At 44.2% G+C, this 121,896-nt stretch overlaps 1 protein-coding gene across 2 annotated transcripts; it reads right to left on the bottom strand.

Annotated features, from left to right (window-relative positions):
* Window positions 1-59,108: 59,108 nt before the first annotated feature.
* Window positions 59,109-119,689, bottom strand: SCD (stearoyl-CoA desaturase). 2 transcript variants are annotated; one of them, XM_073585782.1, is made up of 6 exons: window positions 119,616-119,689; window positions 88,876-89,140; window positions 85,082-85,212; window positions 82,943-83,148; window positions 68,825-69,057; window positions 59,109-65,353 (listed from the first exon to the last, which is right to left on the bottom strand). In XM_073585782.1, exons 2-6 carry the CDS (start codon window positions 89,120-89,122, stop codon window positions 65,154-65,156), a joined length of 1,017 nt encoding a protein of 338 aa, XP_073441883.1. In that variant the 5' UTR covers window positions 89,123-89,140; window positions 119,616-119,689; the 3' UTR covers window positions 59,109-65,153. The 2 variants fall into 2 exon arrangements, with proteins under 2 accessions (XP_073441883.1, XP_073441882.1); XM_073585781.1 differs by lacking the exon at window positions 119,616-119,689 and adding an exon at window positions 106,557-106,861.
* Between the last annotated feature and the right edge of the window lie 2,207 nt (window positions 119,690-121,896).

A 121,896-nucleotide genomic window follows, 5' to 3' on the forward strand; every position in this document is an offset into this window, starting at 1 on the left:
ACTTTTACCACATACCACGATTCATGATGCAGATACAGCAGAGAAATATAGGTATAATACAATGCCAAAGATTTCACTTACTTCTTACATTACATGAGTGATATCTATTGTAAATTCTACAATAGCTCAGGAGCTGGACAGTGTAGTCCTCTATACAGTATGATGGACCCCATGTAATGCTCAAGTATATGATGGACCTCATATATTGCGCCAAACATTTAAAAAAAAAAAAAAAAAAAGAAGTGACATGCTCACCTCTCCTCGCTGGCTGCTGCTCTCCTCCAGACTCCTCAGCGTCGCAGTCGTCCTGCTTTTTGCTCTGTGACAGTTCAGAGCAGAGGGCGCACACTAGTCACGTCATCACGCCATCTGACCTGAAACATCACAGAGGCAGAAGACGTGAAAGAAGATGCAGTGGAGGAACGGGGAGAGGTAAGTATTGCAAGTACCGGGGCCCTGAGCAAGTTGGGGGCCCACTCGCCAGCACTAGCACCAGGTCCCCATAGCGTGTCGGTGTCCCTGACGGCGAGTGGGCCCCCCGTCTGCTCAGGGCCCTGACACTTGCCTTGGTGCTGATGCTGACCCTGCATATGTATACAGTGCAATAATATCAATCTCTTCATGTGTCATTAAGCATATAATAATAATAATTCATTTTTATTCTTTGCCAGTTCACAGGTATTGTGCATATAATATTAAAAAACCTTAATTGCTTGATAAAGATAATGGGATAACACTTGTGTTATAATTAAAGACTGCTCACATAACTGCTGACATTAGTAATATACATATTATATGCTCTATTCTCAACTGTGATGTCAGCGATCCCAGGTAATCATGGCACCAGGGGTCTCGGAGGTGGAGGGGGCACGCCAACACCAGCGACTATATCAGCTGGATGCAAGTGCTGGATGCAAGGCCTTGGAACCACATTTTGCTGAAAATGTTTTGTGGAGCAGGAGTCCCGCCAGCTCCCTCAGCTGCAATACATGCCGGTGGCCTATCAGAGGCTGGCAGCTGGCGTCAGCGTGCCCGTTACTGAGAACACATGACAGTGACATCATACAACATGGTGGGGATGCTGAAGTCAGCTGCATCGGCTGTAGAAGTGAACACCATGCAGCGTAGGGGAAGACAGGTAGTATATTATTTTATGTTTGAGGAACATAACACATCCCAGGAAGGGGCACATCATACCAGGAATGGTCCCAGTATGGGGGACATTATCCCAGGATGGGGCATCCCTTAGTATGTCCCATCCTCACCAGTTATGTATGGAGCGGCCTCCAATGATGTAGCATCCTCTGTTTTTATGAACAGTGTTTTCCCATTATTACAAAGTATTATGTTTTCTTATATATAGCACCGTCCTTTACATACTGCTTTCTCTTTATTTTTGTTAATCACAGCGCTCTCTCTTTACTACAGAATGTCCTCTGTTGTTAGATATAACATAACTGCTGATGGAGCAACATCTGATCAGTCTATCATACTCCACCATCAGAAAAGTAGCTTTACCAGATTCCATCAGCAATCACTTCAGTTTTTATATAACAAGAGTGGATGCTGTTAGCGTGGCTGGTCTGAGCCGAAATCTCCAGGAGTGGACCCTCTGGGCCGTGGCACCGAGGGGCCCCGGGCGAGCTGCCAGGTGGAAACGGCCCCTATACAGGGACCATTAGGAGCAGGCCCAGGGGTTCGAGTACCACGGTAGCCGGTACCGAGAGGGGCAGCTCAGGATGGACTGGAGTAGGACTGTGGGACTGAAGTGTAGATGACAACAGAGCTGGAACACAGGAGAAAGGAATGGAGTAAGACTATAGACTGGAACGTGAAGGAACTGATGTGTAGATGACAGGACAGAGTTGTAACACAGGAGACAGGAATTAAGGAGGATGGAAGGACTGGAGCAGGATGGAACTGGAACACCAGAGGCAGGACTGGAGTAGGTCAGCAGGACTAGAGCAGGATGGAACAGGAACACCGGAGGCAGGACTGGAGTAGGACGGCAGGACTGGAGCAGGATGGAAGAGGGACACCGGAGGCAAGAGACGGAGGAAACAGGAACACTGGAGCAGGACTGAGAATACTACAGAGAACACGGAAGACAGGCTGCGAGGCTGCTGCAAGAAACACCAAGGACGGTACCGAGAGGCTGCAGAGAGCACAGGAGGAAACAGGGCCCAGTGTGCAAGGTAACACAACGATCAGGCGCCTCCCTCAGGGGGAAGCAGCCTGATATGGCCCCGTCTGGTCTGCCATTGGTCCGAAGGTGCTTCCAGGTCAGGGCACAGCCGGAGCACAAGAAGAAGAAGGGAGGCATGGCTGCGGCCTGTGGAAGCGGAAGCGGGAGAAGAAAAGAGACCACCTGGCTTGGCGAGAGTTCACGTGCTGGGCTGTTTGTAAGTACACCAGGTTTTTATGGTTGGTGTACACCTGAAAGGGAAACCGGGCTCCCTCCAGGAGATGTCTCCACTCAGAAAAGGCCAACTTCATTGCCAGCAGCTCCCTGTCCCCGATGGATTAGCTTCTCTCCGCCGGTGAGGTCTTGGAGAAAAAGAAGCAGGGATGCTTCCGACCTTGAGCATCCTTCTGGAAAAGGACTGCTCCTGCACTGACGGACGAGGCATCTACCTCTAGGATAAAGGGTTTATCCACATCGGGACGATGGAGGATAGGAGCATCGGCAAAATGGGTCTTAAGAGACGAGAAGGCCGTGGAGACCTGTTCCGACCAGACCTTAGGATTGGCTCCCTTTTTGGTGAGGGCTACCAGAGGAGCCACCAGTGTGGAGAAGTGGGGAATGAACTGGCAGTAGTAATTAACGAACCCCAAAAAGTGCTGCACCGCTTTATGAGAGTGGTGCTCCTGCCAGTCCATTACCGCCTGCAATTTGGCAGGATCCATAGCCAACCCCTGGGCCGAGATGATATAGCCCAAGAAAGGCAAAGACTCTTGCTCAAACTGACACTTCTCCAACTTCGCGAAGAGGGAATTCACCCGCACGCGGTCGAAGACCCTGCAGACGTCTCTCCGGTGAGAGGTCAAATCTGGAGAAAAGATGAGGATGTCATCCAGATAGACCACCACCGAGGTGGAGAGCATATCACGAAAGACATCATTCTCAAAGTCCTGGAAGACAGCTGGTGCGTTACAGAGGCCGAAGAGCATGACCAGATACTCATAGTGGCCATCCCTGGTATTAAAGGCTGTTTTCCACTCGTCCCATTCACGTATACGGATCAGATTGTAAGCCCCCAGTAGATCTAGCTTAGTGAAGATCCGGGCCCCACGCAACCTGTCGAACAACTCAGAGATCAGGGGAAGAGGATACTTGTTTTTGACAGCTTTGGCATTGAGACCTCTGTAATCAATGCACGGATGCAGACTTCCTAATAAACCCTCTTGCCAGGTTCTCCCGTATGTATTGTGACATGGCCTCTGTCTCCGGTAGCGACAGAGGATATACGCGGCCTCAAGGAGGCTCCGTGCCTGGCAAAAGGTCTATAGGACAGTCGTAGGGACGATGGGGCGGAAGGGTCTCTGCAGATTTTTTAGAGAAAACGTCTGCGTACTGCTGGTAGTGTCTTGGGAGTGCGGAGAGGTCCACGGGACCCTCGGTGGAGGCTACCTGAACGCAGTCCCTCATGCATCTACCCTCGCAGGACTTGCTCCAACCCAGAATTCTCCCCAAGGACCACTCAATATGAGGAGAGTGGCAACGGAGCCAGGGAACTCTCAGGAGAACCTGGTCGATGCCCTCGGGCATAATGAGCAGAGACAACATCTTGTGATGGGACGGCGAGAGTGAGAGCCCAAGGGGTGCTGTCTGATGTGTGATTTGGGTTGGCAAGATTGTACCATTGACCACCCTGATGGTCACTGTTATGAATGAGTCACCGTAGGAGGCAAAAACAGAAATACTAGCTAAGTCCAGAAAACCAGAGAAGTTAGCTATCGGATTGCAGACCCCTGAACCTAACAACAACAACTAGCAGTAGCCGTGGGGGGTTCCTACAGTGCCCTAGACCCCTCGATCACAGCCGGAGAACTACATAGCCTAAAGACAGAAAGGGAAATCTAAACTGCCCCAGAGCAGACCCCAAAGCAATAGGCAGCCCCCAACATATAATGAAGGTGAAGCAAGATGAAAAAACACTCACACAGATAGAAAGATAGGCTGAGCAAATGATGGGGCCCAAGCTAACTAAATAGGACAGAAAAGAAAAGCTGCTGTCTGCAATCCGCCAAAACCCTCTCAAAAACAAGAGCCAACAGACTGATAGGGAAAAAGACCCTGAAGACGCTAGGCTTCAAAAAGACTATATCAGAACTCAGGTATTACCTGAAGACAGAGCAAAAAGGAATTCAGCTCACCCAGCAGGGAAAGGCAGAAATCCAGAAAAACAAGGCAAAACAAAACCAAAACACAAATGCAAAAAGTAGAGCAGAAAACTTAGCTTTTGAGGAGCAGGAATCAGACTGGTCTCCAAGAATCCCTCAGAGTAATCACCCGCAAGGCAGAAGGGCGTCGGCTGCCTTATATCCAGTCAGCAATCCCAGTCACCCAGTCATCATCATTCTGCTCAGGTGCTTTGTAATCAGCCTCACTACCTTCCTTCACCAGAAGAGGGAGTTCATCAGACCTCAATGGTGAAGGGGAAAATGAACTCACAACAGTACCTCCCCCTTGAGGAGGGGTCACTGAACCCTCATCCATGCCACCAGGGCGATCAGGGTGAGCCCGATGAAAGGCACGCACCAATCTTTTGGCATGAATATCAGAGGCAAATACCCAGGAATTATCCTCCTGACCATAACCCTTCCACTTAACCAAATACTGGAGTCTGCGTCTAGCCAGACGGGAATCCAGTATCTTCTCTACCTCATATTCCATGTTACCTTCAACTAATACAGGATCCGGAGGTGCCACCCCAGGAACAACTGGTTCAACAAACCTCTTCAACAAGGACTTGTGAAACACATTATGAATTTTAAATGTGACAGGAAGAGCCAAACGAAAAGAGACCGGATTAATAATCTCCAAAATCTTGTAAGGTCCAATAAATCTAGGCTTAAACTTAGGAGAAGCCACCTTCATAGCGATATTTTTTGATGATAACCAAACCATATCACCAACCTTAAACTGGGGACCAGTGGTCCTATGTCGATTGGAAAACCGCTGGGCCTTTTCCTGGGAGAGAGATAACTTATCCACCACTTGGTCCCAGATCTGGTGCATTCTCTCCACCACAGTGTCAACACCTGGGCAGGCAGAAGGCTCCACCTGCCCTGAAGAAAATCGAGGATGAAACCCAAAGTTACAAAAAAAAGGTGACATCAAAGTGGCAGAACTAGCTCTATTATTTAAAGCAAATTCGGCCAAGGGTAAAAATGAAACCCAATCATCCTGATCAGCGGAAATAAAACATCTCAAATACGACTCCAAGGTCTGGTTTGTTCTCTCCGTCTGCCCATTGGTCTGAGGGTGAAAAGCAGAGGAGAAGGGCAACTGAATTCCCAGCTTGGAACAGAAAGTTCTCCAAAATCTAGACACAAATTGAACTCCTCTGTCAGATACAATGTTCTCAGGAATCCCGTGCAAGCAAACCACCTGTTGCAAAAACAGGGGCACCAAATCAGAGGAAGATGGCAACTTAGGGAGTGGTACAAGATGAACCATCTTAGAGAACCTATCACAAATCACCCAAATAACAGTCATTCTCTGAGAGACAGGCATATCAGAGATGAAATCCATTGAAATATGGGTCCATGGCCTCCTGGGGACCGGCAAAGGCATCAACAACCCACTAGAGCGAGAACAAGGTTTAGACCGGGAGCAAGTCCCACAGGACTGCACAAAATTCCTGACATCACGAGACAAGGCGGGCCACCAAAAAGACCGACTCACCAGATCTCTAGTACCAAAAATACCTGGATGACCAGCCAATGCAGAGCAATTTACTTCAGACATCACTCTCTTCTTCCACTGGTCAGGAACATACAACTTTCCACTGGGACAACGCTCAGGTTTGTCCTCCTGGAACTCTTCCAGAGCACGTCTCAAATCAGGCGAGATGGCAGAAAGAACTACCCCTTCACCTAAGATGGTAGCAGGCTTGGTCACCACAGGAGAATCAGCAAAGAAGCTCCTAGAGAGGGCATCTGCCTTGACATTCTTAGTGCCCGGAAGAAAAGAGACCACAAAATCAAAATGTGTAAAAAACAAGGCCCACCTAGCCTGTCTAGGTTCAAGCGTTTGGCCGACTCCAGGTAAATCAAATTCTTGTGGTCAGTGAGGACCACGACTTGGTGTTTAGCTCCCTCCAACCAATGTCTTCACTCCTAAAGTGCCCATTTCATGGCTAACAGTTCCCCATTCCCCACATCATAGTTACGTTCAGATGGAGAGAACTTTCGGGAAAAGAAAGCACAGGGATTCATTTTAGATGTTACAGGATCCTTTTGGGACAAAACAGCTCCTGCACCAATCTCAGAAGCGTCCACCTCTACCTGGAACGGGAGTGAGACATCAGGTTGCCGCAAAACCGGGGCAGAAGTGAATCTTCGCTTCAGCTCCTGAAAGGAAGAAACAGCCTCCGGAGACCAATTCAACACATCAGCACCCTTTTTAGTCAGATCAGTCAATGGCTTGGCAATACTAGAAAATTTTGCTATAAATTTCCGATAAAAATTAGCAAAACCCAAAAACTTCTGGAAGGCCTTCAAAGAAGTGGGCTGAACCCAATCATAAATGGCCTGTACCTTGGCCGGGTCCATTTCAATAGTTGACGGAGACAAAATAAATCCCAAAAATGAAATCCTCTGTACCCCAAAAAGGCATTTCGATCCTTTGACATACAGGGAATTCTCCCTCAAGATCCGGAACACAGTCCGAACATGTTCCACATGAGAATCCCAATCCTTGGAGAAGATCAAATTATCATCCAGATAGATAATCAAAAATTTATCCACAACGCCTCGGAAAATGTCGTTCATGAAGCACTGGAAGACAGTAAGCACCTTTAACTCTGGAGAATAGATCCGAAATCAGGGGTAACGGATACTGATATTTAATAGTAATTTTGTTGAGGGCACGATAATCAATTCAAGGCCTTAATGAACCATCCTTTTTGGCCACGAAAAAAAAACCGGCACCTAAGGGTGAAGAGGATGGTCTAATATGACCCTTCTCCAACACCTCCTTAATATAGGATCGCATAGCCTCGTGCTTGGGTACAGATAAATTGAAGAGCCGACCCTTGGGAAATTTATACCCTGGGCTCAGTTCAATTGCACAGTCATAACTCCTATGAGGAGGCAAAGACGCAGACTCATTCTCACTAAATACATCATAAAAGTCCGCCAAATAGTCAGGAACATCATGCAACTGAGGAGAGGTGGAAAAAAACGGACCCTCACTAAGGACACACCGACAACCCCAACTCACCACAGACACAGATTTCCAATCCAAAACTGGATTATGAATTTGCAACCAGGGAAACCACAGAACAATGGTATCATGCAAATTATGCAACACCAAAAATCTGCAATTTTCTTGATGATCTGGGGCGACCCGCATTACCACCTGGGTCCAAAACTGAGGTTTATTTTTCGCCAAAGGAGTAGCATCAATCCCCCTCAAAGGGATAGGCGTCCGCAGAGGTGTCATCGGAAATCCACAACGTTTCGCAAAATCCAAGTCCATTAGATTCAGGGCTGCTCCCGAATCCACAAAAGCCTTGGTGGAAAATGTAGACAGGGAGCAGATCAGAGTAATTGCCAGAAGAAACTTAGGTTGAACACCACCCACAGAAACCGTGTGTGCAAAACGTTTCTCTCGTTTAGGACAGACAGAAATAATATGCGAGGCATCTCCACAAAAAAAACACAGCTTATTACGCCTTCTGAACTCCTGACATTGCTCCCTGGACAAAACTCTGTCACATTCCATAGGTTCAGAAACTTGTTCAACAGGTGGCAACACCTCTCATGCAGTCCTGCGTTCACGTAAACGCCGATCAACCTGAATGGCTAATGACATAGAATCGTCAAGACCAGAGGGAACAGGAAATCCCACCATAGTATCTTTTACGGCTTCTGACAAACCCTTCCGAAAGAGAGCTGCCAAGGCATTATCATTCCAGGTAGTAAGGACCGCCCACTTTCGGAATTTTTGACAGTACAATTCTGCAGAATCTCGACCCTGGCTCAATGCCAACAGGGTCTTTTCAGCCTGATCAATAGCATTAGGTTCGTCATACAACAACCCCAAGGCTTGAAAAAATGCATTCACATTAGTCAGAATAGGATCATCTGGTTTCAAAGAAAACGCCCAATCCTGGGGATCACCACGCAGCAAAGAGATGACAATTTTAACCTGCTGCACGGAGCTCCCTGACGAGTTAGGCTTCAAGGCAAAAAATAATTTACAATTAATTCAAAAATTTAGACCGATCCCCAGAAAACACATCAGGAGTAGGGATCTTTGGTTCAGCAGCATGTGAATGAGCAAGGTAGGCGGAAATTCCCCGCACTTCCACAGCGAGCTGCTCCACACGATCAGACAATTGCTTTATCTCCATTGAGAGAAAAAAAAATTCCCCCTACGGCCTCAGAGATATAGAGGAAAAAATATACACTTTTTTTTTTTTTTTTTTTACAATTCTTTCCTGCTATTGAGTACCCTAGGATCTGCGGTATGGTGGATGATTCTGTTATGAATGAGTCAGCGTAGGAGGCAAAAACAGAAATACTAGCTAAGTCCAGAAAACCAGAGAAGTTGGCAGCTATCGGATTGCAGACCCCTGAACCTAACAACAACAACTAGCAGTAGCCGTGGGGGGTTCCTACAGTGCCCTAGACCCCTCGATCACAGCCGGAGAACTACGTAGCCTAAAGACAGGGAAATCTAAACTGCCCCAGAGCAGACCCCAAAGCAATAGGCAGCCCACAACATATAATGACGGTGAAGCAAGATGAAAAAACACTCACACAGATAGAAAGATAGGCTGAGCAAATGATGGGGCCCAAGCTAACTAAATAGGACAGAATAGAAAAGCTGCTGTCTGCAATCCGCCAAAACCTTCTCAAAAACAAGAGCCAACAGACTGGTAGGGAAAAAGACCCTGAAGACGCTAGGCTTCAAAAAGACTATATCAGTACTCAGGTATTATCTGAAGACAGAGCAAAAAGGAATTCAGCTCACCCAGCAGGGAAAGGCAGAAATCCAGAAAAACAAGGCAAAACAAAACCAAAACACAAATGCAAAAAGTAGAGCAGAAACTTAGCTTTTGAGGAGCAGGAATCAGACTGGTCTCCAAGAATCCCTCAGAGTAATCACCCGCAAAGCAGAAGGGCGTCAGCTGCCTTATATCCAGTCAGCAATCCCAGTCACCCAGTCATCATCATTTTGCTCAGGTGCTTTGTAATCAGCCTCACTACCTTCCTTCACCAGAAGAGGGAGTTCATCAGACCTCAATGGTGAAGGGGAAAATGAACTCACAACAGGTCACGGTGTGAGGAAGTGGTACCAAGGGGACTGCATACCGTTGGGCGACGGTCGAGAACATGAAGTTCTCTGCCCCTGAGTCCACACAGATCTCAACCTCCCAGGTGGAAGCACCGTTCTCTAATGTCCCTCGGAAGGACAGTTTGGAGGAGAAGGTTCCAGTGTCTAGTAGGCCTCCTCCGACTACCACTAGACGCGATCTTTTCCTGACCGCTGAGGGCACCTGTTGGCCAGGTGACCAGGCTGTCGACACTGGAAACAGCATGTGGAGATTCGCACCGGGCGCGACTTGGAGTCGGTGCGCGACACCTCCATGGCCTCCGGGGGCATGACTCCCAGAGCGGGGGGTTCAAGAGGTTTAGAGTAGGCTGGAGCCAACCTAACCCTCGGTCTGGACTGAGAACGCTCCAACCCACGCTCTGTGAAGCAGATCTATGCAGGTGGAGACGGTAATCAGTTCCTCCATACTAGCGGGAACCTCCCTGGTGGCTAGAGCATCCTTAACGTGCTCAGCCAAACCTCTCCAGAACACAGGGACGAGTGCTTTCTCAGGCCATTCCAGCTCGGAAGCCAGTGTCCGGAAGCGGATGGCATAATGGCTGACCAAGAGGGACCCCTGTGTTAGTGCCAACAACTGGAGAGAGGTGTCGTGTATGACCAGTGGCCCCAAAAAGACCTGCTTTAGAGACATCAGGAACTGAGCAGCACTCAGAACCACGGGGTCACCATGCTCCCACAATGGAGTGGCCCATTCCAAAGCCCTGCCCGACAGGAGGGAGATGATAAACCCCACCTTAGCCCGCTCTGAAGGGAATCGTGTGGCCAGTAACTCAAGCTGGATAGAGCACTGGCTCACGAAACCCCTACAGGTGGCGCTGTCACCCGAGAACTTGTCGGGCAACAGGAGACGGGACAATGTCGGGGCAGGAATGGATATAGAGGCGCGGGAGACCGCCTCTGCTGCTGCCTGGATGGCAACTGCAGTGACGTGACATATCGCTGCAGGCACTGCTCGTCCGTCATTGGTAGCCAGGCCCTGGCACTATGCTAATGTTACGGGCTGGCGGAACGCACCCAATAAATAAAGATGAAATAATAGAAGAGGTGAGTTTGCAGCCCGGGCCCACCGTGCAGAGGTGACCAACTGCTGCTGAACAATGAGGGAAAGGCGTGGAGGAGGAAAGCCGGACACCAGTGAGTAACCACTGAGCCGGTGCTAGCAGGCATGAGCTCCGTTACTTCATGTAACACGTACCAGCCGACAAACAACCACAACCTGTTAGCGTCACAGGTCACGGTGGTGTGAACCACTGCTTGCAACGTGTGCAGTGTCCGCCCTGACGGACGTCACTAACCAGTCTAACAACGGTGCTGGAAAGCGCACACACGGTGCACGGCGCTACTGTAGCAGACGCTGCAGTAGCAGTGGCCAAGGAGGCCTCTACTAACCGATGCCCTAGGCGCTAACGGTAGATGTGGAGCAACACTGTGGCGCTATGCAGTGTTAGAGCTAATGTGCTGACTCTAATTCCTAACCCTAACTCATACGTAATATCCAAGGAGGGGGCAATTATAATGCGTCAGTCACCAGGCTCATTCATCCATCATCATACATACACTAAATACATTAGCCTCAGAGTCTATCATAGCGCATGGCGGTTCGGCCATGCAAGCCTTTTATAGTCGTGCCCTTCCGGGACCTTCCTGATCCTCCAGATGGACCAACCAGAACTGGAGAAGGACCTGAGCATGTGACTCCCGATCCCCAATGGGAGATCGTCTCATGAGTATGCTCAGTAGATTGAAGTAAGGACTTAGACTCTGGAGTCTTTTGCTGCTGGACAGGTTGAATTGCCATAACTGGACCAGAGGTGGCAGCAGCAACTGAACCCACAATGCTGGTGTGGGAAGAACGCCGGGATCTTGGATTCTGCTGAGCAGGATCCACTGGTGCCGGAGGGGAATAGGAGACCGCCGACGGCAAGGCTCGGGATTCCCGCTGTGCAGCGCCCGGAACCCGACGCCTAACATATAGTGTGTATTACACTGTATAAACTTTGGGAAGCATTATACTATACAGAGGACTATGGGATGCATTATACTGTATAGACTATGTGGTGCATTATGCTGTGTGGATGGTGGGGAGCATTTTACTATACATAGGACTATGGAGTGCATTATACAGTAAGGACTATAGGGTGCATTATACTATACTGAGGACTGTGAGGTGCATTATACTATACAGAGGACTATGGGTTGCATTATACTATACAGAGGACCATAGGGGGGCCTTATACTGTATGGAATATGGGGTGCATTATACTGTATGCACTATGGGTTGAATTATACTATACAGAGGGCTATGGGATGCATTATACTGTATTGACTATTGGGTGCATCATGCTGTATGGACTATGGGATGCATTATACTATACAGACAACTATGGGGTGCATTATATTATACAGAGGACTATGGGATGCGTTATGCTTTATGGAGTATGGGTTACACTATACTATATAGAGGGTTATGGGATGCTTTATACTGTATGGACTATGGAGTGTATTAAACTATACAGACGACTGTGGTGTGCATTATGCTGTATAGACTATGGGTTGCATTATACTATATAGAGGGTTATGGGATGCTTTATACTGCATGGACTATGAGGAGTATTATACTATACAGAGTACTATGGTATGCATTATACTATATGGACTGAGGGGTGCATTATACTATACAGATGACTATGGGGTGCATTACACTGTATGGACTATGGGGTACATTATACTGTATGAACTATGGGGTGCATTTCACTATACAGAGGACTATGGGGTGTATTATAATGTATGGACTATAGGGTGCATTATATTGTATGGACTATGAGGTGTATTATACTATACAGAGGACTATGGGGTGCATTAAACTGTATGGACTATGGGGTTGCATTATACTATATAGAGAGTTATGGGATGCTTTATACGGTATGGACTATGGAGTGTATCATACTATACAGAGGACAATGGGGTGCATTATGCTGTATAGACTATGGGTTGCATTATACTATATAGAGGGTTATGGGATCCTTTATATTGTATGGACTATGAGGTTTATTATACTATACAGAGGACTATAGGTTGCATCGTACTGTATGTACTATGGAGTGCATTATGCTGTATGGACTAGGGAAGAGCATTATACTATACAGAGGACTATGGGGTGCATTATGCTGCAGGGACTATGGGGTGCATTAGAGTATACAGAAGACTATGAGGTACATTATACTATATAGACAACTATGGGGTGCATTATACTATACAGAGGGCTATTAGATGCATTATACTATGGGATGTATTATACTTTACAGAGGACTATAGGGCTCATTATACTATACAAAGGACTATGGGGTGTATTATACTGTAAGGACTATGGGGTGCATTATATTATACATAGGATTATGGGGTGCATTATACTATGTAGAGGACTATGGGGTGCATTGTACTGTATAGACTATGGAGTGCATTATGCTGTATGGACTATGGGGTGCATTATACTATAGAGGACTATGGGATGCATTAAACTTATAGACTCTGGGTACATTATGCTGTATGAACTATGAGGTGCATTATACTATACAGAGGACTATGGGGTGCATTATACTGTACAGACTATGGAGTGCATTATTCTATATGGACTATGGGGAGTGCATTATACTGTATGGACTATGGGGTGCATTATACTATATGGAGAACTATGGGATACATTATCCTGTATGGACTCTGGAGTGCTTTATACTATATGGAGGACTACTGCACATGCACCGCCGCTGGCATCATTTTGTGGGAGGAAAAAAAATTTGTCTGCAGCAAAATTACGCTGGTTGCAGTGCCTGCAAACTAGCATCTATCGGTAAGTGATAGATGCTACTGCACAGGGACTGCCATCGGTGCCAATTTGCTGGATGTAAAACATTTTTTTCTAAAACTCACAATAGCCAACAATATTATACGCATTATCAACAATATTGCGTATCAACAATAATACATATCAACAATATTTTCAACGATAATATCAGCAATATTATATGCATTATGTAAAATAGGAGGCAGGTCACTGAAGGATCAGTAACCTGTCATAACCTCATAAGGATGAATATGTAAGGCGAGCACCATGTAAAGCCGCACCCACAAGCCGCACAGGAGCAGGAGAATCTCATTAATTGAAAACTACAAATACAGATTAAACAACAACCACAAGATGGATTTCATCAACCACGGTATTATTTTAATCAGTATAACAGAGTCAAACTGACAGTGTCTGTAGTTTACTTGGCAAAATCCTGACTACAGGTTTGCTTTAAGAGTAACATTAAAGGAGCTGCAGAAATTTCTGGGAAGTACTGGGTGTGTATTACATGTGATGACAATCTCTGGTATACTTCATATGTCTGGCCTGTGGGGTAGGGTGGCAAGATTGAAGCCATTTCTTGCAAAGAAAAGCATCCAAGACTGGCTATGTTTTGCCTGAACCTACAATAAGTCTGCCAAAAGCATGTGGTAAGGCTAGTTTCACACTAGCGTTTATTCGACGCAACACACGGCGCCGCTAAGCCCCGCCCCCTGCCGTCTCCCTGCCCGCCCCATACGGTCATCGCCGCCTACTATCGCACATGGACGCTTGCAATCTGCGTACCCTATCTTTAGCATAGGGTGCGCAGATCGTGCGCTGGTCGTGCGCTAGTAGGATTTTGGCGTGCGCTGTGCACTTTTGAAGGTGCGCCCGTGTGCGCCGAACGCAGCATGCTGCATTTCGGCACGCTCGGCGTACCTTCAAAAGTGCGCAGCGCACGCCAAAATCCTACTAGCGTACGACCAGCGAACGATCTGCACACCCTATGCTAAAGATAGGGTACGCAGATCGCAAGCGTCCATGTGCGATATTAGGCACCGATGACCGGATGGGGCGGGCAGGGAGCCGGCAGGGGCGGGGCTTAGCAGCGCCATGCGCTGCGTCGAATAAACGCTAGTGTGAAACTAGCCTAAAACATGTTATGGCCTGGTGAGACCAAGGTTGCACTTTTTGGCAATATTACTAAAGGTATATGTGTCTGTGCATCACCTAAAGAGCATCATTCCCACAGTGAAGCAAGGTAAAGGTAATATTGTACTTTAGGCCTGTTTGATAGCTGGAACTGGGGCTTTAATCAAGGTAGAAGGAATTATGCTTCTAAACATTCAGGACTCTGATAAAATGCTGGAGACCAAGGGGAATTTCATCTTACAACAACCCTAAACATAGCTCCAAATCAACAAAAGAATGGCTTCATTAGAAGTAGATCAAAGTCTTGGAATGACCCAACTAAAGCTCAGAAATGAATCCAATTGAAAATCTGTGGGTTCACCTAAAGAGGTCTCTGTACACCGTGAGAAGCCCTCATAATCTCATAAACTTGTTGCACTACTGCAAAAAAGATTTGGTAAAGACTGCCAATTCTAGATATGTCATGCTGACAGATTCCTACAAATCACACAGGATGCAATGCCATACGTGTTTGGCTTGTCAGTACGCTACATAAAAAGAGATGTGAGTAGAGTTGAGCAAAACAGGCCGGTCAGAATCAAAAATCGCCGACTTTCGCCAAAGTCGGGTTTCGCCGATCGAAACCCGACCCTAGGGTGAGGTCGGCCATGAGGTCGCCGATCAGCGCGCTAAAGTCGCGCTTCAAATGATGCTTTCAGCGCCTTTTCTAACCCAATGATGGAGGACGCACACTGTGGGCAACGCGATGACAAGCGCAGCGGCCAGCACCATCTTAGAGAAGGGCATTGAAGTGATTGGCTGGCTTTGTGTGGCGTCACAGTCGGTATAAAAGGCTGTGAACGTCGACCGCCATCTTACTTCTGCTGATCTTACAATAGGGAGAGGTGCTGCTGCTGATTCTGAATAGGGAGATCGTTAGGCAGGGAAGAAGAAAAAAAAACTGCTTCTGCTGATAGCGCTTTTCACTGTACAGTTAGTGTGCAGTGAAAGGGGAGGATTTTTGTTGTGTGCAGCAGCGCTGGTGGTGATTAGGCTGCCTTTTAAGGTTACCTGAGAGCGGCATTGCTGTGTGCACACTGCTGTTCAAACTGCTTTTTTCAAAGCACTCCAAATTTTATTATTTTGTCCTGGTGAGTTACTCAGCGTTAATTTTTTCACACACCGTCTAGCGGTGTACGCTCCTCACACACTACCGTGTGCCGGCTGGTATCACGGACAAATAGAAGCTATCTGGGTGTGACTCTGGAAGAAAAAGCCGAGGAGTTTGTCCGTTTTTCCAGACCTACACAGTTTAGTATATCTGCTGTTTGATTACAGTCAAAACTAGACAAAGACAGCGTGTGTCAGTCCGTATACAAATACACGGAGCTTGACAATTTTACATACACACCGTACAGCGGTGTACGCTCCTCACAAACTACCGTGTACCGTCTTCTAGCATGGACAAATAGAAGCTACCTGTGTGTGACTCTGGAAAAAAAAACTAGGAGTTTTTCCATTTTTCCAGACCTACATCTTAGAGTCGTGTCCGTTTTTCAAACAGGTTCGTATATCTGCTGTTTGATTACGGTTTAAATTAGTCAGAGACAGCGTGTGTCAGTCCATATACAAATACATGGAGCTTGACAATTTTCCTTACACACATCGTATAGAGCTGTCCGATTCTCCAACAGTATTGTATATCTGCCGTTCGCATTACAGTCACTTTTATACCTAGTCAGCGTGTGTGTGTGACACTCCGTAAAAACATATACGGAGATTGTTAGTTGCACAAAAATCGTATACAGCTGTACACTTCTGATACAGTTCCGTATATCTGCTTGTTGGATTACGGTCCAATACATACTGTGAGAGCGTCTGTGACTAACATAATATATACGTTGATTTAATTTGTTTAATACACTTTACACAGCTGGACGCTCCTCATACAGTACCATCTCTCTGCTGGTATTTTTGGTACATTTTCCCAAACATGAGGAAGCATGGTGGAAGAGGCCGCGGACGTGGGCAGGGGGGCGCAGCTGGTACTGATGGTGGTGGTGCATCGGCTGGATCTGGCAAAAGCACAATAGCAGCTAAGGCAGGAGGTGTTGAGCCTGCGTCATCCTCTGGCCCAAGAAGGCTTGTAAGGTTGCCTTTTCTTGGAGTAGGAAAACCGCTTGTAAAGCTGGAGCATCAGGAACAGGTTTTGGCGTACATTGCCGAAACAGCCACCACCTCTATTGCCTCCTCTTCTGAATGGTCGAAACCTGCAAGCACGGAGTCGTCAGTGCAGGGTTCTGGTCATAAAAAAACCCTTTCCTTGTGTCCTTCACCCCCACCAAAAGTTAAGGATGCGGCAGCGCACACTTCAGATTACTCTATGGAGCTCTTTTCACATACCATGCCTGGGTTATCCAGACAAATCCTGAATTCCCCAGTCCAAGATGAATCTTACATGGAGTGCACTGATGCACAGCCACTGCTACATGATTCTGCTGGTATATTGACCCACAGCACTACATTGCCCTTGCAGTCTATTGAGCCAGAATCTGACCCTGATGAAACCCAGGTGCTCCTTTCCGCATGCCATTGGGGGAGGAGGGTGGCACTGGCAATAGTTCAGATAAGGAGAAGGATCCGCAGCAGGCATTGATATTGCAGCAGCAGTTATCTAGCAGGCCCGTAGCTGTCCTAAAACGTGGAACAAAAGCTAAAAGAGTTGCAGGACAGCTTGACCAGACGGTCAACTTGGCACAGCATGCAAGGCCAGAAAATGTTTACCATAGTAGGAAGAGTTCAGTGTGGCACTTCTTTGTTCAAAATCCTACTGATGAGGCAAAGGTTACCTGTAAGAAGTGCGGAAGGACCTTTAGCCGAGGTAAACAACTCAGAAATTTGAATACCAGTTGCATGCTTAGAGATTTAATCAACATGCATTTGCAAGCGTGGACGGACTACAAAACCTCAGGTAGCACATGTGCACCTGCTCCGACTGAAGGTAGCCAACAACGCTCCATTGCTACCCCCACCGTAAGACCACTGCCACCATTAAGCACACCACCAGCACTAAATGTGGAGGTGTCGTCGCAAGGCCAAAGCACTCAGGGAATCACAATGGTTTTGCAACACAACACTGAATCTAGGCCATCACCACCAATACCATCACCAACCCCCTCTATCTCCATCTGGTCCACCGCTACTCCCCCCATAAGCAGCTCTCCAGTCCAGCTCACCCTACCAGACACTCTGAGTAGGACAAGAAAGTATTCATCCTCTCATCCGCGTACACTGTGTTTGAACGCCTACATTGCCAAACTAATCTTATTAGAGATGATGCCCTACCGTTTGGTTGAAAGCGATGCTATGACCTACCCAGTCGGCAATTCTTTTCTCGAAAAGCCATCCCTGCCCTCCACCGGCATGTGAAAGACCGCATTGTCCATGCACTAAAACAGTCAGAGAGTGGAAAGGTGCACCTCACAACGGATGCATGGACCAGTAGGCATGGCCAGGGCCGTTACGTGTCCATCACTGCGCACTGGGTTAATGTGGTGGATGCAGGCTCCACTAGGGACAGTGGTGGTGGAACAGTGCTGCCTAGCCCATGGTATAGGAAACAGTTGGCTGTAGGCTTTACTCCTCCTCCTCTATCAGCAAAAGCTCGTCCACAGAGTACAGTCGCACGAGCACTACATCCGCAGCTGGCAGTGTTACACACGAGGTGTCCCACTATCGAACAGCTAGTGGTAAGCGTCAGCAGGCTGTGTTAAAGATGATGTCTTGGGCGACAACAGACACACCGCGGAGGTACAGGCCGACTACTTGCAGCGACAAACATAGCTGGGCAGTCTACATCTTGAGGCAGGAAAGGTAGTCAGTGATAAAGGCCGTAATTTTGTGGCAGCCATAGCCCGTGCAAAACTCACACACATACCTTGCCTGGCTCACACTTTAAACCTGGTGGTGCAGTGCTTCCTTAATAATTATCCGGGGTTAACATCCCTGCTCCATAAGGTGCGAAGACTGTGCTCGCACATCCGTCGCTCGGCCGTACACTCCAGTCGTATGCAGCGATTGCTCCACCTCCCCAAGCACCGCCTAATCATAGACGTTGCAACAAGGTGGAACTCCACCCTGCACATGGTTGAGAGGCTGTGCGAACAGAGGCAGGCTGTAATGCATTTGTGAGAGGATACACGGGCAGGCAGTTTGAGGGAAGACATGGAATTGTCGGGTGTGCAGTGGTCAAAGCTGAAAGACCTCTGTAAAGTCCTTCAGTGTTTTGAGGAATGCACACGGCTGGTAAGCGCAGACGACGCCATCATAAGCATGAGCATCCCACTTATGCGTCTGCTCATGCAAAGTTTGACGCACATTAAGGATCAGGCGTCTGCAGCGGAGGAGGAGGAGGAGGGAAGCCATGATGACAGTCAGCCATTATCTGGCCAGGGAACTGTCCTGGACGAGGTGGAGGAAGAAGAGGAAGAGGAGGAGGATGAGGATGAGGGGGATGATTATTTTGGGCAGGAGGATGTTTCTCAGGGGGCAAGAGAAAATGTTGGCATTCCAAGGTCAGGGACAGTGTTTGTGCGTGACTGCAGAGATGTGGATTTGCCAGAAACAGCTCCTCCACCCACCACGGGCAGTGCATCATTGACACCTGGAACATTGGCCCACATGTGCGATTATGCCTTGCGGATCCTAAAAAGGGACCCCTGCATTGCAAAAATGATGAGGGATGATGACTGCTGGCTGGCCAGCATCCTTGATCCACGCTACAAAGGCAAATTACACAACATCATGCCACAGGAGAACTTAGAGATAATATTGGCAAACAAGCAAGCCACTCTGGTAAACTGTTTGAGCCTTTCCCAGCACACAGCAGCGGTGCTGGTTCTCCCACGAGCCATAGTGGGAACAATGGAAGAGGTTTTTGTGGTGCACACAGCAGAAGTGGCGTTGGAGACAGGGGTTTAATGACCATGTTGTTGAATGATTTCTCAAGTACCGCTCACACTGCATCGATTAATCGTGACAGGAGGCAGCAGTTGTCAACTATGGTTACAAACTACTTTTCCTCCCATATCGATGTTTTCCCTCACAGGTCATTCCCCTTCGACTATTGGGCCTCTAAACTGGACACTTGGCCTGAATTGGCACAATATGCCTTACAGGAGCTCGCTTGCCCTGCTGCTAGTGTGTTATCTGAAAGAGTCTTCAGTGCTGCTGGATCAATCCTGACTGAAAAAAGGACCCTTCTGTCGATCCAAAATGTTGATGATCTAACCTTCATTAAAATGAACCATGCGTGGGTTGCAAAGGATTTTGTCCCACCTTCCCCTGATGACACATAGGTTACCAGAAAAGTACCTCTGTTTTTTCCTCCTCTTCCTCGGACTTGCCCAATTACGCCCTTTGAAGCAGCTGAATGTCCAGCCAACACATCTACATATGCCAATTTTTAAACCTCCCTAACTGGGCTGCCCACTCCTCCCCCAATGGCTGGGGTCTAGACCTGGCGCACCCGGGCAAGTGCCGTTGCTCTGAACAGGTGGATGGGCCCACTGATGGCCGACGGCAATGGCACAGGGCCCCTCATAGTACAATACAGTGTCTCAGACGGTGGGAGGGCCCACTCGCTGTCAGACACACCAGCGTACTATGAGGGACCCTGTGCCAGTACCATTGACCACGATTGTGCCCCCCCTGCTTGGTCATGGCCACAGCACTTGCAAGTCGCAATACTTACCTCTCCGTGCTCCACCGCTGTGTAGTCTGTGCAGTTAAATCCTTCACAGGGACGGCCACTAGAAATTTGGTGTATTGATCAATGATGGTTAAGATGTAGCTATGGCCTGTTCTGCTGGCCTCTACCTTCAGATGATCAATGGCTACCATTTGAAATGGACAAAGAAAATACCCTTGAAATACATAGTAGTTGATTCATGCTGTGCCAGTGCACATTAGACCCCAGAATTGTAAACAGTAGGACAACTCAAAAAACTGAGAGAAAAAAGAGGACCCTGAGTCCAGAGCTACAAAAAAAGTGAAAAACTTTATTGAGGCAACAATAGGGAACAGGACAATAGATGAAGGAGTTAAAAATGTATAGTACACAAACAAGTGTTAAGAGATAGCCAGATGCAAACAAAAATCCTGTGCAGCAATAACAGAGGACTACAATGGGTGAATAGAGTAGCTGGCATTGTACACTAAACACAGGGCAAGACACATATGTGCAAAGAGTATAAAAGAGTCACTCTAATACATGATAACAGTCATAATGAGAGGAGTGTTGTAACACTCCCAGTAATACAAAGAGATCAATCAAAAAGAGACGATATTGCACATTTGCCCAGTTAGGAGATTATAGAGGTCAAAACATACCCATTAGACAGTCTCAGGAAAGTGCTGGCACCCAGGAGAAACCCCAATGCGCATTTCACGGTAAAACCGCTTCCTCTGACCTCTATATTCTCCTAACTGGGCAAATGTGCAATATCCTCTCTTTTTGATTGATCTCTTTGTATTACTGGGAGTGTTACAACACTCCTCTCATTATGACTGTTATCATGTATTAGAGTGACTCTTTTATACTCTTTGCACATATGTGTCTTGCCCTGTGTTTAGTGTACAATGCCAGCTACTCTATTCACCCATTGTAGTCCTCTGTTATTGCTGCACAGGATTTTGGTTTGCATCTGGCTATCTCTTAACACTTGTTTGTGTACTATACATTTTTAACTCCTTCATCTATTGTCCTGTTCCCTATTGTTGCCTCATTTGAAATGGATGTCAGCTTACAAGCGGATGCAGTGGTGGTTTATGATCACCTTTTACAGTTGTGATAGTCACAGACGTGTGACATTCCTGCCACAATTTTTCAATGTCTCCTCTCATGCCAATCCAATAGAATCGCCTACGGCCTGTGGCTTCTGTCTTTTGCACTCCAAAATGACCAGACACATTATGATAGGCAGTGAGGACCATGGGTACATCTCTCCCTGTGATCACAATTTGATGGAGACGAGTAACAGTGATGTGATCCATGCTACTGCGATAAAGCAATCCTTTCTTCACAAAGAACCTTTATCGCTTTCTCCACAGACACAGTAATTGAGGGTCTGCATCGCCTCTGCAACATCTACCGGGAGGTTTTCCCGCGATGAGTAATTCCAAGATTTCTGCTAACACTCAACTTTGCGTCTACACTTGTATCCATGTAGTTTCCAGTAGCGGAGATTCTTGACTGGCTTACTGAGATTGAAATATATACGAAGATTTAAAAGAACCACAACACTGTATACTGGTGTACGCTATGAATACCTTTCCCTTTTTCTACTTTTGTAATTATGGTGTAATACATAGTGAGCCTGTGAGTGTCTATGTCTGACTCCGGAAGTATAGACGGAAATTTAACCCTAGACTGGACACACCTAGTATGTGCTGATACAGTACCTTGTTTCAAAAAATGTTTGTATTAAGGTATCATCTGTAGGATAACCAACTGTGGGGGGGACCCTCTTCTTGCCGCAGACAAACATGAGACTGAGACAGTTTGTATTGGACAGGTCCGTTTTTAGTGCCCATCCTTCTGTCGACAACAGCAATTCACCATAGCCGTTTCACATTTCTCTGTACACAGGCCCCGGTACCTTCACTTCCTTTGTAACTATAATCGTGGCATCCTCTGTGGCTCTTCCACTGTGGCTGGCCAAGGCCCAACCACCACAGCGCTGCACCAGTCTGAGCACACCGTCCATATGATAGCCCAAGGCCGTCTTCATCTGCGGCTACCATCCTCTGGGCCACCCCCCAGTGACCGCCTCAACTGTCAGTCCTCTCTTGAGCCTTTCCACTGTGTCTATTTCCTCAGCAGAACTTCCTCTTCACTGTGCTCCCTTCGCTGACTGACTCCTCCAGAACCTTCCCTCAGCCTTTTATACTTCCAGTTCTGGTAGCTCCGCCCACCATCACCTAACAGTTTCTCTGACCAATGGCAGTTATTTAGTCACACTCCTACACTCTACACTGCCCTCCAATGGGCAAGCTAAAATACTGCACCCTTTCTCTTTATCTTAGCGGTTTCACACCTACACTGCACTACACCTCTGCTTCTCACTACAGGCTGGTTTGTCTGTCAGTCCAGCTTCCCTACATCATCCATAGTGAGTGAGCGTGTGTGGATTACACCTTCTATATATGCGGTGAATCGGAGAAACAAATTTTTACACTATAGTCGATACAGCTTGTATCTTGATATACAGTACCTTTGTTCGACAATTAGCATTACGGTCAAATCCATACTGTGCAAGCATCTGAGAGTGACTATGGAACTATTTATACGGAGATTTCAATTGTACCCTAAAAAATATATACTTGCTATCTTGTTATCCAGGACCTTTTTTACAACACTTTTTATTATGGTCAAAACCAAACTGAGTGAGAGTCTGAGGGTGACTACGGAAATATATACCGATATTTTAAATTTAGCCAACACTGTATACAGCAGAACACTTCTGATACAGTAACCTTTTTAGCTATTTAGATTCTGGTGTAATCCATAATGAGCCTGTAAACGTCTGTCTGTTACTCCGGCAATATATTTGGAACTTTAAGATCACCCCACCACTGTATACAGCTGTACACTTGTGTTACATAACCCATTTACAGCTTTTCATATTCTTGTGTAATCCATAGTGGGCCTGAGAGCGTTTGTGTCTGCCTCCTGAAATGTATATGGAGAATTGGAATGTTTACACTATACTATATATACCTTGTACCTAGTGATACTGTACCCTTTTTCAACTTGTTATTTTATTGGGTAATCCATACTGAGCCTGTGAGCATCTGTGTATGCCTCATGAAATATATACAGAGATTTACTGTTATCCATAGACTATATAGAGCTGTACGCTTCTGATACAGTACAATATATCTGCTGGTATTTTGCGTCCATTTTCAAAAACATGAGGCAGTATGGTGGAAGAGGACGCGAATGTGGGCGTGGAGGGCCACCTGGTACTGATGGTGGTGGTGGTGCATCTGCTGGTAGTGCCAAAAACACAATAGCAGCTAAGGCAGGAGGTGTTGAGCCAGCGTCATTGTGTAGCTCTGGAAGGCCTGTAAGGCTCCCTTTTCTGGGAGTAGGTAGACTCCTTTTAAAGCCGGAGTATCAGGAACTGTTTGTGGCTTACATTGCTGAAATAGCCTCCAGCTCTATCGCCTCCTCTTCTGAAGTTGCAAAAAATGCAAGCACTGAGTCGTAACTGCAGGCTTCTGTCAGGAGCAACCCCTTTCCTTGTGTCCTTCACCTACACCAAAAGTGAAGGATGTGGAAGCACACACCTCAGATTACTCCATGGAGCTCTTTTCACATACCATGCCTGGGTTAATTAAACATAGGTCCCATCATGTACTGGAGCAATGTAAATGGGACAGATCAGACACTGGAGCAGCATCTAAGGGGCACATTATACACTGGATCATTACAAAGGGGCCCATTATATATGGAGCATTATTAGGGCCCATGATACACTGGATCATCATCCATGAGGCCCATCATGTACTGGAGCATTGTAAATGGGGCAGATCAGACACTGGAGCAGCATCTAAGGGGCACATTATACACTGGAGCATTACAAATGGGGCCCATTATATATGGAGCATTATGTGGAGCTCATCAGATACTGTAAGGAACATTATATGTAACTAATTATTTGGTATGGAGAAATATATGGGGCTCATTATTCTGTATGGTGCACAATGTGGTGGCCATAGCACTGTATGGAATAATATACTGTCCTGCTTTTGAGCTATTGTACAATTTAAAATAGATCAGTCATGTCATGTAAGCAGTGAAGTATGTGTCATTGTACTATACCTATATTTCTGTGGCGTATCGGAGCATCATGAGTTGTGCTATGTGTTAAAGGGACGTACTGACACTCTTTGGCCCAGGGCACACGAAAACCTGGAGCCAGCCCAACCCCCCCACAACTTTAGCCAAATATATGACCCAGTTTTCAATGCATAAGTATTATTAGGAAGTAAATTAAGGTTGACAAGCTTCAGTTATAAGAATTGATGTTTTTGGCATTGAAATGTGCACTGTAGGTGTGTTTGCTGTCTTCCACTCCCTGCCGACTTTGCTTCCCCATTGACTTGCATTGGGTTTCGTGCTTTAGTCGGCCTCCGACTTTTCCCTATAATCGGCCGATTTCGTTCGACCCGACTTTGGCGAAAGTCCGGTTTCATGAAACCCGACTCGACTCGACTCGAAAAAAGGCAAAGTCGGTCATCTCTAGATGTGAGCATTAACCCATACTATCCTAGGTTAATATTAGGAGAATATGGTTGCTTATGGCAAGTAATTACTATATCCACAGTTTCTTCACCAACCAAACTTCAAATATGACGTAGATAGAGTGGCAAAAAAAAACACATTTTCCGTCAATTATGAGCCCATGCTTTATAAGTAGAGAGCACAGTTTCCAAACTGTTCTTGGCTGGGCTCCACTCACCTCAATCACAAACCCCAAGCTGGCTAAATTTCATCCACTTACTGCCAGTCTCCAATTGCTGCCCGGTACTGTCAATTTATGGTTTGGATTTCTACAAAGGATTTCAAAGCGTAGATAAAATATGCACCACATCAGCACCTTAAACTATGACAAATGTGCCTATAACACAGACTTTTTAGTTGATTTTGATGTGTCTTTGCCAGGGATCTGTGGCAGAGAAAATTTAGCATCAGAAATTTAAGATGTACAATCATATCATTTATGCACTAGTAATTTGCAGTAGAATAAATTAAGATTGAGGCTATGTGCACACGGTGCGGATTCACCCGCGGATTTTTCCGCACCGATTTTGCACAATCCGCAGGTAAATCCGCAGGTCAAAAGACCTGCGGTTTTGCCCAGCGGTTTATCACCTCCACAATGTAGGAGATGGCAAACTGCAGTGGAATCCGCAGAAAAGAATGACATGTCAATTCTTTCTGCGGATTTGAAACCGCAGGCAAAACCGCGCAGAAAAATCTGCACCGCCTGCACAGCGGTTTCAATTTTCCATAGGCTAGAATGGTACTGTACATCACCTGCAGTTCTGCTGCGGATCCGCAGGGCCAAATCCGCTGCGGATCCGCAGCAGAATCTGCACCGTGTGCACATAGCCTTATAGTGTTTTGCTTGCGGAGAAATGCAGGCAGCTAAGGCACAATGAAGAAGTAGACTGAGCTGGGAAGCACGAGCTACTCTGAGTACAATGAACTGTGCTGTGGTCTATGAACAGCAGTATACTGATAACCTCAGTACCAGTGCATCCCTCTACCCTATCATGCTAATCAGAACTGTTTTTGGAGAACACTACATATTCTATGTTTTAGGAAACTGCTGTAAAATGTATTTGATAAATCTACATGAAAGTCTGATTTTATGCAGCATTATTTTAGTTTCCATGCTATTTGTTAAATCTCAACGAAGCTGACTTTCATCGCGATCACTTTCTAAATCTCACCGAAGCTGACTTTCATCGCGATCACCTTTTATGTATGTATTAATTATGACTAATTTGTTTGAAAAGGTACTAAGGGCAACATTTATCAAGGCTGGTGTTTCATTTACTAGTCTTGAACTTACGGTACATTTTGCTGGACCTAGTGTACCAAATTAAGTAAGAGGTCCATGTCTGTTAATAAATCTTACTAGTATGTATTCACCTACTTATTGGAATATTGCTACGGCTGGTACAAAAGGGTAAAGCGTTGCAAAATTTCAAGGTAATGCAACTTGCAACAAGTTTTGTAACTTTTTACATGCCAAAAACTGACATATAATATTAGTTGATTAATTCTCCCTAAGGCTACTTTCACACATCAGGTTTTCGGCGTCAGGCGCGTTCTGGCGTCGTGCCAGAGCGCCGGATCCGGCAAATGTTTTGTAAAACCAGATGTAACGGATCCAGTTTTCTGCCGGATCCGTCTTGCGCATGACAGCCAAAACCGGATCCATCTCATCTGGTTCATCCGGTTTTCGATCCGTTTTTCGACGGATTACGCCGGATCCGGTTTTTAAAAAGGCCCCTTGTGGCCATCCGAACGGGATTGGCTACTGAAAAACTATATATACCGTGTTCCTACAGCCCTTCTTTGACAGGTTGTAGAGGCGAAAGTGCAGGTTGGAGAGAAGAGCATGTGACTGGCGAAGATGGATGTTGTGATTCGAAATATTTTGAAGAATTTGGCGGATTTTACAGCGGAGGCGAATCGTTTGAGGGTGATTGTTCTGGAGAAGGAGAGAGCGAGACAGCAGCGCATCAGGCATCGTAGACGACGTTTGTGGATCCACCCCATCACAGCCAAGAGAATGACGCGTGGGGTCTATTCTACACTCTGCATGGACCTTAGACGAAACCCGGAGAAATTTTTTGGATATGTTCGGATGAAAATGGAGAATTTTGATTACTTGGTGGAGCGCATTGCACACCTCATAAGAAAATCGGACACCTATTGCCGCTTCTCTGTTTCACCTGCAGAGCGTCTGATGGTGACTTTAAGGTAAGCCACATTTATTGGATATGCCTTGCATCAGAGCACACTTTCACTGCAATCTTGTTGGTGGTAGTTTGTATCTCCAAGTGTTATAGCTGAGGTTTGGTATGTAATGCTGTGATTTTCAACTAATTGATTGTTTTTTAATTCCCCACAGATTTCTTGCAACTGGAGAATCCCTTTCGTCACTGCATTTCCAGTACAGACTCGGGATTTCTACCATATCTGGAATAGTGAAGCACACATGCCATGCACTGTGGGACTCCTTAGCTGAAAAGTTTTTACCAGAGCCCACAACAGAGAGGTGGATTGAAATTTCAGAAAAGTTTCAACAGATATGTCAGTTTTCGAACTGCTTGGGCGCTGTGGACGGGAAACATATCCGCATTGTAAAGCCAGCCGGATCGGGATCGGAATATTTCAATTACAAGAAATATTTTTCAATTGTCCTCATGGCCATCGCTGACGCGGAATACAAATTTATTGATGTTGATATTGGGGCCTAAGGCCGCTCCAATGACTCTCAAGTTTTCAAACTGTCTGCCATGGGGCGTAAACTGTATGGAAACACCTTCCAGTTCCCATCCCCTTGACCGCTGCCGCAAACATCTGGTCCACCTATGCCATTTGTCTGTGTAGGGGATGAAGCCTTCCAGCTGTCAGAACACCTTTTGAAACCGTACGGTAGCAGAGGATTGTCAAGAACAATATGCATTTTTAATTACCGCCTCACAAGAGCAAGAAGAATGGTTGAATGTACCTTTGGTATTCTGACAGCCAAATGGCGGGTCCTATTGACTGCGATCAACCTCAGGACAGAAACTGTGGACGAGGTGATCAAAGCTTGCGTGGTACTCCACAATTTTGTTATCTGCAAGGAACCCATTTCCATTGAGGACACCTCTGAAGAAACCACCTTGCAAGATTACCATGACATTACCACTAGAAGTTCTGTGACGGTTTCAGTAATGAGGGACAATTTTGCATTATACTTTATGTCACCTCAAGGCAGAGTACACTGGCAGGATGACAGAGTGTGAAAGAGTTGTGCCCTTAACCAAACTTGTGTACCTTCTGTACCAACAGTATATACCTTTGCCAACCAAAGTTGGCTATCTTGTCATGGTCTTACTATTTTTACCTTTAGGCCACAGGTGTGTACCTGGTTGTGTTTTATGCAAAGTATTTCACCTTTTAACAAAAGCTGTGTACATTGTTAGGAAATCACCAACAATAAACACAACTTTTTAGGGGAAATACTTTGCTTCAAACACAACCAGGAACACAATTGTGGCAAAAAGCTAAAATTTACCCACAGTTATATACCTGGTTTTGAATACCTTTTTACCTTTTAAATACCCTGTATTTAACCTTTTTTTTAAACATATTTCACCTCAGAAAGAAATGACAGACAACCAGTGTAAACGATAATTTAACTTTTATTTAAAAATTTCTTTTTTTGTAAACTGTTTTTAAAGTTAAAAAAACTTTTTTAATAAAGGTTTGAAACCAACTGGGCATTTTTATTACAAAACACACATTATAAATTGGTGTAGTGTGGGGTGGAAATACTGCTGGAGGGGCTGCGGGACACTTCGACACTGGGAGTGTGGAGAGAGGACTGGGATCGTGGTGGGGAAGGAACAGTTAGAGGTGAAGGTGTGGAAAAAGCAACAGAATGGGTGGACATGTGGGAGGCAGAAGAGGTGGTGGGCGGTGGAGTGGAGGGTTGGGCAGGGACTGTAGGAGCAGATGATGTTGATGGAAAGTTGTATGGGGAAGGAGTTTGGTACGGGGAAGGAGTTTGGTACGGGGCAGGTTGCTGGAAGTGGGGAAATGTCTGGTACTGGGGAGGTTGCTGGTACTGGGGAGGTTGCTGGTACTGGGGAGGTTGCTGATACTGGAGAGGTGGCTGGTATGTAATAGGAGGGGGAGGATGGAAAGTGGCTGGAGGGGGTGCAGGTGGAGGAACTACTGGGGTGGGAGGAGGAGGTTGGGAGGTAACGTGCAGGAGAGCACCGTGGCATGAATGCATTACATGCATCTGCTGGCTAGGAGAGAGCGTTTCCATGCGCTCCACAACAGACCTGAAAAAGGTGTGGTTTGGTGAAGATCTTGCTTCTGCATGCATGGTTTGCAGAAGTGTCTTCACCTCCAGAATGCTGGAGTTGATCTGCTGAAAGCCTGCGGAGATTTGCTCTGACAAGACTTTTAGACAGTTCTGGAAAGATGCATTCAGATGCAAGAACTCTGGCGCATAAGTCTTTTCCTGACCCCTCTGCCGCTGCCGCCCAGTACCCGCAGGTGTACTAGAGGTGGCAGGGGCAGAAGGGTGGGGTAAAGGGAAAGCGATCTCCTCACCAGCAGCTTCATGTAATGTAGGCGGCCACGATGCTCCTGTGCTGGTGGATGGGACAGATGGGTCGAATGTGTGGGAAGGCTGGGAAGGTGCAGATGTACCGGGGCGGTCGAAGTGTCCCTCGGTGCCGGTCTCCTCAGGGATCGCCTCAGAAGGGTCCAATCATGCAGGCTCCCGAGTGCTGCTCACCGTGCTGTGGAATAAAGAGAAAAAAAAACAATTAAAATAGTGACATGGCATGGCCCTGGCTGAAAAAAAATTGTTACATCTAAACATTTTTTTTTCACATGTGGTGTGTAATATTTACCTTCTGGTGACCATTGTATCCCGGAGGAACGACAGGGCTCGTGCGTACTTGTACTTGCTCCTGCGTCCTCCAGATCCACTCGGGGCCCGCATCTCTTTATTGAACTCCTTCTTGAAACGATCCCTCACAGACTGCCACCGCTTCACAATTCTGTCCCCTGAAACGATAAAGGACAAAGTGGTTAGTATACAACATCAGTGTTTCCCAAACTCCAGTCCTCATGGTCCCCAGGGGTCATGTTTTCCGGATTTCCATAGTAAATAGAAATCCTGAACACATGATCCGTGGGGACCACGAGGACTGGAGTTCGGGAAACACTGGTTTACATCAAGCAACCGGTACTGTATATACTTACGCTCTTTAATCTGGGCCCGAGCATCGAGGTCCTCCCAGCGGCCCACAAGGAGCGAACAGATTTCCTCCAAGAGCCGTCGGGTAACAATCAGGTCAGCATGGCGGCGGTCAGCCATATTCCATAGCGGCTCCCTTTCTCTGACGAGATCGATGAGGTGGTCCACATCAATTCCTCCATCCTCACCGTCAGAGTCGGGAGCACGCTGTGAAGGCTGTTAAAGTAAAATAGAAAAATAGCAAAATTAGTCACCACACTTTAAGACATGAAATAAAAAGTGTACCAAAATTTAACTTAAATATTATACTTACACGCTGGTGACCGCCGCGTTGCTGTCGCCGACGACCCTCGGAGGCACTGCGAGGACCTCTTGGCCGAGCACCAGATTGGGAAGACTAGAGAAGAAAAGAAAAAAATTTATGTGTTTGGATGTTGGCATATTTGTTTGCTGTGTGATGTCTGCGGTACATTGTTTTCTATGTGTTGTGTGTAGTGTGATGTTGTGTTTCTGCGTTTGATGCAAAAAACTTACCAATTGTGAGCCCACTCCAGGTGTCTGTCCACCCCTTCCTTCTTCTTCTGGGAGCTCCTCTTCAGCTTGTGATTCCTGTTTTGAAATAAAAGCCAATGAATAGACATATATTACAGAGATGATGGATTTTGGAATTAAAAACTTACCGTCAAACGCTGACGATGCGAGGGAGGGCTCCCAGAAGAAGATGTGCTGTCCTCTTGCTGGCCAGACTCCATGGCTGTGGGTGGTGCTGCTGCTGCTGCTGCCAGTGCTGCCAGTGCTGCTGCTGCTGCTGCTGCATCTCTTGGGCGGCTGTTGAATAAAGAGAAACAAAGGGCCAATGAATATCTTGATATTCCTTGGCCCTAGTTTTGAGGAATGGGGGATTTGATAATTACCGTCTCTCATCTGCTGCTGGACTCCTCTCCCGTTGCTCAGCATGTTCCCTTTGCTGCTCCATTTGGGGTGGTGGTGGTGCTGATGGTGCTGCAGTGGTCTCCTGCCTTCTCCTGCGCCTGGTTTCTGTCTTGGGTGGCATGTTGGGTGTGGCTGAGGGTCCCATTGTCATGTTTTTATATGTGTGTGCTGTGGGCAGAGCTACTGAGCATGCTCAGACCCAAAAAACCGGATCCGGCCACCGGATCCGGCTTTCGCCGGTTCCGGCGCATTGCGGCGCTCATAGACTTTCATTGTGTGAAAAAACCGGACGCGCCGGATCCAGCAGGTCCGGCTTTTTCGCCGGAGACAAAAAACATTACAGTAGCCATTTTTTTCAGACGCCGGATTGTGACACATTGCCGGATACGGCGAAAACCGGATGAAACGCATGGCCATCCGGCACGATCCGGCGCAAATGCAAGTCAATGGGGGTGGAACCGGATCCAACATTGCATTTCGCCGGATCCGGTTTTTGTCAAAAGAGCAGGATCGCGCCTGACGGCAAAAACCTGATGTGTGAAAGAGGCCTTAAGGGAATGTTTATGATTTTATGATGATTTTGGAGCAGATTCTGCTCTATCATCCACATAAAAAAATGCTTTGAATACCCTTTGAATGTGATTCCTTTTGATTTCAAGGGGTTGTCCCACGAACAAAGTACATTGTAATCAATAGATCTTGGAATCTTACCTGTACAATGTATTGGATGCTGTGATTCCGCACCGCTCAATGGACATACGCGGAATCTCCTGCGTTCAAAAGCCGGCAGCGCTTTGGACGCAGCGGACATATGCTGCGTCCAAAGCGCTGCCATTTACTGACCGTGTGCATCCGGCCTAAGAGGAGGCTCCGAGCCCCATATCTCTCTACATTAGTATCATTATATACAGTATTTAACATGATATGCCATCACTCTTGCCTACTAATCAGAAGCACAGTGGCACAGTGGCTGTAGGCAGATAGCAGGTGGTTTGAAGGGCTTTGGATCAAATAAATATATCAAACTTTGTCCATACAATGCAAAAACTGACACTTCATATCATCAATTCAATAAACAAAATCGGGCTTAAACAGTGTCGGACTGGCCCACCGGAGAACCGGAGGATTCTCCGGTGGGCCCTGGCATCTGGTGGGCCCTGGCACCTGCTGGCTTACAGGGTCAGCAGTTGCCTAGGGCCCCCGGTGCTCCAGGGGCCCCCAGTCAGTGGTGTGTCGCACACCATGCAGCTGCTATGGGGGCCCATTCCAGCGGAGCAGCAGCGGGTGACAGGAGACAGGAGCCCCTGTCCCCGCTGCTAAAGAGAAATGAATATTCACTGTTTTCCATGCCCACATGGGTGTGGGAAGTAATGAATATCATTTCACGATCTCCACTCCCCCAGGAGCCCCGCCCCCAGTCCAGTAAGCTGCTTTGCGGCTGTAAATCAGGGCCGGCGCCGCCCTCAATTGTAAAGGGAGAGAGGGCGTAAGATGATGCTCTCTCTCTCCCATCAGTCCCCTCTGCTGACTCACAGCTAGTGCGCGATGACGTCACCATCGCGCACCCGCTGTGTGTCTGGCAGATGGGGCAGCTCCTGGCTAACACAGAAGCCGGGATCAGCGTGGGAGCAAGGAGGAGAGGTGAGTATTGTGATTTGTTTTTTTATATCTCTATCTCTTTCTATATCTATTTTTCTTTCTCTATATCTATCTATATCTATCTCGATATCTATCTATCTCTAGATCGATATCTATCTCTCTATATCTATCTCTCTCTCTCCATCTCCCTATCTACAGTTGTGGCCAAAAGTATTGACACCCCTGCAATTCTGTCAGATAATACTCAGTTTCTTCCTGAAAATGATTGCAATCACAAATTCTTTGGTATTATTATCTTCATTTAATTTGTCTTAAATGAAAAAGCACAAAAGAGAATGAAGCAAAAAGCAAAACATTGATCATTTCACACAAAACTCCAAAAATGGGCCAAACAAAAGTTTTGGCACCCTCAGCCTAATACTTGGTTGCACAACCTTTAGCCAAAATAACTGCGACCAACCGCTTCCGGTAACCATCAATGAGTTTCTTACAATGCTCTGCTGGAATTTTAGACCATTCTTCTTTGGTAAACTGCTCCAGGTCCCTGATATTTGAAGGGTGCCTTCTCCAAACTGCCATTTTTAGATCTCTCCACAGGTGTTCTATGGGATTCAGGTCTGGACTCATTGCTGGCCACCTTAGAAGTCTCCAGTGCTTTCTCTCAAACCATTTTCTAGTGCTTTTTGAAGTGTGTTTTGGGTCATTGTCCTGCTGGAAGACCCATGACCTCTGAGGGAGACCCAGCTTTCTCACACTAGGCCCTACATTATGCTGCAAAATTTGTTGGTAGTCTTCAGACTTCATAACGCCATGCACACGGTCAAGCAGTCCAGTGCCAGAGGCAGCAAAGCAACCCCAAAACATCAGGGAACCTCCGCCATGTTTGACTGTAGGGACCGTGTTCTTTTCTTTGAATGCCTCTTTTTTTCTCCTGTAAACTCTGTGTTGATGCCTTTGCCCAAAAATCTCTACTTTTGTCTCATCTGACCAGAGAACATTCTTCCAAAACGTTTTAGGCTTTTTCAGGTAAGTTTTGGCAAACTCCAGCCTGGCTTTTTTATGTCTCGGGGTAAGAAGTGAGGTCTTCCACCATACAGTCCCTTTTCATTCAGACGCCGACGGATAGTACGGGTTGACACTGTTGTACCCTCGGACTGCAGGGCAGCTTGAACTTGTTTGGATGTTAGTCGAGGTTCTTCATCCAACGTCTGCACAATCTTGCGGTGAAATCTCTTGTCAATTTTTCTTTTCCGTCCACATCTAGGGAGGTTAGCCTCAGTGCCATGGGCTTTAAACTTCTTGATGACACTGCGCACGGTAGACACATGAACATTCAGGTCTTTGGAGATGGACTTGCAGCCTTGAGATTGCTCATGCTTCCTCATAATTTGGTTTCTCAAGTCCTCAGACAGTTCTTTGGTCTTCTTTCTTTTCTCCATGCTCAATGTGGTACACACAAGGACACAGGACAGAGGTTGAGGCAACTTTAATCCATGTCAACTGGCTGCAAGTGTGATTTAGTTATTGCCAACACCTGTTAGGTGCCACAGGTAAGTTACAGGTGCTGTTAATTACACAAATTAGAGAAGCATCACATGATTTTTCGAACAGTGCCAATACTTTCGTCCACCCTCTTTTTATGTTTGGTGTGGAATTATATCCAATTTGGCTTTAGGACAATTCTTTTTGTGTTTTTTCATTTAAGACAAATTAAATGAATATAATAATACCAAAGAATTTGTGTTTGCAATCATTTTCAGGAAGAAACTGAGTATTATCTGACAGAATTGCAGGGGTGTCAATACTTTTGGCCACAACTGTATCTATCTTTCTCTATATCTATCTAACTCTATATCTGTTTATCCATCTATCTATCTCTCTCTATATCTCTCTCTATCTGTCTATCTACGAGGGGCGCCTGAAAAGTTCGAGGCCCACCCATGAAATCTTTTTTGCATGGTCTTGTTTTGCAATGCAATATGTTATTTAGTTAGTTGAATGGTCTCATGAGCAATCTTGTTTCCGTTACAGCATTTTAAAGTTGGGTCGCAAGGCTGAAATATGGAAATGGAGAAGTTGGCAAAGTTCACACATCGGCTGTTGCAATGTTTGCAATTCACTCCTGTGGTTTGCAGCTGCTTCAACACACACCCTATTCCCCTGATTTTGCTCCCTCGGACTATCACCTATTCCCACAGATGAAAAAGCACTTTGGTGGAAGGTGGAATTGCAGCCATTGCAACAGCCGATGTGTGAACGTTGCCAACTTCTCCATTTCCATAATTCAGCCTTGCGACCCAACTTTAAAATGCTGTAACGGAAACAAAAAAAATCAAAATAAATCCAGATTGCTCATGAGACCATTCAACTAACTAAATAACATATTGCATTGCAAAATAAGACCATGCAAAAAAGATTTCATGGGTGGGCCTCGAACTTTTCAGGCGCCCCTCGTATATCTAGCTACATCTATTTATCTCTCTATCTATCTATCTATCTCTCTCTATCTCTATATCTATCTCTATCTATTATCTGTATCTATATTTCTATCTATTTATCCATTATCTATCTTCTATCTATATATCTATCTATCCATAGATCTATCTATTTATCCCATATCTATCTAACTCTATATCTATCTCTCTATCTATATCTCTGTCTCTTTATCTATCTATCTATCTATCTATCTATCTATCTCTGTCTATATATCTCTATATCTATCTATCTCTATATCGCTCCGTCTATCTATCTAGCTCTCTCTCTATATATATCTCTATATCTGTCTATCGATCTATCTCTATATCTATCTTTCTATCTATAGCTATCTATCTCTATCTATTATCTATAATCTATCTATCTATATCTATATATCTATCTATCTATCTCTATATCTATCTTTCTATCTATAACTATCTATCTATCCATTATCTATCTATCTATCTATCTATCTATCCATAGATCTATCTATTTATCCCATATCTAACTCTATATCTATCTATCTATCTCTATATCTATCTATATTTATAGCATTATACCCTATGAGGGGGGGCAGCATTATACCCTATGGGGGGGCAGCATTATACCCTATGAAGAGGGGGCAGTGTTATACCCTATGAGGGGGCAGCATTATACCCTATGAGGGGGTGCATTATACCCTATGAGGGGGGTGCATTATACCCTATGAGGGGGCAGCATTATACCCTATGAGGTGGGTGCATTGTACCCTATGAGGGGGTGCATTATACCCTATGAGGGGGCAGCATTATACCCTATGAGGGGGTGCATTATATCCTATGAGGGGGGCAGCATTATACCCTATGAGGGGGTGCATTATACCCTGTGAGGTTGGGCAGCATATTCTATGAGGGGGGCAGCATTATACCTTAAGAGGCGGTGCATTATACCCTATGAGGGGGTGCATTATATCCTATAAGGGGGCAGCATTATACCCTATGAGGGGGGCAGCATTTTATTTTATGAGGGGGTGCATTATACCCTATGAGGGGGCAGCATTATACCCTATGAGGGGGGCAGCATTTTATTTTATGAGGGGGTGCATTATACCCTATGAGGGGGCAGCATTATACCCTATGAGGGGGTGCATTATACCCTATGAGGAGGCAGCATTGTACCCTATGAGGGGGTTCATTATACCATATGAGGGGGTGCATTATACCCTATGAGGGGGGAAGCATTTTATTCTATGAGGGGGCAGCATTATACCCTATGAGGGGGTGCATTATACCCTATAAGGGGGCAGCATTATACCCTATGAGGGGGTGCATTATACCCTGTGAGGTTGGGCAGCAAATTCTAAGAGGGGGGCAGCATTATACCTTAAGAGGGGGTGCATTATACCCTATGAGGGGGTGCATTATATCCTATAAGGGGGCAGCATTATACCCTATGAGGGGGGCAGCATTTTATTTTATGAGGGGGTGCATTATACCCTATGAGGGGGCAGCATTATACCCTATGAGGGGGGCAGCATTTTATTTTATGAGGGGGTGCATTATACCCTATGAGGGGCAGCATTATACCCTATGAGGGGGTGCATTATACCCTATGAGGAGGCAGCATTGTACCCTATGAGGGGGTTCATTATACCATATGAGGGGGTGCATTATACCCTATGAGGGGGGAAGCATTTTATTCTATGAGGGGGCAGCATTATACCCTATGAGGGGGTGCATTATACCCTATAAGGGGCAGCATTATACCCTATGAGGGGGTGCATTATACCCTGTGAGGTTGGGCAGCAAATTCTATGAGGGGGGCAGCATTATACCTTAAGAGGGGGTGCATTATACCCTATGAGGGGGTGCATTATATCCTATAAGGGGGCAGCATTATACCCTATGAGGGGGGCAGCATTTTATTTTATGAGGGGGTGCATTATACCCTATGAGGGGGCAGCATTATACCCTATGAGGGGGGCAGCATTTTATTTTATGAGGGGGTGCATTATACCCTATGAGGGGCAGCATTATACCCTATGAGGGGGTGCATTATACCCTATGAGGAGGCAGCATTATACCCTATGAGGAGGCAGCATTGTACCCTCTGAGGGGGTTCATTATACCATATGAGGGGGTGCATTATACCCTATGAGGGGGGCAGCATTTTATTCTATGAGGGGGCAGCATTATACCCTATGAGGGGGTGCATTATAACCTATAAGGGGGCAGCATTATACCCTATGAGGGGGCAGCATTATACCCTATGAGTGGGTACATTATATCCTATGAGGGGGGCAGCATTATACCCTATGAGAGGACTATATTCTATTAGACGGCTGCTTTATATTCTATGAGGGGGCTACATTATATTCTATGAGGAGGCTGCATTATACTATATGAGGGGGCTGCTTTATATTCTATGCTACCCCAACTCCAGCTACATAATTAAGATTTGTTCTACCTTATATTATACCCGGATATTAGCGTGTTTTACCGTACAATTGGTGGTCTTGTATTTATCTCTATATAGCTACATAGTGGGCCCCAAGAATGGGCCCCAAGAATGATTTTCTCTGGTGGGCCCAAGGTGTTCCAGTCCGCCGCTGGGCTTAAATAAAATTAGCTGAAGAAGAGATCCAGAAAATAATGCTAAAATCACATTTTATTATACAAAATATTAAAATCAAACATAGAGAAATAATAGTTAAAAATTAGTAGAATGCCCAGAAGGGGGAATTATACGTCATCCAGATGTAAAAGATGGAAGTATTACTGTGCCAAATGAATAGGGCCGTATTTTTATTTTTGCAGAAAATATTCTACCAATATTTCAAAGGCTATTAATTCTATCTCTACCATAGAAAATCACCAAAATCATACTTATCATATAATACACTCAGTAAATAAATGGTGAAGTCTATGTCACAAGGTACAGAGAATGATAGATACCAGGCTGAACCGCAAAAACGCAACATGAAATTTGCCATGGTTAAAAGTTATTTTTTCATTCCTATTACTTTTCGAATTTTACTAGCACTTGTTTTGCCACCCAGCTTGTCGGATTGCAAGAGGATTGTGAACACCACAGCAGGATTTTTAGAATTTCCATCGTTAAAAAAGATTTGGTTCAGGTGATCACCTAATCAGAAGCACATTAAGTAGAACGAGGTGTACTCCGGTTGGAATTCAATTGACACTGGAATGGCTGTCAGACATTTAGAGAAGCTGATTTTTGCCAGAGCGTTGCAAATTTTTATTCATTGCATAGTGGAATGTGTTCAGAACAATAAAACATAACAATTATCAATGTAAATCAAAATGAATATCCCATGGAGGTCTGGATTTGGAATGATACTCAAAATCAAAGTTGAAAATCAAATTACAGGCTGATCCAACTTCAGTGGAAATGCCTCATGACAAGGAAAAGATGCTCAGTATTGTGTGTGGCCTCCATGTGCCTGTATGACCTCCCTGCTGTACAAAGCCTGGGCATGCTCCTGATGAGGTGGCGGATGGACTCCAGAGGGATCTCCTCCCAGATCTGGACTAACACATCTGCCAACTCCTGGACCCCTGATGTCCCAGATGTGCACAATCGGATTCAGGTCTGGGGAACGGGCAGACCAGTTCATAGCTTCAATGCCTTCATCTTGCAGGAACTGCTGAAACACTCCAGCCATATGAGGTCTGGCATTGTCCTGCATTAGGAGGAACCCAGGGCCAACAACACCAGCATATGGTCTCACAAGGGGTCTGAGGATCTCATCTTGGTACCTAATGGCAGTCAGGATAACTCTGGTGAGCACATGGAGGGCTGTGTGGCCTTCCAAAGAAATACCACCCCACACCATTATTGACCCACTGCCAAACCAGTCATGCTGAAGGATGTTGCAGGCAGCAGATCACTCTCCACGGCGTCTCCAGACTCTGTCACGTCTGTCACAGGTGCTCAGTGTGAACCTGCTTTCATCTGTGAAGAGTTCAGGGTGCCAGTGGGGAATTTTCCAATCCTGGTGTTCTGTGGCAAATGCCAAGTATCCTGCACGGTGTTGGACTGTGAGCACTACCCCTATCTATGGACATCGGGCCCTCAGACCATCCTCATGGAGTCGGTTTCTAACCTTTTGTGCAGACACATGCTGTGGCATGCTGGAGGTCATTTTGCAGGGCTCTGGCTGTGCTCCTCCTGTTCCTCCTTGCACAAAGGCGGAGGTAGCAGTCTTGCTGCTGGGCTGTTGCCCTCCTACAGCCCCCTCCACATCTCCTGGAAGCGCCTCCAGTCTCTGGACTCTACGCTGACAGACACATCAAACCTTCTTGCCACAACTCGCATTGCCATCCTGGATGAGCTGCACTACCAGAGCCACTTATGTGGGTTGTAGAGTCTGTCTCATACTGCCACAAGTGTGAAAGCACAGCCAACATTCAAAAGTGACCAAAACATCAGCCAGAAAGCATTGGTACTGAGATGTGGTCTGTGGTCCCCACCTGCAGAACCACTCCTTTATTGAGGGTGTCTTGATAATTGCCAATAATTTCAATCTGTTGTCTATTCTATTTGCACAACAGCATGTGAAATTGATTGTCAATCAGTGTTGCTTCCTAAGTGGACAGTTTAATTTCACATAAGTCTGATTTACTTGGAGTTATACTCTGTTGTTTAAGTGTTCCCTTTATTTTTTTGAGCAATGTATATTACATAGATAGGTAGATAGAACAAAAGCCGGCAATTCATTTGCAGTGTACAGTACAATCATTGCAGGAGCCGACAGGATTCAAGATACAGGATACAGTAAATACAAATAGAATAGGTAGATATATAGATGTCAGTGACAAATACAATTAGTACAGTGTGTGTGCAGCTTACTGTGCATGTGCTTAATTAATAAAAGGTTATTTTTCAGAAAAAAATGGTGTGGGCTCACGCGTAATTTTCGTAACTAGCAGAGGGAATGCTGACAGCTGGGGGAAGATGTTAATGGCTTTAATGTGTTTTTGTGTTTTCACATGGCCTAGATAGGCACATGTGCTGCTGTATTCTTTTTGTATATATTGTGCAGTTTTTGCAGCTTGCACATGTTCACATTAGGAGGCGCTGGTCGTTTTTTTGTATATATACAGTATATATATATATATGTCACTGACATATATATAAAAAAATGAATGTATGCATGTATGTGTGTATCAGCCACACCCACTCCACATAGCCCCACCCAATCACTAAGCATCTTTCATTTCACCAGAGCTGTTTAAAAGATGAAAGCTGAGCTGTGATTGGTTGCTATGAGCAAAAGTTTTCCTTGCAACCAATCACTAAGCATCTTTCATTTCACCAGAGCTGTTTAATAGATGAAAGCTGAGCTGTGATTGGTTGCTATGAGCAACAGGTTTCCCACTCCACAACACCTCAGCAGACACTCACCAGATGGGAGAAATCTAGCATCCCCGGAAACATAAGCTCCCAGCCATTGTCTGCCCCCAGAAAGGAGCAGAGAGCACATGACAGAAATGAATCACGCTCTCCCTCCTCCATCCCATAATCCAGTGCCCATATACCCATCACACATCCTCCGTCCTATATTCCCATAGGCACATCTTCTTGACCACACCTGGTACACTGCCTGTGCTGCCTATAGCAACCAATCACTGAGCATATTTCATTTCACCAGAGCTGTTTAAAAGATGAAAGCTCAGCTGTGATTGTGTCATGAGCGTTTCGGAGGTGACAGGCTATCATCCTGCGACAGGCCTCAGAAGGTCTGAGCGCCTGACCATACAGATTGCTCCCTGAACCATCTGCCTCTAGGACCCAGCGTCGACCTCCTCCTTCCCTGAGAAGTTTGGATCTATTTAGTGGCTTAGCTGTGACCCAGTGCGGGTAATAGCTTCACTTCCACTTCTGCTTGCTAGTGTTGGACCTTCTCAGAGTACTCCACTTTGGTGTCTGGAATCCCTCTTCTGGTATCCGTATCTGGCGATCCCCATTTCCCTTTATGTTATACTTGGCTTTCCCTCACCGTGCGTGACATTATTACCCGCCGCACTGTTTAGAGAAAAAAAAAAAAACTGACACGTGGTTCACTTGTGCATGTGCTTTGTTAGTTTTGTGGGTTTTTTTTATTGGGGTATTTTTTTTTTCCCTCTCTCTCTCCCTTTGGAGATGATGTAGTCACTGAGTTGGCTGAGCGACTACGCTGTCTGTCTCTGGAAGTGACTGATCTCCATCGGGAGGTTCTGCAGCAGCAGCTGCAGGTCACCAGTGTTGGGGCCTCTGCTGCTGGGCTGGGTCAGCCTGAATCTAAGATTGCTCTCCCTGACAGATTTTCAGGAGGCAGGGACAAGTTTTTTGTGTTTAAAGAGGCCTGCAAATTGTATTTCAAACTTCGTCCCTACTCATCTGGCAGTGAAGAGCAAAAAGTAGGGATTGTGATTTCTTTATTGCAGGGATATCCACAATCCTGGGCTTTTTCCTTACCACAGGACTCTGTTTGTCTCCAGTCTGTGGAGGGATTTTTTGGGGCCCTGGCCTTCATTTATGACTACCCTGACCGAGTTACCCTGGTGGAGTCGAGACTTCGCCGCTTCCTGCAGGGAAGCCGGTCAGTAGAGTCATATAGCTCTGAATTCCGTAGGTGGGTAACTGACACAAAATGGAATGATGCGGCTCTTAAGAGCCAATTTTGTGAGGGTCTTTCTGAAAAACTAAAAGATGTTCTGGCTATGTGTGAGGCTCCTGTGTCATTGGAGGCGGCAATTTTGCTTGCTATATATGTGGATAGATGCCTTCGGGATCGGTTGGTAGGAGCACTTTCCCCAGGTCCCTCTGGTGGGAGTCGCTCCCCTGTATCTGGGGATCAGCCTGGCGGTGAACCTGTGTTGGGGGAGGAGGTAGAACCCATGCAGTTAGGCGGGGCCGCCACTCCGTACTTCTCCGCTGAGAGTCGCAAGAAAAAAGGTGTTTGTTTTTTCTGTGGGAAAAAGGGTCATTTTATTGGAGCCTGCCCTTTGGTACCAAGGCATAAGGGTACTCGGTTAGCCCTTGGTGGTCTGAAGTTATATAACCAGGTCGTGCATTTTTCTTTTGCTTGCAGTTCCCGATTTGTCATGTCAGCAGAGGTGGTGCTAGAGAGCAAGGCCTAGAACATTTCTGTGTTTGTTTACAGTGGATCTGGAGTCAGTATGGTGGACGCTGAGTTTGTGAGGACTCATGGTTTTGCTTGCGGTACATTAGCTAAGCCTATTCCCATTTTTTTCCATTGATTCAGCTCCACTTGCACAGAAGACTCTCTCACAGAAATTGTTCATAATATGAAACTGATATTGGGGCCGACTCATTCTGAAATAATTCCATGCTATGTTTTAGAGGGGCTCCCCACTTCAATTGTGTTGGACCTACCCTGGCTGGTCAGACATAATCCGGTGGTGGATTGACAAGCCAGGGAAATCATTGAATGGGGAGATTACTGTCAGGAGAACTGTCTGAATGTTTCCCTCTCTGCAGTCTCTGCTGAAATCTTGCCGGGATTTCTGAAGGGCTTTGATGATGTCTTTTCAGAGAGGGGGAGTCAGGAGCTACCCCCGCATCATGCATACTTTTGTCCCATTAACCTGATCCCCGGAGCTAAACTGCCCAAATCCAGACTGTATAATCTTTCTGGCCCTGAGAGACAGGATATGAAGGAGTTCATTGCCGAAAGTCTGGAGAAGGGACACATCAGACCCTCATCTTCGCCCGTTGCGGCGGGGTTCTTCTTTGTGAAGAAGGATGACAGTTTACGTCCCTGTGTAGATTTTCGGGAATTAAATCAAATCACCATCCGAGACCCATACCCTCTGCCTCTGATTCCAGATTTATTCAGTCAGGTGATGGGAGCTAAAGTGTTCTCCAAGTTGGACTTAAAGGGGGCTTGCAATCTGGTTAGGATCAGAGAGGGGGACAAATGGAAAACTGCCTTCAACACCCCTGAGGGGCATTTTGAGAGCCTGGTTATGCCATTCGGTCTCACTACTGTCTCTGCAGTTTTCCAGCACTTCATCAACGACATATTTCATCACTTGGTGGGCAGGTTTGTGGTGGTCTATTTAGATGACTTTTTGATTTATTTGCTGGATTTTGAGACCCATCAGGGGCATGTTAAACAGATTTTACAGATCTTAAGAGGTAACAAACTGTACGCCAAACAGGAGAAATGTGTTTTTGCCGTACAGGAGATACGGTTTTTGGGATATTTGTTGTCATGTTCAGGGTTTCGGATGGATCTGGAGAAGGTCCGTGCTGTTCTGGACTGAGACCATCCTGAGAACCTGAAGGCCTTGCAGCGTTTTCTGGGCTTTACGAATTTTTACCGAAAATTCATTCGGAATTACTCTGCAATTGTTAAACCCCTTACTGACATGACAAGGAAAGGGGCGGATTTTTCTAATTGGTCAGAGGCCGCTCTGAATGCTTTTTCCTCCATAAAAAACTGTTTTACCAAGGCACCCATACTCAGTCAACCCGACGCCTCTCAGCCATTTATTGTAGAGGTTGATGCATCGGAGGAGGGGGTGGGGGCTGCATTGTCTCAGGGTCCGTCTCCTGATAAATGGCACCCATGTGCATTCTAGTTGAAAAAATTGTCCTCGGCCGAGAGGAACTATGACGTGGGCAACAGGGAGCTGTTGGCAATTAAATTGACATTGGAAGCATGGCGACATTGGCTGGAGGGGACTGCCAATCCTATTACAGTTATTACTGATCACAAAAATCTCGCATATCTGCAATCGTCCAAGCGTCTGAATCCGAGACAAGCTCCGGGGTCAAAAATGTTAAGGCGGATGCTCTGTCTAGGAGCTTCCCGGGTGGGGGAGACCAAGAGAGTTCAGTACCGATATTGCAGGAGGGGGTAGTTATTTCAGAACTATATCCTGAACTGGAGGCTGAAGTGTTGGAGGCACAGGGGGACGCCCCTGTCTCCTGTCCTTCAGGGAAGCGATTTGTACTGCCCAATCTGCGCCGCAAGGTTATTAACGAACACCACAACTCGGTGCTAGCAGGGCATCCAGGGGGTAAAGAAACTGCGGACCTTCTCTCTCGTCATTTTTGGTGGCTGGGGTTGCAACGGGATGTGGTGGAACAGGTGTTCGCATGCAGTACTTGCGCTCGCTGTAAAGTATTGCGTACTCACTCATCTGGTACTCTCCTCCCATTACCCATTCCCTCCAGGCCTTGGACACATCTATCTATGGATTTCATCACGGACCTACCAGTATTTGCGGGTAAAGCGGTGGTGTTGGTGGTCGTGGATAAATTTAGTAAAATGGTCCGTTTCGTCGCATTACCAGCACTTCCTATTGCCAAGACCCTAGCCCAGGTTTTCATTAATGAGATCGTAACTTCACGGGGTTCCCTCCGATGTCGTGTCTGATCGGGGAACTCAATTTGTTTCCAAGTTCTGGAGGGCTTTCTGTTCTCGACTGGAGGTACATCTGTCCTTCAATTCAGCTTTTCATCCCCAGTCGAACGGGCAGACAGAGCAGGGCAAAAAGAATTTGGAGACATACCTCAGGTGTTTCATCTCTGAAAACCAAGAGGATTGGGCATCTTACCATTAGCTGAATGTGCAATTAATAATCACCGTCAAGAGGCCACTGACAGGTCACCATTTTTTGGTGCGTATGGTTATCATCCACAGTTTGGTACTTTAAGTGGGGGAGGGGCTTCAGGAGTTCCGGAGGAGGAGTGTTTCGCATCGTCGCTCTCTTCCGTGTGGCAGGGCGTCCTGAAGAATTTGAGAATTATGGGAGACAGGTACAATCGTTTGGCTGACAGGAGACGTGTGCCAGGTCCGGACCTGAATGTGAATAACTTTGTGTGATTGTCCACTAGGAATATTAAGTTGAAGGTTCCTTCTTGGAAGTTGGGACCCAGGTTTATTGGTCCTTATAGAAAATCTGCTGTCATAAACCCAGCGACGTTTTGTCTGGTGCTTCCTCAAGCTCTCGAAATCCACAATGTTTTTCATAGATCTCGTCTTAAGAAATGTGTGAACCCCATTGAGTCCTCATCACCACCGCCCCCCCCCAATTGTGGTAGATGGCAATTTGGAGTTTGAGATAAAGTACACCTGCGCAGGAGCAGCGACAGGAAGCAAAGAAGAGGACATCACCGTTACAAGATGGGAGGCGCCGGACCGTGACACCCATCGGACCCAAACCGGACTTGGGACCGCCCCTGAGCGAGTATAATCTACTTGTTTTTCTTCTCTTTCAGGTTACATCAGAGGCTTATCTACAGCATTACAGAATGCTGTAGACAAGCCCCTGATGGCGGTGCCGGCAGCTGATAGTCCAAAAATGGGGTGACAGATTCTCTTTAAATGTCCAGCCAGTTTTTTTTTCTTTGGCATTGTGTGTGGAGGAAACAAGCTTCTGGATTGCTAGCTCCTGTAAGAGCTGTCATGTGTGTTGTACCAGATAAATTGGGCAGGACGGTCTATAGACTATTTATGAGAGAGACGCTACAATTCTAACGGATACGTAAAAAAACGGATGTGACGGACGACCATCAGTCAAAATCTGCCGCTAATGCAAGTCTATGGAGAAAAAAACGGATCCGCCAAAAAAGGGGCGGATCCGTTTTTTTCTAAAAGTGGCGGATTTTGACTGATGTCAAAAAACGGAAATATGAAACAGGCCTTAACCACCTGTGTGCCTGAGTCTACCTCGAGGAGATATATATATATGTGTATATAGCTATTTTATTCTAACCTGTCACTCTGTGATTTTACTAAACACAGCACATGAATTACCGGTTTTTATTCTATCTTTTACCGAATGTTACCGACTTTTTCCAATTTGAAGAAAAATGCTCATGTTACCGATCACGAATCCAAATGTACCATATTTAATGCAGCAGCCAGGGTCATCTATCTGGCTAATCGGTACTCGGACGCGTCCGCTCTTCGCCAGTCCTTACACTGGCTGCCCATTCATTATAGGATCCAATTCAAAGTACTTGTTCTCACCCACAAAGCTCTCCACAGTGCAGCACCCCCCTACATCTCCTCCCTCATTTCTGTCTATCGGCCTAACCGACCGCTGCGCTCTGCAAACAACTTTCGACTAGCCTCTGCACTAATCCGCACCTCCCACTCCCGACTCCAAGACTTCTACCACGCTGCGCCAATCCTCTGGAATGCTCTACCCCAAGATATTAGGACCATCCACAATTTGCATAGTTTTAGGCGCTCCCTCAAAACACATTTGTTCAGAGCGGCCTATCACGTTCACTAATCAAAATCATTCTATGTGTAAAGTGTGCATGAGTAGCCCATTCACTATCTCCATCCATCCCTCACTCCCTCAAGACGGCTGGACCATTGTTGTAAATACATCACTGTAAATACGCACCTTTACTCTGTATCTCCCCCACCTCATGTAGATTGTAAGCTCTCACGAGCAGGGTCGTCTTATTTTGCTTTAATTATTGTATTGTTAACGTTGTTACTTATGACTGTTGTGTTTTGAAACTGTTAAACTGTAAAGCGCTGCGGAATATGTTGGCGCTATATAAAGATTGTTGTTGTTATTATTATTATATTTGTGCCGAATTTATGTTTTGTGATTGTTTTCCGAACATATTCGCTCATCTCTACTGTTAACCTGTTAAGTGCCGCAGTCAATTTCTGACAGCAGCATTTAACACGCAGCGGCAAAAATACATAAAAAAAACACAAAAAACTTAAAACAATATAAAAATTCAAAACATCCTCCTTTTCCTCCATTGTCTTGATGAAATTCTGAACGATTTTGCATAGTGGTGTGAACAGACGCTAACATGGACATAAGCAGCACAGTGATATATAAGTATGACTTAATGACTGACATAGTAAAATATATAATGCAGGAGCTGGTGGTATGTTTCTCGGGAAAGTCTGCCTTTTTTATCCAGTGAAGATGCAGCAGAGTATCTGACGTGTCCACAGGACTCTATAGTCGCATTTGCTGAAAGCACCAGGACACTATCCTGCAATAATGACTGAATTAGACCCTAAGGGGTCACTCAATTGTGCAGACACATGGTTTGGGTGTAGTTCTATCCATACATCTGCCTCATTTATCTGTGGCCAGGCACGCAGACATGACAGAGAACACTGTGTGTATCTGTTACTGGGGAGACATTTTACAAGTCAAGGTTTCACAGACGCTGTGAGGTGATGGTTTAGAGCTGAAGAGGCGGGAAAACCCCAATTGAGAGCTGATTGGCTAATTAGGATCAGACAAGTGAGCTGCGCACTGTGATTGGCCGGCTGCGGGTCAGGAGCTGTAGGCTGTTCAAAGACGTCGAGTCTATGACCGGCAGTTACCTCTCGCTGACTAGTTCACAGGTTTCCCCGTAATGCTGCCGCTCATTGGTCGGCTGTCTCCGGCGTGTTCCCGGGCAGCCAGTGACTGTGGTCTCTTCAGGCCTCAGTGCACAGCAGCAGTGTGGGACGAGTTCAATAATAGTTGTCTGTAATGTCAGAAGTATGTGTAATAATCACCCCAGACGCCCCTGCAGCAGCCCAGCACAGCTGAGGCAAGGTGATGTCTGCTCCTACGTGCAGTGTGTGAGGAGAGGGGATACACCGTGCACACAGGACAGGTGGAATGTCACTGAGGACAATGGCGCATAATCATTCTTACTAATAAAGTTCCCCTCTTAGTACAAATAATGTATAGAAACTTAAACCCCCAAGTTCACACAAGCGTGTCAAAACATCGTCCACCATTCCTGCAGAAAACGGGCGATTTTTTTCCTCATGCGTTATCTGTGTGATCCGTTTTTATACAGCAGCCTTTATCACACTGTACAGCACTAAATACACTTTTCTCTGTGAAAGAATTGCAATGTATCCATAAAAATGCAATGCTAAACTGGAATCCATGTTATTTTGCACACTCAGACTGGAAAGGGCGAGTCACACCCGACACAAAGAAGAAGCCAGTACGTGCGACCTGAGAAAGAAAACCTGCACCGTTACATAACATTTGTCCTAGTGCTGTCTGGGCGCTGTCTGCTTTTTCACAGATCGTACTCTGAAAGGAATTCCGCTTGCGTGACCCTAAGAAGGTTTAGGCTATGTACCCACGTATGCAGAAAATTCCTGACTAAAAACCAGACTCCTTCCCAGGAAACGCGCTTTTTTTTCTGCGCGTTATTTGTGCGATTTTTGTGCGTTTTTTATGCGTTTTTTTCCGGAGCATCCCCAGTCTCATAGAATATAGTTAGAAATGCGGATTTTCCGCAAAATTAGCATGCTGCGTTTTTTACTGCGATGCGTTTTTTTGCGGAAAAAAACGCATCAATATGCACAAAAAGTGCGGAAAATGAATGGGATGCTTCTTGTAAACGTTTAAGCGGTTTTGCCGGTAAAACACTTAAAAAAGTGGAAAAAACGCTTACGTGTGCACACACCCTTATAAGCGCTGATTCTTTGATATGATGTATTCATTCATTCATTCATCCATCCACTCATTCATTGCTTTCATGAGGTGACTCAATATTCACACACAATGCAAGACCTGACTCAAAAATCACATTTTTAGGTCACGTTCAGAAAAGTGTATAAAACATGTTCAGAAAGTAGCAGCATGCATTATCCTGTTCAGTGCATCGCATGAGATTAGCCTATTCAAGTCTTTGAGTGGGGGAAAAAAAGAGTATCCCACACAGATCATCCATGCAGGGGGGATTTATGTGCATGTAATCGAAGTACATATACCAAAGTACGCTGGCAGTTATAACATGGCTGAATCTAACACGCATCTCTATTCTCTTCATACAGGTATTTAACTATCTCCAGCAACTTCACTGAATCCTGCATGTGTCCAACCTCTATCATTCATCTTTGCAGCATATATAATGGTATTTAACTATCTCCAGCAACTTCACTGAATCCTGCATGTGTCCAACCTCTATCATACATCTTTGCAGCATATACTGTATAATGGTATATAGTTATTTCAACTCACCCTGCTTGTCCCCTTATGCTATTGAGGTCAAGTAGCTTTTCAAAGTGGTTTATGATCCATGTAGGCCTGGACACTTGTTTATCTGCTAAATAGAGATGAGCGACTTTGCCTTTTTTCGGGTTGAGTCGGGTTACATGAAACCCGACTTTCGCAAAAGTCGGGTCGAACGAAATCGGACGATGTTTGTGAAAAATCGAAGGTCGACTGAAACACGAAACCCAATGCAAGTCAATGGGGAAGCAAAGTCGTCATGGAGTGGAGGACAGGAAACACACCTACAGAGCCCTCAATTCTTATTACTGAAGCATTTCAACATTAATTTACTTCACAATATTAGTTACGCACTGAAAAATGGGGGTTATTTGGCTAAATTTGTGGGGGGGGGGTAGGGCTGGCTCCAGGTTTTCATGTGCCCTGGGCCAAAGAGCGCCCCTTCAACACATAGCACAACTCATGATGCTCCGATACGGCAGAGAAATAGCGGTATAGTACAATGAAAAATACTTCACTTTTTACATCTCATGACTGATATCCATTTTAAATTCTCCAATAGCTCCAAAATCGAACAGTATATTACTCCATACAGTATTACGGCCACCGCATAGTGCGCTATACAGAGTAATGAGGCCCATATATTTCTCCATACAGAATCATTGGTCCCATATAATGTTTGAAACAGTATATGATAAGCTCCACATAATGCTACAGTATATGTTGGTCCCCCTGGATGAAGCTGCACTGTCTTATGGGCCCAAATAATGCTCCATATATATTGGGCCCCATTTCTAGTGCTCTAGTGTATAATGGGCCCTGTAAATGCTGCTCCAGTGTCTGATGTCCACCTTTGGAATGCTCCAGTGTATGGTGGGCCCCATATATCATTATCCAGAGTATAGTGCTCCCCAAAAATTGCTGTCCCAACATTGAAAACAATTAAATAAGTCTCCTCAAATAAGTCTCCTCGCTAGTAAATCCCTGTACTAGTCTGGGTGTACAGACGTGATGTCATTGCGCTCTCTGATCAGAATATCACTGTCAGGAAACGCGGAAGACGTCATGGCGGTGGAGTAGGGAGAGGTAAGTATTTCAACTTTGCAAGTGCTGTGATCCTGAGCAAGCAGGGGGGGCCCACTCGTTGGCGACGGCACTGGCACAGGGCCCCTCATAGTATGGCGGTGTGTCTGACGGCGGGTGGGCCGAACCTGCACTTTCATCTGCACCTTCCTCTTTGTCACCGTGTAAGGTGGTACAGTACATGGGAAGGGTAACCTGAGTTTCATCAGGGTCAGATTCTGACTGTGTAGAGTGCGAGGGGAATGTAGTGGTCTGGGTCAATGTACCAGCAGAATCATCTAGCAGTGGCTGGGCATCAGTGCACTTGTGGCGCCCCCAGGAGTACGGTCACCACAGTGGCATTACCTTCCTCCTAGGGAGTGTGATGTCATGCATGGGAGCAACGAAGGATCTGTATAGCAGTTAAACAAACACACAACACATTTCCCACTCCAGGCCAGCAGGGAGACCTCTGAACCTGACTGCTGAGGAGCTGCTCTCTGTGGTCGGGAGGAGGTAAGTTAGGGCAGTCTGTGAAGGGAAGGGGAAGTGTGTGGACGTGAGAAGGGGAGCTGGAGGATGAGCAGAGTTAAGGCTCACTCCTACCTGTAGCGCATGGTCCGGATTCTGGTCTCCGAGTTTGTAGGGACACTGACGTTCCTGCAGCCGAAACTGGAGGAAGTAGCAGTTGTAAATGCTCTGTACCCAACTAAGGCTTGGAGGCCCCAGCAGCGACGTGTGGGAGCCAGAAGGAAAAGGCTACGGCTGCCTGCCTTACGAGAAAGTTCCAAAAGAGAGTCAACAGGGGGAACTTCATTGAACTCAGCACTGCGAGTACATTAGATAAGCGCTAGAACGGAGGCCACACTACCTATCTGCAGAGAGAGAATTCCAAATTGGCTTCCAGGATGACCAACTCCTTCTCCATCTGTACTCTGGGTCCTGGACGGCACTTACCAACTACATGTAAAGGAACTGCACGACTGTGTCTGTCATCTTTCTCCTGTGCCTGGCACACAGCTCTGCTACATCCTGCACTGCACACCATCTACCAACTCTTTCATCTGCCCTGCGACTATGGCCCTACCTGTGCAGTGCTTCTACATCTTAGCTGCACCACAACATCTGTCCCAGAGAAGCGACACTGCAGCGCTGGTCAATCTAATCATAAACCACAGGTGGCGTCATGTATCATTCACCTATAAACTTAATTCACCCCTTTGCATGGACGCCCAGAGCCACGGAACGGGTCACCACCACCGTGACACATCCCTGTGAGACACCGGCCAGGTACCGATGACCCCCACTGCTCTGGCTGGCCACCCACACTCCATGTCAGATTAATCTTGGACTGGGGAATTCACGATTTGACTTGATAACCCAGGCATGGTATGATAGAAAGAGCTACATGGACTAATGTGAAGTGTGGCCTGCTGCATCATTCACTTTGAGTGGGGGTGCAAGACACAAGGAAAGAGGTTCTTCCTGACCAGGAGCCAGCACTTGACGACTCAGTGCTTGCATTTTTTGAAACTTCAGAAGAGGAGGGCATATTTGCTGGAGTCTGTTTCGGGAATGTAAGCCAAAACCAGTTCCTCATGCTCCGGCTTTAAAAGCGGTTAACCTACTCCCAGAAAAGGTAGCCTTCCAGGCGTTCTGGAGCCAGACCATGACGCAGGCTCAACACCTCCTGCCTTAGCTGCTATTGTGCTTTTGCCACTACCAGCAGATGCACCACCACCATCAGCACCAGCTGGCCCCCCCACGCCCATGTCCGCGGCCTCTTCCACCAAACTTCAAAATTTAGCACAAAGTAGACACAAAATAACATCAGATATATGGCACTGTTTCAGAAGTGTACATATCTATTCAGTCAAAGGATAATTGTCAATCTCCATATATATTCCATCAGTCACACAGAGTCGCTCACAGGCTAAGTATGGATTAGACAAGAATATAAAAAGTAGACAAAGTGTACAGTATCATCAGATAACAGGTATATATAGCATAGCTTAAACATTAACAATGTACGTCTATATATCAGGAGTAGTGGTGAGCCACCCCGCTAGTGTTTTGGTTTGTCGCACAGGAGGCAAGTTCGTCGAATGTTCGTCGAACCACATTGAAAACAATGGCAGGCAAACACAAACACATACAAACACATAGAAAACAATTACAAAACACCTTAAAAGGTGTCCCAAAGCCGAAAAAAAGCTCAGAACACAAAAATTAACATATGGAAAAGGGCAACTACATTTAGAAAAGAGGTGGAGGAGTAAAAGGAGGAGGTGGAGGAGACACAGATATAGGCTTGTCATGCCCTTATGAAGTCAAGAAAGGCTGGAATAAAAATGTAAAATACAAACCAAAAAAAAAATTCTGAAATCGAACACGATCATATACCGTCAGACTTCCCACCAATAAGTTATGCCAACTTGCGATCGGGCGGCGTTATTCCCACAAACCTCCAAACAGCGTCCATGAAGGCAAAGTGTTTGCTTTCCGGGGGCAGTATGATTGCAAAGCTGAACCTTAAAGGAATGTCCAAAAGGGCACCACCAGGAGTGGAGCCTGCGGCTTAATTGGACTCCACCCGGGAAACCACAACCATGCCACCTCAAGAAAATATGCACACATTGAAAGTTTTGTCGATTCTGTGTGTTGTGTGGTATGTCCGTTTGTAGTTGTGCTAGCGATTTGTCAGCTTTATTCCGTTAACGAACGAGACTCCGGCATGGCCCCGCGGTATGCGTCAAGCTTACTAGAGGGATACGCGAGGCTCTGGCACGCGAGATCGAGCAATAACAGGTCTGTCATGGCCTTACATGTCCGGGGCTGCATGCGTGCTACACTGAAAGGACCAGCTTTTGTCGCTTACAGGTGCAGATAACCAGCTGAACACCGTTAGTGATGGGGATCTGTGATTCCAATTATTCCTAGCGAACGATGATTTCCCAGTAAGTGCAGGTCAACCGCAATTCCTGTATTAGGCCTAACCAGCATTCCTGAAAAAATGCAATAAATTACCTGTCCAAACCACAGGTGCTGTAGCTTGCTTAACAGCTTGGCAGCCGTTCTCAGGCCCAGTATGGATTCGACAAGATTCTAGAAAGTTGATAAAGGGTACAGTTTCACCGGATAACAGGTATATATGTAGCATAGTTTACACATTAAAAACCTATGTCTGTATATCAGGAGGCAGGCTCAGATGGTCTCAGGCCCAGTATGGATTAGACGTGATTGGACAAAGGTGAGAAAGGGTACCGTATCACTGGATGACAGGTATGTATAGCATAGTTACACATTAAAAATATACACTCACTGGCCACTTTATTAGGTACACCATGCTAGTAAGGGGTTGGACCCCCTTTTGCCTTCAGAACTGCCTCAATTCTTCGTGGCAGAGATTCAACAAGGTGCTGGAAGCATTCCTCAGAGATTTTGGACCATATTGACATGATAGCATCACACAGTTGGCGCAGATTTGTCGGCTGCACATCCCTGATGCGAATCTCCCGTTCCACCTCATCCCAAAGATGCTCTATTGGATTGAGATCTGGTGACTGAGGAGGCCATTTGAGTACAGTGAACTCATTGTCATGTTCAAGAAACCAATCTGAGATGATTCGAGCTTTATGACATGGCGCATTATCCTGCTGAAAGTAGCCATCAGATGTTGGGTACATTGTGGTCATAAAGGGATGGACATGGTCAGCAACAATACTCAGGTAGGCTGTGGCGTTGCAACGATGCTCAATTGTTACCAAGGGGCCCAAAGAGTGCCAAGAAAAAATTCCCCACACCATGACAACACCACCACCAGCCTGAACCGTTGATACAAGGCAGGATGGATCCATGCTTTCATGTTGTTTACGCCAAATTCTGACCCTACCATCCGAATGTCGCAGCAGAAATCGAGACTCATCAGACCAGGCAACGTTTTTCCAATCTTCTACTGTCCAATTTCGATGAGCTTGTGCAAATTGTAGCCTCAGTTTCCTGTTCTTAGCTGAGAGGAGTGGTACCCAGTGTGGTCTTCTGCTGCTGTAGCCCATCTGCCTCAAAGTTCGATGCACTGTGCATTCAGAGATGCTCTTCTGCCTACCTTGGTTGTAACGGGTGGCAATTTGAGTCACTGTTGCCTTTCTATCAGCTCGAACCAGTCTGCCCATTCTCCTCTGACCTCTGGCATCAACAAGGCATTTCCGGCCACAGAACTGCCGCTCACTGGTTTTTTTTTCTTTTTCGGACCATTCTCTGTAAACCCTAGAGATGGTTGTGCGTGAAAATCCCAGTAGATCAGCAGTTTCTGAAATTCTCAGACCAGCCCTTCTGGCACCAACAATCATGCCACGTTCAAAGGCACTCAAATCACCTTTCTTCCCCATACTGATGCTCGGTTTGAAATGTAGGAGATTGTCTTGACCATGTCTACATGCCTAAATGCACTGAGTTGCCGTCATGTGATTGGCTGATTAGAAATTAAGTCTTAACACACAGTTGGACAGGTGTACCTAATAAAGTGGCCAGTGAGTGTATGTCTATAGATCAGGAGGCAGACTCAGACGTTCTCAGGTCCAGTATGGATTTGACCAGATTGTACAAAGTTGAGAAAGGGTACATTATCACTGGATAGCAGGTATATATAGCATAGTTAAAACATTTAAAATCTCCGTGTTCTCAGTATGGATTTGACAACAATCTAAAAAGTCGAAAAAAGGAAATGTATTTGAAGCGTACACCAGTATACACTTTTGGTGGTATTTTTTAATCTTCATATATATTTCTGTCTCAGTAAGACAGTATAGACTCTCCGCAATAGGAAATGAGATGCATACAATTACTGACATAAAGTCTAGTGATTGCAGAAATCTAGGAATTACTATTCACAGGAAAAACTTCCATCACAATTCTCAGAGGCGATGCTGACCCTCAATTAATTAGTGTGTGGAGACAGCAAAAACCTTTCTTTGTGAAGAAAGTGTTGCTGTATTGCAGTACCGTTGATCCCATCGCCGTTACTCATATCCATCCAATTTTGATCACAGGGATAGATAAAAACATGGTGCTCACTGCCTATCATGATCTGTCACGTAACTTTGGAGTGCAAAACACAGAAGCCACAGGCCGTAGGCGATTCAATTGGATTGGCATGAGAGGACACATTTAAAAATGTGCAATGGAATGTCACACGTCTGTGGGTAGAAAAACTGTGAAAGCTGATGAGAAACCACCACTGCATCTCATTGTGAGTCGACGTCCATAAGAAATGAAGCCATTGATCATCTGGGGCTAGAGCCCGGCCAGCAGGACAGGGCATAGCTACGTCTTAACCATCATCTTCTATCAGTTCACCAAATTTGTAGTGGCAGTCCCAGTGAAGGATTTGACAGCCCAGACTACACAGCGGAGGAGCAGGGAGAGGTAAACAACGCAAATGCTGGGGCCCTGCCCAAGCAAGGGGGTCCCACTCGTAGGCGTTGGTACTGGCACTGGGCCTCTCATAGTATGGCGGTGTGTCTGACGGCGGGTGTGCACCCCCACCGTCAGAGACACTTGATTGCACTATGAGGGACCCTGTGCCAGTGTCCGCTCCCAAGAGTCGTCCCACCCACCTGTCTAGGGCAACGGCACTTGCACGGTTGTGTGCGCTAGGTGGTGACCCCGGCCATGGGGGGAGGAGGCAGCCCAGTTAGGGAGGTTTACAAAATGGCATATGTTGATGTGGGACCTTCACCTGCTGCTAAAGGCGAAATTGGTCAAGTCCCAGGAAGAGGAGGACCAAAGAATGCCATTTTTCTGGCAAACTATGTGTCATCAGGGTAAGGTGTGACAGAATCCTTGGAAACCCATGCATGGTTCATTTTAATGAAGGTTAGATCATCCACATTTTGGGTCGAGAGATGGGTCCTTTTTTCTGTCAGGATTGATCCAGCAGCACTGAAGACTTTCCGATAGCACACTTGCAGCTGGGCAAGCGAGCTCCTGTAAGGCATATTGTGCCAATTCAGGCCAGGTGTCCAGTTTAGCGGCCCAATAGTCAAATGGGAATGACCTGTGAGGGAGAACATCGATATGGGATGAGAAGTAGTTTGTAACCATAGTTGACAACTGCTGTCTCCTGTCACTTTCAATCGATGCAGTATTACCAGTCGTGTGAGCGGGACTTGAAAAATCAGTCCACAACATGGTCATGAAACCCCTGTCTCCAACGCCACTTCTGATGTGTGCACCACCAACACCTCTTCCAAGTTGCCCCCGGCACCTACGGCTCGTGTGAGAACCATCACCGCTGCTGTGTGCTGGGAATGCCTCAACCAACCGGTTTGCCAGAGTTGCTTGTTTGTTAGCCAATATTAGGTCAAGGTTCTCCTGTGGCATGATGCTTTGGAATTTGCCTTTATAGCGTGGATCCAGGATGCTGGTCAACCAATAGTCATCATCGTTCATCATTTTGGCATTGTGGGGGTCGCTTTTTAGGATCTGCAAGGCATAATCTGACATGTGGGCCAATGTTCCCGGTGTCAATGATGCACTGTGAGTGCTGGGTGGAGGACCACTTTCTGGCAAATCCACATCCCTCCAGTCACGCACAAACCCTGTACCAGACCTTGCCACGCCAACATTTTCTCTTGCCCCACGAGAAGCATCCTCACCTAAATAATCATCCCCATCATCATCCTCCTCCTCTTCCTCTTCTTCCTCCACCTCGTCCAGGAGAGTTCCCGGAGCATACAATGGCTGACTGTCATCAAGGCATCCCTCCTCCTCTTCCTCATCATCCTCTGCTGCAGACGCCTGCTCCTTAATGTGCGTCAAAGTTTGCATGAGCAGACGCATAAGTGGGATGCTCATGCTTATGATGGCGTCGTCTGCGCTTACCAGCCGTGTGCATTCCTCAAAACACTGAAGGACTTTACCGAGGTCTTTCAGCTTCGACCACTGCACACCTGTCAACTCCATGTCTGCCCTCAAAGTGCCTGCCCGTGTATCCTCCCACAAATGCATTACAGCCTGCCTCTGTTCGCACAGCTGCTCAACCATGTGCAGGGTGAAGTTCCACCTTGTTGCAACGTCGATAATTAGGCGGTGCTTGGGAAGGTGGAGCAATCGCTGCAGCTTCTGCATATGACTGGAGTGTACCGGCGACCGGCGGATGTGCGAGCACAGTCTTCGGACCTTCTGGAGCAGGCCTGTTAACTCTGGATAATTATTGAGGAAGCACTGCACCACCAGGTTCAAGGTGTCAGCCAAGCAAGGTATGTCTCTGAGTTTTGAAAGGGCTATGGCTGCCACAAAATTCCAGCCGTTATCACTAACTACCTTGCCTGCCTCAAGATGTAGCCTGCCTAGCCATGACTCAGTTTGTTGTTGAAAGCAGTCGACCAGTACCTCCGCGGTGTGTCTGTTGCCCAAACACATCATCTTCAACATAGCCTGCTGACGCTTTCCACTAGCTGATCGATAGGGGAACACCTCGTGTGCAACACTGGCAGCTGCGGATGGAGTGCTCGTGTGACTGCGTTCTGTGGACAAGCTTTCGCTTCTGGAGGAGGAGGAGGTGGGTCGAACGCCTACAGCCAACTGTTTCCTATACCGTGGGCTAGGCAGCACTACAGATCCTCTCTTCCTTTGGTGTCAAAGACTTTGCCCTATCCTGGATCTCCTCATACCTTACCAACCGCACATTTAGCATTTCCTACTCCCACACTACCTCCTCATCTCTCCCTCTCTCTGTTGGTATCCCTCAAGGCTCTGTCCTAGGACCCCTTCTCTTCTCAATCTATACCCTTGGCCTTGGACAACTCATAAAGGCCTTTGGCTTCCAGTACCATCTATATGCTGATGACACTCAGATCTACCTCTCTGGCCCAGATGTCACTCTCTGCTGTCCAGAATCCCAGAGTGTCTATCAGTCATATCCTCTTCTCCTCTTGCTTCCTCAAGCTCAATGTCGACAAATCTGAACCAATTATCTTTCCTCCATCTTGCATTCCTTCCCTACCTGATCTATCTATCACAATAAATTAAATCATACTTTCCCCTGTCCCGGAAATCCGCTGCCTCGGAGTAACCATTGACTCTGCCCTGTCCTTCAAACCGCACATCCAAGCTCTGGCCACCTCTTGTCGCCTCCAGCTCAAAAATATTTCCAGAATCTGTCCTTTCCTCAACCCTCATTCTACCAAAATGCTTGTGCATGCCCTAATCATCTGCCACCTCGACTATTGCAACATCCTCCTCTGTGGCTTACCTTCTAACACTCTCGCACCCCTCCAGTCCATCAATAATTTTGCTGCCCGACTAATATCTCTCCTCTCTACAATCCTGCTTCCCCTCTTTGCAAATTCCTTCACTGGCTCTGTTTCCCAGCATATCCACTTTAAACTACTAACACTGACCTACAAAGTCATCCATAACCTTTCTCCTCCATATATTTCCGAATTAATCTCAATATCTTCCCTCACGTAATCTCCGTTCCTCCCAAGACCGCCTTCTCTCCTCCACGCTTATTCGCTCCTCACCCAATCGCCTCCCAGATATCCCCCATCCTCTGGAATTCTGTGCCCCAACACGTCCAGTTATTCACCGCATTTGCATCCTTCAGACGGAACCTGAAAACCCATCTCTGCAAAAAAGTTTACAACCTGTAATGACTACGTGGCCACCTTAACACCATCGGAGCTACTGCAACCCCCGACCTACTGTCTCCTTCCCCATAATCCTGTAGAATGTAAGCCCACAAGGGCAGGGTCCTCTTCCCTCTGTACCAGTCGGTGATTGTTAGTTTGTTTACTGTAAGTGATATTTGTATTTTGATGTAACCTGGTCTCATGTACAGCACCATGAAATTAATGGTGCTATATAAATTATAATAATAATAATATATCTATCTGAAAAAACACTCATTCGTGCAGTGCAGCATAATATATGTTCAATGTGTAATGATGAGAAACAGGTACAAACAATGTCTTGACAGGTTTTTATTAATAGAAAACATCTTTTGTTGCACATTTAAATACTTTTGTTGGAACAGTATACAAACAGATTCACATTTCAATGTCACTTTTATTAGGGTTATCGAGTGTCTGTCCCCTATTTTATATCTCTATTCATTTTTTCAATTTCTGATTTCTTGACATCAGTTCCTAGAAGCTTGTGTTTAACAGGATATTCCCAAATCAAGAAATCTAGACAAAGACACAGTTGTTTTTCCAACAAAATCACAAGACAACATACTATGCTGAAATTACACAAATGTTTTTGTACACATGTATGAAAAGCAATTGCCTTGAAAGATTCTATATTTAAAGAAAGATGTCCAGTGCTGTCTCTATAAAGTCCCTGAAAGTCTTTATTTTATTTACTGGTTTCCCTATCTTGAAATTTTTCAAAATGTAGCTTAATATCGAAAAATTATTTCCTGTTTTGTAGAATATATCCCTAAATTACTAAAATTTTCTTGACAGCATTGTAGAGCTTAAAAAAATAAACTGGGCTTCCAAAGTTTGAACTAGAGAATAGAGCAACCTATATGGAGCAGAATGCATTTTATACTAAGTACAAGTGAATATCTTAAGGTTTTTGTTGCCGTGAGAACCCGAGTCTTATATTACCAAATTTAGTTTTAATATACTTGAACTTTATTCTAAATACCACAACCAAAAAGAGGCATTAGGAAACTCGTACCAGCACATGAGCTGAGAAACACAACTTTAAGCCCAACACACACACAAATCAGTCTTGTATACCTACTCCTTGTATCCACAAAGTGAAGATATGGCATTGCAGAGAAGGCACCTCAAACACAAAATAAAATTAAGTGAGTAGAATTTACAATTTATTAACAACCAAAAGCAATTGTATTCTCAGAATGTCTTGAAGTGTAAACATGTATCACTTCAATTCAAGTGTAGTACCACACCACACCCGAGGACTAGATGCCAGTGAGGCTTGTATTTTGCCCTAAATTCAATTCGACAAAACATTACAGAGAATGGTATTTTATGGAAATATAGTTTATATTTTGATTACAAATGTGCAACAGGGCAATTTGGTTCATCACACACAATGCCTCTTTCTATTATGATTACATTACATCGTGCAACAGCAGAAGCGATACCATGCCAAAGACAGCTAAAGCAAAAGGGAAACAAAAATGACCAAACATTCAATTTAATCTAAACAAAAGTCTATTGTTTCTCTATAGGTTATTAACCAGAAATGGCCTATTAATCCAGGTTATGGACTTTGTAGGAACAGAAATATGGATGATATGGAAATAAGAAATAAAGAGCAGCATGGCTGGCCTTTCAGAGGTAAGTCTACTTTGAGCTGAAGGTTAAAGTAATCTGAGACTGGTTACAAGCGTCTGAAAACATATTGAAAGGACAATTGTTAAAAAGTGAGTGCTAGCTACTTGTGTATCGGAAATAACTCCAACTTTCAGCTCAAATTTAAATTAACCATATGATGGCAGCAGACAAGGAGAAAAGCAGTTTAGCACCAGCAGGAGATATACATAGAGGACAAGAAGCCTTTTAAGTTCTTCCTCACACCTAACTACTGCAAAGTGAGCCTCATACCTTTATTCATTTTCATGATTTCAGGAAATTTTCTTTTCCTTGTTTGGTAATTTTGCCCCACTTTTGGACATAGATTACATTTCCATATAGGTTTCCATTATCTATCCATTAAAATGTCATTGAGACCACCGTGGAATTATCATCTCCACCCAGGACTACCAATGCTGATAACATGGCCTGTTTGTATGGTACATATGTCACTTACGTCTGATTAGCTCATGTCTTTGCTATCTACAGGTTCAAATTTTAAAATTTTTTAAAACTAAATTTAAGTAGAGATCATTTATAATTCTAACTCTCATTAAATATCTTCATCTCCCCATTCAATGCTACAACCCTTGTCCTATTCTTTACAGGAGTTCAGGTTGACCCATGAATTCAGCATTTGTGCCATTAAAGGAAACCTGTCACCAGTTTTGTCATATATCAACCAAAGCTATCACATTATTCAGTGCCTAAACGGCTTTCCACAAATGCTTATATAAGCTCCTGACTTCCCCTGCATAACACCCTGGTGAGCATCAGCTATCCGGAGGGATTGAGAGGCCCAAAACCACACCTACCGGATTGGACTGACTGGACTACCATAAAGCGCTGGACAAAGTAAAAAGGTTTTGGGGCGTTATACAGGGGGAGTCAGGGCGTTGTATAGCATTTATGTAATGCAGCATAGGCACTGAATAAAGTGATACGTTTTGTTGATATACGACAAAACTGATTGTAGCTCCCCTTTAATGTTTACAGTGCCCCATGATCACCCAGTCGTTTACCATGTCCAATACTATTCTGTAATATTTTAACAATTGTATATCTGGGATCATGTTGTTACTTTAGAAGAATACATAAAGACATTATGCAAAAAGAACTGCCAACACAAGTTACAGATGTGAAAACTGTTTTTATTTCTATATTTAGGTCCTTATAATGGGAAGCAGATGGACTTTATATTTCCAGGTGGGTATTTAATTTAAGGAGTTTAGGCGTTTACATGGATAACATTGTTTTTAGTGCTTAAGATCTAAGTGCTTCTTTTCAAATAAAATAGTTCTAAAAGAACAGATAACAAAATACATTTGGTTTATTAGGAATACCTCTATCTCAGTTTGAACATATTTAGTGTAAGGCCAAGATTTTTGGTATGCTATTTCACGATCTAAATAAAAATACAAATGAAATGAAATATTAATCTAGTCTCTTCATGTACAGCATCACGTTAGGCTTAAAGTATACCTCCAGTACAGGACACTGCAGTTTAGTAATTTTCCTAAATTACAAATTCTGCTGATAACCTGCAGTGCCTACTGCATGATGTCTGTGCTGCCGGCAACACTAAAATATGCAGCGTCCTGCTTGTCGCTCTTAGCTCCTGTTTTCAGGGTGGGAACGAGCCCTGTAAAATGCTTTGACATTCACTCCAGCACTGAGGAAGGTAGAATGACAGCAATATATGGATACTGCATGTTTTAGCGTAGTCCACAGCAGAGACTTCAAGCAGTCCTCTTTGGGGGTTATCAACTAAAATCTCTAATAGAGTGATTTAGAAAAATGATTATACTGCACAATTCTCCACTATAATATTTTTCTTATGAAAGTAAATGTATGCTTTAATTATTTTGGTGATATTTTTTTTTTTTTCTTATTGGACAATAACTAATATTCTGCTTATAATAGTCGATGAGCTAGTAAGCCAACCACTAAAAATGTCTAGCTGAGTATGTTTAGAATAATCAGAATCTGTATACCGTATATTGTAAATTACTATACTATGTTTATTTTAAAAGGAACTTGCCACCAGAAAAAAAAATACTAATTAACCTGCAGATATGGAGTAAATCAACAGGTTATTAGCGTTATTAACCTACCCAGTGCCTGCACTTAGCCACGCGCTGTCAACAGCATACAGGGCGGGAGCTGTTACCATGCCCTGGCACTGACAGACAGTGGGACCAAATGCAGAGTCAGTGTCCGTCAGGACTAGGAACGCGGTTACAGCTGATGCTCTCTATACACAGAGCGGTGACTGTACCCACACGGGCACCACCCCTATGACAGGAAGCTGAACGCTGCCGGGCGGGGGGGAATAAAGTTAATTTTCCCCATCTGCATTCCCTTTAAGCTTACATAGAGTTATTAGCTAGATTACTGACATTCAATACTTAATGTAAGAAATTGTCTGTCTAACATACCTACAGAAAACACAATGTGATGCTATTAGTGTCATTACAGTACATAGATAAAAAAACAAGATAGAAACTAAAAATATCTTTATGGAAAATACATTTTATTGGCTAGTTTATTTTAAAAAATCCATTTTCAAATGTCTTAATAGGGCAATCTCATTTAATAGAGGTGATCCAGTATTTTAGGATCCCGTATATTAGTTTGGGTGACAAGCAGCTTCAATGAGTGTCTCTATCTCTGAAGGTCTCCCCAAATCCACTTTGATTTATATAGGCACTATGTAATGCTTCATTGTCCATGTGGTGCTGGTGCAGGAGAATTATACACTTGCTGCCCAATTCCCCTTTAGATTAGATGTGTGAATTGGGCTCACACCTTGTGATCAGCTTATATTACAAGGATCCATCTTATAAAAGGGCTGATCCAAATAGGACAACACATTTAAGGTAAATTTGATCTTTTTTTTACCCAGCTTTAAAACGTTTCATTCAGAAGTTGTATAGGAAACACAAGATCTTCATTTTACATGACTGTGGATACATACATTGACATTTAAAAGCTATTTGAATGGTGGTCCTGTATGTACTCGTTTGTTTGTCTATATCTTTTAAAAGCACAACATAGTGCAGTATTCAGATGTTAAGATTTTTTTTTTTCACTGACCTAATAAGGATAATACAAAATCTGAATATAACCGTGAGCAGCGCAACTGTATCCGCATGCCTGCGCACCAAACCTGGTTGAATACTAAACTTATAAGTGCTATTTATTTCTCTGCACAAAATTTTATGTTGGTGCAGAAAATGTATTCCTTGGTGTTTATACCATAGTAAAAACATAAGAAACACACATATTTTTTGGCTCAAGTCATTTAAGTGCTTTTTGTTCATATAAGGTACATGCTAAACTTCATTTATGAAGCTCTAGAAGAAAATCAGAACGAGAAAGTGCTACGAGTGTTATTACCAAGTACTTCAACATTAAGTCATTATTTTTTAACTAATTTATAAATATGCCATACAACAGCTAAAGACATGTCATAATAATATACAAAATGAGGACAACCAAAGCCATGTCCCTGCACACACTACCAAATACTACCAAAACAAGCTAATCTAATTTGCAGTGACTATCAGGACCAGTACATCAGGCTATATAAACTCAAAAACCTTGTCTACATTTCATCCCAGCATGTAATGAAATGGAATTAAGATTTAGCATGCTATTATCATATTCCTGAGCCTCTGTAAGCGCTTAACACTTGTGATGCCACACTACTTCTATGCACTTTACATCAAGGATGGCTACTTGAGTATTTTAGCAATGTTAATTGGCCATGCCTACTATTACTAATACATATCGTTCTGGCTGAAAGGCAACAATTTGGGTTCTACAATTTTAAACTGCTAAAGATAGAGAACATGTACATGGGTTTATATACTCCCGTAGAAACCACAAGAAAAATCTAATAGTTCTACTGAGGAAACCAAATGAAATGTATAAATAGATATAATTACTCTTCCTCGGTATTATACATTTCCAGTTTAGTTTCAAGAATTGAGGTGTTTATGCCAGAACTAGGAGTCTAAGCAATCTCTACTATGCATACAACCACAACTCACATGAAGCATTTACTGTGTCCTAAGTTCTGCAACCCACCACAGTATTCAGGTGGGATCCAGTAGTGAGACAGTCAGTAGCTTGAATAGCAAGAAAGCAAAGAAACTGTCCAAAAACCACTCTGTTCATACAAGAGTAAATTAAATAGGTACAAAACTCATTTAGCTGTTATCCCTTATGTACAAATTGTTAAAAATGGCACTTGTAAGTTTTCCTCTTATTGATTTTCATTCTTTTTGCAGAAAGCCTGAGAGCAGTCAATAAAAATGGAAAAGAGAGCTGGAGTTGTGGTCAGTGCTGAAGAAAATCTGTTACAGTAGGTATCAATCTCATCAGTTTAGGATGAGAAAGTGCATCAACTGTAAGTGGGGGGGGAAAGATAACTTGGAGAAAAACACAATATAAATATCAAAAACATACAAAAAGCCTAAGGAGGGGGCATTACATAGAGAAAAGCAAATGGAAGAAGAGATGAAAACCCAAGGTAGAGATATAATTACTTTAAAAACATAATTAAAAGAACACTGTGCTGGGTCATGTTAAAGTAATCATATTTAGCCTTGATCTATATTTGTTGTTGATTTGTTAATTATTTTAGAAAATGTCATCCTTTCTATGATTATTGTTTTAGCCACTCCTGTGGCTTCCATCTCCAGTGCGTAGTTGACGAGCCTTTATAGTCTCTTTTGATACTCTCTTGCAGTCACTGGCAAGCCCCAAAAAGTACATCAAATTTATAAAGCATGTGGTGAAGTTGTGACGAATTCCAAATTCACTGGCAGTATAGTCATAGGGGAAAGTGTGATGGTAATTATGAAAGCCTTCACCTGCAAAGAGAGAACACACATTACCGAGAGCCCAGACTACCAAAAATACATCCGACATTCACAACGGTCTGGAAAATGCATCATTAATGTAAAATATTTGTTCAAAACAAGCACAGACGCTCCGTGCATCTATCAATCCTCTTCATACTTCACTAACAGCTCTGGTTTTACAAGACGCAATCCAGTTCTTCTTTAAAATGTTAACTTCTTTATTTCATACATATAGATATACAGTACACATAGACAGATAAAAGCTAGAGTTGAAAACCTGCGTGCTTTTAACGTTAACAGTTCTTACTCATTTTAGAAAAAGAAGGAAGTCCCTAATTCTGTGACCTTGGTTCTGTAACTATAATACATGATACAGATGGGCTCCAATTATGAGACTAATAAACAGAGGCAGAAGGAATTGCACCATGGTTATATGACTAATGTTTAATGAGTGATGTATTATGGGCAAAACCTCAACTGTATTTTCTTCATATGCTAATGCTTACATGTATGTGGTGCAGTTATGCCAAATTTTAGGAACAAGGCACAACTGAAAATCAATTTTAGCTAGATAGTAATGTGCAGTACTATGTCATTTTCTCCTTGTATAAGAATTGTGATATAAATTATATGAAGACAGATTTTTATTTTGCAGTATTAATGTCAATCATCCTGATACTTTAGTTGTCAATAGTCACTTTTATAATGAGAGGTATTTCCCCACTAAGCATGGATTGGAGACATAATGTTAACACAAGGACAAAACACAACAGGTTGTGCTTAGTATGCTACAGTGTAACAGGAGAGATTACAGGGAACAAATAATATGGGCAATAAACATGGCCGAGGAACACAGGTCACAAATCGAATAAAGCACAGCTACAAATTTAGTGTCTTCTTCACAGAGATATGACAACAAACTGTAGATATGGAAGTAATCATTTGCAGATAGCAATGTCACACTATCAGCATTTAACCAATATGATAAGCAATGTCAGTGTTTATAGGAAAAGACTTAAAACCTTACAATTCATAGAGCTAATACTATGTAGTGGAAATCAGCTAAGGATAAAGTTACACGGTTGCATAAGAATAGATTAATAATATGATTATTTTAGGTATATTCTAAGAAAATATACTAGCCATTAGTTGGTATATACATTTGAGAAAAGTCAAGCAAATTTGCAGTTTTCAGTGGGATTGACTGACAAAGAAGCCATTCATTTTATATAGCTGATCAAGCTTGTTTGGCCAATGGCTGATTCTCACCGCTTCCAAACGATACAGAGAAGGAAAAAATAGGAAGAGGTGTCTGGATGTAGCTTATGACTTGTAAGAACAAAGGGATTGGGCATGTTGGAAATGAGTTGGGACACTATGCGAATATTTGATGTCAGGCCAGGCCTGACAAAATTGTTGAGTTTGTCTGACATCCATCTAATGGATATGATAACTTTTGCATACAGGGACATCTTGACCCAGATGTTGGGGTTGGGAGGGGTAAAATAAGTACTGAACATGTTGTATTTCATCATTCCCCATCCCTTTTTCCCCATCAGAAGATTAGCAGGTAACAGAGGGGTCTAACTTATGCTCAGTAACTACGACCAAAAGAATTAGACATACTGAACTAAGCCCACTACGTAAGTTTTTAGGAGTCATCCACTATGGCAGTCATCTTGGTGTTCTGCCTGCTGTAGTCTGACAATATGATTTTATAGCAAAACTTCTCTTGCACTGCTACTAATAAATGAAGACCATTAAGATGGTCTAATTAACTTTTTAATAAAGCTACTAAACATAAGCAGGGGATGAAAAAATTATAAGCATTTCATAATGTTGACTGGGCAGGAAATCCCTGGGGTTGAAGGAGCCTGGAGGAACGGATAGAGATTCTGAAAACGTACTGTAGTAAGGAAGCAAGAAACAAGAAGTGTTGTGCCCGAAACTGTGGGTTACAATCTGATGAACTTGAACTGTCTAGTAAAGTTTTGGCTGTTAAAATGGACCAGGAGTCCCTTGATCTATTGCGGCAGCTCCTGAAAATGGAGGCCCGGAGAAGGCGAAGGCTTGTAGCCTACAAGAGAGTGTGATACACCCCACAGATTATAGCACATTGGGACTGGGACATGAGTTTCCTGTAAAAGTGTCAGGGCATTATGGAGTAGTAGCTCGGGCATGACTACCATCTGCAGTCACTTTACAGAAGAACCTCACTAAGTGCATTAGTACAGTAAGTGTGTGCTATGCTGACTTTTCAACCTTGTTAACGAACGACGCAAAATAAAATACACATTTTGCAGAACACATACGCACTAATTAGGTGGATCTTCAAGTATATCAATAGTTTTGTTTACTGGGTCAGTTTAACTTTTAGAGTACATTCATTTTTACTTTTCAGCTCATTGCTTATATAGTAAAGACTTGGGTCATAGGTGGCGGAGATCTAAACTAAGCAGAAGGAGTATGGCAGCAGCTCACTTCTCACTGAAACCACATGCATGCATGGGCAAACTAAGTGTGCATGTATATGAGTGGTCAGGAGGGACAGCTGTTAGCCAAAACAGTTATTAAAGGTTTATGGCCAGCTTGACTAAAACTTCTTTCCTTCACCATGCTGTAGAGCAGATTTGGAAATATTGCCTAGACTTCGGAAGTATTTCGGAAGTATTTTGCTGTGTTCCGGGACATAGTGTACTGGCGCATGCGCAGTAATGATTATCGGCTTTGCCTGCAGTTGGGCAAAGCATACTGCGCGTGCGCGAAGCAAGATTGCTTTGCGCACGTGCAAACTATGAAGAAGAACTACTCTAATACTGGAGAAGATCACGGACGGGGGCCACGGATGGGGTGGAGTAAGAAGAACAAACACCGCCCATCGGACCGGACCCAGACCATTTACATAGACCTGCAACTTCCAGTGACAAATTCCCTTTAAACTCATGAATCTCAAGAGATTGTTGAGTTCATGAGGCTAGAAACCCCCTTAGACATTAGATGGCTTCAGCCAAACAATAGTTTGGCAGATCGTTTGGCTGGCAACTATCTCAGCCGTCTCTCCAATATACAGGAGCACTCATTCTGCCGAGTGCTTGTGTGTTCTCAATGAGAGACCTGCTGCAAGACTTGTTTGGCGGTGGCTTATCTCAGAGAGTTCAAAAGGATCGGGAGTCCAAAATTAGGCATTCTGGATCCTTAACTTCCTCAACAATCAAATGTCCAGGGCTCCCATGCACATTTGATAGACTGATAACGATTGTTTGGGCTGACATTAGTTTCATGTATATGAGGGGCTTAAAAACTTCCACCAATTTCCTGATAAACCATGGTAATGGTAAGTCCCCTTTACTACAAGATAAATTGTATGTATTTTGCCAGGTACATTAAGATTTATTGTGCTCATATACTTAGCTCATACCATTAGCATTGCTTAGTATCGCTGATAAAACATACAATGTCTGAATAACATACAAAACTTACCAATGGCTCCCAATGCAACAAATCTGTTTTCTCTGGGGTTAATGTTCTTGTCATATGGCCGGTTTCCATACATATGAGCAGCACTGTTCACCAGCCAAGTTGCATTTAGTACTAATGTATATCGCAGAAGGCAGGGTACATAAAATGCTGTGTACAGTGATTCACCCCAGAAATACCAAGGAACCACAGTGGGAAATACGAAGCACATCAGCAGGATCAATTTCTTGTAGTGTCTAGTGGACAGAACAGAAATAATATGATTAGTAACTGCACTATACCTTTGGATCATGCAGAACATCAGGTTTGATTTTAATTGTCGATATATAGACACTAGAGTTGAGCGACTTTTGGTTTTTTATGGTCGAGTTTCGTTTCGTGAAACCCGACTTTTCCAAAAGTCGGGTCGAGCAAGATCGGCCGATTATAGGGAAAAGTCGGGGTCGTCCCGAAACACGAAACCCAATGTAAGTCAATGGGGAATAAAAGTCGGCAGTGAGAGGAGGACAGGAAACACACCTACAGTGCTCATTTGAATGCCAAAAGCATCAATTCTTCTTACTTAAGCTGGTCAACCTTAATTAACTTCATAATACAAGTTACGCACTGAAAAATGGGGGTTATTTGGCTACAGTTGTGGGTAGGGCTGGCTCCAGGTTTTCATGTGCCCTGGGCGAAAGAGCGCCCCTTTAACACATACCACAACTCATCATGCTCCGATACGGCAGAGAAATAGCGGTATAGTACAATGAAAAATACTTCACTTTTTACATCTCATGACGAGGCCCATCTATTTCTCCATACAGAATCATTGGTCCCATATAATGTTTGAAACAGTATATGATGCGCTCCACATAATGCTACAGTATATGTTGGTCCCCATGGATGAAGCTCCACTGTCTTATGGGCCCAAATAATGCTCCAAACATAATGGGCCCCATTTCTAATGCTCTAGTGTATAATGGGCCCTGTAAATGCTGCTCCAGTGTCTGATGTCCACCTTTGGAATGTTCCAGTGTATGGTGGGCCCCATCTATCATTCTCCAGAGAAAAGTGCTCCCCAAAAATTGCTGTCCCAACATTGAAAACAATCAAATAAGTCTCCTCGCTAGGGAATCCCTGTACTAGTCTGGACTCCTTGTCGTCCCCATCTTCCATCTCACTGCACAGTATTTCAACCTTGCAAGTGCTGTGATCCTGAGCAAGCAGGGGGGGCCCACTCGTTGGCGACGGCACTGGCACAGGGCCCCTGATAGTACGGTGGTGTGTCTGATGGCGGGTGGGCCGAACCTGCACTTTCATCTGCACCTTCCCCTTTGTCACCGTGTAAGATGGGACTGTATATGGGAAGGGTAACCTGAGTTTCATCAGGGTCAGATTCAGGCCGGGTAGCGTGCGAGGGGAATGTAGTGGTCTGGGTCAATGTACCAGCAGATTCATCGAGCAGTGGCTGGGCATCACTGCACTTGTGTCGCCCCCAGGAGTACGGTCGCCACAGTGGCATTACCTTCCTCCTAGGGAGTGTGATGTCATGCTTGGGAGCAACGAAGGATCTCTCTAGCAGGTTAACTGATTGGGCGGCGTTATTCCCACGAGTCATGACCCTCCAAACAGCGTTCATGAAGGCAAAGTGTTTGTTTTACGTGGGCAGTATGGTTGCAAAGCTGAACCTTAAAGGAATGTCCAGAAGGGCACCACCAGGAGTGGAGCCTACGGCGCAATTTGACTCAACACGGGCAACCTCAACCATGCCAGCTACAGAACAGATGCACACATTGCAAGCTTAATTCCGTTAACGAACGAGACTCCGTCATGCCCCGCGGTCCGAGTCCGGCTTACTAGAGGGACACGTGAGGCTCTGGCACATGAGATTGGCCAATAACTGGTGTGTCATGCCCTTACATGTCCGTGGCTGCATGTGCGCTACACTGAAAAGGCCAGCGTTTGTCGCTTACAGGTGCAGATAACCCGCTGACCAACGTTAGTGATGGGGATCACTGATTACAATTATTACTCGTGAACGATGATTTCCCAGTAAGTGCAGGTCAACCACAGTTCCGGAATTAGGCCTAACCGTCATTCCTGAAAAAATTAAAAACATACGTGTGCAAACCACAGGTGCTGTAGCTTGCTTAACAGCTCGCCAGCCGTTCTCACGCCCAGTATGGATTACACGTGATTGCACAAAGGTGAGAAAGGGTACCGTATCCCCGGATAACATGTATGGATAGCGAACACATTCAAAAGATATGTCTATACATCAGGAGGCAGGCTCAGATGGTGTTAGGCCCAGTATGGCTTGCACGTGATTGCACAAAGGTGAGAAAGGGTACCGTATCCCCGGATAACATGTATGGATAGCGAACACATTCAAAAGATATGTCTATACATCAGGAGGCAGGCTCAGACGGTGTTAGGCCCAGTATGGCTTGCACGTGATTGCACAAAGGTGAGAAAGGGTACCGTATCCCCGGATAACATGTATGGATAGCGTACACATTCAAAAGATATGTCTGTACATCAGGAGGCAGGCTCAGACGGTGTTAGGCCCAGTATGGCTTGCAAGTGATTGCACAAAGATGAGAAAGGGTACCGTATCCCCGGATAACATGTATGGATAGCGTACACATTCAAAAGATATGTCTATACATCAGGAGGCAGGCTCAGACGGTGTTAGGCCCAGTATGGCTTGCAAGTGATTGCACAAAGGTGAGAAAGGGTACCGTATCCCCAGATAACATGTATGGATAGCGTACACATTCAAAAGATATGTCTATACATCAGGAGGCAGGCTCAGACGGTGTTAGGCCCAGTATGGCTTGCACGTGATTGCACAAAGGTGAGAAAGGGTACCGTATCCCCGGATAACATGTATGGATAGCGTACACATTCAAAAGATATGTCTATACATCAGGAGGCAGGCTCAGACGGTGTCAGGCACAGTATGGATTTGACGGCCCAGACTACACAGCGGAGGAGCAGGGAGAGGTAAAGATTGCAAATGCTGGGGCCCTGCCCAAGCAAGGGGGGCCCACTCGTGGGCGTCGGTACTGGCACTGGGCCCCTCATAGTACGGCGGTGTGTCTGACGGCAGGTGTGCACCACCACCGTCAGAGACACTTGATTGCACTATGAGGGACCCTGTGCCAGTGCCCGCGCCCAAGAGTCGGCCTACCCACCTGTCCAGGGCAATGGCACTCGCAAGGTGTCGTGCGCTAGGTGGTGACCCCGACCATGGGGGGGGGGAGGCTGCACAGTTAGGGAGTTTTAGAAAGTGGCATATGTTGATGTTGGACATTCAGCTGATGCAAAAGGCGAAATAGGTCAAGTCCCAGGAAGAGGTGGACCAAAGCAAGCCATTTTTCTGTCACCCTATGTGTCATTAGGGGAAGGTGGGACAAAATCCTTGGAAACCCATGCATGGTTCATTTTAATGAAGGTTAGATCATCCACATTTTGGGTCGACAGACGGGATTGATCCAGCTGCACTGAAGACTCTTTCCGATAGCACACTTGCAGCTGGGCAAGCGAGCTCCTGTAAGGCATATTATGCCAATTCTGGCCAGGTGTCCAGTTTAGCGGCCCAATAGTCAAAGGGGAATGACCTGTGTGGGAGAACATCGATATGGGAGGAAAAGTAGTTTGTAACCATAGTTGACAACTGCTGTCTCCTGTCACTTTCCATCGATGCTGTATTACCAGTTGTGTGAGCGGTACTTGAAAAATCAGTCCACAACATTGTCATGAAACCCCTGTCTCCAACGCCACTTCTGCTGTGTGCACCATGAACACCTCTGCCAAGCTGCCTCCGGCCCGTACGGCTCTTGTGAGAACCATCACCGCCGCTGTGTGCTGGGAATGCCTCAAGCAACCGATTTACCAGAGTTGATTGTTTATTAGCCAATATTAGGTCAAGGTTCTCCTGTGGCATGATGTTTTGTAATTTGCCTTTATAGCGTGGATCCAGGATGCTGGCCAACCAGTAGTCGTCATCGTTCATCATTTTGGCAATGCGGGGGTCCCTTTTTAGGATCCGCAAGGCATAATCTGACATGTGGGCCAATGTTCCCGGTGTCAATGATGCACTGCGAGTGCTGGTTGGAGGAGCACTTTCTGGCAAATCCACATCCCTCCAGTCACGCACAAACCCTATACCAGACCTTGCCACGCCAACATTTTCACTTGCCCCACGAGATGCATCCTCCTCCCCTAAGTAGAATCATAGAATCATAGAATCGTAGAGTTGGAAGGGACCTCCTGGGCCATCTGGTCCAACCCCCTGCTCAAAGCAGGATTCGCTAAATCATCCCAGTCAGATGTCTGTCCAGCCTCTGTTTGAAGACTTCCATTGAAGGAGAACTCACCACTTCTCGTGGCAGCCTGTTCCACTCGTTGATCACTCTAACTGTCAAAAAGTTTTTTCTAATATCTAATCTGTGTCTCCTCCCATTCAGTTTCATCCCATTGCTTCTAGTCTTTCCTTGTGCAAATGAGAATAAAGTTGATCCTTCTACAATGTGACAGCCCTTTAGATATTTGTAGACAGCTATTAAGTCTCCTCTCAGTCTTCTCTTTTGCAAACTAAACATTCCCAAATCCTGCAACCTTTCCTCATAAGACAGGGTTTGCAGACCGGTCACCATTCTGGTCGCTCTTTTCTGAACTTGCTCCAGTTTGTTGATGTCTTTTTTAAAATGTGGTGCCCAAAACTGGACACAATATTCCAGATGAGGTCTGACCAAAGAGGAGTAGAGGGAAATAATGACTTCACGTGATCTAGACTGTATGCTTCTGTTAATACATCCTAGAATTGCATTTGCCTTTTTTGCTGCTGCATCACACTGTTGACTCATATTCAGTCTGTGATCTATTAGTATACCCAAGTCTTTTTCACATGTGCTGTCACTTAGCCCTATTCCTCCCATTCTATATATGCTTTTTCCATTTTTATTGCCCAGATGTAGTACTTTGCATTTCTCCCTGTTAAAAACCATTCTGTTAGTTGCTGCCCACTTCTCCAGTTTATTTAAATCTTTTTGAATCCTCTCTCTCTCTTCTCTAGTATTAGCTATCCCTCCTAGCTTTGTGTCATCAGCAAATTTAATCAGTTTACCCTCAATTCCTTCATCTAAATCGTTGATAAAGATGTTGAACAATACAGGGCCCAGGACAGAGCCCTGTGGTACCCCACTTGAGACATTCTTCCAACTGGATGTGCAGCCATTTACGACCACTCTTTGGGTCCGATCACTAAGCCAGTTATGAATCCACCTAACAGTTGCCTTGTCCATTCCATACTTAATCATTTTTTCAATAAGGATTGTATGAGAGACTTTGTCAAATGCTTTGCTGAAGTCAAGATATACTATATCTACAGCATTTCCTTGATCCACCCAATCAGTGATACCGTCATAGAAGGAAATTAAGTTAGTCTGACATGACTTATTAGTTACAAACCCATGCTGACTCTGTTTAATCACTTCATTCTTATCCAGGTATTGACATACATGTTGTTTAATAATTTGTTCAAAGATCTTTCCTGGTATAGAAGTCAGACTCACCGGCCTATAGTTACCTGGGTCCACCTTCTTCCCCTTTTTGAAGATAGGAACAACATTTGCTCTTCTCCAGTCTTCTGGCACTTCTCCTGTTCTCCAAGAATTTTCAAAGATTAAAGTAATCATCCCCATCATCATCCTCCTCCTCCTCTTCTTCCTCCAACTCGTCCAGGAGAGGTCCCTGAGCAGAAAATGGCTGAATGTCATCAAGGATTCCCTCCACCTCTTCCTCCTCGTCAACATTGGCTGCAGACGCCTGCTCCTTAAGGTGCGTCAAAGTTTGCATGAGCAGACGCATAAGTGGGATGCTCATGCTTAGGATGGCGTCGTCTGTGCTTACCAGCCGTGTGCATTCCTCAAAACACTGAAGGACTTTACAGAGGTCTTTCAGCTTCGACCACTGCACACCTGTCAACTCCATGTCTGCTCTCAAAGTGCCTGGCCGTGTATCCTCCCACAAATGCATTATGGCCTGCCTCTGCTCGCACAGCCGCTCCACCATGTGCAGGGTGGAGTTACACCTTGTTGCAATGTCGATAATGAGGTGGTGGTTGGGAAGGTGGAGCAATCGCTGCAGCTTCTGCATACGAACGGAGTGTACAGGCGACCGGCGGATGTGCGCGCACAGTCTTCGCACCTTATGGAGCAGGGCTGTTAACTCCGGATAATTTTTGAGGAAGCACTGCACCACCAGGTTCAAGGTGTGAGCCAAGCAAGGTATGTGGCTGAGTTTTGAAAGGGCTATGGCTGCCACAAAATTACGGCCGTTATCACTAACTACCTTGCCTGCCTCAAGATGTACACTGCCCAGCCATGACTCAGTTTGTCGCTTCAAGTACTCGGCCAGCACCTCGGCGGTGTGTCTGTCGCCCAAACACATCATCTGCAACACAGCCTGCTGACGCTTTCCACTAGCTGCTCGATAGGGGGACACCTCGTGTGCAACAGTGGCAGCTGCAGATGGAGTGCTCGTACGACTGCGCTCTGTGGACGAGCTTTTGCTTCTGGAGGAGGAGGAGGGTGGAACGCCTACAGCCAACTGTTTCCTATACCGTGGGCTAGGCAGCACTGTCCCACCACCGCTGTCCCCTGTGGACCCTGCATCCACCACACTAACCCAGTGCGCAGTGATGGACACGTAACGGACCTGGCCATGCCGACTGAACCATGCATCAGTTGTGAGGTGCACCTTTCCACTCACTGACTGCTTGAGTGCATGGACAATGCGGTCTTTCACATGATGGTGGAGGGCTGGGATGGCTTTGCGAGAGAAGAAGTGGCGACTGGGTACGTCATAGCATGGTACTGCATAGGCCATGAGTTCGCGGAAAGCTGCGCTTTCCACCAACCGATAGGGCATCATCTCAAACGAGATTAGTTTGGCAATGTGGGCGTTCAAACCCAGTGTACGCGGATGAGAGACTGAGTACTTTCTTGACCTACTCATAGTGTCTGGGAGGGTGAGCTGGACTTGAGAGCTGCATATGGTGGAAGTAGCGGTGGACAGGGCGGACTGAGAGAGGGTTGATGATGGTGATGGAGTTGGTGTTCTTTCTGATGGCCTAGATTCAGTATTTCGTTGATATAACAGTGGGATTCCCTGACTGCTGTGGCCTTGCAACGACACCTCAACATTTGCTGCTGTGCTAACCGGTGGGCTTACAGTGGGGGAAACAATGTAGCGTTGCTGACTACCTTCTTTGTGATCAGTTGCACATGTGGCACTTGAGGTTTGGTGTTGTGTCCACGCTTGCAAGTGCATGCTGGTTAAATGTCTAAGCATGCAACTGGTATTCAAATTTTTCAGATTTTTCCCTCGGCTAAAGGTCTTTGCGCACTTCTTACAGATAACCTTGGCCTGATCATGAGGATTTTGTTCAAAAAAGTGCCACACTGCACTCTTCCTACTTTGGCAGACATTTTGCGGCCTAGCACGCTGTGATGTTTTGACCCTCTGGACAAGCTGTCCAGCAACTCTTTTGATTTTTGGAACCTGTCTTTGGAGTGCTTCGGGCCTGCCAGATAACAGCTGTTGCGATGTCGATGTCTGCTGTGGATGCTCCTCATCTGAGCTATTGGAAGCAGCACCCTCTTCCCCCAATGGATGCCAATCTGGATCAACAACTGGGTCATCCATCACCTCCTCTTCAATGTCATGTGCACCTTCCTCTGTGTCACCGTGTATGGTGGTATAGTGTGCGGGAAGGGGCACCTGAGTCTCATCAGGGTCAGAATCTGGCTCTGTACACTGCGAGGACAATGTAGTGCTCTGAGTGAATGTACCAGCAGAATCATCTATCAGCGGCTGTGCATCAGTGCACTCCATGTCAGATTCATCTTGGCCTGGGTAATTCACCATTTCACTTGATAATCCAGGCATGGTATGTGAAAACAGCTCCATGGAGTAATCAGTAGTATGGCCTGCGTCATCCTTCAATTTTGGTTGGGGTGAAGGACACAAGGAAAGGTGTGGTTCATAAACATGAGCCTCCAATGACGACTCAGTGCTTTTACTTTTTACAACTTCAGAAGAGGAGGCGATAGAGCTGGAGACTGAGTCAGCAATGTAAGACAAAACTTTTTCCTGATGCTCTGGCGTTAAAAGCGGTTTGCCAACTCCTAGAAAACTAAGCCTTCGAAGCCTTATGGAGCCAGACGATGACGCAGGCTCAACACCTCCTGCATTCGGTCCTATTTTGCTTTTGCCACTACCATCAGATCCACCACCAACACCATCATTACCAGCTGCCAACCCCCGCCCAATTCCACGGCCTCTTCCACCAGCCTTCCTCATTTTTTGTAGAAATGTAGACAAAATCCAACAAACTATATAGTAATGTAAAACAAGGTACAAGGTGTCTATAGGACAGGGGAGATTTAGATTTTCTGCAGACACTTGTGGACACTGGACACTTGGATTGTGTGAGGCCCACTGAATATCAGAGCGCTATGTCACAGGCTCGATGCAGCAGGTGTGAAAAAAGTGACTACAGGATAAGGGAGATTTTGAATTTCTGCAGACACTTGTGGACACTGGACACTTTTGGATTGTGTGAGGCCCACTGAATATCAGAGCGCTATGTCACAGGCTCGATGGCACAGGTGTGAAAAAAGTGACTACAGGATAAGGGAGATTTTGAATTTCTGCAGACAATTGTGGACACTGGACACTTTTGGATTGTGTGAGGCCCACTGAATATCAGAGCGCTATGTCACAGGCTCGATGGCACAGGTGTGAAAAAAGTGACTACAGGATAAGGGAGATTTTGAATTTCTGCAGACACTTGTGGAAACTGGACACTTGGATTGTGTTAGGCCCACTGAATATCAGAGCGCTATGTCACAGGCTCGATGCAGCAGGTGTGAAAAAAGTGACTACAGGATAAGGGAGATTTTGAATTTCTGCAGACACTTGTAGACACTGGACACTTTTGGATTGTGTGAGGCCCACTGAATATCAGAGCGCTATGTCACAGGCTCGATGGCACAGGTGTGAAAAAAGTGACTACAGGATAAGAGAGATTTTGAATTTCTGCAGACACTTGTGGAAACTGGACACTTGGATTGTGTGAGGCCCACTGAATATCAGAGCACTATGTCACAGGCTCGATGCAGCAGGTGTGAAAAAAGTGACTACAGGATAAGGGAGATTTTGAATTTCTGCAGACACTTGTGGACACTGGACACTTTTGGATTGTGTGAGGCCCACTGAATATCAGAGCGCTATGTCACAGGCTCGATGGCACAGGTGTGAAAAAAGTGACTACAGGATAAGGGAGATTTTGAATTTCTGCAGACACTTGTGGACACTGGACACTTTTGGATTGTGTGAGGCCCACTGAATATCAGAGCGCTATGTCACAGGCTCGATGGCACTGGTGTGAAAAAAGTGAATTGTAGAATTGGGCAGAATAGGAATCTCCCTAGAGTGTAGGTCTGTAAGAACGGAACAAGTCCTCCACTTATCCTTCCACAGTGACACACAGATAGCTTCACTGTGGCTGTGATAACAGCCGTTACACGGTACTGTGTGAGGAGCGTACACCGCTGTATGGTGTGAATAAATGCACGCTCAGTACCTCAGCAGGACAAAAAAAAAAATTGGGATTGCTTTTAAAAAAGCAGTTTGCAGAGCAGTGGGGAAACAGCAATGCAGCTGTCAGGAAGCCTTAGAAGGCAGCCTAACAACCAACAGCGCTGATCCACCACAATATAGCCTCCCCTTGCACTGCACACACAGTGACTGGTGTGTTGCACAGGCAAAATCGCTAGCAGCAGAAGCAGTTTTTTTTTCTTCTTCCCTGCCTAACGCTTTCCCTACAGAATCAGCAACCTCTCCCTATGCTAAGATCGGCAGAAGTAAGATGGCGGTCGGCGTGCACGCCCTTTTATAACCCCTGTGACGCCCACCAAAGCAAGCCAATCACTTGCATGCCCTTCTGAAAGATGGTGGTGACCCCTGCCTATGTCATCACGTTGCCCACAGTGTCCGTGGATCCTGATTGGCTGAAAAAGAGCGCTAAACAAACTTTTGAAACGCGACTTTGGCGCGTAAGTCGCCGACCTCGTGGCCGACCTCATCCTAGGGTCGGGTTTCGTTTCATGAAACCCAACTTTGCCAAAAGTCGGCGACTTTTGAAATTGTTCGACCCGTTTCGCTCAACTCTAATAGACACCTTCATACATTTGACAAAATTGACATGATAAAAGAAGACTTTGGTGTAAATACTACATTATAATTGCTTTGCTGGTAGACTATTTATATTCTAGCTAACCAGTTAAGTGTGACAGTAGAACAATGTTCAAATTCAGGTGGATGCAGAACTTTGGAACAGTTTACAGGTCTGCTCAGCAGGAATTCATTCTGAGATTCATTCTGAAAATCTTCTCTGATTTTTTTTTTTTTTACTCAAGCTGCCTCAGAAAAACATTTCAGTTTACAACAATATACACATATACAGTGCCTTGCGAAAGTATTCGGCCCCCTGGAACTTTTCAACCTTTTCCCACATGCTTCAAATATAAAGATACCAAATGTAAATTTTTGGTGAAGAATCAACAACAAGTGGGACACAATTGTGAAGTTGAATGAAATTTATTGGTTATTTTAAATTTTTGTGGAAATTGAAAAACTGAAAAGTGGTTGTGCAATATTATTTGGCCCCTTTAACTTAATACTTTGTTGCATCACTTTTTGCTGCAATTATAGCTGCAAGTCACTTGGGGTATGTCTCTATCAGTTTTGTACATCGAGAGACTGAAATTCTTGCCCATTCTTCCTTGGCAAACAGCTCAAGCTCAGTGAGGTTTGACGGAGATCGTTTCTGAACAGCAGTTTTCAGCTCTTTCCACAGATTCTTGATTGGATTCAGGTCTGGACTTTGACTTGGCTATTCTAACACCTGGATACGTTCATCTGTGAACTATTCCATTGTAGATTTTGCTTTATGTTTGGGATCCTTGCCTTGTGGAAGACAAATCTCCATCCCAGTCTCAGGTCTTTTGCAGACTCCAACAGGTTTTCTTCAAAAATGGTCCTGTATTTGGCTCCATCCATTTTCCCATCAATTTTAACCATCTTCCCTGTCTCTGCTGAAGAAAAGCAGGCCCAAACCATGATGCTACCACCACCATGATTGACAGTGGGGATGGTGTGTTCAGGGTGATGAGCTGTGTTGCCTTTACGCCAAACATATCGTTTGGCATTGTTGCCAAAAAGTTTGATTTTGGTTTCATCTAACCAGAGCACCTTCTTCCACATGTTTGGTGTGCCTCCCAGGTGGCTTGTTGCAAACTTTAAACAACACTTTTTATGTATATATTTGAGAAATGGCTTTCTTCTTTCTTCTTGCAACTCTTCTATAAAGGCCAGATTTGTGCAGTGTACGACTGATTGTTGTCCTATGGACAGACTGTCCCACCTCAGCTGTAGATCTCTGCAGTTCATCTAGAGTGATCATGGGCCTCTTGGCTGCATCTCTGATCAGTCTTCTCCTTGTTTGAGATGAAAGTTTAGAGGGACGGCCGGGTCTTGGTAGATTTGCAGTGGTATGATACTCCTTCCATTTCAATATGATCGCTTGCACAGTGCTCCTTGGAATGTTTAAAGTTTTGGAAATCATTTTGTATCCAAATCCGGCTTTAAACTTCTCCACAGTATCACGAACCTGCCTGTTGTGTTCCTTGGTCTCTCTGTGCATCAAACAGAACCCTGAGACTATCACAGAGCAGGTGCATTTATACGGAGACTTGATTACACACAGGTGGATTATATTTATCATCATTAGTCATTTAGGACAACATTGGATCATTCAGAGATCCACAATGTACTTATGGAGTGAGTTTGCTGCACTGAAAGTAAAGGGGCCGAATAATATTGCATGCTCCACTTTTCAGTATTTGAATTTCCACAAAAATTTAAAATAACCAATAAATTTCATTTAACTTCACAATTGTGTTCCACTTGTTGTCGATTCTTCACCAAAAATTTACATTTTGTATCTTTATGTTTGAAGCATGATATGTGGTAAAAGGTTGAAAAGTTCAAGGGGGCCGAATACTTTCTCAAGGCACTGTATTATTGGCAATATTTATGTAGAAAAAGTTCTCATCAAGATGTACATTATTTAAGGCTATTAATCTTTTAGCTGCGCTAACTGGCTGCATATGAAGACCTTCATGCACATTAGATGGCCAATCCTTCAGCCGTTAGCCATCTCGGCCATATCTTCCATATACAGGAGCTTGCAACTGTGTTCTCTATGAAAAAGAATCGGCTGTTTTTCTCCTGCATATGCATAACAAAGCAATTGTCAGTCCAAAATCTGACATGCCGGATTGACATCACTCACAACAATTTAGCCAATGCTCCCAAAACATATAAGGCTATGTGCCCACACTGCGGAATCACCAGTGACCTGCGGTTTTGCTGCGGTTTTGCCCTGTGGTTTCACACCTCTACTATGTTAAAGGTTTGAAACCGCAGCGGAATCCGCAGAAACAATTGACATGCTGCGGTTTATAAACCGCAGCAAAACCGCGCGGAAAAAAACGCAGCGTGAGCACTGCGGTTTTGAAAACCCATAGGGTTACATGGTACTGTACCATGTCTGCGGAACTGCTGCGGTTCCGCAGGGCCAAAACCGCAGCGGAACCGCAGCAAAAACCGCAGCGTGTGCACATAGCCTTCAAGTTGCATCCAAACTTTTTGAAATGTACGAGTGCGACCAATATTAGTCTAATGTGTATGGGGGGTCTTGATCCCAAGGCACTCCATTCTGATTTAGCCATCGAGTCAGAAACTTTTACGAAGGATTTGACCCTCTGGTCATGCAAAAGGATTAGGGTGCTTTCACGTTACTTTGTGTCCCCGTATCGACATACATCTGAAATCCCCTGGGTCTGGACATGAGTAGACTTTCCCAATAGACTGCAATGGTGACGGCAGAGCGAACATGCGCTCTGATGTGCACTTTTGTTGAGAATGTACACCTACTGGAGGCGGACGCTGTAGATTATCACTGACCTATAATACTGCATAATCAATTACATATGCCAATCATTGGACATAGTTTTAAAAAACTATACTTTTCTTAGACCTTATCAGGTGAATGGGACGCTATGGATATTTATCCAGGCACATGCACCTGGATGTGTGTTCATGTATTTTTAATGGGGAGAGAGGAGAAAGTTACTGCCAGACACCTCCTTCAAATTACATAGTACTTCTCTCCCCAAATCATAGGGGTACTTAAGGCTTCTTCCCCTTGGTTTTATTTGGTGCATTGTGGTTATATTGTATCCTAATACTGTAAGCCTTAAAGGGTACTCTAGTGAGATAAAAAAAATTGTACTATCCCTGCCCTCATAAACTATAAAGATGAGATGCCCAGTGCAGTTCTATTATCTTTAGAACCCTTGTAATTTAGTGTGACAGGAGCTGCTACTCACTGTTCTTCCCTCCCATCTGGAACAATACATCACACTGGAGTGTGAAGCTCCCCGCTTTGAGTAACATGAAGCTCCCCGCTTTGAGTAACAGCCAGTCTGAGAAGAGGGGGCATGGCAGGAGCATGGCCTGCTCCTGGCTTTTAGAAGCAGCAGTAGCAAGCCCCTTGATGTCTCCTTCCCTGCAGCACAAGATGTATTGTGCAGCTCTGTGCTGTTACTATCAGCCAGTCTCCTGATAATAGCTTTTTCTCTGCAGAGAACAGGGAGCATGGCCATGACCCCTCTTCTCAGGCTACTGTGTGATGTGTTATTGCCATTTCATCTGTATAGTTTGAGGGCAGGAACAGTACAATTTTTTTTTACCTCCCTGTAGTACCTCTTTAAGGCCTCTGTGTATTGTGTGCTCTTCCAAGTGCTGTATGTAAAGGATCTTTAATTCTAATAGAAGCAACACAATGTACATATAACATGTTATGATTTTATTTCTCATAAAGAAAGAATAAAACCTCCATATGACTATATACTTGGAAACCTATTAGCTACATAAGGTCAGGTATTGAACTATTTTATATACAATGCACTGTGTTTTACACAAGGTACCAATGTATCTTACCTCCTTTGGAACATCACCACTTTATCTGCATGGAGATCACTTAGATCAAGCTTCTTGCCTTTTTCTAGCACATCTGGGTGTTTCCTCACTAGCAGCCAACCAATGTGGGCAAAGAAGAAACCTCTCATTGCGTTATGCGGGTCTGCATCAGTTTCAGAATACTTGTGATGTGCACGGTGATCTCTGGCCCATTCATATATGTCATTCTAGAACAATGGAAATTAAAAAGAAAAATATATTAAATAATACACCTTGTAAATAGGAAGTTTGATGTACTTTAGGTCTCTATAAACTAGTATTATTTGGATCCCAGACTGGTGGCAATGCCATGCCATTCTAGGGACTCTTCACTCCCTCCTCTTACTACAGCTGAGGCAAAAACTTTAGGACTACTATGCTCATTGGCATGTCAGACTGGGCTCTGTCTGGGCACACAATCATGCTTGGCATTTCCTACCAGCTGTAAACCAGGTGCACAAGATAACATGTCACTAGTGATGAGCGACTATACTCGTTGCTCGAGTTTTCCCGAGCATGCTCAGGTGTCCTCCGAGTATTTTGGCGTGCTCGGAGATTTAGTTTCTGTCGACACAGCTGCATGATTTGTGGCTGCTGGACAGGCTGAATACATGTGGGGATTCCCTTACAAACAAGCATTCCTCACATGTATTCAGGCTGTCCAGCACGCCAAAATACTCGGAGGACACCCGAGGATGCTCGGGAGAACTCGAGCAACGAGTATACTCACTCATCACTACATGTCACATAAACATAAGAATCACAAAAAAAATCTAAAGATATTGGGCATCATTTTGGTAACATATCATTAACAATTGAGTGAATATTATTACAGCCTGAAATTATATAAATATAACACTTTTTACCCCCATTGAACACTTTTGTGTATCTGTCTTTTTATCAACAAAGCCAAGTCCCTTGATGCAGCTCGTGTACAGGGGCTAAAATAGTAACATAAACATCTAAATTATATGCATTATAAAAATTCAATAATTGCTTTCATTGGCTTGTGGAAAGTCATTATTATAATTGAAGTTGTTTACGTCTTATGTACGGCGATAGTAGGTTGTGTTTAAAGGGAATTTATAATCAGAAAACTATTGTTTTAATCTGGTTTTTATGTTAAATACATTTTGTTTTGGGGGGATTTTTCTTTATATCTCACTATCTGAATTAAAAAATAAAAAAAAAAATCTTGAAATAGTCACACTGGCCACAAGGGCTTTTTTAGATTCTAACTTCCTGTTTTTGTTTTTTTTCTTCAGAAAATTCACTTGTACATTAGCATTAATGAATAGACTCAGACCCTATAAACCTGTGCCATGGTCATTGTGAAGGGAGGACATGGTCAGAAATGATGTTCTATAGTAAAACATTCTTAAAGAAAATAAGAAAATCTCCAGATCTGGAGCGTAAGAATTGCCATCACAGGACTCAAAAGAAGAGCAGGACGGTGCTGGAAACCTGAGGAGATGGCAATCGGTGAGTATATTAACACACTGACACTACACTAAATATTTCAGATGGGAATACCTGTTTAATCTGACCACAGATAAAAGTCCATTAATAGGAAGACAGCTCGGACTAACTACAGTACGTCATTAGACTCGGCCTAAGAGGTATGTCATTTCTATGGAGGAAGGTACCTGAGGAAGGTAGCGGTCCACTGGCAAAACGCACAGTGGTCTAATAAAAGGTTTGTTTACCACTAATCCATTGCATTGTGCTCTATAGCCATTGCGCTCCTTAAATTGACCACATATATTTTTTCCAAAAAACATTTCTATGGAGGGAGGAAGATTATTGTCTGCAAGGTGCACAGGGTGCCACTTTTTTCAGGGAAGCATATGCAATTGAATAGATTGAAATGCAATCTGTCCACGAACCAGTGGAGAAAGTTATGAAATTCCCACTTATTACTGCATAAAATTTGCAGAATTGGCCAACATCTGATGGTTGCCAGCTTATCAAAAGTAAAGTTTAGCTCAAAAGGGGTTTGTCATAAAGTAGAAGAATTGTAATCTCTAGTAAATAGGAGGAATCATTTTCTGCTGCGAGTTCTTTAGTTATATATGGTCCTATACCTTTTCTGGTTTATTAAGGGGCCTAGAAAATATTTACCTGAAATGCCATAGTGTTGGAAACTGCCAGAAATATCCTTAGAGGCAGCTTGGCTTTAAAGGATCGATGGCTCCAGAGGCGATGGGCACCAGCAGTCACTCCCAGGGCACTCAACATGAAACATAAGACCGCTGTGGGAATGATTAGATTAATTACTGGCAAGAATATAGGGTAGGCATATGTGAGTCGGAAGCTGATGTTAAACTTCAGTTACAAGTCAGTTAAATAGGAAATCTAAAATTTGACAAAAATGGCTACTTTCTTCTATAAACTGTGCTACTTTTATTTATGGGTCCTGTCTGGTGTTGTTGATCAACCACATTGAAATAAACACGACTGAGCAGCTATACCACAAAGACAGGTGTGGCGCTATTTACAGAGGAAAGCAGCCATGGTTTGATAATTTAGCTAGCTACATTTTGCAAGATTAGAGCATTTTTATTGTTTTTTGAGTTACATCATCAAGAAGCATTTTCCCCAAGGATTATTTGCAATTATCTACTTTAAATAAGTGTTATGCCTTTCAAAATGAGATCACATAAAATAGGTTTAGAGATCTGGTAACCTACAAAAGTATAATTTTCTTCTCATTAAAAAGAAAGAAACCCACATATTGTAAGGAGAAAACAAATTTTAACCTTCTTTGTCCAAACACAAAAATGCATAAGCAAAAAATAAAGATATTTAGGACAACTATTAGGCTGTCATAAGGTTTGTACATGTTTCCCAGCTAAACAGAACTGCTTTCTCATCAAAAGAGGAAGAGCCGAATAACTGAATTAGCAGGATAATGCTTTGAACAATTGAGATACCAGGATACCACGATAATACAATCTATTAGTTCTTTGTGGACAATGACTATATAATTCATATATAGGGTCTTTCATAACTTGGTTTTTAAAAAATTCTACTTTAATCCAGCCATTTGAATTTTAGTTCTTTTTTACTTAAGTAAATGTGTCGACAGGTAGAAAAATACAGTAGAGTTTTGTATAGAGTCTTAAAAATAAATCTTTATTGTAATAGGAGCTACATGAGTACTTTTTGTGAACTTCCCAAATAGTCTTCATTGACTACAACAACAGCGGCATGTACAGAATGATGGCGCTCAAAATTCACTACTCCTTGAAGTAAATTTGGACATGATAGATCGGACATTGTTTTCCCTCTATTCCTTCAAAGACACATCCATTTGACCAGACCATGAGTAGAAGGGTAGTCTTGCACAAGTACAAGTTGCGTACCACTTAGTCTGAATTGACTCCCTTTCTCCATGGGTTCCATAGCAGCCACATAGGCTGCATCAACTCTACAATATATATACCTTTGTTGCACTCCTTTTTTTGAATCACAGATAATATTTTTGTGCTCACTTATGGAAACAATGAACCTTTCACCCATAACTTTAACCAAGATTTCTATCATTATTTGCTAGAATAATTATCTTTCTATCTTCACCTAGAATGAATGTTGATTTTCCTTCCCTGAATCTGGGCCAGAGTTTACTTAATAAACAATACTGTACACTTTATTATGCTTATTTTTTATCAATGTAAATAACCATTAGTTCCTGACGATGCAATCGACTGACATTGCAGTGGTAAAAAATCAATGCTTTTCTACAAGGAATACATATTTTAAAAGCCCTTGTCATTCTCCCTGAAAAATACTTCTAAGTCCCCTACTTACCGCAAAAAATTTAGCAGATACAAACAGGGGACTGTTTCATAAAAGCATCAACTACATGCTAGAAAAGTCAAATTACTTGTTTCCACTTGAACTCAAGTTATAATGAGATACTTGCTGTCAACACTAATTAAATTTCCTCAAAGTTTTTTGGATGCTTAATAAGGCAAAACAAGTCACATGACACATGCAGAGCACTTCTTATTAAAATGGATAGTGTACACAACTAGTCAAACTATTAGGAGAAGACAAAAGAACAGTAAACAATTGTACCCTAAAAAATTTTATTTACCGTAGCTAATATGCATTGAGCTTCTGGATAATATAATCTGGAAGTCTACTGATCTTTTCACACCTGTGTTGGAAATTCCAAACACCTTGGCAGAAATAGCTAAATCCCATTTTTAATCAATAGAATCTTTTGAGAGCCATTAGTATCCATTGTGTGCAGGGGTGGATTAAGGGTAGCCAGGGCCCGGGGCAGTTCAGACTCTGTGGGCCCCCCTCGTCACGTGACGGGGGTCACGAATCGTAGAGCCACACTCTACATAGAGAATAATGGAGCCTCCGGCACCGACCTCCACCCGCACTCCACATAGAGAATAATGGAGCCTCCGGCACCGACCTCCACCCGCAGAGCCGCACTCCACATAGAGAATAATGGAGCCTCCAGCACCGACCTCCACCCGCAGAGCCGCACTCCACATAGAGAATAATGGAGCCTCCAGCACCGACCTCCACCCGCAGAGCCACAATCCACATAGAGAATAATGGAGCCTCCAGCACTGACCTCCACCCGCAGAGCCACACTCCACATAGAGAATAATGGAGCCTCCAGCACCGACCTCCACCCGCAGAGCCGCACTCCACATAGAGAATAATGGAGCCTCCAGCACCGACCTCCACCCGCAGAGCCGCACTCCACATAGAGAATAATGGAGCCTCCAGCACCGACCTCCACCCGCAGAGCCGCACTCCACATATATGGCTGCTCTCAGTGCTCTGTGCGCACAGGACCTGTGATGAGGTCACAGGAGGGGAGGAGACAGGGGTCACATGATCGGGGGCCCTGATACCTTACCTCCTGTGATCTCATCACAAGCCTTTGCATGCTACCAGCAGCATCAGCGTTCACGCTACTTGTAGATGCTGCTGGTAGCAGAGCACATAATGCCGCCCCCACGGTCACTCACTTTTAGGTGGGGAGAAGATGGAGTGCCATTGCAGCAGCCAGCAGGAATGTGGTGGGGGCCCCCTTAGAAGCTCTTGTGGTGGGGGCCCCGGGGCTGAAGCCCCGCCTGCCCTGCCTATAATCCGGCCCTGCGCGGTGGCGGATTATAATGGGGCAATTTACTGGCCTGGGCTGTGGGCCCCTTAACCCCACTGGGCCCGGGGCAACTGCCCAAATTGACCTCATTATAATCCGCCACTGATTGTGCGACAGATCGGGTACAGGGTTGATTCTGTGATTAGAAATAAAAGCCACTATGCTCATGTAAATACAGCTTAATTTAATAATCTCACTATAGACTGCTATGTTAAAGTACCAGGAAGTCTACTAAATATTGCCACATTAGAATACAGCAGCACTGTGTGAGCACTAAGACATTCAGAGTGCTGCTGTATTCTCTTGTTTGTATATTGTTCAGTTATAATTGCACATGTTCACACTTTTATATTTTTCTCTTCAGAGGTGCTGGTCAGTTTTTTTGTAAATATTGTAGCAAGTAAAGACTTCAGTCTTCAATTTCAACCCAATATCTGATACTCATACTCTTCTCACAATTGAATTATCCAAAGTGGAAAACATATAAAGGGCATGCACTTTACTCTATGAGGTCCACATATCAGTGGGTTTAGCTTCAAGGAACAGAGTGATGCTGCTTTCTGGAAAAAAAGATCAGACCTAGTTTCCTAATCCAGAAAGCTGCTTTGGATTACATTTTTGTCAAAAGTAACATGATAATGATACATTAATAGCTATTAGATTAACTTTTTCTCAATACTCAAGGTCTTTTGACAATGATCCTACTGTAGTAAGGAAACAATGGAGTTTCAACTATAGGAGAAAATAGATATGATAAAAAAGAAGTAGAAAAGTGTCTTACCCCAAACAAGAGTGGCAAATTTCGCAACCGGTATAAACCAAAGCCCGTACAATGCTCCTATATGTAGCAGGGACATCAGAATGACATTTCTCCATACTATTTTCATGGGTGGCTTGGGACCTTTCTTTTCAGTATAAGTAGTGTCAAATATGTCATCTGTCATTTCACGATTTAGTCCACAATCCTCGCCATTAGCTATTGGATTTTCCACATATGTTTCAACAGTCTGACTTCCCCGATACATCATGCTGACAGTGGATCAACACTGAGAATAAAAACAGAGAAGGTAATGGTATAAAGATTCAATTCTATTAAGCAATAATGCTTGAGATTTAATAGCAAGGTCAGATCAGATACAATGTCTATGATTGTTTATAAAGCACATGCCCATGATTAGGAAGAGCAGCATTTTGGACAAAGCTCACCTGCTTTTTATATTAGAAGCACAGTGGATGGGGTTTATAGAAATCTCATGCCCACTGTGCCTCTATTTAACGCTGCATAAACTCACCTGCGGTGCGGGGTTTACGAGCCACAGCATGTCATTTATCTACAGTTTAGATGCTAGTCTCTGCTGTGTAGTCTCACCCATAGCCACTCACTAGATGCGGTAAATCCACATGGTTCAATGAACACATGCGGATTTAACTACGTTATTAAAACAAGGGGTTTTGGACACAGTGAAAATATGCTACATCCAAAACGCTGCTATATCCTGATCGTGGGCACTGAGCCTTAAAAATCAGTAATCAAATTGTTGCTATATGTCTGTAATCACAATGTGAGTTTGCATGTTTTTATTTTTTGCTTAGTCTAGTTCCACATTTGCGGACGGAGGGCTGCGGACCTCCTCCGTGAAGCCCTGCCCCTGGCTACGCATCCTCCGGTCAGTTCCGCCTATTTCTGTATGCGGCCTGCGTACCGTATCTTTAACATTGGGTACGCAGGTCGTGCCACAGTATGCGGATGCTGCCGCATGCATCGTTTTGACGGTGCGGTGACCCGCATAGAACGCATCATGTTGGAATTTTATGCGGGCGCCGCATCCTCAAAATGACGGAGAAATAGGCAGAGCAAACCAGAGGAGGCACGGCCGGGGCCGGGGCTTCACGGAGGAAGTCCGCAGCCCTCCGTCCGCAAATGTGAAACTAGCCTAACGTTATACCTCATGCATAAAGTTACATGAAGACTTCAGAACTGTAAGGGGGCATTAATAGAGGTACATAAGCCCTTGGGGCGTACAGATGTTTCTTTCATTACATATGCTGTATCACAGAGTCTGTACGACTCCTCACAGAGGCTGTAGGCTTTGTACTTGGGGCCCCTATAACCTCAGTGTACAGGGGCCAGGCACTCAGCTCTGCGATTACTGTGCTGTTAATTTATTCACACATAGATTTGTTTTTTCTTCTATTGTCTAAAACAAAGCCTTTTTTTTCTCTCCAAGTAATTTTTATAAATAACTGTGGATAAGTGAAGGGAACAATTCTTTTTTTCAGATCCTCAGAGCGTTCTTTGCTATGAGGTACCATGTTAAATTTCCAGTTGTAAAAGAGTGTGAGAGCAATAACAACACATTTACCACACCTGTTCCCCATTCACACCTAAGACCTTGCAACACTAATGAGCTACATCACACCGGAGAGGGCAAATAGCTAATTGGGCACAATTTGGCCATTTTCACCTTTGTTGGCAGCGATTTATACATTAATGGCTGTGTGTTGAGTTATATAGAGGGCACCAAATTGACACTGTTATACAAGCTGTACCCTGACTACTTTACATTGTATCAAAGTGTCACATCTTCAGCACTGTCCCATGAAAAGGTATAAAATATTTACAAAAATGTGAGAGGTGTACTCACTTTCATGAAATGTTGTGTGTGTGTGTGTGTGTGTATAGATAGATAGATAGATAGATAGATACGTATAAGAAGAACGTAAGGGAAAGAAAAGGGGGGATGGAGAGACAAGGACAATAAGGTGGTAGGGGAGAACATCTGAGTCTACCTTTTCACAAAATTAGCAAAGTAGAAGATATCCATACAAACTTGCCTGGTTGCACATTAACATCTGACTGATGATTTGATTTTATAGTACCTTTTTCTAAGCAAAATTTAAAAAAGGAACTTTTTATAACAGACTTTGTCACTTCACATATTTTGAGTCAACTGCTATGAAAGCTAGTACTAGTAAAAAGCTTTGATGTGTGTTTATTGAAGTGATCTAACTCCGAGTGGCATGTTTGGGCATCAGAGAGCAATTCTAGCCTGATATTATTTATATATGGGTTCTATCGGTATCTATTTATAAATGGCTCTTTAAGGGTCACTAAATGTTTTTTGTTTCTCTTAGAAAGTTAGGAGTAAGATGCTTTGTACTATGATGCCACTTTCACTTTTATTCTGGCCTTATCAGGTGTTTAAACCATTAATTTCACTATCACCTAGGTAAAGTTTGTAACTATTGCCCTAAGCAAGACTTTTGTAAAAGGAACCCGTCATCAGGATTTCCCTATAAAAGTCACTTCTACAACAAAATTCAGCCTTTTAATCTTACCACAAGCCCTTTATGTAAAACTTGCTGGCAGAGCCGCATACTTTATAAAAAATGACTTGAAGTTGTTCCGCGTGGGGTTCTAATAAGCGACAAGCATTCTAATGGGCATCTCTGCCCTGAGTCCCCTCTCTCCTTTGTAATGCCGCTTCCACCTATTATTGATGTAGATAACATTGGTTTTATGGACTCAGTTGGCAAAGTCTTACGGCAGCACATGAGCAGGCTTTCTGTTCAAGTGAGACTTTGCTGGTTATGTACATCAATTAAAAGTGGGGGTACCATTACAAGGCAGAGAGGGGGCTGTATGAAGGTTTGTAGGAATGTTTTAGTATAGTTTCAATTAAAGGGACACTGTCACCAGTTTTGTGACATAGCAGCTAAAAATATCACCTGATTCAGCGTCTGCTATGCATTCCCTAAATCATAGAATCATAGAATCATAGAGTTGGAAGGGACCTCCTGGGCCATCTGGTCCAACCCCCTGCTCAAAGCAGGATTCGCTAAATCATCCCAGTCAGATGTCTGTCCAGCCTCTGTTTGAAGACTTCCATTGAAGGAGAACTCACAACTTCTCTTGGCAGCCTGTTCCACTCATTGATCACTCTAACTGTCAAAAAGTTTTTTCTAATATCTAATCTGTGTCTCCTCCCATTCAGTTTCATCCCATTGCTTCTAGTCTTTCCTTGTGCAAATGAGAATAACGATGATCCTTCTACAATGTGACAGCCCTTTAGATATTTGTAGACAGCTATTAAGTCTCCTCTCAGTCTTCTCTTTTGCAAACTAAACATTCCCAAATCCTGCAACCTTTCCTCATAAGACAGGGTTTGCAGACCAGTCACCATTCTGGTCGCTCTTTTCTGAACTTGCTCCAGTTTGTTGATGTCTTTTTTAAAATGTGGTGCCCAAAACTGGACACAATATTCCAGATGAGGTCTGACCAAAGAGGAGTAGAGGGCAATAATGACTTCACGTGATCTAGACTGTATGCTTCTGTTAATACATCCTAGAATTGCATTTGCCTTTTTTGCTGCTGCATCACACTGTTGACTCATATTCAGTCTGTGATCTATTAGTATACCCAAGTCTTTTTCACATGTGCTGTTGCTTAGCCCTATTCCTCCCATTCTGTATATGCTTTTTTCATTTTTATTGCCCAGATGTAGTACTTTGCATTTTTCCCTGTTAAAAACCATTCTGTTAGTTGCTGCCCACTGCTCCAGTTTATTTATATCTTTTTGAATCCTCTCTCTCTCTTCTCTAGTATTAGCTATCCCACCTAGTTTTGTGTCAACAGCAAATTTAATCAGTTTACCCTCAATTCCTTCATCTAAATCGTTGATAAAGATGTTGAACAATACAGGGCCCAGGACAGAGCCCTGTGGTACCCCACTTGAGACATTCTTCCAACTGGATGTGCAGCCATTTACGACCACTCTTTGGGTCCGATCACTAAGCCAGTTATGAATCCACCTAACAGTTGCCTTGTCCATTCCATACTTAGTCATTTTTTCAATAAGGATTGTATGAGATACTTTGTCAAATGCTTTGCTGAAGTCAAGATATACTATATCTACAGCATTTCCTTGATCCACCCAATCAGTGATTCCATCATAGAAGGAAATTAAGTTAGTCTGACATGACTTATTAGTTACAAACCCATACTGACTCTGTTTAATCACTTCATTCTTATCCAGGTACTGACATACATGTTGTTTAATAATTTGTTCAAAGATCTTTCCTGGTATAGAAGTCAGGCTCACCGGCCTATAGTTGCCTGGGTCCACCTTCTTCCCCTTTTTGAAGATAGGAACAACATTTGCTCTTCTCCAGTCTTCTGGGACTTCTCCTGTTCTCCAAGAATTTTCAAAGATTATGGAGAGGGGTTCAAAAATTTCTTCTGCTATCTCCTTCAGTACTCTGGGGTGTAATTCATCTGGACCTGGAGACTTGAATTCATTTAGGTTAGCTAAGTGTTTCCTCACTATCTTTCTGTTTATAGATATCCTGGATTCTTCTATTCCCTTAATAGGACAGTGAAGAACAGTTGAGGTTACATTTCCTTTCTGAGAGAAAACAGATGCAAAATAGGAATTTAAAAGTTCGGCCTTCTCAACATCCTGTCTTACCATTTCATCATTTTCATCCTGTAAAAATCCTATAGCATCTTTGACTTTTCTTTTACTTTTGACATATCCCCAAAATCCTTTATGATTGCTTTTGACATCTCTTATATAACTCCAACTCCTTATATAACCCCAACTCCCCTTGTATACTCCCTAAAAGCTTTTTTAATTTCTCCCGCACTGTATGTAATCTTCTCAGTCCAATCTGATGGGCGTGGTTTCGGTCTCTGCATCACTCTTCCCGGTTTCTGCTCACCGTCCTCCTGACATGGATAACTGTTCACATAGCCATAGGACTTATCGCGCCTGCTCGGAAATATTACGTTTTGCGTCTGAGCAAATATTTCTGAGCAGGTGCGTGATGTCGCACGGCGCAAGAGGCGTCATCCATGAAGTAGGACGGCGAGAAACAGCCGAAGGGAGTGACGTAAAGGCCCAAAACCACGCCCATCGGACCTGACTGAGAAAATTACCATACAGCGCAGGAGAAATGAAAACGTTTTTTTGGGACTATACAAGGGGAGTCAGGAGGTTCTATAAAGATTTAGGGAATGAGTAACGGACGCTGAATAAGGTGATATTTTTAGCAGCTATGTCACAAAACTGGTGAAAAGGTTCCCTCTTTAAATCCACATAAGAAGTGCATTTACTGGTGCTGTTTTGTTACTGCTTTTAAAAAAACTGTTTAAAGTAAATGTCAGGACTGGATGCTAAAGTGCGGGAAATTATGTAGTAAAGACTCTAAATTTGGATCCACCACTATTTTTAACTTAAATCACTGCATCAAAATAGTAAGTGTGAAAGTACCCAATCTATGGGCTTAATCATTAAGATAAGACAGTCATTTTAAGATTAAAGATTTCCCCTGACCCACTTCAATTTATCACAGGATGCTGAAACTGCACATGTGTAATGATATAAGTCTCTATAGGTTATGTGCCAATTTCAGGTGCTGAATTGGTGTGAGGATGACAATGGACCCAGTGGAATACAGAGCAGTCATCAAGTTCCTTTACTTGAAAGGCCGCACACTAAAGGAGACGTTCGATGAGATGAAAGAGGTTTATGGTGATAATTTCCCATCATATGATGTAGTCAAGAACTGGCATCCTCAATTCAAATGTGGTCGGACTTCGGTGTAAACAGCTCCAATTCCAGGGCGACCCCACTCTGCTATTGATGAACACACCATCCAGCAAGTGGAGGTCGCCATTTTGGAATATCCCTGCATAACCATTCGCCACCTAGTCCAAAATGTCAAGATTAGTGTGGGGCCCGTGGAAAAGATCATCCAAGACCATCTTCACACGCATAAGGTATCTGCTCGCTAGATTCCCCGGCTGCTCACACCTTTCCAGAAGCGAGAACGAGTCGAATGCTCTTATTTTATTTTTGAAGAGCAAGCATTTTCCAGATGATGAGATTCTGATTTCTGAATTCACAACATGGCTTTTGGAGCAACCTGTCAACTCCTACAAGCGAAATGTTTACAGTTGCTTAAAGAGATGGGAGAAGTGTGTGTCCCTAGGTGGCACCTATGTAGAGAAGGACTAATAACTGTGCTAAGATTCATTGCTCTCAGTCCACAGGAAGTGGATCAGGGGAAATCTTTAGTGATTCATAATTTAACTTTGGTATATTTTTAGATCCCAAAATTCCCTAGAGATCAGTTGAGGTCCGGGTTCTGAGACACCCACCGATAGCTCAGAAAACAATAGCAAAGTTCTCAGCTCAAGCAGAGGACACTCCTGCTTGAGTGAACACACAGAATGGAGTACAGATCCAATGGAAAGTCATAAGCATAACTGTGCACTTCTACCTCCTGAGCTCTATTCTTGTGAATGGTCTTTTGAGTGATCCGTGGAGGTCTCAGGATTAGGGCGTGAACTGCATGGAATTTAAGGACAAAAAATATTAGAACAATTAACAAAGTTTAGCTACCTTTAAGAACAGGTAATTCCTTTAAAGTATGAAGAATTGTAGAGTATCCGAACATCAGAGAGAAGTCTAAGAGAAGGGAGAATATGACCATTGTATAAGCATATGAGACATTCACATGTACAGGATTATTAAGGTTTTTTGGGCTGGCAAAGTAATTTGCATGTTATTGCAGAAAAAAATTAGAATTAGTGTCAGAGCGGAGGCATAGGCAAAATAAATGGACATAAATATAAATATGACTGGAGCTTTCATAATGGAGGACATGTGACCAGGTCAAATATGGCATTTTGCTACTCATATTATAGTCTGGTGCTCGCCCAAATATTTATATTTATTTTTATTAACTACTAGCTGAAGAGCCCGACGCTGCCCAGGCATAGTAACTAACTACGGTTAGTTATAACAAATTATAATGATTATATCTATATATATAAAGCTGAGTGTAGAGCCCCGCCCACTCTGCATAGCCACATTCACTATAATATCCCACATCATCCCGTCAGCCAGAGCTACCAGACTACTACCCCTAATATCCCACATCGTCCCGTCAGCCAGAGCCACCGGAGTACTACCCCGAATATCCCACATCATCCCGACAGCCAGAGCCACCGGACTACTACCACTAATATCCCACATCATTCCGTCAGAGCCACCGGACTACTACCCCTAATATCCCACATCATCCCGTCAGCTAGAGCCACCAGACTACTACCCCTAATATCCCACATCATCCCGTCAACCTGGGGTCAGAACCAGAGCGCTGAGTGGAACGGTCCTAACTTCCATACCAGGGATCCCTTTAAAGTGGCCTGGCGTCAGAACCAGAGCGCTGAGTGGATTTGTCCTGACTTCTGTACCAATGATCCCTTTAATAGATGCCTGGGATGAGAATCAGAGTGCTGAGGGATTTACCATAACAACATGTCTAGTAAATTAGTTAAAAAATAGCACAATATAAGATACACTAAAGCCCCCGTCACACACAGCGAGATCGCTAGCGAGATCGCTGCTGAGTCACAAGTTTTGTGACGCAACAGCAATCTCACCAGCGATATCGCTGTGTGTGACACGTATCAGCGACCGGCCCCCCTGCCGGGTATTGCTGATCGAAAGCCCTGGACATTTTTTTGATCGTTGGTTTCCCGCTGGCCAGCAGGCATCGCTGCTTGTGGCAGGCGGGAGACCAGCGATCAGCGAGCTGGAGCTAGTATCCAAGGTAAACCGCGGGTATCTAAGGGCGCGCGTCACTTAGTTACCCACTGTGTACCTTAGATACCAGGGTGCTGGTGCTTAGAAACCTGATTTTTACCTTGGATACCAGCTCCCTGCACCAGCACGCTGGTATCTAAGGTACACAGCGGGTAACTAAGCAACGTACGCGCTTGTTACTCACGTCGTCGCTGTCCTGATCACTGCTGAGATCTGCCTGTTTGGCAGCTCACCAGCAATCATGTAGCAACACACCAGCGATCCTGACAAGGTCATATCGTTGTCGGGATCGCTGGTGCGTCGCTATGTGTGACGGGGGCCTTTGGAGAAGGAGGCAATGAGGGTAAATATATCAGGACACAGCGCTAGCACAGATGGTATTAATAGGAATGTATGAACCCCCCCCAAAAAAATATATATATGTATTAAGGTGATAATTGCCCTGCAGAGCATATGTGCAATATCGATAAGGAGGGCAACATAACCAATTTCAAAAACAGTAGTGCTGCGTTCAGGATAAAAACCTAGTACAAAGACCCCATAGCTATGGTGTGCAACACCAATTGCAGGTAAAAAGGTCCCGGCAGTGGACCGCCCAAGATAGTTATATATAACCCATGAAGAGTGAAAAAATACCCAGGTCGGCGCTTACCAGTAAGGACCAGGTGTGGGACACCAAAGAAGGATCTGTCGGAGTCCTGATATATTTACCCTCATTGCCTCCTTCTCCTTAGTGTATCTTATATTGTGCTATTTTTGTACTAATTTACTAGACATGTTGTTATATGATGTGAAAAAAAATTTTTTCTGCATTTTATATGCTCCTTTGTCCTATTTATATGCTTATATGGAGCTTGAGTTTTTTGTCTAGCTTTTGTGTGTCATTTGGCACTGTTGGCTTCTGTACATATGATGCTACCTGGTGTTGTTCTCATCGTGTCCTCGTTAATAGAGTTGAGCGAAACGGGTTGGTCAAATTCAAAAGTCGGCGCCTTTCGCTGAAGTCGGGTTTCATGAAGCGAAACCCGACCATAGCGTAAGGTCGGCGACCAGAGCGCCAAAGTCGCGTTTCAAATGATACTTCCAGCGCCCTTTTTCAGCCAATGATGGAGGGCGCACACAGTGGGCAACGCGATGACATAGGCATCGGTCACCACCATCTTCTTTGAGAAGGGCATGCAAGTGTTTGGCTGGCTTTGTGTGGCGTCACAGGGGCTATAAAAGGGTGTGAACGCCGACCGCCATCTTACTTCTGCCGATCTTAGCATTAGGGAGAGGTTGCTTCTGCTGATTCAGAATAAGGGAGAGCGTTAGGCAGGGAAGAAGAACCAAAAAACTGCTTCTGCTGTTAGCGATTTCCACTTACAACACAACACTTTGTGTGCAGTGACAGGGGAGGATATATTTTTGTGCATCAGCTCTGTTGGTTATTAGGCTGCCTTATAAGGCTCCCTGATAGCTACATTGCTGTTTGCACACTGCTGTGCAAACTGCTTTTTTAAAAGCAAAAATACTTTTCTTCCTCTCTTCTGCACAATTACCAAGCGTTCATTTTTCCACCCTTTTGTGTGAAGCAGTCCTGCTTATTAGGCTGCCTGCGTCCATACTTGGACTGAGAGCATCATTGTCAGCCTCCTAAAATCTCTAGTCAGATCCAAATTCTCACCAATACTATATACACCCCCCACCTTGTCATACACCATCCAATTTCAGCCTGTTACATTGAGGTGTAATCTCTACTGGGCCTGAGACAATAGTTCAGCCTCCTAAAATCTCTAGGGAGCTTCCAATTCTCCCCAATACTATATACACACCTTGTACTTTGTCATACACCAGCCAATTTCAGCCTGTTACATTGAGGTGTAATCTGTAGTGGGCCTGAGACAATAGTTCAGCCTCCTAAAATCTCTAGGGAGCTTCCAATTCTCCCCAATACTATATACACACCTTGTACTTTGTCATACACCAGCCAATTTCAGCCTGTTAAATTGAGGTGTAATCTATAGTGGGCCTGAGATAATAGTTCAGCCTCCTAAAATCTCTAGGGAGCTTCCAATTCTCCCCAATACTATATGCACACCTTGTACCTTGTTTTACAGTACCATATAGCTGGTGGTATTTTGGGTACATTTTTCCAAAAATGAGGAAGTATGGTGGAAGAGGCCGTGGAAGTGGGGGGGTTGCCAGCTGGTTCTGATGGTGGTGGGGGTGGTGCATCTGCTGGTAGTGGCAAAAGCACAATAGCAGCTATGGCAGGAGGTGTTGAGCCTGCGTCATCGTCTGGCTCCACAAGGCCTCGAAGGCTCCCTTTTCTGGGAGTAGGTAAACTGCTTTTAAAGCCGGAGCTTCAGGAACAAGTTTTGGCTTACATTGCTGACACAGCCTCCAGCTCTATCGCCTCCTCTTCTGAAGTTTCAAAAAATGCAAGCACTGAGTCGTCAAGTGCTGGCTCCTGGTCAGGAAGAACCCCTTTCCTTGTGTCCTTCACCCCCACCAAAAGTGAATGATGCAGCAGGCCACACTTCACATTAGTCCATGTAGCTCTTTCCCACATACCATGCCTGGGTTATTATTATTATTATTTATTATTATAGCGCCAATTATTCCATGGCGCTTTACATGTGAGGAGGGGTATACATAATACATACAAGTACAGTAATCTTAAACAATACAAGTCATGACTGGTACAGGATGAGAGAGGACCCTGCCCGCGAGGGCTCACAATCTACAACGGGATGGGTGAGGATACAGTAGGCGAGGGTAGAGCTGGTTGTGCAGCGGTTTGGTGGATCGGTGGTTACTGCAAGTTGTAGGCTTGTCGGAAGAGGTAGGTCTTCAAGTTCTTTTTGAAGGTTTCCATGGTAGGCAAGAGTCTGATATGTTGTGGTAGAGAGTTCCAGAGTAGAGGGGATGTGCGGGAGAAATCTTGTATGCGATTGTGGGAAGAGGAGATAAGAGGGGAGTACAGAAGGAGATCTTGTGAGGATTGGAGGTTTCGTGCAGGTAAGTACCGGGAGACTAGGTCACAGATGTACGGAGGACTCAGGTTGTGGATGGCTTTGTATGTCATGGTTAGGGTTTTGAACTGGAGTCTTTGGGTAAAGGGGAGCCAGTGCACGGATTGACAGAGGGGAGAGGCCGGGGAATAGCGGGGGGACAGGTGGATTAGTCGGGCAGCAGAGTTAAGAATAGATTGGAGGGGTGCGAGAGTGTTAGAGGGGAAAAATCAAGTCAAATCGTGAATTCCCCAGTCCAAGATGAATCTGACATCGAGTGTGGGTGGCCAGCCAGGGCAGTGGGGTTAATCGGTACCGGGCCGGTGTCTCAGACGGATGTGTCACGGTGGTAGTGACCCGGTCTGTGGACATGGGCATCCATGCAAAGGGGTGAATAACGTTTATAGATGAATGATATGTGACGCCACCTGTGGTTTCTGATCAGATTGACCAGCGCTGCAGTGTCACTTCTCTGGGACAGATGTTGTGGTGCAGCTAAGATGTAGAAGCCCTGCACAGGTAGGGCCGTAGTCGCAGGGCAGATGAAAGAGTTGGTAGATGGTGTGCAGTGCAGGATGTAGCAGAGCCGTGCGCCAGGCGCAGGAGAAAGATGACAGACATAGTCGTGCAGTTCCTTTACCTGTACTTGGTAAGTGTCGTACAGGACCCAGAGTACAGATGGAGAAGGAGTTGGTCAGCCTGGAAGCAAATTAGGAATTCTGTCTCTGCAAATAAGTAGTGTGGCCTCTGTTCTAGTGCTTATCTAAGGTACTCGCAGTACTGAGTTCACTGAAGTTCCCCCTGTTGACTCTCTTCTGAAACTTTCTCGTATGGCAGGCAGCCGTAGCCTTTTCCTTCTGGCTCACACAAGTCGCTGCTGGGGCCTCAGAGCCTTAGTTGGGAACAGAGCATTTACAGCTGCTACTTCTTCCGGTTTCTGCTGGAGGACCGTCAGTGTCCCTACAAACTCGGAGACCGGAATTCGGACCATGCGCTCCAGCTAGGAGTGAGCCTTAACTCTGCTCATCCTCCAGTTCCCCTTTTCACATCCACACACTTCCCCTTCCCTTCCCAGACTGCCCTAACTTCCCTTCTCCCGACCACAGAGAGCAACTCCTCAGCAGTCAGGTTCAGAGGTGTCCCTGCTGGGATGGAGTGGGAACTGTGTGGTGTGTTGGTTTAACTGCTAGAGAGATCCTTCGTTGCTCCCAAGCATGACCTCACACTCCTTGGAGGAAGGTAATGCCACTGTGGCGACTGTACTCCTGGGGGCGCCACAAGTGCACTGATGCCCAGCCACTGCTAGATGATTCTGCTGGTACATTGACCCAGACCACTACATTCCCCTCGCACTCTACACAGCCAGAATCTGACCCAGAGGAAACTCAGATTCCCCTTCCTGCATACTATACCACCTTACACGGTGACAAAGAGGAAGATGCAGATGAAAGTGCAGGTTCCTTGAGCAGGTGGGGGGGGCATACTCATGGGCAACGGCACTGGCACAGGGCCCCTCATAGTATGCAAAAGTGTCACCCGCCATCAGACACACCGCCGTACTATGAGGGGCCCTGTGCCAGTGCCATCGCCAACGAGTGGGCCCCCCCTGCTTGCTCAGGATCACAACACTTGCAAAGTTGAAATACTTACCTCTCCCTGCTCCACCGCCGTGGCGTCTTCCGCGTTTCCTGACAGTGACATTCTGGTCAGAGAGCGCGATGACATTACGTCTGTACGCCCTCTGCCTAAACAGTCCAAGTGCAGAGAGATGGAAGATGGGGACGACGAGGAGTCCAGACTAGTACAGGGATTCCCTAGCGAGGAGACTTATTTAATTGTTTTCAATGTTGGGACAGCAATTTTTGGGGAGCACTATACTCTGGAGAATGATATATGGGGCCCACCATACACTGGAGCATTCCAAAGGTGGACATCAGACACTGGAGCAGCATTTACAGGGCCCATTATACAGTGAAGAATTAGAAATGGGGCCAATTATATATGGAGCATTATTTGGGCCCATAAGACAGTGGAGCCTCATCCATGGGGACCAACATATACTGTAGCATTATGTGGAGCTCATCATTTACTGTATGGAACATTATATGGGACCAATGATTCTGTATGGAGAAATATATGGGCCTCATTACTCTGTATAGCGCACTATGCGGTGGCCATAATACTGTATGGAGTAATATACTGTCCGTTTTTGGAGCTATTGGAGAATTTAAAATGGATATCAGTCATGTCATGTAAGAAGTGAAGTATTTTTCATTGTACTATACCGCTATTTCTCTGCCATATCAGAGGATCATGAATTGTGGCATGTGTTAAAGGAGCCCATTGACACTCTTTGGCCCTGGGCCCACGAAAATCTGGAGCCAGCCCTACCCCCCCACAACTTTAGCCAAATAACCCCCTGTTTTCAATGCCTAACTATTATTATAAAGTAAATTAAGGTTGACAAGCTTAAGTAATAAGAATTGATGTTTTTGGCATTAAAATGGGCACTGTAGGTGTGTTTCCTGTCCTCCACTCCCTGCCGACTTTTCTTCCCCATTGACTCGTATTGGGTTACGTGTTTCAGTCGGCCTTTGACTTTTCACGATAATCGGCCGATTTCGTTCGACCCGACTTTTGCGAAAGTCGGGTTTCATGAAACCCGACTCAACCCGAAAAAAGGCAAAATCACTCATCTCTACTCGTTAAGTGTAGTTTGTTCAGTAAAAAGAATCATTGCAATAGTAGTAAAAGGGATCATTAATTAGGGTATAGATTTATATTATCGATTATTAACGTTGTTAGTGAGATAAGGAATGATGAAAGAAAGTGCGATTCCAAACACAATATGACCTGATTAAGCCTTTACTCATTTGGAGCAATCTTTTCTCGAGGAAAACTGACATATGCTTATACTGTGGTATGTTGTATTACAAAAATGTGCTGATAACAGCCATAAACTTATGTTACTCTGAGAAGTCATGCGGTTCTTCCCTTCCCACTCATTGGGTTATTGCAGTTCAAAAGCTTTTGTTGCACATGCAATGCTATGGTTCCATATAACTAGGTCAGTAGGTGAAAGTGCAACATACCACCCTGCTTTTATTTACTGTATGTCATTTATCACGTCCTGTCTTTGCTGGCAGTAATGCAAGTTTAATGATGAATGTACTGAAACATTAGTCCAATCTCAACATAAAACACCTATTTCTTAATGAAAGTACACCATCTTCTGAACATGAGATATTCAGGTTCTCTCATAATCGGGTTTATGGATGACATCATGGGAAGCAGCCCCTCAACCTGAAGATAGGCTCTTTGTAGTGCTGGGTTTGACATTTCCGTGGGTAGAGATAAATGACTATTATTATAAGAGAAATAATTGATGACTGTCAAATTGAAAAGTTTACTGAAAAGGTGATTATCTCAGGATGACACGTGAAGTATTAAGTCACTTGAAGGAAGAATTACCCTAAGTATTCTACTGCAATCAAGCCGGGTAATTGTTGTTGCAGATCCCAGGCTTCAGCAGAATCATTAGTATTGAGAAATGGTTGGGAAGTGAACTGTTATACTTGGGACAAACATCAACTGCTGAGCTCACTGATTGCCTGCAGTGCTGTCAACATGATGTCAGCGCTGCATACAATTACAGACAATGGGAGCAGTGGCATAGACTCAGGGCTGGACCCAGGGAAGTTGTGAAAAGCGCAGTTTAACAAAGTAATAAGCTGCGCCTGGTGACAGAGGTTTTCCAAAAATGGAAAACCCCTTAAATTTTTTTTAGTAAACTTTCAATAAGAATCCATTATATACAAATGGAAATGGATCTTACAAACTTAAAGCACCAATGTTTTTTCACCACTTGTGTGATCTTTCAATGTAAGTCCCCTGCCCCAGTCATATACTCACCCACTCATCGTTTTTCTGCTCCGATCCCGTGACGCCATCTTGGGACCGCAACTTCTGACTGGTTGGAAGTCAGGAGCTACATCACAAGACCACAATGCAAGTCTATTAGGGCCTGAGCGATGTCAGAACAAGGCTCTCATAGACTTACATTGACTTGCTCCATGAACCACTGGAGCACCCGTCAGGCCACAAACTGCAGGAGAAGGACTGGATCGGTGGTGAAAAAAGATGAAAATGCCAGAAGGTGACTATCACACAGGGGGAAGGGGACTTTTAAGCAGCATTCCAGCAGTGAAAAAAAAAATGCTGAAGTAGTGCTTTAAGTGCCGATGGAAAATGTCTAGGCAGTCTGGAATAGTCCTGTAGTCCTGCCCTGTTTTATTATGGCATTCAATTTCCACTTCTTTCATGTGTCATGGGCACCGTAAATCATTTATTTTACTTCCAATGTAGCTGTGCTTTGGAGGCTTACTGAGCAGAATTATAAGGAGAATATAAGATTAGTGAAGGGTTTTTGTGAAAAAGGCCGGGGTCAGACTTGCAAGAAACTCGCACGAGTCTTGCACGTCAATACCCGGCACTGACGCCGACACTCGGGAACGGAGCGTTCAGCTGCCTGTATTTCTGTCTTCCGGGTATTGATGTGAGAGACTAGTGCGAGTTTCTCACAATTCTGACCGCGGCCTAAAACAGATTCTCCAGCTTTTGCCTATGCTACATATAAACCAAACCAAAGAACTTTCTATAACTTTTGCAGAAAATACAAGGATTCAAGTGACTCATAGCTCAGTAAAAGCATCTATGAAAAGCTTAGAGCACTGTGTGTCAACAGGTGCTAAGGCATCTGCTAAACAATGCCTCCAACTAACAGCAAAGTCGCCATTTATAAGCATGCAGCATATGCTAATTAGAGCAATTCCTGGCCTGATTCGTATTATACACCCAAAGTAATATTGTACTAAAAGAAGCAAGATTGCATCCAATTATGTAAACAGCACCCCAAAAGAAAAAAGCTCGAGCTTTAATCCTTTCCCCAAAGATTCCTCGAATGTCTCGAGTACATCAAAATGCCATTTTTATTCAGAGTACAACACTGGTGAATGTACACTAACATATAAAATATCCTGGCACTCTTACAATTATAAGAGGTTCAATAATAAGCTTGAAAGGATACCGTAAATCACATTTACAAATACTGCACTGCAAATCTATCCGAAAATTGTGGTCTGTGGTTAGATACCCAGTAACTGCAGGCAAGATTGCATCGGGGAATTACAGTTGCCTGTGGCTTATATGCCTAATTATTGATCATTCCCTCTTGTAAAGAGAAGATTAGTATGTATTCAGGATTTGCTTATTTATGAAGGTCCCAAAAATATTAGTTTAATTTTATGAAAGCACATAATATTAGTCTTATACATTCCTGGCTTTCTGCTTAGGCTTTATACTTGGCTTCTGAATTCTTCATCATATTTCCATTCTGACAACTACTGGCACTGTATATACAGTATGGCTATTCATATTTTGCCAAATTTATTCTAACCTCAATAGGGATACATTTCTCTCTTTGGCAGATGTTGTGCAGTGTGGCTTTTCCTTTAATGAGCCCCCACGTATACTGCATGCAGTAATCCTGACACTTGATGTCGCATCACAACAATTAGCACAAATGAAAAAAAAAATGACTGCAAAGCAGTAACATAAGAGACAGTCCATGAACAAAGGCCTGCTCTCCGCACAAATATGGTGTCTCAATGAAAACGGAGGTCTGTACAATATGGAAGCAAATGCAAACGCAATTGAACTTTCCTGAAATGTGTCATTGCTTCTACATCTACATTTATGTATCCTACAAACTAGCCCACCTCGTCTTAAGGCTCATTCACACGTCAGTGTTTGTATGCCAAAGCCAGGAATGGAACTTACCTAGAAAAAATATAATTGAAAGACTGATGTCTGTTCTTTGTTTTGGAGACACTCCTGGTTTTGGCATACAAATACTGATGAAATACTGATCAAACATACTGATGTGTGAATAAGGCCTCAGTCAGTAAGGCAAGGCAGCCAGCATGTTGTCAAGCACCACAGAGAGAGAGAGCAGAACGTCGCACACACTTTCCTCTATGCACAATGCCATATTATGAACATTTCATAGAAAAAATTGCTGGCGTGCCCCTTGGCATTCTTCAGTGTGATACATTTAGAATGCCGTGATCACTACTTCTGATTAATTTTGTGATTTGTGCCAATGTATTCACCTAATTGGGGGTGTTGACAGTAAAGACAGGCGTCATAATAATATCCATGTCCTATATATGAAGCCGAAATGTGAGTCTCTGCCCTTTCTGAGATGCCGCATGTCCTGCAGCCCATACATGCGCAACATCCTTCTTTTTTTGTAGCAAAGGAGAATTGCAGCCTAATATAGAACAGCAAGCCCTAATTTACATAAATGGAGATCGCTCGCACCTATATTAATAGATATGTCCTTATATCCTCCCCCTGAAATCATACAAACATACTGCTTATACAATGCATGATTGGGGGTATACATTTGTAATAGAATACATAGATATTTATATCAGTCCAAAGACATTTTAGCTACATTACATGCGGCATCATACACAGCTCACCCCAAGCGGAGCATAAACATTAGATGTCTACAGATATACAGAAACAAATGGATTATTAATGCTGCCAGGGCACCAGGGAAATTCTAAATGTGTCCTAGATTTAGTATGCCCTCATGATCCATTCAATTAATACAAAGCACAAAAGAAAAACGACTAGTGAAAAAAAAGCAAATAATACAGCGATCTAGACTAGGGTGAATAATTTCCTATTACAGCTTCACGTGAAAAGGCACAAAGGAATCTACGCGGTGCGTGTCGTCACCCGTCTGCGGGAGCCGCGGTGCCAGGCGGTCAGTGCATTGGTACCTGCTATGTGCTGGATCCTGGTTTCTCCGCAGTTTGCTTTGCAGCAATGGGTAATAATAATCTGTCATATACTGCAGAGATGAATGCTGTGTACAGATGATGCCCAGGCTCTGCTGCAGCTATTGGTTAAGGGAATGATGGCTGCTTGGGACATGTGATACCCAATGAAGCTGTGCCCTGCTGCCTCCACTGCTACTGCTGCTGCTACTGCTGCTGCTACTGCTGCTGCTGCTGCTGACGGAGGGGATTGAAATGATAATGATGCCCGTACATTAATCCAGTAAGAGCTCGGCCATTCTATTGGCGTAGTGACATTTGGTGCCACATGATCTGCTCACTTCCATTGGTCGCCAGCAATCTGCTGACTTCTGACTGCTTAACAAGCCGGAATTTGAGCACACACACACCTCCAGCTATTAACTCAAGCTATTAACCCTTCGTTACCAGGAAGATGACTTGTGCCTCACAAATATATGTAATTCAGGGAAGGATACAGAGACAGCTAGCAAATCATTGTACCGGACACTGCAGTAACACAGCTGTAGCATAACCACAGAAACAGCAAAACTGCCCACAGCAGGAGGCTCATCCTCACACTAACACATTGCAGTCACAGAAGCTTCATATTGTTTCCATTTCTGGTTTATTTCTTTGTGATTTGTGTCTGATTTTGGCGTCTTGTCACCTGATTGGAGTTTTGTTCTTATGTTTTGATCTGTTGTGTTTTATTTTGTAATGTCTCATAGTTACATCAAGTGAAGTATTTTTATAGTAATAAGAAAAGACCTACAGTATTGGGATTTGTTCACACGACCTTATTTTCGGTCCAAGTGCTGTACGTAAAAAAACAGACTGCATTCACGTCAATGTTATTTAATGCAGCAGGGCAAAAAAATCACAGCGTGCTCTAGTTTCTTCTGTAATTCTGATGAGACTCACCCATTCAAGTCAATGGGTGTGCAAACAAACACTTCTAGCATCCGATCTTTACAGATTCAATGCAGTTCTTTAAATTAGGAAATTGTAAATGGTCCTGAGAATGATGAACAGCTGCTGCTGTAAAACACAGATTATGCACAGTGTGCACATGAATGACAAGTACAAAAAAAAAACGTCTTGCGTTTTCTGGATGAAACTGACAATTTTTTAGATGATTGTGTGAACCTGGCCTTAAGGGCCTGTCACACTAACCGATATCGCTAGCAATATCGCTATAACATCACTAGTTTCGCTAAGTCTGATACTTACCTCCAACCGGCTCCCCCGCTGGTTATCGCTGATCGCGCGAGAACGGCCTGGGCCGTTTCTCGTCGCCCGCTTCCTGCTGGGCTTCCTGCGGCGCTGACGAGCGACGCATGGACGCGGGCGGGAGGACGTCAGGATCGCCTTGTCTGACAGGTAAGTAGCGACCCCCGACCACTGCTATGTCGCTGGTGAGATCTGCCTGTGTGGCAGCTCACTAGCGAGCACTTAGCGATGCACCAGCGATCCATATCGTTGTTGGGATCGCTGGTGCATCGCTTAGTGTGACAGTACCCTTAGAATGACTCTCCTCCTGTGGCCGGTCTGATATTATTAATATACTTTACATGCTACTGCAGTGTTAGATATGATGTACTGTATATGCACATACAGTATATGACAATATATTTATATATACTTCTGTGTTATTTAGATCAGATATTCCATGGTATTGCATGAACAGTAAAGCACAGGATTAGAATTGGTAAATATAAAACATTTGACTAGAGATATTCTCTTGCTCTTTGTTTATTATCATTTGGACCCTGTAGTAAAATAATTAAATCTGTGAATTAAAGGGGTTGTCCACGACTTTTACATTAATGTCCTTAGCAAAGGTCATAAATGTCTTATCGGCCAGGGTCAGGCACCCCCGCCGATCAGCTGTTATCGGTGTCGGCAGAGGCGGTTGGCCGGAACTACTTGCTTGCGGAGCTGTTCATCTACTTGTAGTGGCCATCGTAGAATACTGCACATCCTCCTCTTATTGACTTTAATAGGAGGTGAATGTGCAGTATCACCGCTACAAGTGGACGGACAGCTCCGCAAGTAAGTATTTTTGGCCAATGCCACCGATAACAGCTGATCGGTGGGGGTGCCGGGTGTTGGACTCCTGCCGCTCAGACATTTATAAGCTATGCTAAGGATAGGCCATCAATGTAAAAGTAGTAGACAACCTATTTAAAGCAGATAAGACACCAGATTTCCGATTACAAACTGCAGACATTATTACATGCATTGCTTAGACCTGTCCGGACCAGGTGTACTTACTTACGTTAAAAACATCCATGTCTGAATGACTATATAATCCTGATCTTAAAATGAGCTTTTTTTGAGCATAGTCAAGACATGTGTCGCTCAACATTGAAATCGCAGTGTCGCATTGAGACATCATATAAAATGATTTCCTATGCTGTGACCTCCTGCGACATAGAATCGCAAACATGAGGTTGCAAATGTTTTGGGTTTTCTGTCGCGAGTTGCACACAACTCACTTGCCATAGAATTCAATCCAAGTCACAAGCGACTTGTGTGCGACTTATCTGTGATTTGATCACAGACAAGTTGTGCAGATGTTTTCAATTTGCGCAACACATGTCTCAATACAGTCTTAGCCTAAAGAGTGAGATTGCTCCTGATTCAAGATGTATTCATTCATGTGATTTTTTTTTTATGCATTCGGTCACTGTCTTTCAAGCTTGACAGACAGCTACAGATTGTACTGGACAAAGAGAAATTTCAGTAGCAGTAGGTACACTGAAGAGCTGGCAATCAGGCTCTGTTGATGGAGGTTGAGTTTAAGTATGTGACTTTCATAAAAAATGATACAGCTATTCTGACATGGATTTTCAAAGTAAGTATGTGCCTCAGGTCTCAGAGATCTATGCTATAATGTATACAGTTTGCATTTTGAAAGCAGGTGACAGACCCACGATAATCCGTTACCTTCCAACACATAAACTCCGGTCCTCTCAAGACCTTCTTTTCTTCTCCACACATACATTCCACATCCAATTGCCTCCAAGACTTCTCCCGAGCATCCCCCATACTCTGAAATTCTGTGCCACAACACATCTGACTATCCGCCAGTTTCTGAACTTTCAGACGCAACTTGAAAACACATCTTTTCAAGCAGGTTTACAGCCTACAATAACTCACTGCCACCCTACAACCAGTGGAGCTGCCGCAGCCTCTCTCCCCCAACCTACTGTCTCTTCCACATTTCTGGTAGACTGTAAGCTCACAAGGGCAGGGTCCTCTCCCATCTGTATCAGTCTGTCATTGTAAGTTTGTTCACTGTAATTTGTATTTTTATTCTTTCTGAAAACTGTTTTCATGTATAGCACCATAGAACCATTGGTTGGTGCTGGAAAACTAAATAAATAATAATCTTTTCAGGACAGATGTCTGCAACATCAAGATCAGATAATTACTGGGCCTAGATTAATGGCACTTCCAATATCATAAATAATCCTACAAACATGCGGAAGCAACTGCTAAATATTAAGAAACAACTTTACACCCCTTAATTGAACATATGTGGTACAATACTTATTAAAAGATAGGGGATACAGATACAAAAAACTGCAAGCACAGGATATTATATTATCTAACCAGATAAATACTGTATAAGTTTTATACTCTACATAGAAAAAGTTGACCTATAGGTTTACATACAGTGAATGGTAAAAAATAATGTGTGGATCACAATACAAAATGCTAAATGACCGGGGTATTCTAAGGGAAATATGGCTGGCTCATGAACCAATTTGTCAAGTATCAGTCATTAAAGTCAATCCCCTAGAACAGGGGAAGGCAATTAATTTTCTCAAGGGGCTACACGAGAGACAATGACTGTTATGGAGGACTGAACCAATAGGCTGAAATTAATTCTACTCAATAATAATATCAACATATTAACTATAATTATTATATTAATAATCATACTAAGATCAATTATATCACTTAATATTGAGCAGAATTAAGTATGCTAACATCCCCCTATATACCATTTGAACCCAAATACAGCCCCTTTAATATATCGTATGAGACCAACACAGCCTCCCCATGTCCAGCATCTGAGGCCAACACAGCCTCCCCCTGTCCAGCATCTTAGGCCAACACAGCCTCCCCCTGTCCAGCATCTGAGGCCAGCACAGCCTCCTCATGTCCAGCATATGAGCCCCACACAGCCTCCCCATGGCCAGCATGAAGCCCACACAGCCTCTACCCATGTCCATGTTAAGACCTCCATAGCCTCCCCATGTCTATGATAAGACACGCATAGCCTCCCAATGTCAAGACCCATATAGCCTCCCTATGTCCATAAGAGCCATATAGCATTCCCATGTGCAGCCAAACATACCATACACATAAATAAATAAACACATACTCACCTTTCTCCTGTTCCCATGGCGCTCTGCTATGCTTCTGTCTACGGTGCGCTGACTCTCCGCAGTACACAGCTGACACGATGACATCACGTCATCGCGTCAGCTGTTTCACATGCTGATTGGTGGAGGAAGTGGCCCTCCTTCACCAATGCAGTCTGCGTGGATGGAGAGCAGAGACTGCGTGCGGGCGGAGACAACAATCTGCGGACACGGTGTTGACTGTGGGCCACTGCTTTCAGCTCCTCGGTTGTCTCAGTCCACGGACTGCATTGGAACAGCCAGAGGGCCGGATGTGGCCCAGGTCTGCTCTAGAAGATCCTGGAAATATCAGTATTCTGTCCTATACGATAATGATGATCACAAAATAGCACTAAACTGATTAATTAGCTTATTGATGTCCCAAACATAGAAGGTGCCACAATATGCTCAGTCTGGGTTTAAAACCGTAGTTTAGGGAAAAAATAATATTGCAATGTGCAAATAAGCAGGTTTAACTAGTTACTGTCTCCAACATGCTAAAGTGCCATGTGTTCAGTATAGGATCAATACCATAGTTAGGGAGCTAGCAATGATGCAGTGTGCAAGATAATGATGCTCACATGAAAGCACTTAGGCTGCTAATAGCTAATTATTATCCCAATCAAAAATGTTCCAAAATGCTCAGTATGGATGGATTCAATACCATAGCTGGGGACCAAATAATACAGCTTCTTCCTGGGGGGTTTCTTCTCCCCAGGAAGAAGCTAACTCGAAACGCTCGTCAGGTCTCCGTACTGCACAAACAGATCATGAATTATTTATCGCCATAAGTTTCCCTCCTCTTTGCACTGTCTGCTAATTTGCACACTGCATTATCACTTGTTTTCAAACTATGGTATTTGAACCTATATTGACCACATGGCACTTTAGCATGTTGGTGACAATAACTAGTTAATACCTGCTTATTTGCACACTGCTGTAATATTTTTTTCCCCTACACTATGGTTTTGAACCCAGACTGAGCACTGTGGAACCTTTTATGTTTGGGACATCAATAAGCTAAAAAAGTAGTTTAGTGCTATTATGCATCATTATCATATAGTTATGTACAATACAAAATAAAATTGTGGTACCGTGTTAGTCAGAAAAATAGATGTAAATACTTATGTCCCCCCCCCCAAAAAAAAGGTATCACACCTTGAATACTTTTCTCAATTTTTTGGTGGGACATAAGTATTTACAACTATTTTTCTATCATATAGGAAGGAATACTGGTATGTCCAGGATCTTCTAGGGGATTGACTGATACTTGACAAATTGGTTCATGAGCCAGCAATATTTCCCTAGAAATACCCTGGTTATTTAGCATTTTTTTATGTGATCCATACATTATTTTTTTACCATTCACTGTATGTTAATCTATGGGTCAATTTTTCCTATATAGAGTATAAAACTTATACAGTATTCATTTGGTTAGATACCATTATATCCTGTGCTTGCAGTTTTTTTGTATCTTTTAATAAGTATTGTACTGTATATGTTCAATAAAGCATGTAAAGTTGTTTCTAAATATTTGGCAGTTGCTTCCTCTTGTTTGTAGGATTATATATACAAACATCAAAATCTATCGGATCTCCTTCTGAAATAACTGACTATATGTTTTCTCTTCATTTGTGTAGTAGGTTAACCCTTTACATACGATCCCAAACTGCCGTTGTGACATCATCTCATGGATCACGTTTGGTATACAAAGACAGAGCAGTGTCAATGCTGAAAGCCTCTGCACAAGCACTGCAGTCATAAAACTATTGAAATGGTTACTTCTGATAGATATTCCCCGGCAGTGGAGGAAAGCGGTTTCCCTGCTTGATTGTTATATCTACCGTGCTTTGTTATTGCAATATTCGCTAAAAGCTATGGCCTGAATGCAGCAGTATTCACATTGGTTTGCATGACGTAGACTTGCTGGCTTTCTCTGTATTCTTCACTGTTCTACAAGCCCTGGCCCTGTCTGTGGGAACAGAGCATGCGCCCAAAGCTGGACTGTAAGCCTGGAGGGAATTAATAGGAAATGATTCAAACCTGCTGTTCTGATGTGTCAAATGGCTGACGACCTGTAGTTACCTCTTCAGCTCCGAGGGACATGCTCAGACTCCACATATCGTATGTAATCAGATCACATGGTTTGCTATCCGATGTGTGCAATATGTATATATTTATTTTATGCAGCATTAAAATAATCAAACTCTTTCTTATATCATAAAAATATTGAGGCCAGATAAAAATATGAAAACACAACAAAAAAGTGAGGGTTCAAGGAAAAGACTTGTGGCTGGGACACCTGGAAACAGCACCTGAGCATACCCTGCCCTAGCAGAATATACCCTGCCCAGGCAGAACATACCTAGTAAACCTGCCATGTGCTTAGCAAAAGTATAAATAGATATATGAGGTAAGAATGCGTTAAAATTGTCAAAAGACCTAAAAATGGATAATATCAGTCTAGTGAAGTGAGAAGTCTGGAGTAGAGTGGATCATCGAATCATATACCAAATACGCTACCCCACACCAAATAGTACTTAGGAAACGCAACAATCTTAATCATAAAGGCAGCTATAAATCTACTAGGTGTATTATACCAGCTGGGCCGGTTGTAGACAAAGTGAAGCACTGGGGAAAAGTTTAAAGTGGGGCCCCAAATGCTCGCATATTGCACCATCACACAGAAACATTTCTGTTGTATTTACATGTGCTGAGTTTAGGCCGCTAAATGAGCGTAATCGACAATAATGAAGTTGTTTGACGCTTGTTTCCCGGCCTCTTTTCTCCGGCTTAGGAAGAATGATGGGGACAGATAGTCCTCGATACAGTATAATGCAGGACCCATATACTACATATAGTAGAATTCACTCCCCATGGTCCTTGATAGACTATACTACAACCCCCCTCTGAGTATACTGCAGTCTCCCTCGGAGTATAATGTATCCCCCTTGGAATTTAATGCAGCCCCCCCACACACAGTATAATGCAGCCCCTCACACACAGTATAAAGCATCCCCATACACACAGTAAAATTGAGCCCCCCCACAAACACACACAATATAGTGCAGCCCCCCACATACAGTATAATACAGTCCCCCACACACACAGTATAGTGCAGCCCCCCGTACACAGTATAATGCAGCCCCCCACATACACAGTACTGTATAGTGCGGTGCCCCCACATACACAGCACAGTGCAGTCCCCCCACACACAGTATATTACAGTTCCCCCACATACACAGTGTACTGCAGTCCCCCCACACAGTATAATGCACAGAAACACACACTCTCACTCTATAATGCATATACACACATAATACTTACCTCTCCTTCTCATTCCCTCACTGCTCTGTCTTTTCCTGAGCGTCTCATTAGCTCCACTGCTGGCACACGTGGAGTGTCATCTGACACTCTCTCCTCCATCACTGCTTTCAACTTTATCGGGATCTATGATAAGTTGAATGCGGGGGGGGGCACCGGGCCCCTCTTACTCATGGGCCACATAGCGGCTGCGTGGTGTGCCACTATTAGCTGCATGCTACTGGCTGGGGGCCCCTGGAGGAGCAGGAGCCTTAGACGGATGCCTGGTCTGCCTGACCCTAATGCCGGCCCTGTATACCAGGTACAGAGAAAAAATCTGTGATGTGATGAAGAAGTAAACACTCAGGGGACAAGTGGTTCACTGCATCCAAACCAAACCAGGGTGTGATGGATTCCTGGTCCACTTTGTGTTTTTTATGAATTTTCCACCAAATCTCTTCTCCACACTTGGTATACACCTTAGCAGATCTATAGCTGCCTTTATGATTTAGATTCTAGTATTTCCTGTGTACTATTTGGAGTGTATGGTGTACGGATCATTGATCCACTCTACTCCAGAGTAAGCATGCCTACTGTTATAGGCTGCACCAAAGCTATTTTTTATTTTGAATGATTTATTAATTTTGGAACCATTTGCACTAATAATTTTTTTTTTCTTTATACGTATTCATTGTGGTGTAAATAGGTAGTTCTATTGACAGATGTGCCCCAATCTTTCCAGTTTATAAACTTGATAGATTAATTTGCTACAGTATTGAGATTTGCTAAGCAAAATTCACATGATCCTTTATAATATTCAGCAAAACTTGAATACATATATTAGGCATAAATGTGTTTTGGCAGATTTATAAATATTGTCAAAAATATAGACTGCTTAAATCAGAGCAGACAGATTGAAATTCTGCAAATTTTTTTTCAGCGGAATGGTATAATAGATTTGTGGTGCATCTTAATTGAAATTTTAGGCAGTTTTTTTCTAACTTACATCACCTTTTTATTGGCTTACCTAAAGCAATTTTTGTTTTACCAAAATCGAGATACACCGCTTCAATAAAATGTGACTCATTTTAAGACACTTATGATGCATCTACACTATGCGATGTGAAGCATAAGGTAGGGGTCAGACTTGCGAGAAACTCGGACGAGTCTCGCACGTCAATACCCGGCAGTGTCGCCGGCACTCAGATCGGAGCGTTCAGCTGCATAGAAATACATGTTGCTGAATGCTCAGATCCGAGTGCCGGCAGCAGTGCAGCAGTGCCGGGTATTGACGTACGAGACTCGTCCGAGTTTCTTGAAAGTCTGACCTCGGCCTTAGAAAACTGCTGATCGGCACTATGTTTGCCGTTCAGTGGTCATTCAATACCCTCTTTACACAGACAGACCACTCTTCAGAGGTGCACTGAACAATCTGTAATAAGTCCTGTTTACACACAAAAAAACAAAAGATCATTTCACCTGACAAACAAGGGTGATGGAGGCTGCTAACGTAGATATGAACAAAGCCTAATCCGCACAAGTCTTAACTCCTTCAGAACAAATGATGCACGTACACTCACTGGCCACTTTATTAGGTACACCATGCTAGTAAGGGGTTGGACCCCCTTTTGCCTTCAGAACTGCCTCAATTCTTCGTGGCAGAGATTCAACAAGGTGCTGGAAGCATTCCTCAGAGATTTTGGACCATATTGACATGATGGCATCACACAGTTGGCGCAGATTTGTCGGCTGCACATCCCTGATGCGAATCTCCCGTTCCACCACATCCCAAAGATGCTCTATTGGATTGAGATCTGGTGACTGAGGAGGCCATTTGAGTACAGTAAACTCATTGTCATGTTCAAGAAACCAATCTGAGATGATTCGAGCTTTATGACATGGCGCATTATCCTGCTGAAAGTAGCCATCAGATGTTGGGTACATTGTGGTCATAAAGGGATGGACATGGTCAGCAACAATACTCAGGTAGGCTGTGGCGTTGCAACGATGCTCAATTGGTACCAAGGGGCCCAAAGAGTGCCCAGAAAAAATTCCCCACACCATGACACCACCACCACCAGCCTGAACCGTTGATACAAGGCAGGATGGATCCATGCTTTCATGTTGTTTACGCCAAATTCTGACCCTACCATCCGAATGTCGCAGCAGAAATCGAGACTCATCAGACCAGGCAACGTTTTTCCAATCTTCTACTGTCCAATTTCGATGAGCTTGTGCAAATTTTAGCCTCAGTTTCCTGTTCTTAGCTGAGAGGAGTGGTACCCAGTGTGGTCTTCTGCTGCTGTAGCCCATCTGCCTCAAAGTTCGACGCACTGTGCGTTCAGAGATGCTCTTCTGCCTACCTTGGTTGTAATGGGTGGCAATTTGAGTCACTGTTGCCTTTCTATCAGCTCGAACCAGTCTGCCCATTCTCCTCTGACCTCTGGCATCAACATGGCATTTCCGGCCACAGAACTGCCGCTCACTGGATTTTTTTTCTTTTTGGGACCATTCTCTGTAAACCCTAGAGATGGTTGTGCGTGAAAATCCCAGTAGATCAGCAGTTTCTGAAATTCTCAGACCAGCCCTTCTGGCACCAACAATCATGCCACGTTCAAAGGCACTCAAATCACCTTTCTTCCCCATACTGATGCTCAGTTTGAACTGCAGGAGATTGTCTTGACCATGTCTACATGCCTAAATGCACTGAGTTGCCGCCATGTGATTGGCTGATTAGAAATTAAGTCTTAACACACAGTTGGACAGGTGTACCTAATAAAGTGGCCAGTGAGTGTATACATCATATGTCATGTCCCTGACTTTGATACGGACTCGCATGCAGAGCCTACATCTTTCCCTGCAATTGATGGCTGATTTAATCAACCATCATGTTCCTTTAACAGCAAAAAAAAAAAAAAGCCCTCACGACAGCCCTATATCCCGAAAAATGAAAATGCTACGGTCTCGGAAAATGGCAGCAAAAGCTAAATTTTTTTTAAAAATTCCAATTTTTTCCATCACATAAAGAAAAAACTATACATGTGCAATATCTGCATTCTTGTACTGACCTGTAGAATCATATTGCCAGGGCAGTTTTACCATTTAGTGAACATGGTATATAGTAAGCCCCCCCAAAACATTGTGGAATTGAACTATTTTTGCAATTTCAACGCTCTAGGAAGTTTTTTTCCTGTTTTCCAGTACACTGTGTGGTAGAATGAATGGTGTCATTCAAACGTACAATTCGTCCCACAAAAAAACAAGCCCCCACACGGCTGTATTGATGGAAAAATAAAAAAGTTATGGCTCTTAGAAAAAGGGAAGGAAAAAGGAAAAATAGAAAATGGCTATTAATGGGGCGAAGAGAAACACAGGAATAAGTGCCTCTCTATTTGTCTGCTTATGGTATTGCTTTTGTTGAACCTATGATTGTAGTGGCATTTGAGAGAAAATGTGTTTTCTTTGTAAATATTTTTTAACAAAAAGACTCTTGTGATGACGATAAGTGTTGGCTGTTTTCCTTTTATACATTCTTGTGACTCAGGGTACAGTGTGTTTGGAAACTTCTACACTGATGGGTTGTGAATAATGGATCTTTGAGTCAACATTGTGGATGGGAAAATTAGAACTGGCTCACACTTTTTTTTAATCTTGCCAAATAAAACAAATTTGTTGCAAAGCATCCCTGCCTTCTCTGTACGAGCAATTGACTAGTGATGTGCATAAAGGGTCATCTGGAAGACTAGAACTGAGTCAGACAGACCCCTGGAAGCACATTACTAGTCATGCGCCGTCAAAGGCAAGTGGGGAGCTGCGTTTCTGTGTTGAAACAAGTAGTGCAGATTGGTCTGAAAATTGGGAAATTGGGGTAATTAAGATAATAAAAATATATTAGTACATTTAATAAAGTAGCATTTCCAGCACATTTAAAAAGGATGTGCTATCAGAATCAGAAAATGGCATAGCAATAGACTGGCTCAGACACTATTGACTTGAATACAAGTTTGTCTCTATCCAATTAAATCTCTGTTTATTATGGAATAAGGGTACCGTTACACATAGCGATGCACCAGCGATCCCGACAACGATATGGATTGCTGGTGCATCGCTAAGTGGTCGCTAGTGAGCTGCCACACAGGCAGATCTCACCAGCGACATCGCAGGGGTCGGGGGTCGCTACTCACCTGTCAGACGCGGCGATCCTGACGTCCTCCCGCCTGCGTCCACGCGTCACTCGTCGTCACAGCAGGAAACGCCGCAGGAAGCTGACGACGAGAAATGGTCCAGGACCTTCTCGCGCGACCAGCGATAACCATCGGGGGAGCCGTTTGGAGGTAAGTATCACATGTAGCGATGTCGCTAGCAACATCGCTGCTACGTCACAAAATCGGTGACTTTACAGCGATATTGCTAGCGATATCGCAGTGTGTAACGGGGGCTTAAGACATCCAGTGAGGGCTCTCATTTAATGAGTGACAGCCTTCACTTCCTGAGAATACACAGAAAGAGCGCTGTCAGTCATTGTTTGCACACACTGATTAGTTGCACTAAACGACTGCCGATCAGTAAATATTTACTGATCGGCAGACACTTAATTGCCCGTCTACATCGGCAGACCGCAGTAAACGATACGTACTGATCTATCTGTAATAGATCACTCAGTGAACATAGGCTGCCATTGTTTTTGGAGGTGCATGTCCTGTTTAAAGAATGATGATCTTTTGCGCTGCCCAAAACATCATTTCACGCAACGTACGAGCATTTGGTCTTTTATTGGCATCGGCAGCCTCTATACACTGAAAGATAATTATGAGACAAGCATTTTGACTAATGCTTGCTCACTATAATCTTTCGGTGTGAATGCTTCTACAGACCTGCATTAACAAGGATTTATAAAATCTAAGTTATGCTTTCTCTTTTTTCACAAACCTTTATAATAGTCTACTCAGCTTCTTTTGCTTCACAACATTCGGTTCGCAGATCAGACTGGTTCCCGTTAAGAATGTATAAATGCCTATTTGAAAATGTAGTGTGTAGCAAGAACTAGAAACTGGACAATTATGAGAAATGTACAATAAAAAAATAAATTGTGTTACCATATTAGCCAGAATGTTAGTGTTTACATCAGTATTATAAGCGCAGTTACCTAGAGACTTTGTGACAGTCAAGATCCTGTGACTAGCCAACCAGATAAAACAACTAAGTAACTTCTTAAGAATGCTACATTATTTATATGTACATTATTTTTTATGAAGACTTATGTAAAAAAAGAAGAAAAAAGTGGAAGTTGCTAAAAAAATACTTACAAGTTGTATGTACTTACCACCAGAAACTATTGTAGCAGGACGTGAAAGTGCTGGACCTCAGTGTAGAGCAATATCTGTGCCACCCCTGATCCAGATTATGACACTCAGTGACAATTCACCAGCTTTATACCCCAGAGCTCATCTGATTGTGATGTTATCTAGAAGTCCATCCTCCTGACACAACAGGATCAAAAATTGACCTTGTCATACGTCTGATAAGAAAACTATAGATTGCTTAACTATCTACAGTGTAGCTAATAGTGATTGTTGTGATAAAACCTCCTACATAATTAGTTATTTCAATATCTGTATTCATAATATGTATTCTGTGATTTTGAACATGTTTCCTTTTACAGATATGTAAAGAGATCTTTTTTAACTGTTTATTCTCATCATATGTACTAGAAGCGAGATAACTGCATTCATATGTGGCACATGGCTATAATTTACATTAAGTTACATAGTAAATTTACTATAAAGCATTAGGATCTGTTCTTATGTGCATTAAAAGGTTCTGCCATATTGATATTTTTGTGACAAGAATTGTACAGTAAGCATTGCTATTATGTCTGTCAAAACTACAGAAACTCTGACAATATCTCTTAAACGAGACTGCTTATGGATAACATAGAGATCTACAATTTTAGGGAAATATGTTATATGTCTTGTAAACTTATTGTCTCAATTTTGAAATTCATTAATTTCTTTACATTTTATAGTCAATGAAAAGGAGTGAAGTGATGTGAATTTTCAAAATATGTGAAAAAGGTACTCTGTTGTGAATTCTCTCTCTTACTTCCCTCTGGCGATTACTGAAGGTAGTGGAGCTGGTCAGATTGACAGAGGGGTTGCGAGTTCTCTGTCTGGGCTCCCTCTGGTGGTTACTGGAGGTAGTGGAGCTGATCTGATTGACAGAGGCTTGCCACCTGATAATGAGGAAGACGATTGGACATCTGGGGTTTCAGATTGGGATTTAAGACAGCTGACTCCCTCTATCCCTGCTGGTGATTTTCTTCCTGTGCCTTCTGAGGTCTGATGTCTCCTGCTCTGTCCCTGCAAGGTTTAGCTAAGTGGTTCATTTGCTATTCTGTTTGCATTTGATCTGGTTTTGTCTATCTCTGCTTTGTGCGGGTCAGCCAGCTACGGCTGGGGCTGTGCTGAATCACCGCCCATATGTTACTGTTTGTGCCAGATTGTTTTGTCCCCTGTTATATTGGTCTCTTTTTGCTTTGCTTTCAGAATATACCAGAGTGCTGATATAGTTGGGGCGAACTCGTGCGACTTCAGTGTTTTTTGTGCATCAGACGTGTTGGACTTTTTGCAGGGTTTTTTGCGTGATTGCAGACAGTGTCTTTCCTTTCCTGTCCTGTGTAGTCAGTGGGGGCCCCATCATTTGCTCAGTCTATTTTCCTGCCTGCGTTTGTGTTTTCATCTTGTCTCACCAACAATATATGTTTGGAGGCTATCTATTCCTTTGGGGTCTGCTCTGGGGCAGTTTAGATTTCCCCTTTCTTGCTTTAGGCTTAGTTAGATCTCTGGCTGTGCCGAGGCATCTAGGATCATCGTAGGTACGCTCCACAGCTACTGCTAGTTGTGTCGATAGGATCAGGGGTGTGCAATCCGCTTAGTTACCAACCTCTCTGGTACTCTGTGGCTCTGTGACCCATTCATAACAGAATCACCAGCCTAACTGTAGACTCTAGGGTACTCTAAAGAAGGAAAGTGTCATGAACACCGCACTGCACTTGCTCACTGAGCCAGTGCGCGTGTACCGAGTACAACAACAGTGCTCAAAGTTACCTGTGGAGCGGGACAGCAGCGGTGACGATGCGTGCTTCAAACTATCAGGACCTGAAGCACATGACTGCTGGGAGCGTGACCTAAGCTCCACAGAGATAGGAGCTGCAGAGAAACTCCTAGAAAGGTAACTACGGGACAAGTTACCAAGGGGCATAGACAGGGACGTAAACCAGATCAAGCCGGGTCAAAGCACGACATAGCAGGACAGTACCAAAGGGTTAGACAGAGCGAATAGTCAGGATGTAGCAATAGATCAGAAAACCAGAACGGGCAATGGACGGTACAATAGGGACAAACTGTAACGGACTAACAATAGCCAAGCCAGGAGGTCAGAACCAGAGAAGACAATAGTACCAAAATGAGAGACTGAGTTCAGAGTGAGGGAACAGACCGGGTCATACACGGGAATCAAATAAGCAAAGCAGTATACACGCAGGGGGGTCAGACACACAGCCAGAATAACAGTATAGCTGACAGGGAATCCTAGTCTGGAGTGAG

This window comes from Dendrobates tinctorius, unplaced genomic scaffold (genome assembly GCF_039654945.1).
Source record: "Dendrobates tinctorius isolate UK_male_01 unplaced genomic scaffold, ASM3965494v1 ptg000089l, whole genome shotgun sequence".
Lineage (NCBI taxonomy): Eukaryota > Metazoa > Chordata > Amphibia > Anura > Dendrobatidae > Dendrobates > Dendrobates tinctorius.

Excerpts from the sequence above, each read along its gene's own strand:
- SCD (XM_073585782.1), bottom strand. The coding sequence starts at position 89,122 with ATGATGTATCGGGGAAGTCAGACTGTTGAAACATATGTGGAAAATCCA. Across the intron at positions 83,149-85,081 it reads CCAACACTATGGCATTTCAG|AATGACATATATGAATGGGC; the intron begins GTAAATATTTTC and ends CCATTGTTCTAG. Across the intron at positions 69,058-82,942 it reads GTGGTGATGTTCCAAAGGAG|ACACTACAAGAAATTGATCC; the intron begins GTAAGATACATT and ends TCTGTCCACTAG.